The 121,845-nt window shown below is 41.5% G+C and overlaps 1 protein-coding gene across 2 annotated transcripts; it reads right to left on the reverse strand.

Annotated features, from left to right (window-relative positions):
• Positions 1 to 13,847: 13,847 nt before the first annotated feature.
• On the reverse strand, positions 13,848 to 100,545 carry Spop (speckle type BTB/POZ protein). 2 transcript variants are annotated; one of them, XM_070028312.1, is made up of 11 exons: positions 100,302 to 100,545; positions 55,972 to 56,020; positions 38,264 to 38,407; positions 36,729 to 36,850; positions 33,665 to 33,816; positions 33,416 to 33,543; positions 26,477 to 26,654; positions 21,938 to 21,993; positions 21,307 to 21,429; positions 16,765 to 16,907; positions 13,848 to 15,130 (listed from the first exon to the last, which is right to left on the reverse strand). In XM_070028312.1, the coding sequence occupies exons 3-11, from the start codon at positions 38,339 to 38,341 to the stop codon at positions 14,986 to 14,988; spliced, it is 1,125 nt and encodes a 374-aa protein (XP_069884413.1). In that variant the 5' UTR covers positions 38,342 to 38,407; positions 55,972 to 56,020; positions 100,302 to 100,545; the 3' UTR covers positions 13,848 to 14,985. The 2 variants fall into 2 exon arrangements, with proteins under 2 accessions (XP_069884413.1, XP_069884414.1); XM_070028313.1 differs by lacking the exon at positions 100,302 to 100,545 and adding an exon at positions 95,646 to 96,231.
• Positions 100,546 to 121,845: the final 21,300 nt, after the last annotated feature.

Below are 121,845 nucleotides of genomic sequence, written 5' to 3' on the forward strand. Positions count from 1 at the left end.
CTGCGGAGAGCCAGCTGCTGCCGACAGCTGGAGGGCCAGGCCTTCCTGGCACACAGTGCTGCCTGCACAGGGGGTGGGTTCATTTTAATAACTTCATTTCACCCTCATGCACACTCTGCCGCCTCTTTCCTCATTTTCTGCCTTCCCCAGGAACCAGGCTATTCTTCTCCGCTCAGATTTTGCTAACAGAGTGTCTTCCAAGTCTTAATTCTTGGAATAGCCCTCTGTGATCCCTCCTATTCGTACATCCATTCTTACCCTTGGTCCACACAAAAGTAATGGGTCCATCCAACTTCCTATAGCTAAGAAGGCATCCACCTCTGCCCCCAGTGAGCAGTGTCTACAGAATCCCTGTACAGATGGGCCCCAGGTCCTGGCCTGCAATCCTTCCCATTTCTCCTACCTGTCTCCCAGGGAGAAGGTCCAGAGCTTGCCTTTCCTCCAACCCTTTGGCTTTCCCCATCACCCTTCAGGGCAGTCCCCCTAGGACTGTTTAGGGACCCTACTGCTGGTCCTGACCTTTTCCAACCAGGATGGGGTTTTTCGTTGTTGTTTGGTTGGTTTTTGTTGCTGTTGGTGGTGGTGGTGGAAGTAGGGTGTGTGTGTGTGTGTGTGTGTGTGTGTGTGTGTGTGTGTGTATGTGTGTGTGTGTGTGTGTGTCCTGAACTCTGGGCCTGGGAGTTGTCCCTGAGCTCTTCAACTCAAGGCTAGTGCTCTACCACTTGAGCCACAGCACCACTTCCAGCTTTTTCTGGTTATGTGGTGCTGAGGAACTGAGCCCAGGGCCTCATGCATGCAAAGCATGCAAAGCATGCAAAGCACTCTACCACTGAGCTACCTTCCTAACCCTGGTTGTTGGGTTTTTTTTGTTTGTTTGTTTTTGGTTTTAGTCATTGGGCTTGAACTCAGGGTCTGGGCACTGTCCCTGAGCTCTTTTTGCTCAAGACGAGTACTCTTTGAACCACAGCACTACTTCTGGTGTTCTGGTGGTTAATTGGAGACAAGAGTCTCACAAACTTTCCTGCCTGGGTTTGGCTTTGAACCATGATCCTCAGTTCTCAGCCTCCTGAGTAGTCAGGATGACAGGTGTGAGCCACCAGCACCCAGTTCTAGGACAGACGTCTTATCTCCCCTGTTATATTGGCACAAGCCTTCCAGACCTCTGTGTGTGTGTGTGTGTTTGACATGGCTTACCTCTCTCCCTCAGACTGGGGAGCACTTTGGGACCAGGGATAGTGCCTCCCTTATTGCCAAGGGCAGGACGTGTATTGGGGCTGAAAGGGAAGGCATTTTCCCTTTTCTAAGCACCCAGACACCTAGAGGTGGTCTCCAGCCTTCAGCTCTCCACAGAGAAACCCCTGGCCTCCGTTCCTAGCTAAAGGGGCAACCTCCTCAGAGCCTGCGGAGCTAGCTAGGGGTCCTTGGGTAGCGAAGCTCCATCATGCTCTTGATGACAATTAAGCAAAAGGGAACAGGTGACTGGTCCCTCCCTCCTTCACCCACCCTCTCTGCACTCTCCTTCCCTAGATGAGCAAGCGGGAACTGAGTCACCCTGTTTCCCATCCTTGGCAGGAATGCTGATGACCTTGCATGTGGCAGACCATTGCTCAGAGATGCATGAGGTGGGTGGGTGGACTGGAAAGCTGAGGGAAGGGCATTATGGGGGTGGAGGCAGCTGAAGGTCATAGGATGACCAGGGATCTAGATCATCAAGTGGGTTTTTGGAGAGGGTTGAGGGAGACACAAGGAACCAGGTGCTCTGAGTTGGGAAATGATCCAGTGTCGTGGCTGAGAAGAAGAGAGAGAACTGTTACTTCCAAAGACTTGAAGTTCTGTGGTGTTTCCAGCCTCCTGGGATGATGGGTGACAAGAGGTACCATCAGCCCCACAAGACAGAGGCAAGATGGGGTGGGGGTGGCACCTGCTGATGATGCTAAGGTGCTGGAGTGGCAGAAATTCCAGAGGACTGCTACTTGACTACTGGGGGCTGAGCTGTGGTTCCTATAGAGGTCCTTCTTTCCCATTAGCCTGCCTAGCTCGAAGGCTAACCTGGTAATAAGTCAAGCCAAGAATGACCAGTTTAAGGCCTCCTGGTTTATCATTACCTGCTAGCTGGTCTCCAGGAACAAAGCAGCTTCAGAACCAAAGAGACTGTAAGTAAAATGACAGCACAGTTTGCAAAAATCTCAGAGTCCCTGTCCTTGTCCTGGAATTTATTAGTTGGGTGGTCTTGGATAAGGATGCAATCTCCCAGAGCCTCCTTATATTAAAAACTAAGGTCTTCTTCCTAACTTGGAGTATGGCTGGGAAAATTAAATGTTATTCATCTTCGCTTTGGAGATGTGTCTCAGTTACCTTCAGCTTTGATCCTAAGAGTCCCAGGCTGGAATTAGGAGGCCTGAGTTCCTGTCCTGGTTCTGCTCCATGGTATATGTTGCAGAAACAGCTAATTGTCTCTTATCTATTTCCCCTGTCTCTGTATTAATGGAACACTCAGTTATTAGCTGGTCATGTGGTTGCTTGAAATACATTCTATGCTTTTTCTACCTCCTGTCACCTAGACATGGTCATATGACTGACATTTGACCAGTGACACTTAAGCTACATGGTTACATAGCAATTCCATTGTGTGTGTGTGTGTGTGTGTGTGTGTGTGTGTGTGTGTGTGTGTGTGTGTGTGTGTGTGTGTTTGAACAACCAAAAGCAAGCAAAGGACCTTGAACTGGGGCTTGAACTCAGCCCTGAGTTATTTTGTTCCAAGCTGGCTAGCACTTTACCACTTGAGCCACAGCTCCACTTCCAGCTTTTTGGTGATTAATTGGAGATGAGAATCTCATGCACTTTTTCTTCCCCAGGGTGCCTTTAAACTATGCTCCTCAGCTCTCAGCCTCCTGAGTAGCTAGGATTACAGGCATGAGCCACTGATGCCTAGAATGCTTCAGAAATCTTACTATACTTGGTGTGCTCTCTTTACTTGTCCATCACTACTCTGCTGCCTGGAAAATGTAGGTGATCACTAGCTCTAGCTGACATCCTAGACTCTAAGGGTAAAAGCCACCCCTTACAAGTGATAGAATGGTAAGCCGGAAGAAGTCTTGGTCCTTGACAACTTTGTGGAATAAACATGACGTATCAACGTTAGGCTGCCTACTTCGGTGAAAGAAAAAACAAACTTGTACCTTATTTAAGCCACAGTGCTTCGGGTCCCTTTGGAGCTACTTCTAGCTTCGGCAGATTCCATGGGTGTGTTAGAGCCCTTTGCTCCCCTTACCTTTACAGAGATAATGTCCCCACATATTGTGCCACACAGGAGAGGCTTACTAAACACACACGAAAGCTCTGGCATCAAGGGCATGTAGCTTCCATTTTGGAAGGTGGAAAAGTTGCTGCTATATTTCAATGAGTTCCCGAGGGGCTCAGGATTCTCTACTGCTGTTTGAAGGGCTTCTAGTCCCCCAAACCAGTCCCTACATGTCTGAGTCCCATCTACATTCTGACTTTGGTGACACACAATCGTCATTAAGGGCCTGTCTGATCCCAGCCAGATGGGATTCTAATTTAATTAAACCTCTTTAATTACCTGCAACAACACAACTTTGGAAGTTCAAGGCAGAGGAAGTGTATGACAGGACAGGCCTCATAGACAAGGCGGGGGAGAGGCTGCCCTGTCAGGGAGCCCTGGACCACCTTGGTGGCCACGAAGTTCATGTGACAGCCATCAGGCGGTCACATCTAGGGCTAGGCTTGTGGCCCTAGAAATGTTCAAAGTCTACAGGGGGTGGGCTGGGAAGGTGGCTTAGTGGTAGAGTGCTTGCCTAGCATGCATGAAGCCCTAGGTTCGATTCCTCAGCACCACATAAACAGAAAAAGCCAGAAGTAGTGCTGTGGCTCAAGTGGTAGAATGCTAGACTTGAGCCAAAGAAGCTCAGGGACAGTGCCCAGGCCCTGAGTTCAAATCCCAGGACTGGCAAAAAAAAATCTACAGGGGTACAGCTGAGTGGAGCAAACCACGCCCTTGGGAGCAGAGTACCAAACTCAGCTGGAGGCTCAGTATTGGGTTTAAGCCGGGAATAGGACCAACACGTCCCTGTTTAAGGTCAAGTTTGACATCCTCACCCTGCCCACTTCTGTGTAGGTGCAGACATCGCTCTGACTTCTTAATGGCCTAGCCTGGGAAACAGAGGGATCATTTCTCCCATCAAAGCAAAGCTGTGTCACTAGAACAGTGTTTCTTCAAGGTGTCCTCCTCCTGGGGACAGGAAATGACAGGGGCACTTAGGTAAGCTGCAGAAGGGTCATGTGGTTTCTGGAGGATGAGTAAGGCCCCTCCATGGTGCTGGGCCTCCATCCGCTTCTCCCTGTGAAGGCAGAAGGAGCCCTGGCCAGGGCAGAGCCTGCCAAGCCCTGGCAAGGACAGACTCAGAAACCCAGACTCGTGAGCTCAGCTATTTTTAGGTCCATGGACATCATCCGTTAATACCCCTTCTGTTCTCCCTTAGTACTTATTCACTCAACAAATATTGTTTAATAAAGCCTCTCAAAGATCCAGCTGGTCTCTACAGGGTCAGAAGATCCAAGGAAGAGGTGTTTGTTCACACTGGAGCCATTGGCTTGGAGTAAATACTCAATTGGGGTCAGTGTAACATCAGAGGCCAGGACTGAAGCAGGAGACTCAAGAGGAAGGAGAAGCTCCAGGGAGAGTAAGGACCGTTAGGCCCAGCCCTGACATTCTTCAGAGTCCCCTTCCAATGCTAGGACCAGAAGCTTCTCGATTTTGCTTCATGAAAGGAACCCTCCATCATGTAGGCCTTTGTGTATTCTCCTGCTTTCCTCTCCAGATATTCCCAAACCTATATCCTCTGTCACACCCATGTTCCCCCATTCTCAGCCCTCCAAAAGGCCTACTTCTGCTCTGACCTGGGTGTCTGCAATGCTATGCACCTGCTAACTAGGGGACTGTCAAACAGGAAATGGAGGTGTCTTCTCCCCACCGCCAGCCTGGAGCTACTTGAGGGCAGGGCCATGTGCTTCTTGTCTGGATGGTACTTCCCCTGAGGTGTAGCCAAGGAGCTACTTGAACCCAGATGTTTTGGCACATGAGAGGTCACACCTGCTGTGCCTCATTGTATGGCACTCGCCAGGTACCCACAGCTTTCATCTCTCCAGTGGGAAAGGAAGCAGCAGCAGGAAGATTGCTGCCACACCACACCAGTGGCACACCATTCTGAGGGCCTCAGGAAGGGTGAAGGCAAGAGAGCAGATACAGTGTCCATGTTGGTGTATGCTGCCCAACCTCCATTCGATGTGCTGCTTTTTCTACAAAGGTCTTCAGAAATCCATTGAGCTTTTGGCTGAGAACCACTTAATCACAGGGAAAGTAATGGAATTCTGGATTCCCATTTGTACCAGGAGCCCCCACTGCAGATTCTCTACATATCTTGGGAAGAAGCTGCCTCCTGGGTTCCCACAGTATCAGGGTTCCCCTAACCCTGGGATCAAGGCAAGGCCACCCAGCCAGCGTGCATTTGGAGCTGGGTTTGAGTCTTACTTGCTGTGTGATCATGACCTAGTCCTCTGGCCTCTCTGGGCCGTGGGTGGCAATTCTTCCTTCATGTTCACCTGCTACATAGTGACCAGGAAAAATAGAATGATGCTGTTGATGGTGAGCACTGTGGCAGGGTTGTTGCCATGTAGCCCTTAGCCCTCTCCAGCTGGCCTCACGGGCATCCTTGGAAAGGGGAGGGGATGAGGCTGGTTGCTTTTCTTCAGGGCAAGCTGTGTAAATGGAGTGTGGAGCCAGGATACCTGCATCCAAATCCTTACCCTGCCACTGCCTCATCATAGATCTTGTCAAGTAAAGCATCTGGAACTGTGTGTGGCCCAGCTGCTCAGCGCAAAGCCCCATACCACAGGCCTCCCCAATCCTGGCCAGGCTGTATGCCGTCAGGAAAGGATGGCTGTGTGCTCTATCACTCCTTGCTCCAGGAAGAATGTGCAGAGAAAATGAAACAAGCACTCCAGGCAAAGTCACAAATCTGTCATGTCTAAAAAGCATGACAGATAAAGAATCAACTTGGTTTTTCTAGATTCTGGATAAGGGACAGGGTCTTTTGTACCTGCTGCTGGATCCCACTATTGCCAGTGTTCCATCAGGCCCTCCCAAAGTATGCAGGGATTTCATCGGTGTCAGCCTTCCAGAACTTCTATCCATGAACATGCACAGAGATTACAGCTCAGAGAATACAGGTAGCCAAAGGATCTTTATTTATAAGTCTAGAGTAAGACACTCAGAACAGTTAGCCCAGTGCTCTCTCCAGGTTTGAATGTACTCTCCTCACTGCCCTAACTCATCCTGAGTCCCACTGCCCAATCCTCAGCCATATCCAGTTCCAACCCAGTTCCCTCCTTCTCCTTACCCACAGTCATCACTCCACCCACTGTCCAGTGCTTCATCAGCCTCTTTGGTCCCAGAGTCCCTGGCTGGTAGCCCTTGTGAGTGGGAAAGTGAAGCATACCTAGCCTCAGCCTGTGTTCTCCATGACAGGATCGTATCTGTTCTGCCACGTAGTGAGTCCCCTGAGGACAGTTCTTGAGAGCTCTTCCTCTCACATCCTGGGAAGGGCAGAGGGGATGAGGTGCACATAGCGTCTGGTCAGGGAGTCTCAGGGCCAGAGGCAACTACACTCTTCCAGGCTGCTTCTCCAGGACATGAGAGCAATTCTGGTTTGGGGGATCTCAGGTAAGAGGTACTAAGCGTATACACAATGTGAAAAAGACATATAACTGCCCCATTTACCAGCTCTGGCACTCCCTGGCCTGATATGGGGGGCCGCTGCCGCTCAGTCAGGCGCTGCCATCTGCCACATCTCCACGGAGATCAGAACTGGAGGGCTTGTTGGAGGCAGGATTTTTTTTTTTTTTTTAATGCAGCAGGATCAGGCTCAAGATGTTACTCTAGTGAAGGGACCGGAGATGGGAGAGAAATGTCTAGGAAAACAGGGTTGAAATAAATGGAAGCTTCCACGTTCCAGAAGGAGAAGGAACAGGGAGCAGAAAAGGAAGGAAAGGAGAAGCCAAAGGAGAAAGATGTTGTAGAGAAGATGGGCTTGATCTAACAGAGGCAGCGATGGCCCAAGAAACTACTTTCTTTTTCTTTGGTCATTGGTGGGGCTTAAACTTAGGGCCTGGGCACTGTCCTTGAGCTTTTTCACCCAAGGTTAGTGTGTTACCACTTTGAGTCACAGCTCTATTTCCAGTTTTGGGGTGGTTAATTAGAAATAAGAATTTTACAGTCTTTCCTGCCTGGGCTGGCTTTGAACTTCGATCTTCAGAGCTCAGCCTCCTAAGTAGCTAGGATTATAGGTGTGAGCCACCAGCGCCCAGCAAAACCACCTTTATTTCTCTCCAACCTTACCTTTATAGCTACAGTTCAAGTGCTCCTTCCTCTCTGCAGTGCCTAATCTTCTGGCCTCTGGAGATTACCCCAGTGATGGCAGTGAGGCTCATAAATGAAGAATGAAAGTGATTTGGGGGTGACTGAAAGATTTGGTGTAGGCTCTTTCGTGGGACTCTTTTCCTTTATTACTGATTACCATAGACACACCTGGAGCCTGCAGGACAGCAGATGAGCCCATCTCTTCAGGCTGCTTTCTCCAGAGCAAATCCTGAAAATTCCCATATTGGCTTCATCACAGATTTATGTTTCAACCCAAAAATCCTAAATAAAAGGATTAGACTCAAAAGCCTACAAATGATTTAGAGCAGCAATAGTTACATAGTCACATTGGTCATCTTACACCAGGTGCCACATCAAAGATGTAGAAGGTTTTCTTATGAACATACCCATTCTACAGATGAAAAAGTGGAATACCCAGGCCCGTCCTCTGGCCAGTGTCATGAAAGAAAGCCACACTCCTGGACTGCAGACGCTGAGCCAAACGTTCTGAATGCTACCTTTGCCACTGCCGTTAAGCAGACTCCGCCCCCTCTATGGTTAGATCTGATCACACTTCAGACCTCTCCCTTTCAGAGTTCTCACCATGACCTACTTAATATTGGAAAACATACGAGCTACCAGGTGCATACTCCCTCACCTTCCCACTATGGATGAGTCTGCTTGTTTCTGCAGAAAGTCAAGTCAGGCCTCCTTCCTGTCTGAGCCCACCTTCTGTACAGTCCCACAGGAGATTGGACCTTACAGCAATAGCTTCCTTTAATGGGTCCTCTCCCCCACCCAGCTTTAAGTATGCCTACCCTCCTCTTTTTGTGCTGATCCTGGGGCTTAAACTACAGGGTCTGGGTGCTATGCTTGAGCTTCTTTGACTCAAGGCTAGCACTGTACCACACTTGAGCTAAAGCTCCACTTCGAGTTTTTTGGCAGTTATAGATAAGAGTCTCACGGACTTTCCTGCCCAGGCTGGCTTTGAACTATGATCCTCAGATCTCAGCCTCCTATGTATCTAGGAATATAGGCATGAGCCACCACTGCCTGGCTTCTCTCATCTCTTTTATTCTGTAGAAACCACCAAAACACATCTACTCACTTTCTTCTCCAGTGTTGTCCTCAGTTGGTCCTGCCGTTCACAGCCACATCTCAAAGTCTTGCCTATACTGTCTCTGGAAATGGTTTCCCCTTCCTACCTCCCCACTCTGTACCTTGTCCCAGCTGCAGTCCTTGGTCTGATATGGCCCTGGCTAAGGCCATCAGTACCTCCATGTTGCTAATCCAAATGAGCATTTCTTAACTTTTTTCTTGCTAGCACTTTTTGGCATTTTTTTCCCCCTTGGTTCTTCTGATTTTATATTTTCTTTTTTCTTTTTTGTCAGTCATGGGACTTGAACTCTGGGGCCTGGGAGCTGTCCCTCAGCTCTTCAGCTCAAGGCTAACGTTCTACCACTTGAGCCACAGTGCCACTTCTGGTTTTCTGGCAGTTTATTGGACATAAGAGTTTCATGGACTTTCCTGCCGGGCTGGCTTTGAACTGTGATCCTCAGATCTCAGCCTCCTGAGTAACTAGGATTACAGGCATGAGCCACCAGTGCCGGGCTGACCTTATATACTTTTATACTTTTCTTTTGGGTAAATCTGTCTTAATTTACATATATATATCTGTATATCTATATCTATCTATAGATAGATAGAGGGGTGGGGGGCTTAAAAGGATATAGACTCCTCATGAGACCCTAAGCTTCCCTGCAGGCAAACAGAAGTAAGTTTCACTCACTCACAATTGTATACCTAGAAACTAGCCTGGTCCTTAGCAGATTGTATATCAGATATATAAACAAACTATTAGTAAAATATAGAAACACTGTAACACACTTCATCCCTAAGTGTCAAAGTCTAGGCAGACTCACTTCTTGTGGATATGGAGGACCCACTTCAACTGACCACTTTTTTTTTGGTGTAGAATACCGAGGCTTGAATTCAGGGCCTCTCCTCACTAGGAGGCGTTTGAATACAGCTGTGCCTCCAGCCCATGCCCTTCCCTTTTGTCAAAAACTTCAGCACAGAGTTAATGGGGGCAAGCAGCACAAAATATGGAGGCCATAGCCCTGGAAACAACCACTGTTTGTTAGGTCACTGGCTGGTGTTGATAACTATTTTTCATTCGTGTTCCAACGAACACTTCTACACTGGTGAGAGATAGACATAAAATTATGATAATTTGTCTAGAGAGATTAATATGTGTAAACATGAGTCAATGTCAACGTATCTATAGATGAACAAAAAGATAGTATTTCATCTTTCCATTAAACTATATAAGCATACCTTAAAGTGCTGTGGGACAGAAATAACTGGATGCAAAGATGCCAAAGGACAAATGCAAAACCACACCCGTGGTGTGCTGGAGTTGGTCCACAACTGCATCTCTAGAGATAAGTACTAAATTGCAGGGAATTTTGAGATGTGGCTATTAAACAGCCATTATTAAGAATTAAATTCTATTATAATAAAATCAGTGAAGGCAATACTCAAAATTAATATCTTCCTAATTATTTCACTTTACTATTAGCTCATGAGATTATTTGTTTATGGTATCTGTATGGTAGAGATGTTAGATGATGGTTACTGCTCATGCCTCCCCAGGTCCTCATCAGTGAGTCCACTGAGGCCTGAAATCAGCCATGTGGGGAGTATTTACATCATGGGGCTGATAAAGGGTTACCAATAAAGGGCTCCATGTTTTGGAGATGAACACACATGTACCTCTAGCAGCACACCAGTGAGCAAACCACTAGCCTATGTAAACACTTCAAATATGAAAATACTTCAAAGATGAATAATGAATGAAGTATTGAAACCTCTCTTTAGGAAATGATTTTTTTTCTTTCTTTTGGTTGATCATGGGGCTCAAACTTAGGGCCTCGGCACTGTTCCTGAACTTTTTTGCTCAAGGCTAGTGCTCTACTACTTTGAGTCACAGCACCATTTCTGGTTTTCTGGTGCTTAATTGGAAATAAGAGTCTCATGGGCTTTCCTGCCTGGACTCGCTTTGAACCATGATCCTCAGATCTCAGCCTCCTGAGTAGCTTATAGGCATGAGCCACTAGTACCCAGCCTCCTTTCAGTTTTGTTCATTCTTGTTTTGTTTTGGTGGTACTAACTCAGGGTCTTGTGCTTGCTAGACAGGTGCTCTACCACTTGAGCCACTTAAAGAGTCTTTAGGGGTTAGACCTCCCCTCATGTCACTGCATGGAATTTCACCTCCTTTCTGATCCTTGGGCTTAAACCCCAAATATTTCTTTGCCTGTTTCTTCTTGGCACTGGGCCAAGCTGTGTAACCTTGAGAAAGTCACATCCCTACCTTTCCAAGCTAGGTACACATTGGAGTGAATGGGAGCACAAGACAAGCCGGCAAGTGTTCAGAACACTGACATCTGTCAGCTGCAGGTACTGGTGCTACATTACCACAGTAGAATGATGCCTATTTTATCTTCATAAGGTTTTTCCCCTAGAGTTGATTCCCTTAACACTGCCATAATTTCGGCTGCTTTTATTGAATTCCCTCAAGTCTACATTTTTTTTTTCCCCTTAGAGCCATGGAAATCAACACCAAATAGTATTCCAGATGCTACTTTCGATTCTAGCATTATAGGATTTACAGAGGGGGAGCAATCATCTTGCTAATGGCATATCGGCATAAAGATCCCATCAGTCAACAACATTCAAGTTTCTGTTCTCAACTGTAGGTCAAAGCTTCTGGTTCTCCCAGCTCATTATCCCAAAGACTCATCGTCCTACATCTGCTTTCTTGCCCCAATGTGTCCATGAAGCACCCACCTATTGGGTCAAAGGACTCACCGCCGTGCAGTCACCTCCGAAAAGGAAAGGTGGAAAGCACATCTACCTTTCACATACACATACCTAAAGAGCAGCCCAGTGATACTCACCTGAATGATTACTCAGCAAACCATCAGAAATGAATCTAAGTGATGGAGGGCAGAGTTCAGTGAAGTCATGAGACAAAGGAAACACAGGAGGCCCAGGCTGATTAAAAAGCTAATTAGTTGTGGAAAATAAGGTTGGGCTGCAACCAAGAGTTTGTTTTTGACAAAGACAAACAAAAAGATCTAATAGTCATACTGGAGAACTTGGTTATTCTTTTATAGGAGTTGAAAGGCCAGAACAAAACACATTCAGTTTCAAAGTGCAGCTCTACTCCCCCTCTGTTTGTTGTTCTGCTCAAAAACATACAAGCTGCTTCCTTTCATCTGCACAGGCTCACACAATATGGAGATCCCACAATAGGCCGAAGCCAGATTTTAAAAAGAATGTACAAAGCAGTGGTCTAGCCAGAGATCTTCCTGGCCTAGGAAAGGATCCTCTATGTCCCTGGCTGGAATGAAATAAATGAAAAGCAGCAGCAGCATCTTTGAGAGCGAAAGGCCAGCAGCCTTACCAGGAAAAAGGAAAAAAGAGACATCTCCTCCCCAAATGGTCCAAATTTATAAAGGTGTCTAAGCTGCTTAATAATTACAACAAGAAGGTCAATCTCTGTGTAGGAAATATGATGGGGGAGGTGGGGGGCTGGCAACTGGGGAGGACCAGAGATGAGGATGATGCCAAATAATCTATGTGGACCTGAAACTGCAACTCCAGAGGTTCTGTAAAACTACTGGCCTCAAATATTGTTTTGATAAATAAGCAATATCCTTGTGGAATTGCAATCTCCAACTGTTCCACTGGCACGGACATCTCTGCAGTGACAGCACATGCCCCAGATTGTGGAGTTAACTTGAATTAAATTTCAGATGTAGGGGAGCTAAGGGAAGGGGTGGTGGCAGTGGGAGGTTTATAAACAGTATGCTGAGGCTCTGATGTTGTCAGAACCAGATGGCTTCAACTGTATCATTTAAAACAAAAACAAACATGTCCAGAAATCATGCAATGACAGAAGAAGCATTTGTGTCACCTATACCTGAAATTCCAACAGCTGTGTTGTACCCAGAGTGAAGTCCACTTTGGAAATCCCATAAATCCCACAAGAGACCCTCATCCTGCTAGAAGCTAGTGCCAGACTGCAGCCCTCCCGAGGGTACATTCCCAGCGCCCATTGTCTCCAACCTAGAGTATCCTGTGACAGAAGAGGAGAGCAAATCTGGTTGGACCTGCAGGAACCCTGGAGGTCAATGAAGGCCCCTTTCCAGAGTTTGTTCTTCCTATTCCCCGAAGACGCAAGCTTAACTTCCAATTTTGTGCCTAAGCATTCCAGAAATGGAACTTCCTGCTCCATTATGTAAGCTTCAGGATCCAATATGAAAAGATCTGGTGCTTGACAGTTGTGTGTGAACTTAGGCATGTTTCTTCCCTGGGTTTCAGCTTCTCCCAGCTATAGACTGGGAAGAGGCTATCTATCCCCTATCCAACCAACCAAACTCATCAAGGGTTAGAAGTTCAAATGAGACATGAAGATGGAGGTCAGCTAAGAGCTGAGAGCTGCTAAACAAATGCAATTATCCATGAGACAATATAGGTAGAGGAGACGTGGGGTGTGTTTGGAATACTTAAGTCTGTGTGCTAACGGGGAAACTGAGAGCTGAGATAGCATAGGCCAGCAGTCAGCACGTGGAGAACTGGGCACTTCCTTCCACAGAGGAAACCAGGACAAGCAATGGAATGCTTTCTAATAAAGAGATTCTGACTTTGGTTAGTAATAAGACCATCTATCTAATCAGTGTTGGTGTGGTGAGATAAATAAAAACCAGAAGTTTTGTGACGCTAATAAATAAGGGCCCGCTGAAAAGAAATAGAAGGGGAAATAGGTTGAGGTTTGACCTAAGGTCTAATACTGCGCCTCCTCCAATCGGTGACTGCCCTTTGCAGCGCATCCCACTGCTCTAACACTGTGAACAGGCTGACAGGAGCCCACAGCAGTCTTGGGAGCTCAGTGGGAGTTAAGACCTTAACTTTCCTAGAAACACATCAAGTCAGTAACAGGACCAATCAGCAACAGTACTTTTCCTTTATTTAATCTCCACATCCATGTTTCCTGGATCCTTTTATATTTAGTTAGGAGGAAGGGGATTGAAGATTAGGTCTTCAAACATATAGCGTGCAGAAAAGCCCATTATAATTACTTGCCTTGGCAGAGGTAGGGGCCTGGTCCCTCATCGGGATGTGGACTATCAGATACTAAAGGAAGACAAGACTGGCAGATGCTGAGAGCTCACAAAGGAAACGAGATTATGGAGAATAAATAAATCCCTACTGCTTATTAGACATTTCAAACATAATCTCCCCAAGATGAAGGATCAAACAAGGGCTTCAAAATCCCTTATGCAAGAAACTCAGACTCAAGAGACAAGCCAGGTGAGTGAAACAAAAGACCAGAGATACCACACAGTACAAAATAGTAATTATTTATATTTTCAAAAAGAAAAAACTTAACATTTGGAAGTTCTCCCCGGTAGGAAGAGGAGCTAATCAGAAGGAACAGGACTGGCTCCTATGCAGGCGGCAAGTCAGGTATGAACAGCTGAGCAATCTGGGCTAGGATTTGTTTTTCACACAGTATTAATAATAAAATTTCCTTTTCTCTTTGCTTTTTTGTGTGTTTCCTAGGTTTGTTTTTTTTGTTTTTGTTTTTTTTTGCCTGTATTTTTTTTTCTTAGAAAAAAGGGAGGGGAGGGAAGAGAAATAAAATCAGAGAAAAATGCCAAAAAACATTTTCCACAATATCTAAAAACAGAGAACCATTGTTCTTATCAAGACAGTATAAATTCTGGATGAATTATTTTTTCCAGTTTTCAACACCAATAAAGATTTTTGCAAAAGCTACTACCATCAAAACACTCATCTTCCAGATCAAATGACCTCCTTTCCCCTTCTGCTTTCATTCGTCACTTTTCATAAGAGGATACAAAGATAGACTCCGTTCTTGCAAACAATAAGTGCTAACAATGAGATGTCTTCTCATACTTGTATGATAGTGAGGAATGTTCACAAACATCCAAGTTTTAGCACAACTGGAAGGACTAAAATTTGCTTCTTTTAACATAAATACTATTGGAATCCACAAACTGATTTTTGAAAAATTTTGCAAAAATTCTTCTTTCCTTTTCCCTTCTCTTAAAACTAAATGTCCTCTTTCTTTTTTCTTTTTCCTTTTTGCTCCAGGCACCTGACGATTTGTTCTGCTCAGTCAGATGCAGGTAGGTTTCTCCGAAGTACCACCGCTGGGATGTGCTTGGGGCCAGTGCCTAAACTGAATCCCAGTGTCAGACTTGGCCAGGCCAAAGGGAACACGGTGACATGGCAACAGGGTTTTCATTAGGTTGAGTAGCCCCCAGTCCTGGGCCCGTCCCTCCCCCCGTTCCCCTAAGTTATTTAGTGCTGTTTTAAAAGTCTGGGGCCATGATGCAGTCTTTTCCCACAACAGAGTAAAAGCTCCAGATTGCGCTGTCCTGTCTACCTGGTGGTCAATGGCAGCAGCAGTGGCTGCTGCTTCTGGAAAATAAACGGAGTCTCACAACTGGCAGGATTTAGGACTGCTTCAGGCGTTTGCGTGGGGGCCCCAGGAAAGGGCACTGTGCTGAAGCCAGAGAGCGGTATGCTTCAGCCACCAAGTGGGGGTGCGACACCACCATTGACTTCCACCCAGAGGTCTCCAAAACGTCCGAAGCATGACTAGGAAAAACATGGAAAGAAGGTTACCTGAGGGATGTGCAAAAGATGGATAGGACAGCACCCTGGACAGTGTGCTTCCCAGTGTCTGGTATAGAGGGCGTTAATGAAGGCTGTGCCCAGAAACCTTAATATGCACAAGAATCTGTTAAGACTGGTGATTGGACTGTGGCTGTCCTAATTCTCAAAATGGGGACATTGAGCCATTGTACCCGTGCACTTTGTGTTCACTAACGATACTAATAAGGAGAAAGAGCAAGGGTTCCTTCTTTAACTCTGAGCTACCACCTAGCTTTGTCATTTAACCAGATCACAGCTGGGGTCTATTTGTCAAAAAGGAGGGAAAAGAATCTGGTGTGGTAGTGTATACCTGTAAGATGAGCTACTCAAAGGCAGAGGCAGAAGCATCAAGAGTTTAAAGTCATTTGGACAAAATTAGGGAGACCTTATCTCAAAAATAAAATAAGAATTAAGAGCTGGGCTGGGTGGTAGAGTGGCTCAGTGGTAGAGTGCTTGCCTCACATGCATGAGGCCCTGGGTTGGATTCCTCAGCATCACATAAGCAGAAAAAAGCTGTAAGTGGCTCTGTGGCTCAAGTGGTAGGGCTCTAGCCTTGAGCTGAAGAGCTGAGGGACAGTACCCAAGCCCAGAGTTCAGGCTCCACGACCAAAAAAAAAGAATTAAGAGCTGTGCGTGTAGTTCAAGTGATAGAGCATCTGTCTAACAAAAGCATGATCCCCTGGACAAAATTCCTGGTACTATACCAAAGGTGGGGGTGGGGAAGGGGATGAGAACAGAGGGGGATAACCATACTTCTTTCAATGGTAAAGTTCTAAAAGGTTCCAAGCATGCATCAAGTACACAGTGAGCACTCAGTGGAACTTCGTATTTGGTGGTCTCTTCTCCCTCTTTTGTCTCAATTGATAACTCCTTAGAAACAATCTTACAACGAGATCTAGGGAAAATAATTTCCTGGTTTTTTTTGTTTTGTTTTTTTTACCATTTTCTATGTTAATTTATTGTTCATTTACCTATCTAGAATGTCTCAGATTTGTTTTACCCCAGAGCTTGCTTCTATATCAACTTTTAATTCACATCAGCAAGGGAAGAGAATGTGTACCAATGAGAAGATGAACTGTAGTAACAACTCATCTTGGTCCCTTCAAAGGATTTCAGAATTCTTCCACTTGAAGAAACAGGAATAGTGTAATATTTCTTTCTCAAAACAACATTTAACAATTTCAGTTACTGATTATTTCCTTTCTTTTCCCTATCCCTGCATAAACTATCAGATACACTTTACTAACTCATTAAAAAAAAGTACTTCTATGTCTTTTATTAAGTTAGTGAAGTAAAAATGCTGTCACTAGGGGCACACAGCCTTTTCAGGCCAGTACATTATCATTTTCATCAATTCTGATCATATTTGGAAGCAAACACTTCACTCACAACTAGGATTTGATCTATGAAAGCAAAACTACTTTCCATACTGTCAAGCTGAAGAAAAAGATGAAAACTCTATCCTTACTACCAAAAGGTTAATGAAGCTACTTGCCTGCTTTACCTACAAATTCAAAGTCTTTCTCCTTTCTTTATCCAATTATTCTGAAAGAGGAACTTTGAAAATGCCAACTCACTAGTTGATGAAATCCACTGCCTGAGTTTTCAACTGATCTGCACTGTGGAGGTCAGCCAGGATGAGAATTTCTGCGGCATTCTCCACAGAGAGGTTACTGCAGAGGGCGTCCTCACACATGACCTTCAAACGCTCCAGGGCATACTGTAAAACACAAGCAATGCTGTCGTCAGAGCAGCTATCATTCTGGGCTGATCGCTACAGATTTTCTTTGGCTGTAGCACCGTATAACTGGATACCAAAACAACATTGCACAGGGTATGAAAAGCTACTATTGTAATGAGAAAACATAAACACACTCTTGAAGGTTAGTTGTTTAAGCTTGAACTAAAGTCAGCTAAAGTTAAGGTCCATCTATTTGTGAAAAACGGCAATTATATAGTAGACCTACATCCTAAAGTTTACTCTATCAACTGTCTTTCTTAAATCATCACTACCTACCTACATGAGGCATAAGTATGCTTCAGGCCAACAGGAGCATTACATTTAAACTTTCTGCTATCCTTTTATCTAGAGCCAACTTGGGTGAAGCACAGTCCTTTCTTTCTATTTAAGCATTGTCACTAGCCCAGCAAGATATCCCAAATGGCCCACCAGGCTGGAAAAGGAATCCTGTGGTGACTTTCACCAGCATCTCTACTGCTAGGTGTTCCTGAATAGGGTGAACTAAGGGCCTCCTTTTAAAGAGAAAGAGATCAATAAAGTCCTGTTTTATTGAGGTTGAAGTTAACATTCTCAAGGGTGAAAGATAAAGCAGAGACCATGGATCCAATTTCAGTTTAAAAACTCCCATTTTCTAAAGAAAAGGCACATACGATCTGGAAATGGAATGTCTAGGTTAACCTGGGCCTATCTGATCTAGTTGACTGGGTCTGATGCAGCTCTACTACTTGCTCGCTCATATGTCATGAGCTTACAAAGGAAATTCAAGACAGAAAAAGTAACGAAATAAAAAAAAAGCACACACTAAAATGTCCATTCACAGGAGAACAGTTTGCTGAGCCTGTCCACAGTTCTTAGAGGTCCCATCCTGAGGGCCTCAGAACTCAATGGCATAACATCTCTCCAGGCTGAATCATAGCAATCAAATCAGGACATCTTCTGTTGTTATGAATTTGGGGTGAGGAGGCATGTCTGCAAGCCCTGTGAGCTCCTGCAGCTAAAAGAGAGTTTTATTGGTTTTGGTGCAACTTTAATTTTTTTTTTTATATTTGAGTAACTGGAAAATAGATTCCCAAGAAAAACAGGAATGACACTAGACAAGCAAGAAATAAGGTTGCAGTTTTTACTTAAAAAAAAAAAAAAAAAAAAAAAACAGAAAAAGTGAGTAAATGTTCAGTCTTTTTTCAGTACTCGCATACTATTTCTCTTATCCTAATATTCTTTTAAAAGGACTTTTACTGTGAATAGCTCTGATCCCTACTGCATAATTAGACAAAAGTAGCCACTCTTGTCCCTTAGAGGATAAAATTTTTTTCCCCTTAATTATGCTTCTGAAAAACCTGCCTAATGGCAGTACTTACCCCGGAGATTGAAATTATGTCTCCTAGGCCTGGCGACGTGTTTTGTTTTGTTTTTGGTCTAATTACACATGTCCCCAGGAGACTGGAAAAGCTCAGAAGAAGCTGTTTTAGCCTCTTGGGTACATTTTGATGTTTAGATCCTTCCATGAAATATTTCTTATTCTGCTTTCTTTAAAATTCACGGGGAAGTGTAAAGGTAAAAAATGTTTTTAAATAGTCTTGGAGCAAAGACTAATGGGAAACTCTGAATGGAAGTTGAAAAGGAACTCATTCATAAATTTAAAGCACTGCTATGGTTCAACTGCTTAATCTTAAAAATAGACAAAAACACACTGTATTGAAAATATTATCCTTAGAATGAAAAAAAATTTAGGTTAACCATCTTCACACTCTGTGCACTTAGAATTACTGTAAGGAATGATCTCTGACTAAAAAGCAGTAATAAAACCTTAGGAACAAGAAGTTTAACTTCGGCTCTAAAGATGTACAAATTTAGGCCTTAGTATTTCTGTCTAAAAAGTAGGCCTTAGTTGGGAACCAGTGCTCACATCTGTAATACACTAAATACTTAGGAGGCTGAGATTTGAGGATCATAGTTCAAAGCCAACACCAGACAGGAAAGCCCCTGAGACTTTTTTTTTTTTTTTTTTTTTGCCAGTCCTGGAGCTTGAACTCAGGGCCTGCGTACTGTCCCTGAGATGCTTTTGCTAGCACTCTACCACTTGAGCCACAGTGCCACTTCCGGTTTTTTCTGTTTATGTGGTACTGAGGAATCAAACCCAGGGCCTCAAGCATGCGAGGCAAATACTCTACCACTGAGCTACCTTCCCAGCCCATCCCCTGAGACCTTTTTTTTTTTTTTTTTGGGGGGGGGGGTCCGGTCGTGGGGCCTGAACTCTGGGCCTGGGCACTGTCCCTCAGCTCTTCAGCTCAAGGCTAGTGCTCTACCACTTGAGCCATAGCGCCACTTCTAGCTTTTTTCTTTTTGCTCATGTGGTGCTGAGGAATCGAACCCAGGGCAAGACAAGTGCTCTATCACTGAGCCACCTTCCCAGCCTGAGACTTTTATCTCCATTAATTGGAGATAAAAAAGCTGGAAAAAGAGCCGTAGCTTAAATGGTAGAGAGCTAAGCCTTCAGCACAAAAGCTCAGGGACAGTGCCCAAGTACTGAATTCAAGCCCCAGGACCAGCATGAATGCATACACACACACACTCACACTCACACTCACACACACTCCCCCCCCCAAAAAAAAAGGTAAGCTCAGGGACAGTGCCCAAGCACTGAATTCAAGCCCCAGGACCAGCATCAATGCATGTGTACACACACACACACACACACACACACACACACACACACACACACACACACACAAACACACACACACACACACACACACACACACACACACACACACACACACACACACACACACACACACTCTCTCTCTCTCTCTCTCTCTCTCTCTCTCTCTCTCTCTCTCAAAAAAAAAAAAAAAAAGGTGGGCCTTGAGGTACTACTAGTCCTTCCAAGATCTAGAAGATGAGGAACTAAATACCTGATGTAGACAAGAACAAGTGACTACTCACTGAAATCCACAGCAGTTCAGGCAGAATCACCTAAACTATGCTCTATCTTCTATTCTCCAGAGTTTGCAGCAAATGTTTTCTTTCTTTTTTTGGGGGGGGGGGGGTGGGGGGCGGGAGGGGAGTCCTGGGCTTGAACAGCACCACTTCTAGTTTTCTGGTAGTTACTTGGAGAAAGAGTCTCACGGACTTTTCTGCCTGGCTGGCTTTGAACTTCTATACTTAGATCTCAGCCTCCTGAGTAACTAGGATTACAGGTGTGAGCCATGGGCACCCATGTCTTACTGAAACCAAGTTTCCACTGATCAGTAAGCTTAGAGTAGAAGGATACAATCATTATTCCCATTTTCATCAGCTTTACTGATTGGATCTATGTATCTCATCCTCTAGGCACATTTCAAAATGCTGATCAGTAAGGTAAAACCTCCACTGTAAATCCAGGCACCTTTCTGTGCCCACAGATGCAAAGAGAAGTGGAAGGAGACCATAACCAGTCTCACCCACCCGCCCCCCACTCCCACCACGAATACTCTCCTTCCAGATGGTGTAGGAGCACCAAGACAAGAAAAGCTAGCATTCCAGCAGACAATCTTTTCCCATGAGGTCTACTATTGCAGGTTAAGTCCTTTTAACATCTTCACACCCATCACTCCTGTTCTTACACAAGAAAGCTTCTCTATAGTGAGCCTCTGGGATGTTTTCATAGGCCCAAGGCCTGGACAAGCAGGTCTCTGGACTCCATCTAATTTGTCTATACAATCAAAGTCAGTTTCCCAATATGTGTTTTGGGTCCACTAATCCTCAGAAGTGATTCTTGAGAAGGAACTCAAGGTTAACTAAACTGTAGATGCTGTCCATCATATTCTCTTTTGGAAAACTCCCAGTGTACCTTAACATGCTTCATGTCTGAGAAATTCTGCAGTAAAATGGCAATTCTTTGACTTAGATAAATTCAGTATCTTCTTCCTTTCAAAGAGCCATTGATTGTTCTATAATTTTGAAGAGCTAGTATATCTTTCAGTAACTACTTAGCAGAGCTGAAAATGCTAACCACAATACAATGTATTCTGTTATAACAAAAATTTTTAAAAGATGGAAAATTATAAAGCACAATCCAAATGTTAGTGTTACTTGAATCTTTTCTCTTACTGTGGTTTAATTTGAATTGGGACAAGAAGAGAGGTGAACACCAACCCTATCTTTCTTTTCCATTAGGAGTGACCCCACAGTTTACCATTCATAGAAGAACACATTTGAGAACAAAAAGGTTACTATTAATTGTGTTGGAATGACATGTATACATAAGTTTGTCTAGACCATACTAAGATATATGTATGCTTGTTTTACCCACAATGAAACAGAGAAGTCCATTTTCAGAATTGAAGAAGTCACAATAACACCTGGACCTACAATTAATTTCCTATTCTTATCTTACCTTGTCAGCAGCTGCCAGCAAATCGTCAGCCATTTTGTCAAGGTTTGGAGCCTTTCCCGTGTAAATGAAGCACATCATTTCCTTAAAAACTTCAGGCTCCACATCGTTGATTTCAACCCGATTCTATGCCAGAAAAACTGAAAATGAGAAAACCTTCCAACAGAACAAAATCCTAACTATGTTCATGATTTTAAGCTCTGGTGAAGAGAGAAGCTTTTTATCACTTAAAATCACTTAAATGAATAGAAAATGTCTCCTTACCCTACTTGATATTATACCCTTCTCATCCTATACAGCCTGTTTGCTTTCTCAATTATAAGAGCAAAACAACTATATCTGTAATTTTTTATTTTTCTGAACTTTCTAAGCAGAAACACGTATCTAATACCCTCACTGGCAACTGTTTAGATGATCTCCTGGGGGATAAAGTGAGTCCACTTTCCCTGGAATGACTTCCACACTGTTACCTCTCTCTCTGCTCTCAGAAGGTATCTATTCAGGGAATTGTACTCCATTTTAATAACAGAGTAAGAAAAAAAATAATTAGGAAAATAAATCTGCTACCAAACTGGGAAATGATCTGATTCTAATCACCTGGCTAAAGACACGTATCCTTTCTGTTGTTACATACCTTTTTGCTCTCCTCCATTTCATGTTCAAACATGGCACTAAAAACTGGAGAACGAGCTACAAAGTGAAAGGGTAATAAACAGGTTAAATTTTCACATGTAATATCTTCGTTATCCTCTATCACCGTGAATAGATCATTTTCCTTCCTTCTCCCATCTCATTGAGGAAAGGGTTTCAAGTCACACTGGAATTACAGAATTTTCTTTCATATATACCAATGAGTAAATAATTATACAATATTTTTTCTTTTTCTGTGTGTGGGGGAGGGCAGTACTAAGGTTTGAACTCAAGCAAAACCTTGTGCTTGCTGGGGGGGGCACTAAGCCATGCCTCCAGATTCCGAACCACTTATTGCTCCCATTCCAAGCAATTTTAAATTCCAAGTAAGCCCAAGACATCAGTGGCTTATGCCTATAATCCTAGCTACTCAGGAAGCTGAGATCTAAGGTCATAGTTCAAAGCCATCACAAGCAAGAAAGTCCATGAGACTCTTTTTTTTTTTTTTTTTGGGTCCGGTCGTGGGGCCTGAACTCTGGGTCTGGCCGCTGTCCCTCAGCTCTTCAGCTCAAGGCTAGCGCTCTACCACTTGAGCCACAGTGTCACTTCCAGCTTCTTTCTTTTTTGCTTATGTGGTGCTGAGGAATCGAACCCAGTGCCTCATGCATGCAAGGCAAGCGCTCTACCACTGAGCCACCTTCCCAGCCCCTCCACGAGACTCATCTCCAATTAACCACCAGAAAACTAGACGTGGTACTGTAGCTCAAGTTGGTAGAATGCTAGCCTTGAGCAACAGAGCTCAGAGACAGTACCCAGGCCCTGAGTTCAAGCCCCATGACTGACCACCCCCACATCGCCCCCAAAAATAAATAGAGAAGGGCCCACAGCAGTATATATGTCTTAGAGGGTCACCAGGAGTAAATTTTCCTTTGGTGTAGATAACCAACCTAACACCTGCATTTTTGGCTGAAACAATGATACCAACTTTATGCTAGGAAAACCACATCCAGAGATGGCAACAGAGCAAGAAGGTCAAGAACTGAGATTGAGGGCTGGGAATGTGGCTTAGTGGTAGAGTGCTTGCCTAGCATGCATGAAGCCCTGGGTTTACTTCCTAAGTACCACATAAACAGAAAAAGCCAAAAGTGGTACTGTGGTTCAAGTGGTAGAGTGCTAACCTTGAGCAAAAGAAGCTCAGGGACAGTGTCTGGGGCCTGAAATTCAAGCCCCAAGACTAGAGAGAATAAAAACAAAACAAAAAGAACAAATTGATAGCACATACTAGCCAATGATTGATAGGCATTTATAGTGAATTGTCTATTCTTATAAGTTACTCTTTTTTTTTTTTTTTTGTCAGTCGTGGGACTGGGCGCTGTCCCTCAGCTCTTCAGCTCAAGGCTAGTTCTCTATCACTTGAGCCACAGCACCACTTCTGGCCTTTTCTGCTTCTGTGGTGCTGAGGAACTGAACCCAGGGCCAAAGTTATACATTCTTTTTTATTTTGGGTCCGGTTGTGGGTCCTGAACTCTGGGCCTGGGCGCTGTCCCTCAGCTCTTCAGCTCAAGGCTAGCGCTCTACCACTTGAGCCATAGCACCACTTCTGGCTTTTTTCTTTTTGCTTATGTGGTGCTGAGGAATCGAACCCAGGGCCTCATGCATGCAAGGCAACCGCTCTATCACTGAGCCACCTTCCCAGCCCCTCTAAGTTATACATTCTTTTTTTTTTTTTTTTTTTTTTCGGTCCGGTCGTGGGGCCTGAACTCTGGGCCTGGGCGCTGTCCCTCAGCTCTTCAGCTCAAGGCTAGCGCCCTGCCACTTGAGCCACAGCGCCACTTCCGGCTTTTTTCTTTTTGCTTATGTGGTGCTGAGGAATCGAACTCAGGGCCTCAGTCATGCAAGGCAAGCGCTCTACCACTGAGCCACCTTCCCAGCCCCTAAGTTATACATTCTTTTTTTTTTTTTTTGGGTCCAGTTGTGAGGCCTGAACTCTGGGCCTGGGTGCTGTCCCTCAGCTCTTCAGCTCAAGGCTAGCGCTCTACCACTTGAGCCACAGCGCCACTTCCGGCTTTTTGCTTATGTGGTGCTGAGGAATCGAACCCAGGGCCTCATGCATGCAAGGCAAGCACTCTACCACTGGGCCACCTTCCCAGCCCAAGTTATACATTCTTAATGGAGATGTTATCACTCTAGAGTTGGAAAAGGCCTTAGATAATACAATAATTTATGGCCCTTCAAAGTTCACTCTACCTGATAAAATCATCTTCCTTAGTACTTTTCTCATTAGGGAGAATTTAGTCTTTGTTCTTAGGGGTGGGAAGACTAAAATGGTTGAGAAAGTGTTCTAATCTATGCATATTCTAGTCTAATAAATACCATGAAAAAAGAAGTAAACTTAATTTTAGCCATAAACAGTAATAAAATGACTAAGAACTCAAGTTTTTACATGTTGTTAATTAAATCAGAGGTCTTGGCCAAGGTTGAGACCAGCAACCATTACCAAATAGTGGAGGAACAGATGGAACATGTAGGAGGGTTTTTGACCTAGCAGGCAGGAACTGGAACTTTTAGCCTATAGTTTATATCAGAAAGGATTAATTTTAGTTCTGTCATTTTATAACTTTTTTGTGCATGGCAAATCACTTAACTGCCTAAGCCTCAATATTTTAATCTATACCAAAAGGGTTATTCTCACTGTCCTTATATCAGAAAAATTACAGACCATAGGATAACTATAAGGCACTGAAGCACTGGTGCTTTTTTATAAATAGGGAAGGGCCCACAACAGAGGGTCACCAGGCGTGAACAGTAGCTGATATGATTGGAGTACATAGAATCCCCAGGGAAAATAAATATGAAAATAGAACTGAAGCAAACCTTTAGAGGGCTGACCAAAATGAATGTTCAAAGGGATGAGTGAGGAAGAGGGAGAGAGGCCACACGTTAGAAGTAGCCAATGATCCAGAAGAAAACTGGAGACAGGAGTAAAGTAATATATGAACTGAAGTCTCTCAAATTTAGAACTAGCAGGTCATGCATGTAACCTTGGAAAATTGCTTTCCTAGCATGAAGGTGAACTGAGGATAAGTGGGAGGAAAAGAAGTAGAGAGTGAATGTGCTTACTCAAGAAATTTAGCTCTGGAAGGAAATGGAGAGAGAGAAGGAAGGGAGAGGGGAAGAAAGAGGGGGTGAGAATAACTGGTAGAGTAAGATTTCTGGGAGGACAAAATGGGATCCAGAGAAGAGAAGTGAAAAACAGACTGCTCTGAACATGGGGAAGAACTCTACTGAGAAGACAGGTAAGATGAAGGCCTTCCGACAAAAGGCCCCAATGTTCTCTTGGAGAAGTTGGCAATAACATCTTTTAGGAATTAGAGGAGACTAAAGGAGAATTTAAAATATTTCTTGTTGCTCAGCCTCCCCTGTGCTGGGATTACAAGTATGCACGACTATGCCCAGATCAGGTATGTAAGTCAGCATGATGAAGTTGAGGTCTTAGGAAGAAGCATGTTGCTTGGAGGTTCATATCATCTCCTCATAGTTTTATGCTCTACAGAGCAGTGTGTGGCTGTCTGCTCTCCTTTCCTGTGAGGTGAAGTCAGTCCTCTGGGCAGTTCTACCTCTGGGTCAGTCTTTCTGGGCTTAAAATCCAAGGGCCTATTAGAGCAGGACCTGATCTTCCTTGTCCATGGCTACAGTCTTGTCCTCCTAATGTGTTTATACTGAAGAGAAAGCTGACTGCTTAAGGCTGGGGACCCATTCAGCTAAAGGTTATTTAGCTTGCAGGCAAGAATACTCTCCATTGTCTCCAAAGACCCTGCCTGGCAGCTGATACCCATTCTTTTTTTCCAGATACTCATTCTTAACAAATATTCTGACAGCTACTCCCCAGGTGCAAGAGCATTCAATACCTTTGCCCACCATCATCCACACATTGAAGACATTGGCCCAAGTCCACTATATAAGGAAAAGCCAGAATATCTTTTTTTTGATGTGTGTATGTGTGTGTGTGTGTGTGTGTTGATCCCGGGGCTTGAATTCTGGGCCTGGGTGCTGTTTCTGAGTGCTCAAGGCTAGTACTTTACCACTTGAGCCATACTCCACTTCTGGGTTTTTGGTGGTTAATGGGAGAAAAGAGTCTCATGGACTTTACTGCCCAGACTGACTTCCAACTGTGATTCTGAGATCTCAGCCTCCTGAATGCCTAAAATTAGAGGCATGAGCCACTGGCACCTAGCCACTCTACCCCTTTTAATGGAGAACCCCTTTTTCATTATGAGAACTAATGCCTTCATGATATGAAAATATATTTAGGTATAGAGTTAAGGTTATTATGAATCTATCATTTTTCCTTATTTCACCAAAACTATAAAGTGAGCTGGAAGTGGTGCTGTGGCTCAAGTGGTAGAGCGCTAGCCTTGAGCTGAAGAGCCAAGGGACAGCTCCCAGGCCCAGAGTTCAAGCCTCACAACCGACAAGACAAAACAAAACAAAACAAAACAAAAAACCCCAAAAACTATAAAGTGATGCACAATTAAATACCAACCTGCTAAGATAGCTTTGTGAGCCTGAAATTCCTGGCCAGCAACACACAAGCAGCAGTCTGTGAACCGGGAATTCTCCCACAGCCCTCCTAACTCATCTGCCAACCGGCACTCAGGAACCTTCACCATGTTCATGGTATTCTGGCCAGAAATATTGACGGAATCTTGTACCACACTAACCTGTGAAATATAAGGAGATATCATCCAAAGCTTTTTTTTTAACCAGCAAGTGGGGAGATGACTTTTGCCTTAATGCTATAGAACATTCACACACCAGTGTTAGTCGTATTCTCTCTTTTTCTTTTTCTTTTTTTTTGGGGGGGGTTCAGTTGTGGGGCCTAAACTCTGGACCTGGGCGCTGTCCCTCAGCTCTTCAGCTCAAGGCTAGTGCTCTACCACTTGAGCCATAGTGCCACTTCCGGCTTTTTTCTTTTTCTGCTTATGTGGTGCTGAGGAATTGAACCCAGGGCCTCATGCATGCAAGGCAAGCACTCTACCACTGAGCCACCTTCCCAGCCCAGTCGTATTCTCTCGAAGCCAGCTCCACAATCAAGGCTTTATCCTGAATCAAGTAATTTCGTATTAATCAGGACCACAGTTATTTTACACCACCTCAGGATAATGGTAAGAGCCCAACAGAGCAACTTCTCCAATTTCTAATAAGCTCTACCTCCTTGTACCATAAACCTGGGTAGAGCCAACAGGGGGAAACTGACAAGACAACTGTTAAACCTCACGGGCTGGGAAGGTGGCTCAGTGGTAGAGCGCTTGCCTTGCATGCATGAGGCCCTGGGTTCACGATTCCTCAGCACCACATAAGCAGAAAAAGAAAAAAGCCAGAAGTGGCGCTGTGGCTCAAGTGGTAGAGCGCTAGCCTTGAGCTGAAGAGCTGAGGGACAGCGCCCAGGCCCATAGTTCAGGCCCCATGACCGGGACCCAAAAACAAAACAAAACAACAACAACAACAAAACAACCTCATGTGTTCATCTTCTCCTGCTTTAAACAAAAGGCTAAATATAAAGAATGCCTATCTAAACTACCACTTGAACTCTGGAGGGTTCTCTCAAGCATAAAAGCACTTCACTTCATTTTAGTTGGGTTTGTAATATGTAAATAAAGCACAGCCAGGTAAGTGAACCGGCACTTCCTTAAAGTGTCAGCTTAATGAGCATAACATTACTGACCAGTATACAAGTAAGGGCTGAGCTTGGAAGATCTTCCGGGCACGAATAACTGAGTGGATATAACACCACAATTGGTATACCTGTACTCAGTTAACTGTGACAGTGACATTTGAGATGGCTGGCTGCAGCCACACATGCACCTACAGCTTTGAAACAGAATGTCAATGGCATTTTCTTTCCACTGTGGTTCAGCAGCCTGTTTTAACCAGTAGAATAAATTGCTCTGCTTAATATAAACCAAACTAACTTCTAGATGGGTCTGTGAGACTCATATAAATTTGTTGTTAAGGTAGTAACTACAAGGATTTATAAATCACGTAACTTTCTAAAATAAATGTCCATGAGCAAATGAATGCTAAGACCCCTTAGAGCAATCATCTGCCTACCTACCATTGCCATGCTCATCTCCTACAACATATTAGGTAAGAAAAGTTAAATCCATGCAGAATTCACAAGCCTTGAGAATTAACTCCCCATTCTTCCTAAGAGTCAGATGAGACATTTAGGAACATCTGTGATGACCCAGATTTCTTTTGACCTTCAAGATGCAAGTCATCTTTTAGCCGCAGTCACATGCCCAGAGGCAAAGTTGGTGCCCAATCTAGAGGAGCTTTAGTTCCTTCTGTGTTACTATCAGGTCAAGAAACTTACTTATTTGTTTAAAAGTAGCTGTTATGGTCTTGAGTAGTGAAGCAGCCAAGTTAATCAATTATGAATGTGTTTAGCATTAGTAGCACATTTATCAGAGGCAGATTATAACACTTTTTAATAGTCTAGGAACAAACCACTCCACAGCAATTTTCTCTTGTCTTCTGTAAGCTTTCTAATTTGGTTCAGGCATTTTCTCATATTAATACTTCTTTGATTTAGCATTAATGTCCAAAGTATCTACTCCTAGATACAACTCTAAATTCTGATTTTTTTTTAATGGAAAAGGAAAAGACTAATTAAATCCAACTTCTTCATTGGGAAAGGCAGAAATCTCTGGGGATGGCCAATGAAGGGAATGGAGAACACTTTTGGCACTGTGTTCCTAGCTTGAATTAAACCAGGTTGACAGGAGCCCAAAGTCATTAACACTTGATGGCAATTTAGTAGTCTGGGTAAAATGAATTGGCAAAAGCTAAGCTGAATTTTGCATAAACTATGGTTACTGGTGTACCTTCTGCTGGTTAGATACATATTTGGTAATGAGTGGGCACAAAGACTATGACACCTCTCACTGGGGCAATTCTTCTCTCTGGACACAGACAGGAACATAGCAGGAAAGAGAATGTTCCTTTACTGTCTGCACCAGGCTTGTTCTGTAGATATATGGATGCCTAGAGTCTCCAGAGCTCTGAATGTCTGGCACCTCTTACCAACATTAAATACGCTTAATTAAAAATAAATTTTAAATGGCATTCACAAATGAGTCTTTAGAGCCCAAACTTTTAGCTTAGAGAGGGATTGTTTTCCTCTGTAAATGATAATGCTAAAAATGAGACCATTTTGAGAAAAACTAAAGATATTTTTTTAATGCCTATAAAGTTGACTATGGAGACTCATTGAGAACTGCAGCTGTGAAGATGACGTGACTGTGACATTTATGTCGTCTTATAAATGAATGCAGGAAAATGTCTCAGGAAGACTGTATAATCCCCTAAGTTTCAAGTTGTAAAAGGGTCTCACTTTTAAAATCAATTTCTTTTCTTAAAAAAGAGATTTCATAAAAGACTAAGGGTTGTGCCAATTCTGGTACATTCCATCTATAAAAAAGTCAAAGTAAAAATCCATGAAAATACACTAAAACAATAAAAAAATTAAATAGGCAGTACATACAAATTGTTTATAGTAGCAACACTATTACTCATAGCAAAACACTAGCAACAACATAAATGTCGGTCAGCGAGAAGGAAAAAATAAATTGTACATTCATACAAAACATTATACTGCACTAAAAATGAGCTATGGTCACACGCAAAATACAAATATTAGATACATAATGTGAAAAAAGCAAATCCTAGCTGAGAATATATAGTCTGACATAGTTTTTAAAAAACTCAAAAGAAAGCAAATCTAAATAATTGATCAGACACAGAAGTAATAAACCAGGAGATGTTAACAAAATAGCCATTTCTCATCTCTGAGTAGAGAATGGAGGAGTAGCAAATACAGGTTAGTTCTGATAATTATCCTCAGGATACAGGAGGAGCGACTTAATTCCTAGTCACTGATGATCTTGGTTTGGGGGGTGGGCTGACTACATTTTCATGTTATAACCTATGATAATGTTGCACATTAAATCAACATTTTTTTTTGGGGGGGGTCAGTTGTGGGTCTTGAACTCTGGGCCTCTGTGCTATCCCTGAGCTCTTCAGCTCAAGGCAAGTACTCTACCACTTGAGCCACAGCACCATTTCCAATTTTCTGGAGATAAGAGTCTTATGAACTTTCCTGCCCAGGCTGGTTTTGAACCGTGATCCTCAGATCTCAACCTCCTGAATAGCTACGATTACAGACACGAGCCACCAGCGCCCAGCTAAATCAACATTTTTATAGGACAAAACAATCAAATATTGGCACTTTCAAACAGTACAACTAATATATACAAATAATTCATTAGTGAAAACAAAACATCAATAGACCCATTTATAAAAATTGGCAAAAACAATTTCAGGCTATGTAGGGACAGACTATGTTTGAGAATGGAAGGGAAGTAAACATATGTCTAGATATTTTATATTTCGTGTTTTACATGGCATTTCCTATTTCATCTTTAACTGTACCATTACAAAGAGACACAGAATCTTTTACAGCTGTCAAAGGCATATACAGTAAGGGGAAAATAAAGGTATCTTTATTGCTGTTACTTGTTAAATATAAATAACTGGAGAAAGGGTTAATAGAGTTTTCCTAAATCTTTTCTGTGGTCCAAATTATTAAGAAGAAAATTAAAAGTATAATTTGAACATGTTTTCAGGTCTCTCTCTTCCATTATTAAAGTCAATACTTTCTAAGAAAACTTGAGAGCCCTTGTTTTCTTGGGTGAATGGCATTTGGTTCCACTGAGTGTACCGCAGAAGTCTAGAGATGGGAAATGGAGGGCTGACATGGCCCTGACATTAATCTGCTGCACAATGTTAGGAAAAATTACCTGACCTCCTGAGGCACTGCTTCTCTCCCTGTAACATAAAATGAAGGAAGACAACTAACCTTGCTTACAGGATTGTGATAAGAGACAATTCAGAAGCTTTGAAAAAGCTTCCAAAAAAGTTAATTAAGCAAAATCAACTTGAAAGAATTGCTACATTTCCTAATAGACAAAAATATCACTGAGAACTCAAAATGAAGCCAGAGTGGCATATTATAAAGAGCGTCCATTTGGCACTTTCAGTTTACAATCTAATTTCCTTTAACACTCAATAACAGTAATACCACTGAAATAAAGGCCAAAAGAAACACATATGTGATTCTCCATCTTTCACCTTAGGATTCCCTCTTGTGGCCTCTGGGAATATCAAAAAGTCCTTGAAAATACCGTACTTAATGCATCAGGACAGCACACAAGTGCCTGGGCCACCTACAGATGTAGGGAGAACAGTGGGACCTCATAACCTAATTTCCATGTGAACATCACTTTCATAAAGGCCTCTAAATAACAAAAACTACTAATTATGCCAATACTAATATAAGCATAAATTAAAATAAGCTTGTTTATAAATATTTCATTGTAGAGGAGAAACAACAGGTCAAAAGGATGGAAGTTGCATCAAAAATGGTCTAGCTATGAAAAGTGCTAAGAACTTAGATGAGCTGTAGACAGTTCTTAAACCCACACATCCAATACACACCCCCGCGCAAACGTCTTGCAATGCTGAATGCTACTAAGTCCACAGAGAGTCTTGGAACAGAAATGAGTCTCACTAGGCACAATCCCAAGTATGAGAAGCAACACTCAGCACCTGTGCCCAACCGAGAAGTGTGAGAGGAACAGATGGCACACCTGGTTTGATGGTAAGAAACCGATGGCATCAGCAGAACCCAGCAGACGTTTCCCTGTTCAACATCTCCTCGTTTCCAACGTGTCATCTCACTTCCCTTCTAAGTCAGTAAGGCAAATCTAAACTTAACCACAGGATTTCTCCAAAGAGAATTTCGTGTGGGGAAGTGCAGATAGAGTGCTGGAACTCAGCCTCAGACTTAACCACAGGATAAAAGATTGCCAAGTGAGGGCAGGCTAACTAGTTTCCAAAATCAAGACTGTCAATACAGGGGTTGGAGCAGCTGGAATGAACTAAGAAAGAGAAGGACACACGGGAGAAAAACATCAATCCACTATGGGCTTGGAGATGCTACAGTAAAGGTTATGGCTCTGCCTAAAACACCAGATGCAATATTCAAAGAAGCTATCTTCAGAGAAGGTGGAAGATTGGCTTTTATTTCTGACAAAATTAGAACTTTCTACTATTTTAAAGTTTTGATTTGTTAAAAATGCAAGTCTCTAAGATAGATGAAGGCTACACTAATGCTATTTATATAACACATAACTTCACAAAAACCATTTAATTGTTCTCTTCAGTCAGCCAACTGAGTATCATCTGTGACTAGTAGAACTTTCATTCAAATGTCAAGTTCATCAGACATTAAAAAAACTGCCACATTTTATATGTGTGTTAGATAATAGTCCAGTAGTTTGTTTTTTTACTTAGCAATTAAAATGGAGAGGGAATAGCTATTATGCAAACCATATTTATTCAGTGTATATGCCTGAATAAGTTTTCTAATAATTAGCAACTATTCTGTTAAAATACAGAAGAATGCTAGTGCTGGCCAGGTTTCTTTCACAAAAGGACAGATTCCTCAGGGACTACCACCCCTGCTACACCAGTGGTGATATGCGTTTGGAACTGTCATTAACTCACAGTGTGAGCCTATTATTTGACAGAACAATCTGGCAGTTGGGAAACCTGCCTGCACTCTCCCCATGAAAGTGCAGTGGTAACCTCATCAAGTATGCTGCTCATGGAGTGGTTCCCTGGCCATATGGTATATAGTGTCGCTAATGCCCCAGCTGACTAGGGGTTTTATTCATTTATTACAATGTGAGTTTAAGAGAATATTTCTAAATATATGGAAAACAACATGAAATGACTCAATGCTTTCCAATTGCATCTTGGTCTGGAAATTTTACTTCCAGGTTTTTCTTGTAAAGCTGGGAAGGCTCTACAGCCCTTGGTAAGAAACAGACCTTTCTACCTGACTATAGCTAACTCTCCCAGCGAACTCTGAGTTAGAAGTTTTACACAGATTTTGCCTAGAAAAAGTGGTTTCCACTCTCCTATTTCATAATACTCCAGCAAGCCAAATCACAACTCAACTCCTAATGGGATTCATTGTGTTAAAGGGCAGAAAAGGAAAGCGATCTGATCCATTGTCAAACATACCTGGACTTCCACTCAAGAAGGAATAGCTGCTGGTCTGAAGTGACAGTCCTTCCAAATAGTATTTGAAAGGACCCAGCCAAAAATGCTAGAAACCTGATCCAAGCAACTCAGAACTGATAGATACTAAGACAATGCACAATCTTTATTTTGTGAACATGCCCAATAACCTTGAAATCATGAGGCAGTTCAAGAAGCCACATAAATAGTATCTGTACAGCACACTCCACTTGGGGATTTTTCTCATTCCACATCCCTAGTACAATACAATTAAGTCTACCAATACCATCACGTCTGGGAATTGTCAGTCTCAGAGTAGGGTGAAGGGACTCACCTCACAGAAGAGGGTAAGCTTGTCATCAGGGAGAAGTCCATTGGCTTCATCCAAGAGAAAATCTCTACGGATGAATTTTTTGAATCCCCAGTCTTTGCCTTGCACGAACCTATAAGCTCGCTGACTCTCTGGGATTGAAAGAAAAAAGTTATGTTTATAGTTACTAAAAAATCAGAGGTCAAATTCACGATTTATTAGTGCATGAAGATAATGTGTGTGAAAGTATAGTCAAACAGAAAGAACATTTACCCATAGCTTTGGTTTCTTCTCCCTTAGCATTCAGGATGGAGAATTTGAATTTTGCTCGAACTTCACTCTTTGGACAACTGACCAATAATAGGTAAAGTGACAGGTAATCTTTGCTTTCTTCATCTAGCCCTTTTGGGTTTACTCGCAAACACCTGACCAAAAGGGAGAAGAGAAAAATGTAAACAGGAGTAAAGGGGAAAAGAAAAAAGAGAGTAGCCTGATAAGGCAGTGAAGTAACAGTATGAAACTGGAATATGATAATCAACAGAAGTTGTCTAAAAATCCAGGCCACATACAAGGAAATTACCCTTTACCAGAATAACTACTGGGGAACCATTCTTCTAGAGCAATGTGGGTGGCCTTTTAAGTAGTAAACAAAAACAAGGAGCATTCTAGAATCTGACAACATATCCTTTTTCTCTCTTCCTTTTCACTTATAATCTCCCAAGTCATTCACTTTTTTCCTCTAAAATATTTTTAAATTCAGTTAGTCTTGTTTTAATCTAATCTTTGGAAAGTTTGCCCTTAATTTTGTTAGAACTATGGAGAGACTATAAAATAAAAGTCAATGAGTCCTTTAATACTACTGTAGGAGAGAATAAGTAATCTGGAGAAATATGTACATAACATATAATCTTTTACAGACATACTGGTAATCTGGCAATAATGTGTTAAGATTAAAATAACAGAGGCACTATGGAGAAGACAAAAGTAAAACCTCTGTTATACAGAATAATGTTCCAGCTAGCTTCTAAACAGAGATGCCCATCTTTAACTATTGGATGAATCAAAACAAAAATTCAGCCGGGCGCTGGTGGCTCACGCCTGTAATCCTAGCTACTCAGGAGGCTGAGATCTGAGGATCACGGTTCAAAGCCAGCCCGGGCAGGAGAGACCGTGAGACTCCTATCTCCAATAAAACCACCAGAAAACCGGAAGTGGCGCTGTAGCTCAAGTGGTAGAGTGCTCGCCTTGAGCTGAAGAGCTAAGGGACAACGCTCAGGCCCAGAGTTCAAGCCCCACGACCGACAAAAAAAAAAAAAAAAAAAAAAAATTCAGACAGAATTTAATAGGTTCAATTGAGTTAAGTTGTAAATGTCATGAGCTGAATTGCATGTGGTTCAGATACTGCTTCTGTCACATAGAATACACAGGCCATATGTATCCATAGGCCTTGCCAGTATTATGGCACCTCTCTCAAACAGGTGGCCTAACCCAGTACCTCTCTAGGGAGTGCAGATGTCACATTTATCAACATGTAATATGCTAAAGATGTGGACCTAAATACAATACCTAAGAATAAACACTTCTCTCCACATCTAGTGTTACACTGCTTAATGAATATAGTCGACAAATATCAAATAAATGAATAAATTCTTCAGTAAGTTATCAGAGGTTAAAACTGGTGATAAGATTTATTTGGGCTTTAGCAGTGGATATATGGTTGTATCCTTAATTGCCGCTCCTGTTCCTCAAGATGAATGGTTTAGACAAACTCCATTCCCAGGTAGCCTTCTCCATATTACTAGATCTAAACCTTCAGTGTATGTATGACATATTCTTGGCTATGCAGTCAGTTCAGCAAAAGCTCAGACTCACTGGCATGTAGTGGGTTATGTCCATGCTACTGCTAGCCATCCTTTAAGCATAGGAAAGCTAGACCTGAGCTGTCCAACAGCACAGACAGTGGGCAAGGGAGAGAATCTGATGATGTCCCTGCTGGACAAAATCCATCCTACATCTAGTAAGTCCAGTTACAAAGATAAATTCCCTTTATAGAAGGCAATTTAGAAGTTAAGGTTTATGTTAAAATCTAGGTTTCTTGGGCGGGGGGAGGAGGGAATGACAAACAAACAGAAAATCTGATTGTCAGACCTTTTTCACAGATTGCTTTTGGTTGGCTAAAGCTGAGTCAGTATATCTTTCCTTCTATCGATGGGTCTGAGTGAGCATCAAACCAGGGCCTCACTCTTGCTAGGCAAATGCTCTGTCAGTGAGCCACTAGCCCTTTATCACTCCCTTTTAGATAAAAGGATACTTGTTAGTGTGCTGAGCAGATATATGGATATCATTTCTAAAACTAACCCTCTTCTTTTTCTTCTTTTTGGTTTGTCATGGGGCTTGAACTCAGGGCCTGGGAGCTACCCCTAAGCCTCTTTGTGCTCAAGGCTAGTGCTCTACCACTTGAGTCACAGCACCACTTCTGATTCTTGAATGGTTATTTGAAGGTAAGAATCTCATGAGGACTTTTCTGCCTGGGCTGGCTTCGAACCACGGCCCTCAGATCTCAGCCTCTGGAGTAGCTAGGATTACAGGTGTGAGCTAGTGCCATCTGACTCTCTTTTTTCATTTATTCTGTAGCTTGAGTTTGCTAAACTCTTTTCATAAAAGCATTGAATTAATTCAACAAGCTTTTAGTGAGCATCTATTGTGTGCCACATGCTATTCTAGGCACTGGGGATATAATAAGAACAAGACAAACTCTCTCACTTCAGGGAATTTACATTGTAGTCAGTGTGTCATGAAACAATTTATTCTGGGGGCCTGTGACTTATGCCTATAATCCTAGGTACTCAGGAAGCTGAGATATGAGAATCCATAGCCAAGACAGGAAAGTCTGTGAAACTCTTATCTCCACACCCCCTCAAAAAAAAAAAAAAAAAAAAGCCAGAAGTAGAAATCTGGCTAAAGTGGTAGAATGCTAGCCTAGAGCAAAAAAAAGTTCAGGAGGGGCTGGGAAGGTGGCTCAGTGGTAGAGCGCTTGCCTTGCATGCTCTAGGCCCTGGGTTCGATTCCTCAGCACCACATAAGCAAAAAGAAAAAAGCTGGAAGTGGCGCTGTGGCTCAAGTGGTAGAGCGCTAGCCTTGAGCTGAAGAGCTGAGGGACAGCGCCCAGGCCCAGAGTTCTGGCCCCACGACCGGACCCCAAAAAAAAAAAAAAAAAGTTCAGGAACAATGGTCAAGACCTGAGTAGTTCAAGCCCCAGGACTGGTACCAAAACAAACAATGCAAACCAGGCAACTTATGAAAGAAAATTTTTACAGCTAAAGGTATTCTTCCTTACCATTTCAGTTTATCATTGGCTCCTGATGAAAAAGTTGAACTTTTAATGACTTCACCCATTTCCTCGCGGCAAAAGCTAAAGTTATTGATGGTCCACATGTAGGAGAATTTCACTACTTTGATCTGTTGATAGAAAAGCAGGAAGCAATTAAATAGCAACTGGGCAAACAGAAAAAAACCAGGATGAAGATCAGCTGAGCATTTCCCCTCCCTCCCTCTCCTGTCCTCTCCAGCACTCCTGGGCCAGAATAAAGGCCCAGCTTTTGATTCCCTTCATCCTTCATCCACATTTTAAGAAACCTCAATCTGACCTACCTCATTTTTTAAGCATTTTTTTCGGCTTCTGAGAAACACTGAATGGCAAGTAAGAAAAACATAGATGGGGGAAAAAACAACAATAATATAGACAGAATTGGGAAAGCAGACAATAAAACCATATTTAACATGAGCATGCAACTGAATTGTCTTAGGACTACAAATATCAATCGTGGCTGGGAAGGTGGCTCAGTGGTAGAGTGCTTGCCTTAAATGCATGAGGCCCTGGATTTAATTCCTCAGCACTACATAAGCTGAAAAAGCCGGAAGTGGCCCTATGGCTCAAATGGTAGAGTGCTAGCCTTGAGCTGAAGAGCTGAGGGACAGCGCCCAGGCCCAGAGTTCAGGCCCCACGACTGGCCAAAAAAAAAAAAAAAAATCAATCTTGGACCCCCTAATAATAAAACCTAGAACGTTATCATGTTGTACTCAAGTGGTACAGCAACAGCCTTTAGTGGAAAAAGCTAAGCAAGAGTGTGAGGCCATAAGGTCAAGCCCTACTGTGGGCACCAAAAAATAGAAATAAAATAGCCAGGCACTGGTGACTTATGCCTGTAATCCTAGCTACTCAGGAGACCAAGATCTGAGAATCATGGTTCAAAGCCAGTTGGGGAAGGAAAGTCCCTGAGATTCTTATCACTAGTTAACCATGTAAAAAGCTGAGAGTGGAGCTGTAGTTCAAGTGGTAGAGCGCTAGCCTGGAATAAAAAGAGCTCAAGAACTTCACCCCAGAGTTCAAGTCCCAGGGCTAGCACAACAAACAAACAAACAAACAAATCCCTTTTAACCACCACCGAAAAACCATAGCAAGCCTAGCCTTGAAGAATTAGATTTCAAGTTAAGAACTAAGGAATTGGGGCTGGGAAGGTGGCTCAGTGGTAGAGCGCTTGCCTTGCATGCATGAGGCCCTGGGTTCGATTCCTTAGCACCACACAAGCAAAAAGAAAAAAAGCCGGAAGTGGTGCTGTGGCTCAAGTGGTAGAGTACTAGCCTTGAGCTGAAGATCAGAGGGACAGCGCCCAGGCCCAGAGCTCAGGCCCCATGACTGGACCAAAAAAAACCAAAAAACAAAAAAACTAAGGAATCCAAGCTGACCAAGTATCATATCTACCTGTTATTTGGCAGTTAAGTCCCACACAAAGTAGGAAACCCAAAGGAGAAAAGTAATCATGTTCTGCCCATCAAATCCTCTGAAGATGGAAGAATAGAACATCAACTTACCTGTGTGTAGCACCAGCTCTCAGCTACAGGGCCACTCGACATTTCTGCCGGAGGTGGAGGACTTGGAACCCTTGACATCGCCAGTTTGAAGGTTAAACAAGATTTTCAAAGTCAAGGGGCAAAGATTTCTATTCTTTCTTCACCCTGATTGGATCCAATAACCAGTAAGATCAGATTATTGGTTTACTATCTTATTATTTGTTTGATCCTCTAGAGAGACTGAGAACTTTGTGGTCTTTCTGAAATGCTCTATATTGATCATTCAGATGCCTCCTTATTAAAATATGATCCCTAAAGAAAACCACCTAGTCTCCTAATCATAATTGTATCATCCTGTTTTAACCTACACAACACTCATTATCTTCTTAGCAAATGAACTTAACCTAAGAGTATATATTAAGGCCCATCTATGGGCTGCCTGAGGGGTAGCCAAGATTGTTCAAACAATCTTGCCACTGATCCCCTTCCTTGGAGCACACATGCTTTGCTCCTAAAGACTTTAATATATTTCTAACTTTGCTTTATTTCCTGTACCTAACTGCAAATGCAGCCTCTATTCCTCAACCCTTTGCCAGCTGCTCTCTTAAAGGGCACATTTTCATACCTTTCCTAGAAGCAATCTTTTCTCTGCAGCACCAGAGAACTGGCCCCACTTATTCTCCCAGCCCTACTTTATTTTCTGAGTATTCTTGCTCTTGATAATTTCTCAATCTCTTCTATTGGATTCGCTTCTTCCATTGGTGCTCACTGTGGTTTAATATTTAATCATTTTTTCAATCTACATTCTCTTTATGGCAATTGTATCCATATAAACAATATCCAATTTATGCCCTTATACAAACATTTCCCACATCAAGCTCTCACTTATCTCATAAGCCCCAGACTTTCCACATTACTGCTATTCATCTCAATGGGGTGTTCTAGTAGCAAACCAAATCCAACTAAAAATTCTGTTAAAAAATCTGGTGAACTGGGAGGAGATTATGAGGAGATATATAGGTTAAGGGGTGAAAAGTTGCAAATATATAGGATGAATAAGTCCAGAGATCTAATGTATATCATGGAGACTATGTATGATATTATATACTGGAAATAACTGCTGAGTAATTTTAGGGGTTGTTACCACACCTGCACTCAAATACAGGTCACTAGATCGTGCAGATATGTTAATTGGTTTGAGTAATCATTTCACCATATATACATGCATAAAGCATTTTGTATATCTTAACTATATATGTTTTAAAATTTATGAATTTAAAGCATTATAAATAAAGCCAAAATGAAAAGTGGAGAATGAGAAGTTTTCCATGCATGACAAAAGTATTTTACTAATATATATATATATATATATATGTATGTATGTATGTATGTATACTGTTCTTACAAAATCAGTAAGAAAATGGTCAACTACCCTATAAAAGTATCAATCATACAAAAAAGCTCTTAAATATTTTATATTTATCAGACCAACAGGAAAAAAGACTCAACCACACCACATATGGGAAAAAGGAAACTCTTCATACACTGGCCATGACAGTAAATCAGTTAAGTATATTATATACAGGAATGCAGCAATACCTAGTAAAACTAGACAGTATGTATACTGAGACTTGGGACCTCACTTTTCACTATATGTGTAGTAGAGTTTCTCAAGTTTGGAGTGCATCAGAATCCCCTCTCAAACAGTTCATGATTCAGAGGTTTAGGATGGGCCCCAAGGGTTTCATTTTTACAAGATCTCCAGTGATCCTGATGTACTAGTCCTGAAAATGATACAATTCAGTAGAAAAGCAGGCAGACAGGAATTGTGTCCCATAGAACTTGCAGCTAGATAGCAGGGCAAGCCAAAAGATAACTGACTGAAATGGGAACAGAGGACTACCAAAAAATGAGCAGGTAGGACAGCAGAAAGAGGAAATATGGACAGCACTAAATCTTTGGCATTACAGGAAACAAGGAGGAAACCCACCGGTCAGGAGGTAGTCTTCAAGGACTCCACTTCTAGCCCAGCATGGGCAGCTCACACCTGTAATACTAGCTAGTTAGGAGGCTGAGATCAGAGGACCATAGATTAGAAGCAAGCCAGGCAGAAAAGTAACCAAGTCTCTTATCTCCACTCAAAAAACTAGAAATGAGTCTGGGTGCCAGTGGCTCATGCTTGTAATCCTAACTATTCAGGATACTGAGTTCTGAGGCTCACAGAAGCTAGCTTTGGCAGGAAAGTCCACGAGACTTTTATCTCCAATAAACTACTCAGACAAAAGCAGAAGTGGCGCTGTGGCTCAAGAAAGTGGCGCCGTGGCTCAAGAGGTAGAGTGCTAGCCTTGAGCACAAACAGGCTTAGAGAAGGAACCCCAAGTTCAAGCTCTACAACAAACAAACAACAAAAAGGGACTCTCATTCTCTCCATCTAATGCCATGTCTTACCCTAAGGTAAAATGGCTGAGATAGGTTTATCTAACCCCAGTCACACCCTAAGGTAAAATGGCTGAGATAAGTTTAAGAGCTGTCTTCTTGTGGCATATTTGAATGCTCTCTTCCTCTAGTCCTATTTCTTTCATGATAAATTTCCTATTACCATTACTTATGTTTGGGTCTTGCCTGAATTCCTCTTTTGCCAGATGTGAGGACTGAGGTCAACTTTGCTGCCCTAAATTTCTGGTAATGTATTTGGTGTATTGGCCTGGAACTTAGGGATTAAGTATGTTGTTTTTTTAACTTGGATTCATCAAAAGGTAACAGAACCACAAGGAAAACCACTTCCCTACAGAAAGTTTGCACTTGGGTTCAAGAAGAAATACACAGGAGTTCATAACAGTAAAAACCTAGAAATAAACTAAAACTACATTAGTAGGGAACCGATGACTAACCTGGATTTTTATATAATGGAAAACTATATTTCAAGATTTAAAATTAATGAACTAGATCTGAAACACCATGGACACATCAAGCATAGTACCATTAAAAAAATAAGTTTTGGAATGACTTGCAGTATATTACTTATGTAAATTTAGGTATTATTATAGAGCAGTTGAAGAAAAAAATTTTTTATGATCGGAGGAGAAGAAAAATGAAAGTGGGAAAAGAATATACAACATTTCAACTTTGAACTGTTTATTGTAAAGATGGGGAAGCAGCAATAAAGGTTAATTAAAAATTTAAAAATTCTGCCGGGCGCTGGTGGCTCACGCCTGTAATCCTAGCTACTCAGGAGGCTGAGATCTGAGGATCGCGGTTCAAAGCCAGCCCGGGCAGGAGAGACCGTGAGACTCCTATCTCCAATAAACCACCAGAAAACCGGAAGTGGCGCTGTAGCTCAAGTGGTAGAGCGCTTGCCTTGAGCTGAAGAGCTGAGGGACAGCGCCCAGGCCCGGAGTTCAAGCCCCATGACCGACAAAAAAAAAAAAAAAAAAAAAATTAAAAATTCTATATATCACAAATGAAGCAAGGTTCAGGAATGAAAACAGAACCAGAAAGTAAAGCTGGAAATCACAGAGAATATCAGGCTACATTCTCATCCCTTCCCTTCTTTTAGATGTTAAGTAGTAAATCCCTTGAATGGGTAGGGAGTCAGAGAATAAAAGGACACATCTGATAAATGAATTCTAGGACCAGAAAGAAACATCCTAATATTATATTCACTGCCCCCGTGTTTGGGGTAGTAAGAGTCCCACCTTAGGCCTTTTGTCTCTCTGTTTTTTGGGTAATAGACCATCCTAAACCTATTGTGTCTCTAGATTTGGTGTTGCTAGGTGATCACATGTTTTGGTGAGGATTCAAGTTGAAGTTCCCCAGAACAGAGGGCACAAACACATCCACACACCTGGCACAAGGACCCCCATTTTTAACTTCTCTGCTCTCCAGATTCCTGTTATCAAGCAGGAGGTACTCTTCTTTCTTACATGTTTTTTTTTTTTCCCTACTTCATTCTGTTTTGCTAAATAAACCTTTGCCCAACTTCCACTTATTAGTTTCTTTTTATTTTGTCAGTACTGAAGTCTGAACTCAGGGTACTGTACTATGCAAGCACTCTACTACTTGCCCCAGATCCTTTTTCACTTTAGTAATTTTTTAGATAAGGTCTCATATTTTCTTCCTGGGGCAAGTCTTAGGCCATGATCTTTTGACCTATGTTCCTGAGTAACTCAACTGGATAACAGGTTCAAGTCACTCCATCCAGCTTTTGTGCTGAGATGGGGTCTTGCTATTCCTAATCTCTGCTCCCAAGTAGCAGGGATTACAGGAGTGAACCATTGCACCTAGCTGTATTTCCTTTTTTTTTTTTTTAAGCCAAAATACTTTTCATTGTAGATTTCAAGTTCCTGTGATTTAAGTGGGAAATGGAAAGCTAAGTTGAGGATTTCTCCCTGCTTCTCTCTCGTGGGAGAATCCTTCACATCTGCTTCAATTCTCTGGTAACAATATGATGCTACATATATCTTTTGGCTAGAAATCGCAGGTGTGTGGTTTGAGATTATACTGTTCATCCTTCTGCTTGGTGTTCGTTTGTTTATTTGAAATATTATAGCAATAGTGTTAGGATGTGTTCTATTCTATCACATTTTGTCTGACTTATATCATCCATGGGAGATTTTGTTTCCTGAACAGTTGATTTGCTTTCAGCTATGAATAGACAGTGAAAATCTTATAGCTGATAATATGCTGTCCTCTTTGCTTGGCTACTTGTAAATTCTGAGACAAATCTGTGATTCATCTCTTAATACTATATGCTCATATGGCCTGTTCTATACAGTATACGTTATATATGACAACATACTCATTTTGTATCAGTTTTACTATATTCATCATCTCCTTTGCTCTAATTCTTAACTTTTTTTGTTTTTGTTGGTCGTGGGGCTTGAACTCTGGGCCTGGGCGCTGTCCCTCAGCTCTTCAGCTCAAGGCTAGCACTGTACCACTTGAGTCACAGTGCCACTTCTGGTTTCCTGGTGGTTTACTGGAGATAATAGCCTCATGGACTTTCCTGCCTGGGCTGGTTTTGAACTGTGATCCTCAGATCTCAGCCTCCCGAGTAGCTAGGATTACAGGCATGAGCCACTGACACCTAGTTTCTGAACCTTTTTTTTTTATGGTTGGGGGAGAGAATAACCAAACCCAGGAACTTGTACATGCTAGACAAGCACTTGACCTCTCAGCCACAACAATAACAAAACCACTCAACATAATTCAACTCAAAAGCATTACATGACTATTTAAATAATAAGCATGGAAGGGAAATAAGGTTTTGTCGTGCCTTAATGGAGTAAAACTACTGATATAAATATTCCCATTAGTCATGAACACTGTTCTGTACGTACATTTACGATTAAAGCATCCCGTGTAACAACAGACGGAGTTAACAGTCTTACTCACATAGTATGCCATCTCACTTAAGCTAACAAACTAAACACTAAAGTGGCCTTTGGGACTCACTGATTCATGCAATTCATAGTTTTATTGTAACATCAAGAAAAAAAAAACAGTACTGTGATCTCTCCAAGGTCAGCTTCATTTGATAGAAGACATATTTTTCATACATCTGTTTATTTGTCCAATAACAAGTAAATATACCTTAGGCAGTCTTACAAATCCTAGTTAACCATTACTGGTGAAAATAAAATTCAAAGCTCCTTTGTTTAGGCAAAGTTACAAGGAAGATATGAACTTTATACATTAGCTAAGAAAACTGGCTGGATATGGAGGTATGTGTTGTAGATTCTGCTCTTCTGAGCCATCATAAGATACTAATCAGCTTATTTGAAATAAGCCTCCCAATTTATCTAGTGATTATAATTTATGAATTCTCTAAGCATAAGAAAATAAAAATTTAAAACTAGATTTTAATTCGTTAGTTATTGCTACTGAATTTGTTTCATTATTATAATCAGGACCCCATCCCTAACAAAACAAAAACCCTCACACTTTGGTTTTAGCTATTTTTCTCCATCTTTTTCACTTGTGCCTTATTTTGTAGCTAAGTATCTTTTTATATAAATTTATATCATTATCTACTGTCCAATTTTTTAAAAAATACCCACACAGCAGTTAGTAAAACCAGAAACTAGACTCAGACTGAGGACCTCTAACCACACAACCTTCTGGGAGAGAAATTGACTGGGATAGCAATAGTCTAATTAATTTCACTTATAACAGGAACCATGGGCAAAGTGTTCATCAGCAAAGTAGCCTGGTGCTACATGAACTTCCTAGTACTTCATGCCAACTGCTGCAGGTGACTAGTAGAAAAACAATTTTAGAAAAGAAAAGCTCTATTTGAGGGTTATCATTTGAGAATGATGTAGGAGACAACTAGGGTCAAAACATACTGCACATAGCTTCAAACAAAACTGTCCCAATTATCTAATGAGAAATTTATTTCCCAAAGCTTACCCTTTCTAGAATGTTGACAATTCAAAGCTGAAATCACATATCTGTTTTATACCACACTTATTTTCCTGTTCACTCTATTAAACTATGCCTCTGAGGAAAGACCTCTTCCAAGTCACATCAGCCGGATACTTAAATGGCTCATGCCTGTAATCCTAGCTACTCAGGAGGTTGAGATCTGAGGATCTCGGTTCAAAGCCAGCCTGGGCAGGAAAGTCCGTGAGACTCTTATCTCCACTTAACCACCAGTAGTGGCTCTGTGGCTCAAGAGATAGAGCTAGCCCTGAGCTGAATAGCTGAGGGACAGTGCCCAGGCCCAGAGTTCAAGCCCCAGGACCGACAAAAACAAAAACAAACAAAAGAGTCACATAAAAAAATGTATTTCAAGCCTGGTGCTAGTGGCTCATGCTTGTAATCCTAGCTACTCAGGAGGCTGAGATCTGAGGATTAAGGTTCAAACCCAGCCCAAGCAGAAAAGTCGCCATGAGACTCTTATCTCCAATTAACCACTCAAAAACTGGAAGTGGAGCTGTGGCTCAAAGTGGTAGAGCACTATCCTTGAGCAAAAAAGCTCAGGGACAGTGCCAGGGCCCTGAGTTCAAGCCCCATGACCAACAAGAAAAAAAGAGTATTTCAAAATATCTTTATTAACTATATTATTCTAATGACTTTAGAATTAATTAATGGCTAACAACTGGTAGTGATCTCTAATGGAATGCTTCACAGCAGGTATTATGACATAATGAAGTAATTAACCATTATAAGAGATTTAAATCAATCAACACAATATGATTTCTAACTAGACGGTTAAACTGGAGGCAGACAGAAAAAGTAAATATGTTAATCCTCTCATGATGCATAAATAATGCTTTGAACCTACACTTACACTTTCTTCTATATTTACAAACATGTCTGCTGCCTCCAATAAGACTTTAAAGGCATTCAAACAGAATTCAAACCTGTTCTTTTTTATCACTGGCTGCCTGAAATCAAAGACATTAATTCAATTAAAATATTTTGATGATAAAACACTTATCTAGTCACATTCAAATTTGTTAACTTGTCTTAGTTTTTTTGTTTCACATACCCCTGAGACAGACTTTTGGACAGTGCAGAGTAGATAGATTTGCAATATAACAAGAATCATTTATTTGTTCTTTCAGATAAAACCTCAAACTTCTAGCTTGGCACTTTGAATCCCAGCTCCAATAAAAGCAAGAGTTTTTTTTTTATTTTCATATTATGCATATCAATTCTACAAGGGAAACAAACTGGCTATAATTTCATTATGAAAACTAAAAATCAGTTATTAATTTGGGCTAACCACTTGCATAATCATAATTTTTTCCAGATAGAAAAAGACAGAGCCCTTGAACAATAAGGGAAATGCCCTAACAGTTTATCCTATAGTTTCTGCAAAGCTAGACTAGAACATTCTCTGAAAAGTGTTACATAAGCAAGCATGTGCATTTATTATTATTTTTTGGATGTAAGTCCTGGGGCTTGAATTCAGGGCCTGTGTGCTACCCTTGAGCTTTTTTGCTCAAGACTAGTGGTCTACCACTTGAGCCACAGCTCCACTTTTGGCTTTTTACTGGCTAACTGGAGATAAATGTCTCATGGACTTTCCTGCTTGGACTGAACCACAATCCTCAGATCTCAGCTTCCTGAGTAGCTAGAATTATAAGCGTGAGCCACCAATGCCTGGCTCACATGCAGTTATTTGTGTGTTAATTTTTTTTTGGGGGGGGGGTCCAGTCGTGGGGCCTGAGCTCTGGGCCTGAGTGCTGTCCCTCAGCTCTTCAGCTCAAGGCTAGTGCTCTACCACTTGAGCCACAGCACCACTTCCGGCTTTTTTCTTTTTTACTTATGTGGTGCTGAGGAATTGAACCCAGGGCCTCAGGCAAGCAAGGCAAGTGCTCTACCACTGAGCCACCTTCCCAGCCCCTGTGTATTGATTTTTTTAATTATATTTAAGTAGTTGTACAAAGGAATGTGCAGTTATTTTTTAATTTTCATTTATTCCCCATTAGCACTCTTCTATCACCAATCTGATCAATTTATCCAGGTAATTAAAAAATAAACCAACTAACACAAATAGGCATGCGTCCGTCTTATCCATGCTACCAGTATTAGCTTTGTATCTACTCATTTAAAATTATATTAACACGACTGTGAAGACATTAGATTGAACTGTGAAAATGTTTTTTTGTGTGCCAAAAATAGTTGAATATTGACAATTTCATGCAGTGCAACATGCACATGCCATTCTTGCCAGAGAATGGTTTGCTAAGAACTTTGAAAAGCCTCTCTTCCTCCCTGCTTCTCTCTTTCTCTTTCCCTTTCCCCCTTTCTCCTCTCCCCCCGCCCCTCAGTTTAAAGCCTCATACAGTTTCTAAGTAAAGAAAAATCTCAATGCTGAATCTATTTTAAACCTGAGAGACATTTCCATTTTCCAAAACAGAAGATGCCAAAAAGATTAATTGAAAACAACAACTATAAAAGACTTGGGCATATTCATTTCTGAGAAACTAATGTTACCTGGGTATATTCATGTTTGAGAAACTAATGTGACCTAAAAGGAGCTTTCTGTTTTGTTTGATGTAGTATACTAATCATATACAGCCCAGGAGGTGGTAATTCCTTCTTATTACTCCAAGAACAGTTATTGCAGGTCATATTGACTTTCTTTGTTTCAAGGTTTGAGTGACATTTGAATACTTGTGAGAAAATTTTTTGTCTACATAATCAAATAAAAACTAAATGTATGGTGTTTTATGTTTTTCCGTTTTTAAATTTAAAGACTTTTTTGGGGGTAAGGGGTGCTGCTATTGAGGGCTTGAACTCAGAGTCTGGGTGCCCCCCCTTCTTTTTTAAATTTCTTTTGGGTCCAGTCGTGGGGCCTGAACTCTGGGCCTGGGCGCTGTCCCTCAGCTCTTCAGCTCAAAGTTAGCGCTCTACCACTTGAGCCACAGCGCCACTTCCGGCTTTTTTCTTTTTCTGCTTATGTGGTGCTAAGGAATCAAACCCAGGGCCTCAGGCATGCAAGGCAAGCGCTCTACCACTGAGCCACCTTCCCAGCCCCCCCCCCCGCCTTTTTTTTTGCTTAAGGCACTCTACCACTAGAGCCACAACTTCATTTCAGGCTTTTCAGTGGTTTATTGAAGAGAAGAGTCTCATGGACTTTCTTGCCTGGTCTGGCTTCAAACTTTGTTCCTCAGATCTCAGCCTCCTGCTAGGATTACAGGCATGAGTCACCAGCACCCAGCCAGAAACACTCTTAAACTGAAACCAAGAGCAATGAAGACAGATCTCAATCAGCAAAGGAAATACTGGGGTTTATCATGTCTTTTATCAAATTCACGCTTTGTAAAATTTTGCAAGTTAAAGATTGTTGCCTTATTGTTTTCATTTTAAGATTTTTAAGTGTACTCTGAGGTCAAGAAGAAAAAAGCCAATACCTAATAGAAAAATTAGCAAAAAACAAAACAAAATATTTCCAAAAATGTTTTAGTGAAATGCAAATACCACTGGTGGCTACATGAGTGAAAAGATGCTCAGAATTTTAGAAGATAAATGCAAACCAGTGTGCACTATACACTGATTCACCCACTTAACTGGCAAAGATCAAAATGTTTGCTAACATTTGCTCTGTGTAAGGAGTGTTTCAGTGGCTTCCAGTGCTTTCCTTCAACAAAAAGAAATATTGTATTCCTCTTAGTGCTTTTTGAATTTTGAACCTTGTGAATATATCATCTATTCAGATAATGAATTAAAAAAATTTTAAGAGTATTATCAGCCTTACAATTTTTCTAAGTTTTATGAAAGCTTATAAATCCTTATGAGAAACAAGACAGAAATTGTTCAGTGGCTTCCACTGTGTTCTGAATAAAACTAGCTTTTTATTGTCCTGATTGCTATGGCTTTCATATATCTCCCTGCCTCCTCTAACATGTTCCCTCTCAACCACTACGCATTAGTTCTCAGCCTTTAAGTCTGTTCCATGAACAAAGGCCTAAAAAACTCTTCCTTGGCCTGAAAAGCTCTTCTTCCTTCAGTTTTTTCTTTTTTGGTCGGTGGTGGGACTTGAAATCTCGGCCTGAGTGCTGTCCCTGAGCTCTTCAGCTCAAGGTGAGATTTCAGCTTCTTGAGTAGGTAGGATTATAGGAATGAGCCACTAGCGCCCGGTTCCTTCAGGTTTTCTTACAGCTGGCTCCTTCATGTCATGTAGGTTCTCTATAAAATATCTTCTCTATAAAATATCTATATAATATCTTCATAGAGGTTTTCCCTGATCACCCCATCTGAAATAGACCCCACTTTAAGCATGCTTCTCACTATATTAGTCTTTCTTTCCTAATACTACCTGAAGTCTTGTTTTTACTTTCTCACTTTTTATTGTTATTCCCATTGGAAATTATACTCCAGGGAAAAGAGCATATACCTGTATGTCCACAGGTAACATAGCAAACAATATCTGTACCATGAAATTGTTGAATAACCAGATTCCTCCTCTTTGGAACATATTTTTCCTAGTGAGTTCTACTTAATAAATTAAACTTTAAGAATTGTTAAATATAAATGGGCGCTGGTGGTTCACATGTAATCCTAGCTACTCAGGAGGTTGAGATACAAGGATCCCAGTTTAAAGCCAACTTGGGCAGGAAAGTCGGTGAGACTCTTATCTGCAATTAATTATCAGAAAACTGGAAATAGAGCTGTGGTTCAAATGGTAGAGCATGATCCTTGAGCAGAAAAGCTCAGGGACAGGGCCCAGGCCCTGAGTTCAAAGCCTAGAATTGACAAAAAGAAAGTAAAAAGCTAAATAAATGCAGCTATAGGAAATCAAGAACATTTTCCTATCAGTAAGACATTGAAAAAACAATCAGTTCATCTCATTCCAATTGTAAAGGACTTAAATAAGCACATTCCAAAATTATTTGTACTTCTCTGGTAGAGTGCTAGCCTTGAGCTGAAGAGCTGAGGGACAGCACCCAGGCTCAGAGTTCATGCCCCACGACCGGACCCCCCCCCCCAAAAAAAAATTATTTGTACTTCTCTTTCAAAAAACAATCTATTTGGGCTGGGAAGGTGGCTCAGTGGTAGAGTGCTTGCCTCACATGCATGAAAGCCCTGGGTTCGGTTCCTCAGTACCACATAAAGAGAAGGAAAAAAAAAAAGAAGTTAAAAAACAATCTATTTTTAGAACGGCACAAAATTTTGAAGAAAAGGGAAACATGTAGGAATATGGGGGAGTTACTGAATCCCACAAGACAGTATTTTTTTTCCAGTCCTGGCGCTTGAACTCAGGGCCTGCATACAGCCCCTGAGCTTCTTTTCCTAACTTGAGTCACAGTGCCACTCCCAGCTTTTTCTGTTGATGTGGTACTGAGGAATCGAACCCAGGGCTTCATGCATGCTAGGCCAAGCACTCTATCACTTGAACATTCCCAGCCCCTTCAAGACAATATTGAGAAGCATGTTTCCTACAGTAATTCAATGACAGTTATAGTAAGTACCATTACAGCAGTTGTACAGAACCCAGCCTAAACTTAAGTTACCTTGTTGATTCCATAAAATAAAATTCCAAAATAGTTATCAAATTGAGGCAGATCCTTAGCATTAACTTAGATCTGAACTAACATTTTCATATCTGAAACAAGGCTTGATTTCTTTAAACTGACACGAGGAGGAAAGGCAAATAATTTAATATTAACTTATAAATTGTATATAAATGTATAATAAAATACATATATGTATACATGTATACAAGTATATATGTATACAAGTAGGCACACATGTAAAATATGTCTTGGTACTTAACTAATTTTTTTTGGGGGGGGTCCTGTCATGGGGCCTGAACTCTGGGTCTGGGCGCTGTTCCTCAGCTCTTCAGCTCAAGGATAGCGCTCTACCACTTGAGCCACAGCGCCACTTCCAGCTTTTTTTCTTTTTGCTTATGTGGTGCTGAGGAATCGAATCCAGGGCCTCATGCATGCAAGGCAAGTACTCTACCAATGAGCCACCTTCCCAGCCCCCTTAACTAATTTTTTCCTAGGCCAGGCTAAGATTTAGAATATATTTCTAATATAATAAATATTTCTCTAAAGGTTATAGCCAGACATGGTGGTATGCACCTGTAGTTCCAGGTACTTGGAGGCTAAGGCAGGACGCTCAGTTGAGCCCGGGAAACCTGGACAACAGGGTGTGACCTTTGTCTCAAAAAAAAAAAAAAAAGTTGAATTGTTCATGCAAAGACTGTTTATAATGAAAGGTCAGAAACAATTCTGGTATTAAGTGTGCAACTTAGTACCTTCAATGTTCCCATCTTACAGCTATTTCATAGGCAAATAAAGGTTCTGAATTGATTGTGAGGATTAGATATACTTTTATACTTCAAAACATAGTTCTTCCTTTTCAATCTCAATTATAAGCTAGAACTTTATAGAATTGACTTGACAGCTGGGAGCTGGTTGCTCATGCCTGTAATCCTAACTATTCTGGAGGCTGAGATCTGAGGATTATGGTTCAGAGTCAGCCTGGGCAGGAAAGTCTGTGAGACTCTTATTTTCAATACACTACACAGAAAAAGTTGAAAGTGGTGATATGGCTCAAGTGGTAGAACACTAGCCTTGAACACAAAGAGGTTCAGGGACAGTGCCCAGGCCCTAAGTTCAGGCCCCAAGACTGGCCAAAAAAAGAAAAAAGAAATGGCCTGGCTAGTAAGGTTCATGGAGACAAAATCAAGCTGAAGCTGAACAGGGAGATCCATGAAAGTTTTCCAAGTCACCAAATGCAGAGCAGCAACAGTAGAATGCTCCCATTGATTGCCCAGCCTCAGTATGTGCTGAGTTTACAGCCTCACTGCCCTTCTTACAGGTTATAAATAACCACAAACTGTCCTTGTCCCCAAGGAGATCTTAGCGGCCAGCTCAAAGGTTAAAATATGGAAGAATTCTCACTTTGGATGCAACCTTTCCAAGCTAATCAAAAACATTAAAAAACAAAAACAAAACACAGAAAAATGTATTACCAATTTAAGAGCTGCAAAGTTATTCCCTTTCCCTAAATGTATCCATTATGTAAGAGTTATTGATACAGACATAGTAGCATAATTTTCTACCCTCAATGTATCTTGAGTTTTCAAAACAATACATTTTATAGTATTGATTTTAATAACCCTGTAAATCATATCTCAAGTTGAAAAAAAAAAAGCTGAGTATTAGTGGCTCATTCCTGTAATCCTAGCTACTTAGATGGCTGAGATCTGCTGGAATATGATTTTAGGCCCGTCTGAGTGCAAACGTTCACTAGACTCTGTCTCTAACATAACCAACTAAAGTAGGACTGCAGGCGTGCCTCAGGTATTGCCAGCCTAGGAAGTGCAAGGCCTTGAGTTCAAACCCCAGTACTGCTAGAAAGAAAAAGAAAAAAACCTGAAGCATATCCAGGGAGAATGCAATGCATGTCTGCTCCAAACGTAGACGCTTGTCCTGGAAAGGGGCCATTCTTACTGCCTCGCAGGACTGCAAGTCCACAGATGTTAAAAAGTAATTCTAGAGATTTTTTTTAAAAAATTAGGCACATATGATTACTGAGCAAAATATACCCACATTAAACAAAACAAAACCAAAAAACAACATAAGACTGGGTGCCAGTGGCTCATACCTTTAATCCTAGCTACCCAGGAGGCTGAGATCTGAGGATCACAGTTCAAAGCCAGACTGGGCAGAAAAGTCCCTGTGAGACTATTATCTCTAACCACTCAAACGCTGGAAGTGATGCAGAGCTTTGAGCACAAAGAGGCTCTGTGGGAGCACCCAGGCCCTGAGTTCAAGAGCCACAACTGACAAAAAGAAAAAGAAAGAAAAGAAGGCTTCAATCTCCACTTGGATGGAATATCCAGGAGACTAAACCCTGGTTACAACAAGTACAGGTTTTGCTAGGTCTTTATTAATATCATCAGGGGATACGTGCTGTTGTTAATTGCAGAACCCTTGCTGGGGAAAAAAACTTCACCAGCTGCTTAAAAAAAAAAAAAGCAAAGCTCAATAGAATAACCTTCATGTCACTTTTAAATCTATCACTTGGACGATGTAAAGGAGTAACAACATAACTTCAAATCAAGAAGCAAACCTGCTTATAGAGGACTATTTCACTTCACAGTGGGTCTCAGCTCCAAAAGAAAAACATCTTTAGAAATAATTAAAGGCAAAACCAAACATTCAGCCATGACGCCATTCTCATAAATTAGAATCATGTGTTGCTTCTACAGAATGGTTTGGGCAAAAGAAGCCACAGAGTGAACTTGGAAAAGAAGATTTTTAACATGACCCACATGTCGTCAAAGATTTCTCCTTTAGGTGAAGAAAATTTAGTAATTTTAAACAAGAGCCAAAAGGAATTTAAAAAGAAAAAGGAAGAAAAAAAGGAGGTGAAGAAGGGAAACAAAGTAGGGAGCCCTATAGTTGAGATATTCTATTTATTGTATAGCAAAAATTCCCAAAGCTGTTTTGAGATTTGAGGTGTTTACGGTCTTTACCTTCTACCTTCAACAATGACTATGAAGAACCTTATAAAAATCTAAAATATTAGCCAGGTGCCAGTAATCTTAGTGCCTATAATCTTAGCTTCTTAGGAGGCTAAGGTCTGAAAATCAAGGTTTGAAGACAGCTGGGACAGACAAATCTGAATGGCCCTTACCTACAATTAACCAGTAAAAACCTGTAAATGGAAGTGTGGCTCTAGTGGTAGAGGGCCAGTAACGAAGCTCGGCTAGAATGAGGCTCTGAGTACAAGCCCCAATACTGGCTTGTACACACGTGTGCGTTTATACGTACACATGCCCACACAATATACAGTACATAGAGAAAAGGATTAATGCTACATAAGCATGTCAAGTTTGCAAAGAAGTTAAAAAGAAAAATGAAAAAAAAGCAGGAGTCACTTCAAAAAATGAAAGAGGGTGTACAACTCCAAAGGATCCTTGGGTTTATAAAAGCCGTATTCAAAGGTGATTCTCCTCAGCCATCTAAACTAGTTAAACCATTTAAAAATATTTCTAAGACAAATTGGCTACAAAAGGAGTCCAAGAAATGAACTTCAAAAGAGAAAGGTTAATTTTTAGTTTTGGGTTGCATAATAGTAGAGGTCCTTAACTTGGAAACAGAAAAGGCTCTAAGAACTTAGCATACTACGAGGGCAACCAAGATGGTCAGCATTAACTACTATTGTCTAGTAACACAGAATACAGTTTTCCTTGAAAGGAAACAAGAATGTCATTCCAACTAGAAAAGAGACATAAGATATATATATCTAAGAGTTGCCAAAAGGAGACTGCCCCGTGGTTCAGGTAGAAAAGTGTTCATTTGAGAAAACCAAACTGTGGGCACTCTACAGTAGGGTGTAGCAGCTCAAACTAATGGCAGAGAGAGATCTATATAGGGAACGGTGAGAAGGAGGTGTGGCCACAGTGGATGTGGGAATTGACCTTAGAGCCTGGGTTCCTTTTGCTGACTCACAGTCATGTGACTGAAGTTACAGGTGATTACTGGTTTCAGGCAAGTGATTCCTGTTAAGGTTACCTGCTGTCCTTCACGAAGAGAAAGGGAGGTGGGGGGAAAGGGACTGTTCTCCTAGGTGCACCTAACAATATATATTCCATCTGCTCCTGTTTGTCTTAACTGAAGATACCTTCTACTTTTTTGGGGTAAGGGGGCCTGGGCTGTCCCTGAGCCTTTTCCTCAAGGCTAACATTTACCACAGGGGGCACAGCTCTACTTACAGCTTTTTGGTAGCTAATTGGAGGTAAGAATCTCAAAGACTTTCCTGACTGGACTGGCTCTGAACTGCAATGCTTAGATCTCAGTCTCCTGAGTAACTAGGATTTACAGGCACAAACCACACCTGGCTCCTTCTACTGTTTTATTCCGACCAATGTGCTTTATCTAGAAATCAACTGCAGAAAATAAATGTTTCCTTCCAAATTTATTAAGAATGTTAATACTAAGGTTCTAAGTAAACTATATGGAACAAAGGACAGATAGGAAATTCTCACTTTTAAGTGTTCATTCCAAAATTCATGACTCAAGGAAAAAGTAAAACCACAGAGTTATACGAAACAGGGAAATGTTGGACAGGATGCCTAAACAGAATTTCCTAGCTCCTGATGGCCTCTGTCAGAATTTCAAAAATTAAAATGCAATAACACCTACTTCACCCAGCAAAACTCTGTAAAACAAACATACAGAAGCATTTGAGATAAAAAATCTCATACCACAAAGTAAAAATTTTAAGATGGCAGACATTTTGGTAGGAAGATCTTTTGTTTTTAAGTTACCCATAAAGAGATAAGCTCTAACACACAAAGGCACAAAGGCAATACACAAAGGCAATCTGTTCAGAACCAAACTCCTTTTAGAGTGAAATGAAGCCTAAGCATGGCTTTAAGGTATCTCTTTTTATAAACTGCAGTTCTAACTCCCCTGAAGATCTCTTCTTACGAGAAAAATAATCTTACTCTGAGGTCTCCACAACATTATCAACCACTGATTAAAAATTTAAATCCAGCCAGGCCTGGCAATACAAGTCTATAATCCCAGCACACAGGAGGCTGAGGAAGGGGATTATGAGTTTGAACCAGTCTGAGCTACACAGGCCCAGGCTGGCTTGGGTAAGACCTATATCAAAAACAAAAAACAAAAAAAGTAAAGTTAGGCACTGCTGGCTTCACATTGGAATCTATTTACTCAAGAGGCTGAGACCTGAAGATGATGGTTCAAAGCCAGCCTGGAGAATAAATTACCAAAAAGCTGGAAGTACAGTGTGGCTAAAGTAGTAGAATGTTAGCCTTGAGCCCAAAAGTTCAGGGACAACATCCAGGTCCTGAGTTGAAGCCCCAGAATTAGCATGTGTGTGCATGCACACACACGAAGTCCTTAAATTATACATTCACCTTATGTGATGTCAACTTTACCTACCCTTTGTACTGAAACAAAACAGACTGTACTCCAGATGTACATTTTTAGTTATATATTTCTTTTTTTTTTGGGGGGGGGTCCGGTCGTGGGGCCTGTACTCTGGGCCTGGGCTGTCCCTAGTTCTTCAGATCAAGGCTAGTGCTCTACCACTTGAGCCACAGCACCACTTCCAGCTTTTTTCTTTTTGCTTATGTGGTGCTGAGGAATCAAACCCAGGGCCTCAGGCGTGCGCTCTACCACTGAGCCACCTTCCCAGCCCTAGTTATATATTTCTATGTATGTTGTTTTGCTTTTTCCCTCATGTTTAAATCATATTTAAAATAAAACGACATAAAAACTTACCAAGTCAAGTCAGCAGGAAAACTAATTTCTCTTGTCTAGCAGGATCGCTCTGTTGGAAATAGAGATGATGAATCAGACTTAACCAGATTCTTAATTTCATACAAGTCTTTCTTTGGTTTTTCTTAAAGGGAAAATTTCACACACACAACACATACACACTCACAGTGAGATGTTCACAAAGAAATGATTTACTAGACAAAATTACCACTCATATCTCATCAACAGCACTGAATGTTCTATTTTTCAGTCACCTAGTCACTCAGGAGGCTGAGATCTGAGTATCATAGTTCAAAGCCAGCCCAGATAGAAAAGTCTGTGAGAATCTTGCTTTCAATAAACTTCCAAAAAGATGGAAGTGGAGTTGTGGTTCAAGTAACAGAGCAAAAAAGCTCAGAGACAGCACCCAAGCCCTGGCACATATGTGTATGAGTGTGTATGTGTGTGTGCACACGTGTGCTTGCACACACACACAAGTACACACATGAACAAGCTAAGCTAGTTCTAATGATCACACCACCTAGTATTTACAAGAGAGAAGTGGTGATTTTTCCCAGCTCCTTAACATAATGCTGAAAGAATAACTATTAAGTTTTAATGTAAAGTATCTTAAAAACGTTCTGTGTGGTTAAATTACACCAACACAAGGACACTTAAACAAAGCCATAGCTGCTAACACTGAGATGAGGGATAGTCCACAAAAGACTAGGTTAATACTAATTACACAAGGGAGAGAGAAAGGGAGGGCCAGCTGAAGACTGTTGAGATATCTGGGCTAAGCAACACAACCACTTTGTCTACCACATCCTACAAAGTAACTTAAAACCCAAACATACACTGATCCAAGCAGTCCCAAGGCCTAGAAGCTTAACTCAGTCAGAAATTTCTGGCACTATTTTTCCCTTTGTGGAAGATATCAATGCATAAATCACTGATGACTCTCTAAAAATAGGTATAAACACCTATTTTAGTACATCAACACAAATTTCTCTCTTTTGGGTTGTGACAGATTTTGGTGGTTACTATCAGAAGTGGAATGAGCCATCTTAAAAACTATGCTAAACCACTGATGCTCAAACAGAGGGCTTCTGATGAGATACAATAAAACAATGCAGGGCTGGGAAGGTGGCTCAGTGGTAGAGTGCTTGCCTTGCATGCATGAGGCCCTGGGTTCAATTCCTCTGCACCACATAAGAAAAAAGCCGGAAGTGGCACTGTGGCTCAAGTGGTAGAGCACTAGCCTTGAGCTAAAGAGCTGAGGGACAGTGCCCAGGCCCCAGAGTTTAGGTCCTATGACTGGCAAAAACAAAAAAAAAAAATGCAAAAAAAATCCCATGTAGTTCAGTAAAGAGTAGCAACAGTCAAGTCATATTCATTTGTGATTATTAGCTGAGCACCAACTGTGCAAAGCATTTTGGGGGACAAAGTAGTAAAAGAGACAAACTTCCAGATCTTCCAAGGGTCTGGAATGCATTTAAGACTTTATTCCTACACAGAAGATAACCAGCTTTAATAAAAACTGTTCTGTATAGCTGATATTTAAAGCAGAACTCAATACTTCTTAAGTCTTTTCCTCTAATTTTTTCCTCAGTTTAAAGTTTTGGTTTTTTTTCAGTCAGTTAATTTGCCAGAATTAGGATTTTTAGGCCCAATAGACTGGCAAAACTTGACAATACTAGTAAGGGCTAGGACAAATAAGGACATTCTCATTGTGCAGTAAGACAAATTGGTGCTATCACTTTGGAAATTTTTTTTTTTTTTTTTTTTTTTTTTTGGTTGGTCGTGGAGCCTGAACTCTGGGCCTGGGCGCTGTCCCTCAGCTCTTCAGCTCAAGGCTAGCACCCTATCACTTGAGCCACAGCACCACTTCTGGCTTTTTTCTGCTTATGTGGTGCTGAGGAATCGAACCCAGGGCCCCATGCATGCAAGGCAAGCATTCTACCACTCAGCCAACTTCCCAGCCCTCCCATTTATTTAAATTTTAAAAACATTTTAACTGAAGCATAAAAATCATGAGGCAGATTATCAAAGTTCAATACATGTATACAATGGGCAAAGATCACCAAGGTAACTCAATATTTATAACTTCTTTGTGCTAGATTATTAACAATGAAAATCCCAAAGTTCCACTCACAAACATGCAGCCTACAGAAACTCCTATGCATGTTTACCACATGTAAACAACAACACTCACTGCAAAGTCTTTACTAACAGCCAACTACTATATATAATCCAAATATCCATCAACATAGACTGATACATAAATTATTCTGCTATAAGCAGTAAAACTGAACTTCAATTTTATGTAACACATTGCTAAAAAACCAGAAATACATTGTTGAAATCTCAAAGATGACACAAAAGAGCATATAGTGTATTAGTCCATCTAACCAAAGTTCAAAAACAGATAAAAGCCAGGTGCTGGTGGCTCATGCCTGTAATCCTAGATACTGAGAAGGCTGAGATCTGAGGACTGCTGTTCAAAGCCAGCTCAAGCAGAAAATGTTTGTGAGACTCTTTATCTTCAATAAACCACTCAGAAAACCGGAAGTGGTGCTGTGGCTCCAGTGGTAGAGCGCTAGCCTTGAGCTGAAGAGCTCAGGGACAGCACCTATGCCCAGAGTTCAAGCCCCACGACCTAAAAAAAAAACAAAACCCAACAAAAATAAACTATAACTGGTTTGGAATGCAGCCTAAATGTTAAAATCATAAAGAAACATAATTATCAGTGTTAAAATAGCAGAGGTTTCTTCTGTGTTAAAATCTAGATAGGATGCATGGAATGCTTTCTCTGGATGCTAGCTATAATATATTTCTAGGTACCTAATTAATGGTTATGAAGATATGTGCTTGTATAATTAATCCTTAAATTATACAATTATTCTTCATCTGCTTGTTTTCATGAAAAAATGTTCTAAATAAATGTTATCATTTAAAATGTTATCATTTTTTGTCAGTCATGGGACTTGAACTCTGGGCCTGGGTGCTATCCCTGAGCTCTTCAGTTCAAGGCAAGCACTCTACCACTTGAGCCACAGCACCACTTCCGGTTTTCTGGTGGATCATTGGAGGTAAGGGTCTCGTGAACTTTCCTGCTTTGAACCACAATCCTCAGATTTCAGCCTCCTGAGTAGCTAGGATTAGAGGCATGAGCCACTGGCGCCCAGCTAAAATGTTATTTTAATAAGTAAGGAATGTATTTGTATCAATGTACTAAAGTCAGTGTTTGCATTTTCAGGAGAGTCTATTTTTAAAGAGTTACCAATCTCCCACAAAAGGGAAAATAAATTGCTAGAAATTTCTGACAGGGTTTTAGGCCTAGAAACTGCTTTGAGTGTCTGAAACATTTTGTAGGATATGGTAGTCAATAAAAGTGGTTGTGTTGCTTTAGCAGGACTGTACTTGCCTTTTTCTGTCTGGATAACTCTCCCTGGTCTCTTAGAAGTTCACAGGGTACAATTCTTCACCACTGCAGCAAGTCTTTGTAAACATTTTCATAAAAAATGTTCAAAATACACATGGTTAAAACTATCTAATTCCAGATAACAGGAATCTAACCTGAATACAATGTCTGCACAGAATATCACTTTGGTTTCTTTTTTCAAAGATAATTCAGGGTGAGAACTCTGTAATAATCGCCACCCAGGAATTGATGCAAATAGATACAATACCCTATCATGCTTCCTTAGAATTACACTGCAATCCTTAATATCTGTCTTTCAAGGAAAATTTGGACATATTTAGACTATTCACCAGGAACCATTAGCTAACAATAACATTATATAAGAAATAAAAGCTTCTAAAAAAGAAAAGCCAAGATACAAATAATTTTTTGGTTTTCAAAGTTTAATTGTGGTTTTGCTGGACTCTCCATCTCCACCCCAAACATGGTAAAAGCTATGGTCTGTCTATACAATGGCTGAAAAGGTCTTGCATAATCTGTACTCTATAACCTCCCCCACTTCATCTCCAACCAACAGATCCCCAGGGCTATATTGTAGCAACACAGCCCTTTGTTGTGGTTCCTGTCTCAGAGCTCTGTACTTGCTGTGTTCTGTCTGGACAACTCTCCTGGTCCCCTAGAGGTTATTGGAACATACTCCCTCACCCTTGCTGAGTCTTTGTCACCACCTCCGTGAAGCTTTCCCTAACACCCTCAATGTAATACTTAGCCCTACAGCTATAATGCTGTTCAAGCCCCACTGTTTTTATATATGTACTAGATGTTGTCCCCTGCACCATACTGTAGATTTTACTTACCTGTTTCCTCTAAGTGGAAAATAAATTCCACAAAGGTTGATTTGTGTGCTTTGCTGTTGCACACAGATAGTATCATGAACACAGAAGTCCAGAAACAGCCTATTTGAATAAACTTTTTCTTTTTGATTTCCATCCTTGAAAGATTGGACAATAACTCCATACATTCAAAAACCAAAATGCTTGCCAGGTATGGTGGTGTATCCCTGTAATCCCAGAACTTGTAGGGTTGAAGTAGAAGGGTTGCAAATTCCAAGGTAGCCTGGACTATATAGCACACACACAAAAAATGTTATGCCTCTCTGTAAATCAAGTTCACTACCAAGTTTACTAACAAATTTCAAGTTTATGTTCTTATAGTAAGTTATGGTTAAAACTTAGAAAAAGTATACAAACATAACTGTATTTTCTCCTAACAAATATGTAGTATGTTTTTGTTTTGTTTTTGTGCTGGTCCTAGGGCTTGACCTCAGGGCCTGGGCACTGTCTTTGAGCTCTATTGCTCAAGGCTAGCTAACACTCTGCCACTTGAGCCTCAGCTCCACTTCTGGCTTTTTGGTGATTAACTGAAGATGAGAGTCTCACAGTGTTTCCTGTTCTGTCTGGCTTTGAACTGTGATCCTCAGATCTCAGCCTTCTGAGTAGCTAGTGAAGTATGGTTTTAATAACAATGATTTGAGGGCAAAATGAGATACGAACTCGTATTGATGCAGTGTACACTAGTTGAACTATTACAGGAATTACTTGATAACACATAACATGCAACACAAAGACTAACTGCTCCCTTTATACTTCTTGTTCTTAAGTTTTTTGTTATTGTTATTAAAATATGTATATTCATATATTTTTGTTTTTATGGCAGTACTGGAGTTTGAACTCAAGGCTTTCTCAAGTGAGTTTGAACTCATTTGCTTGGCTGATGCTCTACCAATTGAACCACATATCTAGCCTGGCATTTTGCTGTTATTTTGGAAGGAGTTTTAAAGACTTTTTTGCCCTGGCTGACTCTGAACCAGGATCCTCTGATCTCAGCTTCCTGAGTAGTTAGGCTTACAGGCTTGAGCAACAACATGTTTTACTTTTTTTTTGGGGTCCGGTCGTGGGCCTGAACTCTGGGCCTGGGCACTGTCCCTCAGCTCTTCAGCTCAAGGCTAGCGCTCTACACTTGAGCCACAGCGCCACTTCTGGCTTTTTTTTTTTTCTGCTTATGTGGTGCTGAGGAATCGAACCCAGGGCCTCATGCATGCAAGGCAAGTGCTCTACCACTGAGCTACCTTCCCAGCCCCAACATGTTTTACTTTTATAGTAGGAAAACTTTAGATCAAAGTACCCTGTATGCATATGGACATGTCAAAATGAAATTCCCTTGTCAAACTGATTCTAATACAAATGTAAAAATCTAATGTAAATACAATTATAATACAAATAAAGAGAATAGAAAGAATTGAAACAAAATATAACTTCAAGAAGAAAGTTTTTTACTTTTTTTTTTTTGGGGTCCGGTCGTGGGGCCTGAACTCTGGGCCTGTGCGCTGTCCCTCAGTTCTTCAGCTCAAGGCTAGCGCTCTACCACTTGAGCCACAGCCCCACTTCCGGCTTTTTTCTGTTTGCTTATGTGGTGCTAAGGAATCGAACCCAGGGCCTCGAGCATGCAAGGCAAGCGCTCTACCACTGAGCCACCTTTTTATTTTAACTCACACAGAACAAATAATGGCTTCTGTTATGTATCCAAATCAAATATCACAAGGAGATGATTATGGTTAGAAAAAATATTTTTTTACTTAAAAATAAAGTCTTATAGTTATTTCCAGAGTAGAAAGAAAAACAAAACTCTATAGTGTTAATGGTCCATAAAGAACCCAATCTTCTAAAGACTTAAAGACAGGCGCATAAAATGGGGATTGAGCTGGGAGCCGGTGGCTCATGCCTGTAATCCCAGCTACCCAGGAGGCTGAGATCTGAGAATCATAGTTCAAAGCCAGCCCGGGAAGGAAAGTCCGTGAGACTTTTCTCCGGAAAGTGGCACTGTGGCTCAAGCCACTTTTGATGAATATTTCATCCATGTTCAAATCAGAGTAAGCCTAGATACAAAGGTACTTCCAAAGGTACTTCCTACCCATATAATATTTATTTATAACCCAAGCCATATCCCATAAGATGAGAACAAATCTGAGAGAAAATACATAGGCATCTGAAATTCTAGTTATATTTGTTATACTAGTTTCCATTTTAAGATCTTATTGCCTGTTTAAAAAAATACTCAGCACATAAAATTCCTCTCAGGTTCTTAAAGATAATCCATATATTCAGGAGACAGGTGGCTGCCCCAACTAGTTGTCAAGAAAGGAAGTTCTACTCATACACTTGCAGCAGGCAGAGTATGTTATTAGAGCAGAGTAACAGTTTTCATTTGTAACACTTCAGTGTTCCAAATGCTGGAAACTGAATAGGATCCAGGTTTAAAGGGGGGGGGGGAAATATATAGAAGATAAAAATTTTAAATAAAATAACCTTACAATAGTGAATAAAGCACAGTAAGAGACTTCAGAGAAAAAAATTATAAATGAAAACCAATGATCATTACAACATGGTCCTTGAACAAAATGCTGAATTTCTGAATAACACAATGATGATGAGATAATTGCAAGAAGTTCCAATTTTAGGTGTTAAAGTATTTTAAAAGTTAGCTGGTCAACGATAATTCACACCTGCAATCTGAGCTACTCAGGAGACTGAGATCTGAAGATCACAGTTCAAAGCCAGCCCAGGGAAGGAAAGTCCATGAGCTTTCTATGTACAATTAACCACCAAAAGGCAGAAGCAAAGCTGTGAATCAAGTGGCAGAGTGCCAGACTTGAGCATCCGGGCTCTGAGTTCAAGCCCTGGGACCAGTACTAAAACAAACAACAACAACAAAAAACTAAAGTAAAAATAACTGGTTATTCAAACTTATGAAAACAGCTATTAGATGTAAGACAAAAATATAAAGTATTAAAATGTAAAGTTGCCACATCAATCAGATCCTTTTAGAAGCTGTAAGGAAAGAAAACTTCAAAGGTTCACATTCGAGTTCCAAATTATGCAAAGGTTCCTTATACCTCTTATTCCCTCAACAACTGTAAACAGTAAAGTATTGCAAGAAGAAAGTTCAAATGAGAGAGCTTAGGGGGTAAAAGGGTCAGGAGGGAAAAAACTGGGAGAAAATGCAGGAGGGTGTGGCACTGTTCAAAAAGAAATGTACTCAATATCTGACTTAGGTAACTGTAACCTGTCTATACAACACATTCACAATTTTTTTTGGTGGGGGGAAAAGGGGGTGGTTTGTAGGGCTTGAACTCTGGGCCTGGGCACTGTCCTCAGCTCCTCAGCTCCTCAGCTCGAGGTGAGCAAGCTACCACTTGAACCACAGTGCCACTTCTGGTTTTCTGAGCAGTTTATAGGAGATAAGAGTCTCACAGACTTTCCTACCCAGGCTGGCATTGAACCCAAGATCTTTAGATCTCATCCTCCTGAGTAGTCAGGATTACAGGCGTGAGCCATGGTGCCCAGCCTACAATAAAAAAATTTTAAAGCATCAGATATCTAGGATAAAACTAAAGTAAGTTGTTAGTCTGAGACCAACTTAGGCTAAACAAGATGACTACTTCTAAATAAGTTCTATACAGTAATTAAGAATGCATGAATGTAAGCAAGCAAACAAATAACATTTGAGACTATTTTCTTTCCTTAATATAATTTAACTTTTTTCTCCATCAAGTACATTTTCTTCCCACTTCCTTTACTTTTTCCAACCCCAAACTGTCTTTTTGTTGTTTTTTGTATGTTTGTTTTTAATATTATTATTCCCATTTTTTTTGCTGATTAATTGTTGCTTTCAACTGCCATCAAGCCTCTGGCATATTTGTCCTTTTCATTTCTTAAAGAAAAATATACTCCCAAATAAACCAAATAAAATCCTACTCCACCACCTATAGAAAAATAAGGGGAAAAAGTTAAAAAGAAAGAATTATACCCTTAGCCAGGAGCTGATGACTCATGCCTGTAATCCTAGTTGTACTCAGGAGGCTGAGATCTGAAAATCATGGTTCAAAAGCTAGCCCAAGGAGATTCTTATCTCCAATAAACTACTGGGTAAAATCTGCAAGTGGTGCTGTGGCTCAAGTGGTAGAGTGCTTTTTTTTTTTTTTTTTTTTTTTGGTCAGTTATGGGGCTTGAACTCTGGGCTTGGGTGCTGTCCTTCAGCTCTTCAGCTCAAGGCTAGTGCTCTGCCACTTGAGCCACAGTACCACTTCCAGTTTTCAGAGTGGTTTATAGGAGATAAGAGTCTCATGGACTTTCCTGCTTGGGCTGGCTTTGAACCTAGATCCTCAGATCTCAGCATCCTGAGTATCTAGGATTACAGGTGTGAGCCACCAGCGCCTGGCTAGACTAGCTTTGAGCACAAAGAGGCTCAGGGACAGCACCCAGGCCCTGAGTTCAAGTCTCAGGATCAGGGGGAAAAAAAAGAAAGAAAAAAGAAATACCCATATGTTACTGCCATTCATTTTAGCATTATGACTAGAAATAGGTTTTAATTATCAAATAAGGGTGTAAAACTTACTAGCAAATTTTTTAGAGCAATTAAACCTATTCAGGGTCATCTGTTTCACATGTTTGTTCGGCTAAGTAGTATAGTCTAATAGAAACTATAATCTACCTTAAAATACAGCCTATGTTGTACCTAGATGCGTTCAGCTGTATATAACCCCCTCAAAAATATAACTGTATTCAATCTTACATGGGAGTTTTATGCGCAAGTTTTTTACAAATAAGGAAGCAGAAACTCAGAGCTTCTTATTTGTCCTGGACACCTATGTCTTAAAGAGTTTGAGTAAGACTGCAAGCTGGAACTCGACCACTTGAACTATACCTCTACTTCTGGCTTTTTGTTGATGAACTGGAGAGTCTCAGGGACTGTCTTGCTCAGGCTGGCTTTGAAACTGGATCTTAGCTCCGGAGTAGCTGGAATTATAGGTGTGAACCACAAGCACCAGCTAGACTGCAAGTCTTTTAACTACTAACCTAATATTTGACTTTCTAATTTTTCTTCCTCCTCAGTCTCTATCCACCCCACCCCATATCATACCCAGCCCCTGGGCCTCAAACTTGTTCAGTTTTGCTTACTGGACTGGCACTCTACCATTTGAGCTACACTTCCAGTATAGCTCTTCCTGCTTATCTTGGAGATGGAGTCTCAGATTTTTCTGCCCAGGCTGGCCTTGATTCTCCAGATTTCAGCCTCCTGAGTAGCTAAATTTATAGGCATGAACTATCAGCACACAGAACCCTGATTCTTAGATAGGTTTACAGTCTTTTATTCAACATATAGAGAAGTGAGAAGATATCTGAGCAAATTATATTATGTTAGCATCCAACTCTGACTTCATTTTCAAGTACAAACTGTGTAGAAATGTTCTTTTGGTGCTAATGAATTCTGAGTATCAATTAATCAACACCTCGGCAAATCCATTGATGAGTTCATGCCTACTTTCAAGACTGGACCCTGTGTACAAACTATGTCCTGGTTCTTTTAGGATAACTTTCCATGCATTAGTACACTGTCACCAAAATAAAATGTTTACTATTCTGTCACAGTAATTTTCTAGTCTGAATTACTAGAAAGAAAAACAGTATCTTTTATCTCAGAGATCCCTACCTCTTCTCTGCCCAATTTTCATAATTAATATCTATTTGAGGTGTATAACATCATTAAAATACTAACCACCACTCTCCTCAACCCAGATGCTCAAGCCCCAAACCCCATCTTTTCATATTGAATATCTCTATGAAGAGATTATTGCTATCTCGCTTCTCAACAGATTTCCCATTGCCCATTTCTTTCCTTTCTTTTCCTTTCCTTCCTTTCTCTTTTCCTTTCCTTCCTTTATCTTTTCTTTTTTTCCTGTCCAAGACCTGTCCAACTTGCTATCTAATGCTTGCTTTTGCTCACTGGCTTACATTCTACACCTGAGCCACACCTCCAACTCCCCACTGCCCATTTCTACCCAGCCAATTTTCTGACCTGAACCATAACAAGTTCTGCATTAATTTCTTAGCTTCTTCTGTAATCCAACCTATTCTCTACCCAGTAGCCACAGTAAGCTTTTAAATGTTGAAAGTTTAACGTTTAAACATGTCGAATTATTCCTTTGCTTAACCACACTTAAACCTTTTTATCTGATCCTGTAGGTTTCTTACATTGGAGTTGGCTCATTATACTAAATTCTATTACTTACTCCTCTCATGTCACTCATGTCACTGCAAACAGGTCAAGTCTCTTTCCATCTCAGGAATAGAGTTCTCTTCCTTCAGACTGGAACCTTCTAGATCTTCAAATTGTTATTTGTTATTTAGGCCTCAGCTCAAAAGTCATCTCTTTACAAAGAGGTTTTTCTCTGATCACAATCAAAAGAAGCTGCCCCACTCTGCCTCTCCATTATTTTTTTTTTGCTGACCAGCCATCATTTCTTTATTATATCATTGCTAATATGGCCCGTGCATGTAGACATGCACAAATCAAAACTCCATGTAGTCATATTCCAACAAATGGAGAACATATTGTAATTACCTCAGGCTTCCATTTCACCTTACGAGGCGAGGAAGCAGGAAAGTTTGTGTTTCAAAATGTTAACATCTTCTTCCTGGTCCAGTGGAAAAGTTAAGATGGTGTTTTCTCTATCATTTATGTCAAAACTACATGCAGAAGACAGTCAGAAAAGATGTCTGTTGACCCAGTCAGTTCATGTCTGTAGAAGTAGTTCATGTGCACACCATCAAAGTGACCAGCAAGGATTTCTTGGGCTTCCCCATTCTTTATCTGATCATATAGATGCTTAAAACCAAAGTCATCCTACAAAGTAGGGGTCTTGGTGAACCTTTTTCTCCTCCTTTGATAGATTTATTTAATGTAAGTAATGCACTCCATAGTTTATAGACTGCAAACAGCTTTCCAGTCATATCTAGTGTGACTGTTCAAATTAAGTGAACTGGGTACTGGTGACTCATACCTAAAGTCTTAGCTACTTAGGAGGCTGAGATCTGAGAATCAAGGTTGAAGGCCAGCCCAGACAGACTCATGTCCAATTAACCAGAAAGACAGAGAAGGGAGGGGGGGAGAGAAAAGAAAAGAAAAGAAAAGAAAGAAAAAAGCTGGAAATTAGAATATGGCACAAATAGTGGAGCGCCAGTCTTGTGTGAAAAAATGAGGGATAGTACCCGGACCCTGAGTTCAAGCTCCAGTATTGGGTCACACACATACACAAAAAAGTCAACTATCAAGCCATCCCCCCCCCAATTCTACCACTCAATGTACTTTATTCACAACAAAATAAATTCAAAGTGATACCTCCCTAAGGATATGGGGTTACATACAGAAAATTACAAATATATTTGTTCTTAACCCCTATGAATTTTTCTCCCTTTAAATTCAACCAAACCTTTACTGATTGAAGCAGCGTAGACACAACTTGTCTCTTATGTTCAAACTGGGAAAAAGAGCTTCTTTATTTTCTAACAACTTTATTTCAAAGAAGATTCATCCTATAGGCTAATCAATTATTATCAAATATTTACTATGTCCATTTTAAATTAGGTCTATGATTCATTAAATTTTGCAAGAGTAGATTTTTCCCACAAGGCAGAGTCTTATTCCAAAATCTAACTACTGTTAATATTAGTAAATTCATGTCTACTGCTTGAGCCTTAGAATGTTCAGTCCCATACTGAACTACCAATCTCATCATAACCAATTTCTTTGCTTGTTATTAACAAAGAGAAAAATGTTTCTGGCCTTCAAAATAGCCGAAGCAACTTAACTTACAGTTAAAAGAACTGAGCTTATCTTCTCAGCACATAAAATTTTCTTTGTGAAGTTGGGCGCCTGTGGCTAACACCTGTAATCCTAGCTACTTAGGAGGCTGAGATCTGAGGATCTTGGTTCAAAGCCAGCCCAAGCAGTAAAGTCCATGAGACTCTTATCTCCAATAAACTACTCAGAAAACTGGAAGTGGCACTGAGGCTCAAGTGGTAGAGTGCTAGCCTTGAGCTGAAAAGCTGAGGGATAAGCGCCCAGGCCCAGGGTTCAAACCCCATGACTGACAAAAAAAATTTTTTTTCTTTGTGGACAACGTCTCACCAGTTCTTACAGACTTTGAATAACAAGACATTTAGAAATCACAAAGAAAATCCCCCCACTTATTCACCCTTGTATATCAGGTAGAACAAAAATATAATAAATTTATTTATTTATCTATTTATTTATTTATTTTTGGCTAGTACTGGGGCTTGGACTTATTTCCTTATGTTCTTGGCTTGACTTTCCTGCTCAAGGGTGACACTCTACCACTTGAACCATGGATTTACTTTCGGCTTTTTTTTTCTGGTTAATTGGAGAAAACAGTATATGATTCCAAAGGTGATCTATTTTCTAATAAAGCACATATCGGAAACAATTCTTTGAGTACTAAAAGTTTTTAAATTAAGTAAGTTTATACAATGTGTGAAATAGATACCCAGGAAGTAACGCATTAATTCATGGCATCTACTTTGGAAATTATCATTGTTATTTTAACAGGAAGTTATCTGTAAAGAGCTATGTAAATACTGGACAATTCTAGAGGACATACTGTAGTATATCTGGGGAAAGCATGAGTGCTCAACTACACACAAGTTCAGATGTTTTTTTCCTGTAACTTGCTATCAGGAATATTTATTAAATCAATTGTAGCATGCTATTGCATTCTGGAAGAAAAATAAACAAAACAGGGTTGATAGTATTGTGATCACTAGGCCCTGGATTCAAATCTCAGTAACACACACACACACACACACACACACACACACACACATACACACAGGATGCACACACACACACAACATACAACTTTTCAGCAGATACTTCCCCTAATTTTATAAGACAAATAAGAAAATAGAATTTATGATAACTCAGAAAATTATTCCCAAAACATTTTTTTGCTCTGTTCACCCAAGTAAACCAATTATACCCAATATTAAATCAATTAAGAAAGATGTCCCTCATTTGTTTTATTATCAGTATACACCTCATAATGTTAGGCATAATGGCAAACATTCAGATTCAAGTCAATTTTACATATACCTACAAACAGAACCAAGTACAAGCCACAAATCTTTTCCTCAAAATGAGTCTGATCTTGTAGCCTTAGCTCTGTGTCACTACAGGGCTGAAATGCAGAACATAAGGCTTATAGCAGATAGGTCTAGGCATCCAACAGAAACCAATGGAAAAGGTGCATAATTTAGATATCAAGTCAATTAAGACCTGGCAAAAGGCCTTGTCTAGGATATGAACAATATCCTAACTTTTATCACTAAAATGCCCTTACCTGCAAGCATATGACTTAGGTAGACTTAGGTAGATCCTTTAAGACTAGTTGCAAACTGAAGAAAAATTAAATCTTCTAAGTGATGGCAAATTCTCCCTAATAAGAGTTCAATATCCCATCTATGGGACTAAATTCTACAGATTAGTAAATCAAGTTTTTAGGTTGAGTTTTCAAATTAAAAGCTCCAAACCAAACAAAAACAAATATTTCAATCACAAATGAGGCAGGCCTCAAACTGATCAAGGACGAAAAAATGAACAACTACTTGAAACTATCAAAACATCAAATCCAAGGATACACTTCAGCTGTGAATTTGTACATACTTTCAATAACAAACTAAAGAAATGTTTGCTGTGTTACTATGTAGAATGCCATTCTATGACATAAGAGAAAGAACAGGCCTTGATTGGCTGTAGACTATCTGGTAAGCAAAGTACACATTTTCTGGTTATTTCCTAACTGCCAGAAAGATTTATCCAATCAGATCATGTAATGCAAATAACTTCCAAAAGTAAGATGCTTAGTTTGGGGGAAGTAGTAGGAAGTGCTGTGGATGGAACCCTTGGCATTCCTAACCTCAAAAGCAAATTTATAATTGATGTCCAATATTTTTGAGGCTTTCATGTTATTTATAGTTAACTATCACTTCTACAGACAAGTCTATAAACTTTGACTTTCACAACTGACAATTTAGCTAAAGTATCTTTATATTGTATGTTGGCAATAAAAATAATGTTGTTCTCACTGTTCTAGAGTAAATTATGGCCTTTATTTTCATTCTTACCATAGCTAAAGAAGGTAAAAAAAAACTATTAAAAAAGAAATTGTTAGAATTTTTTTTTGTTGTTGTTAGTTGTGGGTCTTGAACTCTGGGTCTAGGTGCTGTTCCTCAGCTCTTCAGCTCATGGCTAGCACTCTCACTTGAGCCATAGTGCCACTTCCAGTTTTCTGGTGGTTAATTATAGACTCTCACACACTTTCCTTCCCAGATTGGCTTTGAACTGCAATCCTCAGATCTCAGCCTCCTGAATAGCTAGGATTACAGGTATGAGCTACAGGCGCCTGGCTACAATTTTTTTTTTTTTGGGGGGGGGTCGGTCGTGAGGCTTGAACTCTGGGCCTTGGTGCTGTCCCTCAGCTCTTCAGCTCAAGGTAAGTGCTCTACCACTTGAGCCACTGTGCCACTTCCTGGCTACAACTTTTATATATACTAAAATTACTTTTTGGACATACCATTCTATGAATTATGACAAATACTTATTGTCATGTAACCACCACTACCATCAAGACACAAATCTAGAATGAATTTTAATAATAATAATAACAATAATAGAGCTGGACACCAGTGGCTCACATGTGTAGTCCTAGCTACTAAGGAGGCTGATATCGGAGGATCATGGTTCAAAGCCAGCCTGGGCACAAAAGTCCATGACACTCTTATCTCCAATAAACCACCAGAAAACCGGAAGTGGCACTATGGCTCAAGTGACAGAGCGTTGGCCTTGAGCTGAAGAGCATTGGGACAGCGTAGAGGCCCAGAGTTCAAGCCCCACAACTGGCCTTCCCCCCAAAAAAAGACAATAACAACTGTTAAAGCATTTAGTTTAGAAAACATGTTTTCACCAGGCCATACAGACAAAACAGGATCTAAAAATTTACACAAGAGTTTGCTGAAAACTTTCTCCAGTTTTAATCCTGCCTTCTAGCCAATCCAAACCATCCTATAATCTCCCGTTTCATTGATTTACAAGCTTGCCTCTCTTTTCAGTACAGTAAACCAACTTCCTGCTATCAAGCATCTCTATAGCTATCCCATAGGCATCTCAAACTCAGCAAGTTCAAAAATGAAGCCCATGTCTCTACAAAACTTAGATCATCCTCTAGTAACCTTATCATTTACTCAAATATTCAAACTAAAAACTTAGGGATCAAATCAAGCATAGTATATGTCTGCAATCTCAGCATTTACACAGCTAGGCAGAATTATCAGATTGAGGCTAACCTGAGTTATATAACAAGACCCTACCATTAGAAAGGAAAACAAAAGGGGCTGGGAAGTTGGCTCAGTGGTAGAGCGCTTGCTTTGCATGCCTGAGGCCCTGAGTTCGATTCCTCAGCACCACATAAGCAAAAAGAAAAAACCCGAAGTGGCGCTGTGACTCAAGTGGTAGAGCGCAGCCTTGAGCTGAAGAGCTGACGGACAGCACCCAGGCCCAGAGTTCAGGCCCCACGACCGGACCCAAAAAAGAAAAAACAAAACAAAACAAACAAACAAACAAAACAAAAAGAAAAACAAAAAACTGGGTGTCTTAAGACTAACCCTAGCTACTCAGGAGGCTTAGATCTAAGGGTCAAGGTTCAAAGTCAGATGGACAGGAAAGTCTATGACTCCAGTTTACTACCAAAAAGCCAGAAGTGGAGTTATAGCTCAAGTAATAGAGCACCAGCCTTGAGCACAAACCTCAGGGACAAGCTGAGCACCAGTGGCTCACACCTATAATCCTAGCTATTCAGGAGGCTGAGATCTGAGGAATGGTTCAAAGCCAGCCTGGGCAGGATAGCCTGTGAGCCTCTTATCTCCAAGGAACCACCAGAAAACTGGAAGTGGCTCTGTGGCTCAAGTGGTAGAACTTAGGGACAACGCCCAGGCCCAGAGTTCGAGCCCCATGACCTACCAAAAAAAAAAACCACCAACGACAACAACAAACCCAAAAAACTCAGGGATAGCACTCAGGCCTTGAGTTTAAGCCCTAAGACTAGCACCAAAAAAAAAAAAGAGGAAAAGAAAATGAAAAAGAAAAAAAAAGGCTGACTTTGACTTGCCTACTTAATTTAACCATGAACCACTCCCACCTCCTGCCCCCTACTTCCACCTCCCACCTCCCAATTTAATCATCACACTTGGTCAGTCTTATCTTAGAAATATATTGCAAATGTATCTGTTTCTCTTGATTCAACCAACAGCCACCCTTAGTTCAAGACATTAGCTCTCTAAGGTATGACTTCAACCAGAATACTGGTTTTTTGCTATGATACCTTTGGATGTAATGGTCCTATACCCATAATACCTCTCCCTCCACTTTGCAAACATCTAATCTCCCCAAATAAAATTAAATGCTTCATTTTTACTCTCAATGTATAGATCTCTGGCTGCTGTAATTATTTTTCTTTCCCATTTGACTAGGAATCCCTGGAGGCACTTTCAAGACTACATTAACCTTAGTAAAATTTGTATCTAGGCAGTGCCTAGCAAATGCAGGTACTTAATAAATCCTTGGAAAAAGAATAAATGACCTGGATAAAATGGCCTCTTCCTAACATTTCATGATTACCAGTGACCTTTGGATTGGTACTTATAGTATGTTTGCTAGCAGTGTGACCTCAGGCAAGTTACATAAAAATCTTTCAGTGTCTCAGACTCCTCATTTGTAAATCACAGATAGTATTTTCCTCATTAGTATTACAGAATGCTTAGAGCTTGGTAAACATTATGTATTTTTTTTCTGTTTATGTGATACTGAGCAGTCCAACCCAGGGCTTCATGCATGCTAGGCAAGCACTCTACCACTAAGCCACATTCCCAGCCCAATATTAGATTTTTTTAATTAATTAATTTACTTATACGTTGCTGAAAGAGAATATTATGGCAAAGACTACCTCAAAGTACATTAACTAAATGACATTCTGTTTATCTGTTTGCCCTTTGTGAGTAAAGTTATTTACTTTTTCTTTTTCTTTTTTGGTCAGTCGTGGGGCATGAACTTTGGGCCTAGGCGCTGTCCTCAGTTCCTCAGCTCAAGGTGTGCACTCTACCTCTTGTGCCATAGTGCGACTTCTGGTTTTCTGAGGAGATAAGAGTCTCACAGACTTTCCCACCCAGGCTGGCTTTGAACCATGACCCTCAGATCTCAGCCTCCTGAGTAGCTAGGATTACTGGCATGGGCCACCAGCGCCTGTTATTTACTTTTTCCTACACAATGAACTCTGATGACTCTGAAGAAACTGAATTTATCAATAAAATGAGTAATGCAGTCTGAAATTTTTTGCAATGATAGGGATTGCATTTCACCGCTGAGTTATATCCCAGACCCTGAAAGCTGAATCTTTTTCTTTTTTTTTTTTTAATTTTTTTATTGTAAAGATACTATACAGAGGGTTACAGTTACATGAGTGAGGTAATGAGTACACTTCCTCTTGAACATTGTTACCCCCTCCATTGTTTTCCCCCTACCATCCCCTCCCTCCCTCCCTTCCCCAAGGTTCTTTTTTTTTTTTTTTTAATTGTGATTAAGTGATTACTTAATTTCCGGAAATTCACAGTATTGTGGAATAATGATGCTCATTTAAAGTCACAAGTTCATTCTAACTTTCCTGGAGCAAATTGTCTATCACAGTCTGTAATATGTAACGGTGTTCACATGTTATATACCATATATGTGATCAGCAGCATGGGGATATTTGGTAGTGGTTCAACCAGATGAGTGGGAGTTCTTTGTTTCTTAAGTCCTGTTAGTTTTGTCATATCACCTAACATTTTGGATTTATCATCCACTTATCAGGGAGACCATGTACTGTTTGTCTCTTCGTTCTTGGCTTACCTCGCTCAACATGATTCCTTCTAGCTCCATCCATTTCCCTGCAAATGCCATTATTTTGTCATTTCTAATGGCTGCATAATATTCCATTGTGTATAGATACCACAATTTTTGGATCCATTCATCTGTGGTGGGACATCTAGGTTGTTTCCATATCCTAGCTATTGCGAACAGTGCTGCAATAAACATGGAGGTGCACGTGTCCTTGTATATTGGTTCCTGTTGTTCAGGGTAGATGCCTAGAAGTGGTATGACTGGGTCGTAAGGGAGGTCAATCTTTAGCTTTCTAAGGACCCTCCAGACTGCTTTCCAAAGTGGTTGTATGAGTGTACATTCCCACCAGCAGTGTAATAGCGTTCCTCGTTCTCCACATCCCCTCCAGCATTTGTCGTTGGCTGATTTGTGGATGTGGGACATTCTGACTGGGGTAAGGTGGTATCTCAGGGTTGTCTTTATTTGCATTTCCTTCACCACCAGGGATGATGAACATTTCCTCATGTGTTTCTTTGCCATTTTTATTTCTTCATTTGAGAAGTCCCTCTTTAGTTCCCTTGCCCATTTAGTAATTGGTTTGTTTGGTTTGGGAGGGATTAGTTTCTTGATTTCCCTGTATATACAGGATGTTAACCCCTTGTCTGATATATTGCTGGTAAATATTTTTTCCCAATTAGTTGGTTGTCTTTCTAGCTTGGTTGCGATAGCTTTATCTGTGCAGAAGCTTTTTATTTTAAGGTAGTCCCATTTGTCGAGTCTCTCTCCAATTTGTTGTGACCCTGGGACTCTGTTCAGGAAGTTCTGAAGGCTGAATCTTAAAGACTCTGTCAGCATCCTGAGAGCCTATCCAATGAGCTTAGTTGGTCACCTATGACATATTACCTTGGTTCTCTCTAACATTTGGTACTTGAGTCAAAAGTTGGGAATTAAGCTAAACAGAGATACCTAAAAGTATATCCCTTATTAGCTTTCAACATGATTTATAAAGAAGTCCTTGAATTTAAGAAAATACTAATCAGTGCTCAATTCTCTTTACAAAAAAATCAAAACAATAAACAAAATCCTTAATATTTTATCTTCAAAGGTATTAATGTTTTTCCTAAAGACTTACATCCAATATTATCTCTTGTTTGAACTAATAATAATTATGAACAGCCTGAATAAGCAATTAAAGACAACATGGAGCCAGAAGCTGGTGGCTCACACCTATAATCCTAGCTATTTAGAAGGCTGAGATCTGAAGATCATGGTTCAAAGCCAATCTGGGCAGGAAAGTCTATGAGACTCTTATCTCCAATTAACCACCAGAAACCAGAAGTGGCGCTGTGGCTCAAGTGGTAGAGCACTAGGGACAGCGCACAGGCCCAGAGTTCAAGCCCCACAACCCACCAAAAAAAAAGATAACATGGAGCCTGATGTAGTAATGCATACCTGTAAACCCAGTACTGGTAAGTTTAAGGCCAGAATCCAGTACATCATTTGAGTTTAAGCCCAGTCTGGGCTTTATGGCAAGACTCTACCTCCAAACAAACAAAATGTGCATAAAGACATCATGAGAATGATGTCAAAATAAAATAGGAACCCAGTATGAGGTAAATTTTCATCAATTACATACATAAGGATAATTATAATTTATCATGTAATAATTCCTCTTTCCTCTCAATCTTAATCATAAAATGCTTTCAAATAAAACTTTCTATGGCTAGGAAATGTGGCTTAGTGGTAGAATTGTTGCTTGGCACATATGAAGCCCTGAGTTCAATTCCTCGGTACCACATAAACAGAAAAAGCTAGAAGTGGTGCTGTGGCTCCAGTGGTGGAGTGCTAGCCTTAAGCAAAGCTCGGGGACATGCCTCGGTCCTGAATTCAAGCCCCAGAACTGGCAAAAACAAAACAAACAAACAAAAAACCCTCTCAGGGGCTGGGAAGGTGGCTCAGTGGTACAGCACTTGCCTTGCATGCCTGAGGCCCTGGGTTCGATTCCTCAGCACCACATAAGCAAAAAGCAAAAAGCCGGAAGTGGCGCCGTGGCTCAAGTGGTAGAGCGCTAGCCTTGAGCTGAAGAGCTGAAGGACAGCGCCCAGACCTAGAGTTCAGGCCCCATAACCGGACCCAAAAAAAAAAAAAAAAACCCTCTGAATTAGAACAACCAAATTGTCATTGAAAACAACCAAAGTTCAGCAGGTGAATAAGTCTAAGATTCTAGGCCATTAGAGAATTCATCCAGTTGAGTATTTTGCTCCCACAGATATGCATGTATATTGTGGCTAAGGAGCTAGAAATGGGTACCCACCAGATGGAAGGTTAACTTATCTTCAAAGGTTATGTAATCACCTAGTGTCAGAAAAGGACCTCAGATATCACCTTGTCTAAACCTTTTTGTTTTATAGAAGAAACAAATCCATAAAAGTTGCTGTATATAGCTGGGCTCTGGTGGCTCACGCCTGTAATCCTAGCTACTCAGGAGGCTGAGATCTGAGGATTGCGGTTCAAAGCCAGCCTGGGCAGGAAAGTCCATGAGACTCTTATCTCCAATAAGCTACTCAGAAAACCAGAAGTGGTGCTGTGGCTCAAGTGGTAGAGCACTCTCCTTGAGCTGAAGAGCTGAGGGACAGCGCTCAGGCCCATAGTTCAAGCTCAACAGACAAAAAAAAAAAAAAAGGAAAGGAAAAAAAAGTTGCTGCATATATTTCAAACTATACAATAAAATGAGATTCATTTTGGGGACATTTATTAATAATTCATAGGTATATTTGCAGATGTTTTCTGTATTTCTTGTAAAAAGTGACATTAATGAATTGTTTGCTTAAAAGTAGTACATAGCTATATATCTGCTTTACAGTTCCTTACTACACAACTTAAGATGTATGTACTAAAAATGAAAGTCGTCCTCAGAGATGCAACTCCATTCTAACATACTCTCTCACTATATCACAATATAACTGCTCCTCTCCAATTAGCTGACTGCAGCTATATGTGTCGGCTCATTCATACAACCTTATGCTTTTTTCAAATTGCTCACAGTACTCTGAATGCCAGAAATGTTTTCCTGTCTCTTATCTGAACACTGCCTTTCTAGATCCAGGTAATGTCCTACCTTCAGAGTAAACCTTCAGTTCACCCTGAATTTGTACTACACTGATTGTCACCTTCTTGGTATTTGATGTTACTTAGGCTTCATAAATTGGAAATTAAAATAGGATACTCAGAATTGTAATTCTTCTCTACAGATGTGCCTTTCTTTATCCATAAACTCTATTGTGATAGAGCTAATGAGATCTAGGAAATAAGTACTTAAAAAATAATTTATGCTGGGCACCAGTGGCTCACCCCTGTAATTCTAGCTACACAAGAGGCTGAGATCTGAGGATCACAGTTCAAAGCCAGCCCGGGCAGGAAATTCCCTGTGAGACTCATCTCCAATTAACCACCAGAAAACCAGAAATGGTGCTATGGCTCAAGTAATAGGGTGCTTGCCTTGAGCTGCAATGCTGAGGGACAGTACCCAGGCCCAGCGTTCAAGCCCCATGACCACCACCACCACCAAAAATAATAATAATTTACATATGGGGAGACAAAAACTTGTTATATAAGAATACAGTTGATTTTACATTTAAGGAATAACAGAGGACAAATGTCACACTGCACCTTTTTTTTTAAAGTACTGGGATTTTGAACTCAGAGCCTAGTACTTGCTAGGCAAGGTACTTTCTACACTTGCATAATTTTGCTTTGGTTATTTTATCAGAGCAGCCTCAGACCACAACCCTCCCAATCTTGGATTTCAGAAATGTACCAACATATCTAGCCCACATTACATACTCTTTAACACAATAATTTCACTTCAGATATCAGTCTTAAGGAGCTAGGTATCAGTGGCTCATGTCTGTAATCCTATCTACCCAGGAGGCTGAGATCTGAAGGATCATGGTTTTGAAGTCAGTCAGGGCAGAAAAGTCTATGAAATTCGATCTCTAAAATAACTAGCAAAAAACAGGGCTGGAGGACTCAAGTGGTCTAATGTCAGCGATGCAAGAAAGCCAAGTGAATAAAAGCAAGAAAGGGCTCATATCTATAATCCTAATTACACAGGATCATGGTGTGAAGCCAATCCGAGCAAACAAATCCCTAAGATTCTTAACTCCATTAATTAGCAAAAAGCCAGAAGTGGTGTCATGGCTCAAGCAGTAAAATGCCAAAGGTAAATGAAAAAGGCTCTAAGTTCAGGCCCTAGCATTGCCAGGGAGGGAGGGAAAGGGAAAGGATGGGGGGGGGAGAGAGAAGGGGAGAGAGAGAGAGAGCTCGTAAGAGTGAGCCAGAGAGAGAGAAAGAGAGAGGAGAGAGAGAAAAGAGAAAGAGAGAGAGAGGGCAAGATCAATCTGCAAATTTATTACACCAGATATGGTAGTGGTACACACCCTAGTAATCTCAGAACTGGGAAGGTAAAGACATAAGAATCACAAGTTTTCAAGTTAATCTTGGTCTACATAGCGAGTTACTGCCTCAAAACACAAAATCAATTAAAAGAAAAAATTATGCACAAAGATGTTCATAATGTTCATAAGAAAAAACTGAAAAGAAAGTTCAGTAATAGAGGGTTGGCAAAAATAAAACACGATGTATCCAGACAACATATTTCTACATAGTTATTCTGAGACTTTCTTTCCATTGGCATTAAAAAAAAAAAAAATACCAGCTAGGAATGTGGCTTAGTGGTAGAGTGCTTGCCTAGCATGCATGAAGCCCTGGTGTTTGATTCCCCTGCACCACAAAAACAGAAAAAGCCAGAAGTGGTGCTGTGGCTCAAGTGATAAGAGTGCTAGCCTTGAGCAAAAGAAGCGAAGGACAGTGCCTAGGCCCTGAGCTCAAGTCCCAGGACTAGCAACCAAAATAAATATATTAAAAAACCTACATTGTTAAGTAAAAATATAAAATAATGCATAATCCAGTCTTTGTAAAGCATAAATATATCTTCATATAAATATATAAGACCTATATTTATATAAAGAAATGTCCAATAAGATGCAGAAAATGTTAACTGTTACTTCGTGTATTCTTTCCATGATTCATTTTACAACCAGAAAAAAAACATATTTTTATTTTCAGTCCTAGAGTTTTAATTCAGGGCCTCATGGTTGCTAGATAGCACTCTATCACTTGAGCATATCTTCAGCCCATGAAGCAAAAAAAATTTTTTTTTCTTTTTCATACTTTTTTTTTTTTAAGTTTTATTTTATTTTATTTGTGAACATACTGTACAGAGGGGTTACAATTGCATGGGCAGGATAATGCGTACATTTCTTACCAAGCACTGTAGCCTCCTCCTTTGTTTACCCTTCACATCACTTCCCAGCCTCCCCCCTCCCCCTCCAGAAGCAAAAATTTTTATTCTGAAAAAAATACAGTAGGAGCCAGGTGCCAGTGGCTCATGCCTATAATCCTATCTACTCAAGAGGCTGAGATCTGAGGATTGCAGTTTGGAGCCAGCCAGGTAAGAAAGTCCATGAGACTCTTTTTCTCCACTTAACCACCAAAAAGCTAGAGGCAGATCTGTGGCTCAAGTAGTAGAGTATTAGCCTTGAACAAGAAAGCTCAAAGACAGCACCAATGCCCTGGGTTTAAGCCTCAAGACCACACCTAAATAAACAAAACGAAACAAAACAAGCAGGGATTTTATTATGTGGGATGTGTGTATGTGTGAGTGTGTAGTAGGCACCTCTACTTCTATCTTTTTGCTGGTCAACTGGAAAAAAGAGTCTCGTAGATTGTCTGCCTGGCCTGGCTTCAAACTGTGATTCTCAGATCTTGGCCTCCTGAGCAGCTAGGATTACAGTACCTGGTTTACAGTATGAATGTTTAAATTATATGCAACTGTCTAAGAATGTGTGCATAGTATGTGTAGTACTCCTATTCATTAAAAGTGACAAGGCAGGGCTGGGAATGTGGCTTAGTGTTAAGAGTGCTTGCCTAGCATGCATGAAGTTCAGTACCACATAAACAGAAAAAGACGGAAGAGGCTCTATGGCTCAAGTGGTAGAGTGCTAGCCTTGAGCAAAAGCAGCTCAGGGACAGTGCCCAGGTCCTGGGTTCAAGCCCCAGGACTGGCAAAAAAGGGGGGGGGACATAGCAGCTCATAAGGAGTAAGTCTAACAATGTGTCAAAGTTGATCTGTAACTAAATTTCTAGCTATTTTCATAGTACTTCTTCAAATCAGAAATTTCTGAAATAATTTACAGTAACTTTCACTGAAGGAAGTTTCTCACTTACGCGGATGTTTCGCTAAGTTGTAATGGGATGATGGCAATTAGTCATCATCGTCAAGTTTTACTCCAAAAGTCAACCAGCACCACGATCCTATCACTGTCCTACCATACCACTGCTTTGGCATCTCTGGTCAACATATCTGAGTGTCAGGGTACACTAAGACTAACATGGTACCTTGGTCTTTGTGCTGACAAGATTTTGAGTTCACAGGCTTCAGAGCCATTCCATTTTAAATGCCATCCTACTCACATGCTTTACTCTCGGAACTTTTCTACTTCTGAATTGTTCTTTCTGCAATCATCTACCTCTACCCCGAAGCAGAGTCAAGATGAGAAAACAAAAGCTCTCTCTGGGAGAGGACCTAGTTGGTAACATTGGAAGAATAGAGAATGGTGGTGCAGCTCAAATACAATGACCAAAGGAAAGCATCGTACCATAAAACAGGGAAGGATGGTGTCATAGATGGCTTAGTGAGTTACAATAAAGATGGTATCATCCTCAAGCCTCTCCACTCTCATGATGAAATTGATTTTTCATAAATGAAACTTTCATTTTCAAGGTACAAAAATGAACTTCTAAATTTATGTTTTGAACTTCATCTGCCCTTCCTCAAACCATCAAGATAATTTAAAAATGTGGTATACTAAAAGGAGGTGTAAGTGCTAAGACAAATACAACTTGAGAAAGGAATATGAAGGGTTGGGTTTAAATATGTACAATAGTCAGGGAAGGCCTCAAAATCACTACAAAGGTAATGCTTAAGTATGTTTACAGAAGGTGTAAAAGAGAACTAGCATAGCCCTCCAGATAGAGGCAACAGCAAAGGCAAAAGCCTTGTAGTATGTTTCTATCTGGCAAGTTCAATGATCCTGCAAGGAGGCTACTATGGCTGGAGTTAAGTGAGCAAAGGAAAAAGTAGTAGAAATGAAGTCAGAGAAGCTAGTACAAGTCCAGATCCTGCAGAATAGACCCTTTAGTGTGGCTAGTGAAGTCCAGATCATGCAGCTATCTGTTAGAATCACCTGGGGAGCTTTTAAAACTCCTGATGCCTGGGCTGTACTCATACCATCTAAGTAAGAATCTTTGCAGGTGGGACTGGCAGACAAGATGGAAAGAAGTGAGGGTATCTGAGAAGTATGTTAAAGAAAGATCATTTAATTATAGATTGAATGTGGGGGTTGAGGGAGAGGAAAAGTGTCAAGAATGATTCCCAGGTTTCTGGCTCAAGCAACTGGATGGGTAGAGATGTCAATTACTGAGAGATAAAGGGGAATGGGAGAAGTAGGTATGGGATTTGAAAGATCAGAAATCAGGAGTTCAATTTTGGATATGTTAAATTTGAGGTATGAATAAGGCTAAGTATAAATATGTTAAGTATGAAGAAATATGAGGTAAGTGCCCAGTGAAATCAGAGCTTTCAGTAATGAATTTATATATCATCTGCTTACTGATAGCCTTTAACATGTCTAAATAACACAGGATTCCTCTGATGGAGAAAGAAGTTGAAGTATGGAAACTAGTTAGCCTTTTCTAGTAATTTGAACCAGAAATGGTGCTGGCATAAGCTAGAAGAGTACCAATGGGACTAGAACAGAAAGAATAGGTTATAGATTTGAAGAAAAACTCTGTCATGATATAAGCCTATAATCCCAGAATTTAGAAGACAGAGAAAGGAGTGTCTCAAGTTCAAGACTGGCCTGGGTTACACAGTGAGCTGTCTCAAAAAGGAAAACACTTATAATGGAGATGCCTTACTACATTAAACCCAACCTGCTTTACAAAGGTAGAAAAAGTTCTATGTTCTGAGTCAATATTTTCCAGTCTTATCTCCTATGAGCCTCATGCATCTTTTGCTTAAGTAGTGCTAAACTTCACGATTTGGGGTACATACCCTGGTATGAATGGTACTTCTCTACCTTTATATTTTTGTTCATGACATATCTTTTTCCTGAATTGCCTTCCCTCTCATATCCGCCAATCAAAATTCCAACCTTCAATATATCCACATTTCAAAATTCAGCTCAACTGTACCCTTCATGAAGTCAGTACTCTCAACTCCAGCTACCCCAATTAAATGATCTCTTCTTCCAAACTCCAAATATATTAATACTGGTTTAACTCATTCATTTTACAACATACTACTACTACCTGACTTCTTCAATGCCTTGTGCTTATAGTCTATTAACTTGTCACTATCTCCTTCTCTGCTATTAAACACAATTATTTAGAGGAAATGGAATATTGTTCCTCTTTTACAAGATACTTTGATGATCAAAAGACCAACGCTGGAATAGTGGGGCTGGTACTGAAGCTTAAATTCAGGTCTTGGGCATATCCCTTAGCTTTTTTCACTCAATGCTAGCAACTTAACCACCTAAGCCACATCTCCACTTTCATTTTTTTGGTAGTTAACTGGAGATAAAGAGTTTTACAGACTTTGCTGCCCAGGCTGACTTTGAACATCAATTCTCAGATCTCAGCCTCCTGAGTAGCTAGAATTGCAGGCACAAGTCACTGGCACCTAGCCCCAAGTGCAATTTTTAAAATATATTCATTTGCCAGGCACAGTGGCACCCACCTGTAGTCTCTAGCTACTTGGAGGCTAAGGTCAAAGGATCGTTTGAGCTCAGGAGTTCAAGACCAGCTTAAGCAAATCCCTCCTCAAGAAAAATAAAGCCAGACTGTAAGTGTACTCAGCCTTCCTGGCAAGCTCAAGGTCATGAGTTAAACCCCAGCATTAACACCACCCAAAACAAAAACAAAAACAACCACACATACATACACGGACGTACATATACTTGAAAAAGATACTACTACAAGACACAAATGCCATAAGAGTTATTTAAAGTTTACCCTAAATTTCAAACACTTAAAAGAATATCTAGCTGAAAACCTGAAACCTTAAACTTTGGTGTTTAAAAACATTAATTCCTAGTGATACATTTCTGCTCAGTTAGAAATTTGGAACTTTATGGTCTTTAAAAATACCACATTTTTTACATCATTTTAAGTTAAAATGCACTAGGAACCTAGTAAAATTACACCATGAAACACTGTACCCCAAGTACAGATCTTCTTCATTTCCCAACCCACATCTTGTCCTAAGATTAGAGTTCTCAGAACATTTATGAAATCAAAATCTACTTTCACAATAATACTAAGAAATTATTTTCCTTTTATTATTGCATTGGCACTTGCTCTAATTGTACAAAACAATAATTGGTAAAATGCTTGTTCTTTAGCTTAATTAAAGTAAGGCTTCAAACTGTATTAAAAGTTATTGACTTTGACCACTATGTATAAATAATAGGAAAAAAAAGTCAACTGAACTAAGGATGTTCTTGATAAAGCAATAAAGTTTTTATAATACCTGAACCTGTGAATACAGGACTTCTGAATATTCTATGTGGTAAAATAGAGCTATGAAAAAGGACTGCAGATTGTGACTACTTTTCTCATGAGACATGCCTTTTTCTGGGGAAAAAAAAAAACCCTACTTATTCATACATGAATATTTAGCAGATATTTTCTTGAAAATGGAGTCTGTCACATTAAGGAAAACAACTGACAGTATTTGTTGCCAATGATAAAAGTCTGAGCTTTTAATGAAAAAAATATATAATTCTAAAAACCCTGTAGCTGCCTGACAAATTCTCAATACTGACAGTGGTTTCTTGTGAAATATTAACTAGTGTTTTGTGTTTTTTTAAAAAATATTGCATTAGGAGATTTTTAAACATTTGGAAGTGATGCTTAACTTAGTGACTCAGTATTTCCCCAATGACCAATGTCTAGTATTACAAAATCATAGATGAGTAAAAGATCCATTTAGGATCTTTTTGAGGCATGGCTCAAGTGGCAGAATGGCCTGCCAGGAAGTGGAAGGCCCTGAGTTTAACCCCTGTACTGTAATCAATCAACCAATCAATCTATAAATAAGTGTAACAGATAGAGCTAAAGTTCCCAATGGGCTCCTCTTGCAGGGCACAGTGACTCATGTCTGTAATCCTAGCTACTCAGAAGGCTGAGATCAAGGTTCAAGGCAGAAAAGCCTATCTTCAAAATAATTAGTAAAAAGCAGGGCTGGAGGACTGGCTCAAGCACCAGCCATGTAAACAAGCTAAGCAAGCTTGAGGCCCTGAATTCAAATGCTGGTAAAACAAACAAACAAACAAACAAAAAAGAGTCTGAGGATGGCATCAAGAGTTTGGGACTATACAATGTCGGTGTGGGGGGGGGGGTATAATTGGGTGGGGGGAGGGGGGTAAAATTGGGTGGGGGGAGGGGGGAGGCGGGGAAGGGAAGTGAAGGGTAAACAAAGGAGGAGGCTGCAATGCTTGGTAAGAAATGTATGCATTATCCTGCCCATGTAATTGTAGCCCCCCTGTACAGTATGTTCTCAAATAAAATAAAATACAATTTAAAAAAAAAAAAAAAAAAAAAAGAGTTTGGGACTAGCCTGGGTAGCATAGTAAGGTCTCATATCTTTAAACCAACAAACAAACCATTTAAATGCTAGAAAGACCAATGGATTTCACTGTAACAGTAACACTAATAACAAATCATTTAAGATCTACACTGAAATGTGTGTGTATGTGTGTGTGTGTGTATGTGTGCGTTGGTCATGGGGCTTGGATTCTGGGCCTAGGTGCTATCCCCCAGCTCTTCGGCTCAAGGTGAGTGCTCTTCCACTTGAGCCACAGTGCCACTTCTGGTTTCTGAGTGGTTAATTGGAGATAAGAGTCTCACAGACTTTCATGCTTGGGCTGGCTTTGAACCGCAATCCTCAGATCTCAGCCTTCAGAGTAGCTAGGATTACAGGTCTGAGCCACCAGTACCCGGCTACATTGAAACTTAACATAGGAGAAATGAACATTTGTCAAGTTTTGGCATAAGAGAAAAGAGAATATGTGTGTTGTGTGCAAAGGCTACAGAACTCTTCCCCTTTACCAATTATACTGTGTGTGTGTGTGTGTGTGTGTGTGTGTGTCTGTGTGTGTGTGTGTGTGTGTCTGTGTGTGTGTGTGTGTGTGTGTGTGTCTGTGCTGGTCCTAGGGCTTGAACTCTTGAACTCAGGGCCTGAGCACTGCCTCTGAGCTTTTGCTCAAGGCTAGTACTCTGCCACTTGATCCACTGCTCCACTCCCAGCTTTTTGGAGGATAGTTTGTTGGAGATAAGAGTCTCACAGGTCTGGGAATGTGGCTTAATGGTAGAGTGCTTACCTAGCATGCATGAAGCTCTGGGTTTGATTCCTCAGTACCACACAAACAGGCTGGAAATGGCACTGTGGCAGAAGTGGTAGAGTGCTAGCCTTGGGCAAAAGAAGCTCAGGGACAGTTCTCAGGCCCTGAGTTCAAGCCCCAGGACTGGCAAAAAAAAAAAAATCTCACAGACTTTTGTGTCCAGGCTGGCTTTGAACTGAAATCTTCTCAGATCTCAAGCTCCTAAATTGCTAGGATTACAGGCATGAACCACTACCACCTGGCTCCAACAATACTTTTTACATATCCCTTGAGGGATATACTTGCACCAAAAATAAACTATTATGTCAGATAAATATAGAAGCAGATTTGAGAATCTAGCTATCCTTTATTAAGCTAGATATTTAAATTTGCAAAAATGTAAGAGATGTCACTCTTCGAATTTTTTGAAATTCTCCATAAAATATTTATGTTAATATGAAATGAGATAATTTGTTTCCTGATGATGACACTGGAATTTGAACTTAGGACACCTCACTTCCCAGGCAAGTCCACAGCTGAACCATGGCTCCAGCCTTCTTATATGCTGGTTACTTTTAAAATAGGGTCTTACCTCCTGCCTAGGTGCTTGCCTGGATGGTGACCCACAAATTTTAGGCCTCTGCTGTCGTTTTAGTAGGAATGCACCAGGACACTCAATTCTTGGTTGAAAAGAACTATCAAACTTTTCTACCCAGATTGGCCCAAAACAATAATTCTCTCAATCTCAGCCTCCCATGTGGCTAAGATTACAAACATAAGCCACCAGTGCCAGTCTGCAGTTTATTTTTATTTTTAAAGTAATATTCTTTTAAAAAATGCTTTCTGAGGGATGGGTTAGGAGCGATGGGTGACAATGTTGTCAGACGCTCTGTATTCATATACTGTTTTGTAGAATGGGAACTTCTTTGCACAACAACTTGAAGATAATTTTTAAAAAGGTAAAAAAAAATACTTTGTTTCAATTGAAAATTTGCTATCAATAGATGTAGAACACACAAACAAATGTTCTTTAGGGTACTCAATAATTTTGTTGTTAATTTGTGTGTGTGTGTGCTGGTCCTGGGCTTGAACTCAGAGTGTAGGTGCTATCTCTAAGCTTTTTTGCTCAAGGCTAGTGCTCTACCACTTGAAGCCACGGCTCCACTTCCAACTTTTTGCTGATTAATTGGAAATAAGAGTCTCATAGACTTCCCTGCCCAGGCTGACTTCAAACCATGATCCTTAGAACTCAGACTCTCTTGAATAGCTAGGATTACAAGTGTGAGCACCTGACACCAGCTTATTCAATAATTTTTAAGAGTATAAAGAGTACTGCCGGGCGCCGGTGGCTCACACTTATAATCCTAGCTACTCAGGAGGCTGAGATCTGAGAATCGAGGTTCAAAGCCAGCCCGGGCAGGAGAGTCTGTGAGACTCCTATCTCCAATAAACCACTAGAAAACCGGAAGTGGCACTGTAGCTCAAGTGGTAGAGCACTCGCCTTGAGCTGAAGAGCTGAGGGACAGTGCCCAGGCCAGGAGTTCAAGCCCCATGACCGACAAAAAAAAAAAAAAGGAGCCCTAAGACCAACATATTTTAGATCTCCTATTCAATGTCTGTCTGTCTCTAATTCCTGATACTTTTATACTAACTCTCCCTCATCCCCATCTACAACTGTAGTTAAACCTGGGCAGAAATGTAGCTCAGGGGAAATCAATCATTAGCCTGACCAAACCAGATCTCCCTCCGGAATCTGAATTAAGCCTCATGAAGACAAAGTTTATTTATAGCAGAACACTATAGTCCATTAACCATTATTGTTGAAGTCCCTGCAAGTGTTTTGGCTCCTGCCCTAAGATCAGGATGTCCAGCTTTTCTTTAGTCTACATCGGCAATTTCCTTGTAAAACTTTTTGTTGTAGTTAGTGGCTGGCTATTTGGTTGTTGTTTTGTGGAATCATGCTATGTAGCACAGGCTGGCTTCAAAGATTCAAGATCTTATTGCTTCAGCCTTCTAAGTTCTGAAAAGACAGGCATGTGTCATAACAAGTTGTTAAACCTCTTTTTATATAAACTTTTTATATAAATAGATTTCATTTCCTTATGATCAAAAAAACTTTAGGGGCTGGGAAGGTGGCTCAGTGGTAGAGTGCTTGCCTTGCATGCATGAGGCCCTGGGTTCGATTCCTCAGCACCACATAAGCAGAAAAAGTGGCGCTGTGGCTCAAGTGGTAGAGTGCTAGCCTTGAGCTTTAGAGCTGACAAACAGCGCCCAGGCCCAGAGTTCAGGCTCCACAACCAGGAAGGTTGGGGGGCGGGGGACACTTTAATAAGCCAGGTGTCACTTTAACAAGGACATGTTTGAGGAGGTTAACACTGGAGGATTTAGAGCTCCAGGCCAGCTGAGGTTACACAGTGAGACCCTGTCTTTAAAAAAAAAAAAGCCAGGGGCCAGTGGCTCATGCCTGTAATCCTAGCTACTCGGGAGGCTGAGATCTGAGGATCTTGGTTCAAAGCCAACCAAGAGAGAGAAGTTCACAAGACTTTTATCTTCAACTAATCACCAAAAACCCAGAAGTGGAACTGTGGCTCAATTGGTAGAGTGCTAGTCTTAAAAGAAAAAGAAAAAAAAAAGTTCATGAACAGTGCCCAGGCCCTGAGTTCAAGCCCCAGGAAAAGTACACACAAAGTTCAAAACCTTTACCAAAATTGTTTCATTTGGTGTCCTTATTCAAAACACCAAATTACAACAAGGTTCTCGTTTATTTGACAATTATATCCCTAGGTAAAAATGAAAATCATTCCAGCAAAACTTAAAATTGAATGGAAATTGTAGACTTTAGTCTGAACGTGTAATCATCTGTTAAAACAAGAAATACCTAATGTTTTCTTTTGGAGGCCATTATATATCATGAGAATATATTTAGAGATCAAATAGCTTCATTAAGATGTACCAACCTGAGAAGGTTTTTCAGGGAGCTTAATATAAGGCCATGTAGCACCAACACAAGACAGACTAACAGATTAAAGGCACAGAATGGAGAAAATGCAGCTACAAACAAACATGGGGGTTAGGAGGGAAAAACTGAAAAAAAAAAAAACAAGGGAAGAATGACATTGTTCAAAAAGAAATGTAATTACCTGACTTATGTAAATGTAACCCCTCTGTATATCACCTTTATAATAACAATAATAATAATAAAAAGAACACTCAAGCTGGGCACCAGAGGCTCATGTTTATAATCCTAGCTATTCAGGAGGCTGAGATCTGAGGACTGAGTTTCAAAGCCAGCCTGGGCAGGAAAGTCTATGAGACTCATCTCCAATTAACCACAAGCAAGAAGCTGTGCTTCAAAGTATTAGAGCACTAGCCTTGAGCAGAAAGATTAGGGACAGTGCCCAGGCCCTGAGTTCAAGCCCCAGGACTGACAAAAATTTTTTAAAAAATAAAACACAACATTGGGTCACGTGTTACATTTACGAAAAGTGAAAAAGAAATTAAAATTGTACTTAAGGGTTACCATTTTGGGAAAAAGCTTTAATTCCTACTTCACACTGGACATCAAAATAAATTTCCTATTTCAAAAGAATAGAGAGTTAAATGTGAAAAGCAAAACTATAAAGCTTTTAGAGTTAGATATAGGATATAAATACTACCTCATTATAAAGGATGTTTCAGTAAGATACAAAAAAAAAAAAAATAGGCCAGACACACTTGTGCACACTTGTAATTACAACCCTCAGGAAGGTAAGACAAGACCAAAGTTTGAAGCCACCCTGGCTACACAGTGAGACCCTGCTGGTGGTTCATGCCTATAATCCTAGCTCCTCAAGAGGCTGAAGTCTGAAGAATTGCAATTCATGGCCAGCCTGGGCAGAAAAGTTCATTAGATTCCATCTCCAAATAGCCAACAGAGCTAGAGGGATGATGGTTCAGATGCCTACGCAGTAAGTGTGAAGTTCTGAGTTAAACACTAGTACCACTCCCCCCCCCCACCAAAAAAAAGGCAAAACAAAAACACACATTAAAAGAAAAACATAGTAAGTCTGATTACATTAAAGCTCAAACTCGGCTGAGTTAAAGCTGAATTCAGCTTCAAAGATAAAGTTTTAAAAAAATAAAACCATGCCCATTAGGATGGCTACTACAAGAAAGAAAAGAAAAGAGAGAGAGAGAAGGGAGGGAGGGAAGGAGAGAGGAGGGAAGGAGAGAGGAGGGAAGGGAAGGAAAGGGAAGGGAAGGGGAAGGGAAGGGAAAGGGAAAGGGAAAGGGAAAGGGAAAGGGAAAGGGAAAAGGAAAGGGAAAAGGAAAGGAAAAGGGAAAGCAAAAGGGAAAAAAAAGTGTTACAGAGGACATAGAGATTTCAGGGCCTTTGTACATTGTTGATGGAATGTAAAACAGGAAACAGAATGAAGGTATCAAAATTTTAAAATAGAACAGCAATTCTAATTCTGAGTATAAACCCCCAAAAATCAAAAGCAGGGTCTTTTTTGCTCAGCTTTTAGCTCACAGATGGTACTCTACCTTTTAAGCCATGCCTCCTGTCTTGCTTTTTGCTGATTAATTGGAGATGGTATACTGAGGACTTTTCTTGAGGACTTCCTTCAAATCATATTCCTCCAGGTCTCACCCTCCTGAGTAGCTAGGATTACACACTTAAACCACCATAGCAAGTGAAAGCAATATGTATAATCATGTTCATAATATTGCAATAGCTAAATGTTAGAAACAATCCAAGCGTTTACCAAAGATAAAAATGGGTAAAGACAGGTGTGTTTGTGTGCATTCCAGCCAGTCACACTAGCTCATGTCTGTAATCTTAGCTAAAGAAGAGGCATACACACTAGGAAAACTGAGGTTCAAGCATGAACAAAAAGTGAGCAAGATCCATCTCAACCAATAAAAGCTGGGCATAATGGTATATACATGTCATCCCAGCTATGTAGGAGGATTGCTGTCCAAGTCAGCCTGCGGAAAGATACAAGACCCTATTTGAAAACAATTAAAGCATAAGGGATTGGGGGTGAGACTAAAGGGATAGAATGCCTGCCTAACAAGTGTGAGGCTCTGAGTTCAAACCCCAATAATGCCAAAGAAAACATATAGTTCTATCCTATCTTTCATCTGCATTAGTAAGGCACATTTTCTGAAAACACTGTATATACTGACATTTCTCCTGAATATACAACAGGAATTCATAGGATTCAGCACTGTTCCAGACTCTGAGCTAAACAACAGGGTAACAGAGTTCATGGACTAGGTAAAAATTGTCCCTAATTAAGAACAATTTGTCTTACTGCTTTTCTTACGATGAAAACCTAGTGATAATGAAAAAAAAATGCTACCACAGCATAATCTTATATAACATTCAAACAACGCAGAGAAATGTATATACATGAAGAAAAGGAAAGACATATTTGTGCATATACCCACAAATGCGTTCTTATACAACATTAAAACACCATCTCTCTAACAAAACTTCTAAGCATACACAATTTTTCAGTCTGTATACTTTTCATCTCAGGAAAAAAAAAAACAAAAAGATGAACAAAAACAAAAGAAAGGACTGGGACCTTGTGTTTGCAGGCAAACATGAGATTGAGTTCAATCAAAAAAAAAAAAAAAAAGGTGAAAACAGAAGAGGAAAAAAAAATCCCCAGTCATTCCTCATGTTAAAGTTGGGGTGAACAACTCTGTCTGCTAAAGAATATTAGAATATTCAAGGTGCAGGTAGCTCAAGTCTATAATTCTAACTACTCAGGGGAGCTGAGATCTGAGGGTTATGGTTTAAAACCAATCCAGGCAAGCAAGTCTATGAGACTCTTATCTCCAATTAACCAGCAAAAAGCTGGAAGTAGAGATGTGTCTCAAGTGGTAGAGCACCAGCCTTGAAACAAAAAAGTCCAATGAGAGCATGAGGCCCTGAGTTCAGGCTCCAGTATTGGAAAGTGAGAGAGAAAGAGAGAGAGAGACAGAGAGAGAGAGACAGACAGACAGACAGACAGACAAAGACAGACAGGAGAGAGAAGAGACAGGAGAGAGAAGAGGAGGAGCAAGAGAGCCGAGAGAGGAGGGAGAGGAGAGACAGACAGACAGACAGACAAGACAGACAGGAGAGAGAAGAGGAGGAGCAAGAGAGCAGAGAGAGGGAGGGAGAGAAGAGAGAGAACGTTCAATACAAAGCTGCGAGTTCTAAGATCTGGAATCTAGCAACACCAGTAAAACAGAAGTGAGTCAAACATTAGGTATGCTGAGTTAAAATAAATAAACTTTATTTTTGGAATTTGGTTCCAGAAACTCCATAAGCAAGATAAATAATCTAATTCACTATAAGAAAATATACATGAAGGTAAAGTGAGGGGTACATGTCTGGGTCAGGAAAAACAAAGTGAGCGAGGAACTTCTTGTGCCAGAAAGCAAGGAAGCACTGGACACTGAGCTGAAAGGCCTCCCACAGGCCAAATAAGGAAAATCTTGTGACTCACTATCTGTAATTATTGGTTAAACACATTAAAGTCCATGAATTCAAGATGATACTAAAAGAGAGAAAAAGAAACTATTTGCCACCATTAAAGATGACTATTTGAGGTAGGAGTATACGTGGTAGAACACTTGCATAGCATGTAGGTAGAATCCCCAGCACTGCAATCAATCACTCAGCCACTCAATAAATCAATATGACTATCTCCTTAAGGAGAAAGAAAAGGAAAAAAAGTAAGATTCTATCGCAAGCTAGGTACCAGTGGCTCACCTCTATAATCCTAGCTACTCATGAGGCTGAGACTTAGAGGATGAATGTTTGAAGCCAATCCAGACAGAAAAGTTCTTTGAGACTCCATCTCCAATTAACTAGGAAAAGAAAAAAAAAAAAAATCTGGGCTGTATCATTCAAGTGATACAATACCAGCTAAGCAAGTAGGAGGCTCCTGAGTTCAAGCTATGGTAAAAGATTCCATCTTATCTTCTTAGTAGACATTATAATTTATTACTGATGAGGGAGATCTTTATAGAAGACTGGAAATTAGTCAATATAAAAGATGTGACAAGCAGAAAATTAATTAACTGACTGCAGTATCAACCAGCATCACTAGACAAAAGGCTGCTGGAGAAGTGTAATAGTATGGAACCAAGGTATCACCAAGATTACTTGCTCATTACAAAGAGGAAAATGCCATTACAACAGGAGATCTGGTATTTATCATTAAAACAAATAACCACACTCACCTAATTAGTAAAATAACTAGTAAGATGTTTTTCCTGTTGTGATGGAATGAAGAGCAGAGGGACAGCTATCAAAGGTTCTGACCAAAAATGTTTAACCAGAATTTAATCAAATCGTTAAAAGGCTTCAATACCAGTTTATAGGTAACACAGGGATAAACAAACAAATTAAACTTTGAGAAAATTCCAGAAGTGATATCTGCTACAATACAATGGCCTGGACTTGTGAAAAACGTGGCTTAGTGGTAAAGTGCTTGCCTTGCATGCATGAAGCCCTGGGTTCCATTCCTCAGTACCACATAAACAGAAAAAGCCAGAAGTGGTACTGTGGTTCAAGTGTTAGAGGACTAGAGTTGAGCAAAAGAAGTTCAAGGACTGTGCCAAGGCCCTGAGTTCAAGCCCCAGGACTGGCAAAAACCAATAATTTTTTTTTTTTTTTTTTTGGGTCCAGTCATGGGCCTGAACTCTGGGTCTGGGCACTGTCCCTCAGCTCTTCAGCTCAAGGCTAGCGCTCTACCACTTGAGCCACAGCGCCACTTCCGGCTTTTTTTCCCTGCTTATGTGGTGCTGAGGAATCGAACCCAGGGCTTCATGCATGCAAGGCAAGCGCTCTACCACTGAGCCACCTTCCCAGCCCCCAAAAACCAATAATTTAATAAAAATAAAATGAGAGTAAAGAGATGTATGGAGACAAAAACACTTATAGCTAAAAAAAAGTATCATCAAGGTAACTGGGAAAATATAAACATGAACTAGATACCAGATATTAGAGAATCACTATTAATTGTCTTCATCATGACAAGTATTCTAAGAACTGAATAAAATGATGTATGCATTTCAAAGAGAGGTGTCATGTCTACAATGAAAATGTTCATAGGTTATACATGTAAACATAAATGAATTTATGTAGATAAAGCAAAATAGATTATACATCTAAACATAAATGGATTTATGTAGATAAAGCAAATATAAAAGAAATGTGAAAGCCGGGCGCTGGTGGCTCACGCCTGTAATCCTAGCTACTCAGGAGGCTGAGATCTGAGGATCACGGTTCAAAGCCAGCCCGGGCAAGAGAGACCGTGAGACTCCTATCTCCAATAAAACCACCAGAAAACCGGAAGTGGCGCTGTAGCTCAAGTGGTAGAGCGCTCGCCTTGAGCTGAAGAGCTAAGGGACAACGCCCAGGCCCAGAGTTCAAGCCCCACGACCGACAAAAAAAAAAAAAAAAAAAAAGAAATGTGAAACATCTGCTAAATGTAAAGGATGGGTATAAAGGTAGTAATTATGTCATTCTTTCACTTTTTCTGTATGTTTAAATTTTTTCACTTAAAAAAAAAAAGTATCCAGGCACCAGTGTCTCACACTCAGGAGGCTAAAATCTGAGATAGTAGTTAAAAGCCAATCAAACCAGAAAAGTCTGAGACTCTCCAATTAACCAGCAAAAAAAGCTCAAGTGGAGCTGTGGCTCAAGTGGTATAGCAAAATACCCAAGTGGAAATGGAGTGGCTCAGGTAGAAGAATGCCTACCTAGCAAGCTCCCCCAAAATAAAAAGTTCAAAATACACTTCCTTCCAGCAAGGCCTTCCAAATAAATTTCCTTCCAGTCAGGCACTGGTGGCTCATGCCTTTAATCCTAGCTACTCAGGAGGCTGAGATCAGAGGATCGCAGTTCTAAGCTAGCCCGGGCAAGAGAGTCTATGAGACTCTTATCTCCAATTAACCACCAGAAAACCAGAAGTGGCACTGTGGCTTAAGTGGTAGAGCGCTAGCCTTGAGCTGAAGAGCTGAGGGACAGTGCCCAGGCCCAGAGTTCAAGCCCCATGACCGACCAAATAAATAAATAAATTCCATTCCCTTCCGATCCTTGATCATTTCTTTGCAACCCTTCTTAGTATAAGGAACACCAACACATTATGTTCACATTCTAGTTTCTAACTGCTCTCTTATTTCATATATTCAGTAGATTTAATTTTCTAATAAACTTGCAAGCTCCTTTAGGCACAGACATCTTTCATTCTTTTCTTTCATAGCTCACAGTGAAATATTCTGCAAACAGCAGACTTAAAAAGTGCTAATACAAGCATTCAAGACAGAAGGCACTCAGTAAAGCTCCTTACTAACTGGGTTAGCTTTTCAACTCAACACAAAGGCCATTCACTTGTATAAACAATCTCAAGTCATAGTGAGATCAGAAGGTTATCTGCAGCTGGCTGAGGGTGTGGCTCAGTGATAGAGCACTTACCTAGTATTCATAAGGAACTGGGTTTGACATAGGTAGATAGATAGATAGATAGATAGATAGATAGATAGATAGATAGATAGATAGATAGATAGATAGATAGATAGATAGATAGATAGATAGATAGATATAGACAGACAGATAGACAGATAGATAGACAATCACAACATATCACTTATTAGCTTATAGTTTCACATAGAGAAAGCAACATCTGAGAGAAAAGAAGTTGGAATACTGCTCTTATATGCCTCCCTAGCACTGCCTTTGGATTTGCTGTGCTATCTAGGCATATGACTTTACTCTCATGACAATATTCTTCATGACAGTATTCTTCAATCAAACAATATACTCCTCCAAGCCTGATCTGATAAATACTAACAGTATTTGTCCACAACACCTTAGTGTAATGACTCAGTGTAGCTTAACAAGCTACATAATGAATGAGCTTTAAAATTTTAAATAACCAGAAGCCAATGGTTCATACCTGTAATCCTACTCAGGAAGCTGAGATCCAGTTCAAAGCCAGCCAGGATGAATAGTTCACAAGAATCTATCTCCTGTTAGCCAACAAAAAAGCCAGGCTGGAGCAAACAAGCCCAGCAAATGGGAGGACCTGAATTGAAAACCTAATATTAGTTTTGTTTTTTGTTGCTTTTTTTTTTCTTTTTTTTTTTTTTGGTCATCATGGGACTTGAACTCTGAGCCTAGGTGCTATCCCTCAGCTCTTCAGCTCAAGACTAGTGCTCACCACTTGAGCTACAGCGCCACTTTCGGTTTTTTGGTTTATTGGAGATAAGAGTTTCACGGACTTTCCTGCCCAAGCTGGCTTTGACCCAAGATCCTCAGATCTCAGCCTCCTGAGTAGCTAGGAATACAGGCGAGAGCCACTGGTACCCAGCTTAATACTAGTTTTTGACAAGAAAAATATCTGAAAAAGGGCTGCAAAAAAGATTTTAAAATTTAGGGGCTGGGAAGGTGGCTCAGCATTAAGAGTGCTTGCCTCGCATGCATGAGGCTCCGGGTTCGATTCCTCAGCACCACATACACAGAAAAGGCCAGAAGTGGCGCTGTGACTCAAGTGGTAGAGCGCTTACCCTGAGCTGAGGGACAGCGCCCAAGCCCAGAGTTCAAGCCCCACAACTGACAATAAATAAATAAAAATTATAAAAAAAATTTTTTTTAATTTAATAGCAGTGTTGGCAAAAAAATAGGCAGATTCACATTGCTGACAAAAATACAAGTTCGTAAACCTCTATGAAAATACAGCAATATTTACTGTTATAAACGCACAAAAAAACAAAAGAACATATAAGGCATGTATGTATATAAATGCACAAACATTCCAGAAGGACAAACAAGAAGCTACCTTTGGGAAGGTCACTTGATAGAGGGAAAAGGATAGACTTTCCACTCTCTCACTACCTTTTGATTTTGTTTCATTCATTGTTTTTGGGTTTTTTGTTGGTGTTTTGTTTTGGTCAGTCATGGGATCTGAACTCTGGGCCTAGGCACTGTCCCTCAGCTCTCAGCTCAAGGCTAGCGCTCTACCACTTCAGTCAAAGCACCACTTCCAGTTTTCTGGTGGTTTATTGAAATTAAGAGTCTCACAGAAAACTGGGTGCTGGTGGATCACGCCTATAATCCTAGCTACTCAGGAGCCTGAGATCTGAGGATCCTGGTTCAAAGCCAGACTGGGCAGGAAAGTCCAGGAGACTCTTATCTCCAATTAACCACCAGAAAGCCGCAAGTAGTGCGAGTGGTAGAGTGCTTGCCTTGAGCTGAAGTGCTCAGGGACAGCACCCAGGCTCAGAGTTCAAGCCCCACAACCAACAACAACAACAACAAAGAGTCTCATGGGCTTTGCTGCCCGGGCTGGCTTTGAACCGTGATCTTCAGATCTCAGCCTTCTGAGTAGCTAGGATTATAGGTGTGAGCCACCGGCACTTTGCTTCATTCATTGTATTTGTGATTTTTTAGCAATACGCTCGTTATTGGACAGCAAATCTAGCTAGGGTAGAGAGACTGGGGGTTATGGCTCAAGTGGTAGGACATCTGTCCACTAATCAAAAAGGCCCAGAGTTCAAAACTCCAGTACCACTAATAAAGAAAAGAAGGTTTACTCACTTGATCTTGAAGTGTGACTTTAAAACAAAACAAGGGGGGCTGAGAAGGTGGCTCAGTGGTAGAGCACTTGCCTTGCATGTATGAGGCAGCACCACATTCCTCAGCACCACATAAGAAAAAAGAAAAAAGCTGGAAGTGGCACTGTGGCTCAAGTGGTAGAGCGCCTTGAGCTGAAGAGCTGAGAGACAGCGCCCAGGCCCAGAGTTCAGGTCCCATGACCGGACCGAAAAAATAAAAAAAGGGTCTATACTAATATAAATTATTTAATACTTGTCTTAATAATTGTAAAAGCATTTTATGTTTCTGAACCACCAAAATTTTAAATGAGTTCACTGAATTCAGAGATGGAATATTTGCAGATAAGAACGATGTATTCTAGATGACAGAAGCCTACTGAGATAGACATTTTTTACTTCAACAGTTTCACTTCTAGAATTTACCAGCACCTGATCCAAGTCTGGATCCAGGAAACATGAAATATTTCTAACTACCAAAGTAGCCACTATAAAGACTGCTTTAAAGGGAGAAATCATCAAAGTACCAAATAAACACCATCTACTCTGATCCTAAGTGTGGTATTGTCACAACAATTTATACTTCTCAGTGTCATACAAGGGAAAATATGAGTGTCCAGCTCTTTCTTGGCCTACAGGATAATATATGCAACCCAAATCCCTGTGTTTCCTGTGTCATCTCTTGGTTCCAACTGCAACATGGCAACAGGAAATGACACAAAAGACAGCTAACCACATAAAGGCCAGGCTTAAATAAGGAAGTGAAATATATGTATACACCTATCTACATACATAATGTACATGTATATATGTTCGTATTATACACATACACATGTATAGAGACACATTTTAAGACCTAAGAACTAAGACCATAGAGTTAAGTCAAGAATAGCAGCCAATGGGGGCTGGGAATGTGGTTTAGTGGTAGAGTGCTTGCCTACTGCCTAGCAGGCATGAAGCCCTGGGTTTGATTCCTCAGCACCACATTAACAGAAAAAGCAGGAAGTGGTGCTGTGGCTCAAGTGGTGGAGTGCTAGCCTTGAGCAAAAGAAACTCAGGGACAGTACTCAGGCCCTGAGTTCAAGCCCCAGCACTAGCAAAAAAAGAAAAGAAAAAAAAATGGCAGCCCAAACTAAGCCTGTGAAAATACTAAAGAAAGAACACAAATAAGAACACAAAAGGAAATAGACAATAAGGTTTCCTGGCTGGCATGGTGGTACATGCCTGTAATCCTAGCTCCCTCAGAGGAAGAGCAGGAGGTTTAGCCCTGGGCAAAAAAGTTATTAGCAAGACTTCTATCTCAACAAACAAGCCAGGCATAGTGACTCACATATACAACCCCAGCCACTTGGAAGGCAAAGGCAGGAAGATCCTGGTCTAGGTACTCCTGGGAGGGAGAGTGGGGGAACTTGAGTTCTTACCTTAAAAAAAAAAAAAAATCACTAGATTTTTAGCAACAGGCAATTGGACAGCAAATCTAGTTAGGGTAGAGAGACTGGTGGTTATAGCTCAACTGGTATTAATTAAAAGGCCCTGAGTTCAAAACTCCAGTACCACTAATACTTCTTTTCTTCTTTTACTTCTTCAACTGGGAATTTCCCATTCCCAGTTGTCCTGTTAAGAGACAGAGTTGGCCAGTACAACTAAAAAACACAAAATATGTTCCACCCTTCTCCTGCATATCCCCAAATAAAAATTTATTCAACAAACCTTTTGCCTGTGCTTATCTGCTTATCTGTTCTGGTGGAACAGATAGGATGCAGCAGTTCCCCAAAGTGACTACACAGCTGCAAATTAAAAGAAATTAAAAGACCAAGCACAATCTGCCAACCAAAACCTCAGCCTGGTTCACTGAAATATGACTGAACTTCACAGTCATTTTTGTTATGTGCTCACGTGAAAGAAACAAGACTCACATAATTTAAAATTAAAAGCTCCACTGGGAGAATTTATTGCCCATCAGTTGAGACAGCCTTTTCTTTATTTGTATATATGATGGTTACACAATATTAATAATGTGCAGCTTAAACAAAAGTGCTAAAAATATTTGACTAAAAACATGAAAAAAGTGGCAAACAGGACACACAAAGTTGACGTAGTACATGAGAATTCTGACGTCTTGATTTACAGTTTATGGCCCCTAATCCTTAAACTATGCGTGCTTGTTATACTTCCTTATCTAGTTCTGTGGAGGTAATTTAGAATTTTAGCTCTCTCAACTTAGTTTCTTTTTCATTAAACTTAGAAAGGCTAGCAAAATCCCCTACAAGAATAAATGAGTTGAGGCACTTACTCTTAAATTTAAGGGAAGTTCTGAACTAAAAGTACATGATGATGGGAGTGGAGGAAAGGAAAGTAATCCTAGAACTGGAAGTTGCAGTGACAGTTTCAAAAGAAGGGTCAGCGTGGGACACGTTGGCTCCGGGAGGCGTTGGTAGCCTGGGAGTCTCTAGGGCAACATCAGATGCAAACAGTGCTTTGTCCTTAAGTCCCTCACATAATTTAAATTCCCCCTCTCGGATAGGAGCAACAGGCTCACTATTGGACAGCACATCTAGTCTACTGCCGGGGAAGGAGGCGGGCGCGTGGTCGAGGAGCTCTTTATCCCGCAGGTCCCCGCAACACTGAGCTGCGCATGCGCCTGGAGGCAGCGACCAGGCACCGGGTGCTCTCTCTCTCCCTTTCGCGCCTGCGCAGTCACCCATCTCGCCGCAGGCGACAGCTCACTATTTGGCAAGGGGGATGGGGCTGGGAAATGATTGGGGGGGGGGAGCTAAAGCAGGAGGCGCGTTTGTGTTTCTTGAATGCTTGGGATAGGAAGAAGGGACGCTTGACTACGCTCTGGCTTTCGCAGGCTACTAAACCCAGGGAAATGGGGCAGAGAATGTATGTGTGTGTTGTGGGTGGGGGAAACATTCGGGGTCAGTCACCTCATAAGGGAGGGCCCCCCCACCCCGACGGGAACCCCCCCTCCCTCGACTTTCTTCCCCTCCCCCACTCACCTGAGAGCGGCGGCGACAGCTGCTGGTCCCCGTCCCCTTGAGCTAGCTTCATACTGTCCGCAACATCCGGGACCTGCGGGACCGCCGATACACAAATACACACACTCGGAGCGCGCACACTCACACACACATACACACACACTCACACACATACACACCGACACACACCGGCCGGGGCGTCCTGGCGTCAGCACGTAGACGCAGCGAGCGTGTACCCGCCGGGCCCCACCCCGCGCGGCCTCCTCCCCTGTTTCTTTCCCTTCCCCTTCCCGGGCTCTTCTGCCCCGCCTCTTTCTTTAAGACTCCGCCTACTTGCCCTAGTGCGCATGCGTCCTTCCCGGGGCCTTTCCAGAGCCCCAGGATTTGAGCGGAGGGTGGGGCTTGGGTAGAAAGAGGCGGGAACTGGAAAGGGGTCGCGTGCGCGGCGAAGGAGGCAATGCGGAGGTGCGAGGCCTGAACAGATGCCAGAGCCGCCCGGGGTCCGAGTGGACAGCGGTAAGATAGAGGTATTTCACAACAGAAACTTTCCAAGCTGTGTAATGATTACCAACGGCCTTCGGATGAATCTGCTCTCTTTTTTTAAGCCAACCCTCTGTATTTTTTAACTTTTATGGCCATGTCAGAAACTTTTTAATGAACATTTCAAAAGTCTACCATTTGGGAAACGAGAACAAACAGGATCATTCTTCCTAAGGAAATCGGGGTGTCTAGATGTCCTTAACTGAAAGGACGCCGATTCAAGGACAATTTGTCGTCCTGGATACCTGAGTCCTCGGCTGGCCTCACATCTTAGCTCCCATGGGCCAGAAGTGGTTCCCAAGCTGAGAAAAGGAAAATCTCCGAGCATCTTGGCCCTGGGAGAAATTAAAAAAAAAAAAAATAACTGCATTGAACAATAATGTCAGCATTGGATATTTGTTATTGCTACCGTTCTTTTCTTTAACGTGAACTCTATGAAAATAATTAATTCCTACTGAATCAAGCCAGATAGTCTCAAACAGGCAATGTCTCTCTTCCATACTAAGATAATATCACTTCAATAATATACAAACGGGCATAGCATTGAACAAGCATAATGTCATGGAGTGATCTACTGTGGGCCCTGCCTTGGGAACAGCTTCCGGAAGCCTTGCTGCCTCTAGGCCTGTGGGATTGTCTCCAGGAGACAGGGCTTGCTGCCTCTTGCCACATGCAGCCTGGTGCCAGGTGGCTGGTGAGCCTGTTCAGCAGGGAAGGCTGGCAGCCCACGAACAAAGCCACAGGGGTTTAGAGAAAAACTTGACTGCCAGGTGTCTCCCATTTTCAGCTACAAAAGTAAATCTATAATCCCACAGTTGAAATTTCCCTAGGAATCCTGGTCAAAACATTCCAAAACTACAAAAGTATACACAACCTGTGTTCCAGACAAAGTGACTTTTATTGTAAATGAAGAACCTAAATGCTCCTATGATGGGGTTATTGTGTGTACTCCACTTTAAGGCAAAAAGTGCTTTTGTTACCTATTAGGCAGACACTTGAAACTTTCTCATTAGAATTCACCTATCATCTTTATCAACAGACATTAATTCCTTTAGCCAGAAAGATTTTTGGGAAAATTCAGAATGCCCCATAATGACCCAGAAACCTGTTACTGCGAACTGGCTCCTGTTGTCACTGAGGTTGTTTAACTACACATTTTTTGGCTTTAGATTTCCTAGGAAGACAGAAGAAAAAAAAAGATTTAAAAGGCAGAAGAAAGAAAAAGATAACCCTGCAAGGAAGAAAAGTGGAAGTGGGGTCACAGGGGTACAGAAAGAGCTGGAGACAGGGAGTCCTGCTTTAGTTTCCTCATAGTTGAGGCAGACTTTGCTCAGAATCAGGGAGGGAACACCTCTGGGCAAGGACTCTGTGCCAGCAGCTTGCATAGATTGGACTTGAATCCCCAGTGACCTGGAAGGACTTGAGAGGTCCTAGGTTCATCTGTAACCCTGTGTGAAGTGTCTCCCATTTTACTTTGGGGGCTATATCACTCACCTGAGAAATGATCCCACCAACCTCTGTACAAAGGGCTTTGATTTGCCATGCAGCTGATTAAACGATTGTAGATGTCCTTGGAAGCATTATGTGGAAGAATTTTAAACAGCTTCTCCTTTTTAATATGCACTTCCTCTTTGGTTTTAATTATTTTGTTCCTACATTTTCCCTTTCAATTTACTAAAAATCTAGAAATGTAATTAGAGCAGAGGCCGGGCTCAGAGAAAGCTGCCAGGATTTCTACAGCATGATTAAATATACCAGACATCCCTTTAGTGGAGGACTAAAAAATAAGATTCTCATTATTATCTTTCCCTTATCCAGGAAAGAATCGGCATCACATACAGATACGGATTTATTGAAAATGCAGCACTAATTAAAAACTTACCCAGCCTCTTGACGAGGGGGGGGGGCACAGTTATTTCATTATTTCCTCCATTTAATGTTTTGTTGTTATAACCACTACAAGCCAGAAGCCCTCCTCACTCCTCTTTCCTCAAAATAAAATTCTTCTTTCCTCATGAGGGACTTAATGAGGCTTTTATCTATGCAACAACAATCAAGCTTACAATGGCACAGATTCAATTCACTGTTCCTGGTGTTGGTGGGAAGCATGAAGAATTCATTTTCTTAATCCAAAACACAAATGACAAAGTGTTCATTGTGCCAGGTCTGGACAAGGGATCTGTACCCAAAGACCCCGGGATATCTGGTATTTATTCTGCCAACCAGGATCTTTGGCTCTGTTTTACAGTCCAGTAAGAAAAAAAATATGGTTTTCCCTTGAAGCTAAGGGGAATGTGGAGGCAGACAGGCCTGAAAAGTACAAATGCCTATTTTGATTACCAATACTTTAGAAAGATAAGCCTTTGTTCTCTGTACAGCTCTTTTGTTGAGCAGTCAGTAGCTGACAGAATTGGCCCTGGCACAATGGTTGCTGTGGTAGAGCCCTTTGTGGACACTAGAGATGAATATACAAGATGAAAGACCCTCTTGAAGGTCTGTATTCTACACATGTCCAATCTACAAGAAAAAAAGAGGCAAGCTGGGCACTATTGGCTCATATTTGTAATCCTAGATACTGAGGAGGCTGAGATCTGAGGATGGAGGTTTGAAGCCAGCCCAAGAAGAAAAGTCTATGAGACTTCTATCTCCAATTAACCGCAAAAAAAAAAACTAGAAATGGAGGTGTGGCTCAAGTGGTAGAGCACCAGCCTTGAGCAAAAAAGCCAAGTAAGAGCACAAGTCCCTGAGTTCAAGATGCAGTACTTGCAAAAGAAAGAGAGAGAGAGAAAAAAAGAAAGAAAGAAAGAAAGGAAAGAAGGAAGGAAGGAAGAAAGGGAGGGAGGGAGGGAGGGAAAGAAAGAGAAGAAAGGAGAGAGGGAAAGAGAGAGAAAGAGAGATGATATGGTGATATGTCCAGGGGCATAAGTATAAGACCATATACAAAGAAACAAGAACCTAATGATGAAGGCAAGCTGGGGCCATGATGAGTTAATAGAAAATTGGCAGTGAACAAATTTCTATTGATTGATCATATTTTGTGAAGAAGCTGTGGTTTGCCTGGAAACTCAAGTTCAAACCAAGCTACTAACACTATAATATAAGCAAGGATAGCTTATATAGTCTATTATATCGATGGTTCATGTCTGTAATCCTAGCTACTCAGGAGTCTGTGATCTGAGGATCACAATTCAAAGCCGGCCCAAGACAGGAAAGTCCAAGAGACTCTGATCTCCAACTAACCACCAAAAGGCCAGACATGGAACTGTAGCTGCAGTGGAGTAATAAACTCAGGGACAGCTCTCAGATCCTGAGTTCAAGCCCAAATAAATAAAGCAAAACCAAACAGGAAAAAAAAAAAGAAATACAATTTTCCTCCCTCCTCACCTATCTTTCCAATCACAGAACAAGGGAGAAGATAATCCCCACCTTATCATATATGACGTGAGGCTAAACTGAAATTATGTTTGAACATTGCACCTAACATAAATAGACCTACTTATTTATGGGTGTGACTTTGAATGTGGATTTGGGGTCTTTAGTCCCTACTCTCATATGAACCATGCTTATTTCTCTCTGAGCCATTTATTTATTTAACTAGTACTGGGGCTTGAACTTGGGGCCTGGGCACGGTCCTTTGGGGTTTTTGCTCAAGGCTAGCACTCTACCACTTGAGCCACAGTTCTATTTCCAAACTTTTAGTAGTTAATTGGCAGTAAGAGTCACACCTGGGCTGGGAAGGTGGCTCAGTGGTAGAGCACTTGCCTTGCATGCTCGAGGCCCTGGGTTCAATTCCTCAGCACCACATAAGTAAAAAGCCGGAAGTGGCACTGTGACTCAAGTGGTAGAGCGCTAGCCTTGAGCTGAAGAGCTGAGGGACAGCGCCCAGGCCCAGAGTTCAGGCCCCACGACCGGACCCAAAAATATATATATATATATAAAAAAAAAAAGAGTCACACCTACTTTTCTGCCCAGGCTGGCTTCCAAACAAGATTCTCAGATCTCTGCCTCTTGAATAGCTAGGATTATGGGCATGAGATAGGATTACAGGCCCCTCTTGAGCCTTCTTTAGAATTCTCCAGGAGGCATGGAGTCAAGAAAACAACACAGACTTCTCAGCTAGAGATTGTTGCCCCTTGGACAAGCTGTTTGCTCTTGGACCCAGTTTCCTGACATATTAGCCAGAGTTCCTGGTTCCAAGAACCACAACACCTCAGGTTACGTGAACCAGAACTAGAACTTACTATAGAAATATTGTATTGCTTATTTCCAGAACTGACAGGAACCAAAGAACCAGGTTTGGAAATTCAACTGGCAGCCAAGGGCTGGTAGGGGAAGAACAACAAGCTCCTTTAGTGGGACAATCTGGTGAGGAAGTCTAAATGTTTGTCATGGCCACAAAATGCAACAAGACACAGCTCCACTGGTAGGTCACACTGCAAACTTCAAACCCCAGGAGGCAGAATCCTATTGGCTAATCCTAGGCCACATCCTTTGTCCTGACTACCAATGGGAGCTATGAGGACCAGCCTCACTGTGGTGAGGGCAAGGTCCATCCAGGCCTCCTGCTCATTCACACTTTTCTTCATCTGGGACTCAGCCCCCAAACAGGAAGTAGATCAGAAACAGGACCAACCAATTTCGCTATCTTATCAGTGAACTGGGCCTTTCATCACAGGGAAATAAAACAGCACTGATTGACATATTTGTTCAGAAGTGCTTGGCATATAAAAGGCAGTCTGTCATTTTACTTCCTCTTTAATAAAACAAGAGGTTCAGAATAATGTTCTTACCTGGGTATTTGATTTCAATATGCTTTTAGATATTGAAGTTTTGAGTTTTTAACCTAAGAAAATGACTGAGAATCAGGGTATCTGAAGGGCAGGGTGCCAGGAAAAGAAAAAGCAGTAAGAGAGCAAAGGAAATGGTCTAATTAAATTTTACTATTTGATTATTATCTCCATCTCTGGTCTTATTTATCTTTAAGATGAGTCTAAAATTTATCTGATGTCATTACTTCAAAATAATATTAACTGGAAAAGCTTAATGTTTGCTGGGCTTGGTGACATGGGACTGTAATCCCATCACTCTGGGAAAAAGGCAAGAGGACTTTACTTTGAGGCCAGCCTGGGCTGCCTAGTGAGATATCTCAAAGGAAAAAAAGTAAGAAAAGAAAGGAAGGAGCTAGATGCAGGTCAAGGTTCAAGACAATTCAGGCAGAAAAGTCTTTGAAAAACTTACCTCAACCAATAAAGCTGGGTGTGGTGATACACATGTGTCATCTCAAATAGTGGGAAGTATAAATAAAAGGCTAGAAGTCCAGGCCAGACTCTAGTTATTAGAAAAAAATAACTAAAAGCAAAAAGGGCTCTAGATTTGGCTTGAGTGATAGAGAGCCTGCCTAGCATGTGCTCTGAATTCAAATACCAATACTGCTAGGCACTGGTGTCTCATACCTATAATCCTAGCTACTCCAGAGGCTGAGGATTAAAGCTTGAAGCCAGACCAGGCAGAAAAGTCTAGGAGACTTCAATCAACCAGCAAAGAGCCTGAAGTGGAGGTATAGCTTAAACAGTAGAGTTCCAGTCTTGAGCAAAATAAGCCAAGCAAGAGGGCAAGGCCCTGAACCTAAGCCCCAGTATCAGTCGTAGCACAAAAGGAAAAAAGGAGAGAAAGAACAATCCTGCCAAAAAGGAGAAAGGTTGATGTTTGTTTTAAACAACATATCTTACCAAAAAGTGATTGCATTCATTATTCTAAATTATTTTCAGGGTAGTTTTGGCTGTTTGGGTTTTTTTTGGGTCCTATTCTGAATGGGATTGATTCACCACCTGTTGCCATCCCCCCAAAAAAAATTTTACCAAAATATAGATAATTAGTTTAACAAAAATGAAAATTCTTTCTGTCTCCACTCAAGTAGGAATTACTTTGGATTTTATAATTTTTAGATTATCTTTGCCGTGGCTCTACTTGATCAAGGTGAATTGATTTCAATTGAAAGTTTACTCTGCCTTACAATCCTATCTTAAAAAAGGAATTTAATCTAAAATTCAATTACAGCAGATCTGTGCCAAAGTGAAAAGTCAACTAGCACTTACTGAAGGCTCCCTGGCTACAGAGCTCTGCCAGGATACTACAGGATGAGTCAAAAGAAATCAAAAGATTGGCCCTATTCACAGACTTCTTTCAGAATAAAAAAATTTATAACTTGAAGGGACCTTGGAGATTCTCTAACCCAGTGGCTTTCAAATGATGCTTGCTTCTGAGGCTCTAGGCTGCTATAGATTTGCCCAAGGGCTCCAAGAAAATAGGAGTACCCATGGTGATGAAGTGGGTCTAGCCAAGACAACCTAGTACTCCATTCATTCAGGTCAGAAATTAGGTGTCATCCCTGACTTCCCTATTCTTCTGCTACTGTAATCACACAGAGTGCCTCTGGAATGCCTGTAAATCCTTCTTTCATTGTGTCTCTTGATCCATCCTCTACTCTCCATCCTGTCCCATTCAGGTTCAAACTACCACCCTCTTTTGTCTGGACCACAAAGACAAAACACTCTTTGCACGTCCCTCTGCCCATTCTTCACTTAGCAGTGCAGGCAACCAAACAAAAACTGAAGTTATTGTAACTCCACATAAAACCTTTGAATGGCCTGGAATGGTGGCTCATGCCTGTAATTCTACCTACTCAGGAGGAAGCTCAACTCTGAAGGCTGTCATTAGAAGGCAGCCTGGACAGGAAAGTCTTTGAGACTGTCATCTCCTATTGCCACCAAAAAGCCAGAAGTAGAGCTGTGGCTCAAGCGATAAAGCACTAGCCTTGAGTAAAAAAGCTTGGGAATAGCTTAAGTGTTTGAAAAAAAAAAAAACCTGAATTGAAGCCCCAGTACAAACACAAAAACAAAAATAACTATTTTGAATGGCCATTTTACCAATAAGACCAAACATAGACTTTGAACCACCAACTACAGAAACAGCCTTTTGTTCATGCGTATCAGATTGCTTTGTTTTCCATCCTCTGTCCGGCCACATTGGCCATCTATCCATTCTTGGAACCCATCAAGTTCTGTGCCTGCACAGAACTCCCTGGAGCACTTCTCCCCTCGCTGATAACATGGCTGGTTCTGTGTCATCTTTCAGGTCACAGCTTCAATGTAATTTCACAGAATCTTGTCTGATTTCCAAAATAAAGACTTTCTGTTATTTTCTGTCATTGTATTCTGTTTACTTCCTCTGCAACGCTGAGAGCAATTGTTTTGCATATTCATTTATTCATAATTAGTCTCCCCTACTAGATTGGCAGTTCCATGAGGACAGGGACCTCCTTTCTTTTCTCTCCATTAAGTCCTGGTATCCAGATCCATGCTGACTATGGACAGAAGGCACATACTTACTAAATGGATAAAAAAAAAAGACTTGGGCAAAGGGTACAGGCAGAAAGGGTAGGCAGAAAGGGTACAGAAAGTACATGGTGAAAAAAAAATAGTACAGACAAACAATGATCCTCAGGCCAGAGAGGGGATAGCATTTTTGAGAAGCTCCCTGTACTGTGTCTGGGGTACAGAGACAAGCAGAAGGCTGTGGGAGATGGATGACAAGGCTTAGGTAGAGACAAGCAACATCTGTCCTCTGAGGGCCAATCCACAGGACTGGGAACAGGAGGTACTGAATTTCCCAAAGGGAATTTCCCAAAGTTGCTTTTTGTGAGAGAGGGGAGAAACCAAGGCTGGAAGCCAGCTGTAGAAGGCCACTATTCTTGGTTTTCCTCCCAGTTCTTTGGCTGTTCCTTCTGAGTCTCCTTTATGTGCTCTTTCCTTAACCATAGTTTTTTAAACTCAAGATCCCATGCTTGCACAGTTTGCTTTTCGAACTACTTGAGCCATGCCTCCAGCCCCAGATTTTGCTGTTTATTTTTGCTGGAGATGGAGCCTTGAACCTTTTTCCTCTAGATCTAAGTAGATCCTAAGTAGCTAGGATTACAGCTGTGAGCCATCAGAGCCCCACTCCTTAGTCACCTTTTGAATGCTGAATTTCCTGGGATCCATTTCCTTCCTCTCCCTTTCATGATTCTCCTCATCTGTCTAGAGATGACTTCCGCTCTGGCTGCACTGCCAGCCACTGCTCAAAAATAGTCCCAGTCTGCCTTGAGGCATCTTTTGCTCTCAAGCCCCAGATTTACGCACCCAGTTACCCACACAGTGTCCCATACACACCTAATAGTCAGCAATTCTAAAACCTGCTTCTCCAGGCTTGTCTGTGTCTCATCCTGTAGCTCAAGCCTGAGAAGCTTCCCTGACCACTCTAGCTACATCCAATGCATCATCACCAAGTTCTGACCATTCATCCTTTACTCATCTCCCACTTCTGCCCACTTCCTTCCATCTCTACTGACACTTCCCCAAGTGCTTCCCTGAATCAAGCAGCTTCCCAGCCTCTGGGCTTTTTCCTTTCCAATTTGTTCTCCCTTCTACAGCCAGAGTGAATTTTTTTTAATGTCAATTTGTCTGGACACTGGTAGCTGATGCCTGTGATACTAACTACTCAGGAGGCTGAGCTCTGAGGATCCCAGTTTAAAGCCAGCCTAGCAGGAAAAAGATCAGGAGACTCTAATCTCCAGTTAACCATCAAAAAGCCAGAAGTGGAGGCATAGTAGAGGACAGCTTTGAGCAGAAAAGCCAAGTAAGAGCAAGAGACCCCGAATTCAAGCTCCAGAACTGGTACAAAATATAAAATAAAATGTCAATTTAAGCAAGCCACTATTTTGCATACAAACCTTAAATCACGCCCATGGCCTTCAGAAAATAAAGTCCAGATTCCTTAATAAAACCAGTGGCCTCTGCTTTTGGCTTTAGACTGATTTTTCTCCCTTCCTGCAGGCTTAGCTATGGGTTTCTAGTCATATAAGATCAATTTTCAATCCCCTGAGTAGACCGAGTTCTCTTTTTGGTTTATGTTGTTCCCTCTCCCTGAAAATAGTCTTTTTTCTTTCTTTCTTTTTTTTTTTTTTTTTTGGTCACTGGTGAGGCTTGAACTTTGGACCTGGGTGCTGTCCCTGAGCTTTTCAGCTCCAGGCGAGCACTCTACCACTTGAGCCACAGCGCCACTTCTGGTTTTCTAGTGGTTAATTGGAGATAAGAGTCTCATGGACTTTCCTGCCCCGGATGGCTTTGAACTGCAATCCTCATATTTCTGCCTCCTGAGTAGTCAGGGTTACGGACATGAGCCTCTGGCCCAAGGCTGAAAATAATCTTTACACTTGCTTTTCCCTGCCTTCACCCCCACCTCACCCTTGTTAATTCTCTACTGATTTTTTTTTTCCTGTAATAGGGCTAGAACTCAAGAACTTGGCTCTCTCCCCAAGCTTTTGTGTTCAAGGCTAGCAGTCTACCTCTTAAGTCATAGCTCCACTTCTGGCTTCTTGGCGGTTAATTGGTGATAAGAGTCTCACAGACTTTTCTGCTTCATCTGGCTTTGAATTGCCATCCTCAGATCTCAGCCTCTTGGGTAGCTATGATTAGTTGATAAGCCACCCAACCTGGCTCTCTGCTGAGTCTTTAAGCTTCAACTTGTCTAGCTGTTCCTCTAGGAAGCTGTCAAATATCCCCATCAGTGGGAGCTAGCTCTTCCCACTTTTTAACCTCCGTCTCGCTGTAGTTGCCTGCCTGATTCCCTCTCCATGTTCCTTGTGAAACTCAGTTCATCAGGGAGGGGATTTTCATTTCCTTTTTCTCTCTCACAATTCCAGTGCCAAGCAGCATTCTTAGCATATCATAGATCTAAGTGGGTGTGGAATGAGTACATGAATGAATGAATGAAATAAACATTCCCTCAAGTAGTTGGTTCCTGCTGTTTGGGGGTGTGGAAGCTTCCATTAGCTTCCTCTTCCTGCATCCATTGTTTGGCCACAGACTGGTCAGCAGCCATGTGAACCCAGAATACTCATCCCAAAGGTTCTTTGACTCAGATCTTCTGCTGGGAGCTAGTCTTCCCTTAAAAGGCCACCTTATCGGAAAGTGCCTCTGATGGCATTTATGAGCTCTATTTTTATCTGTATTGGAGAGCCTCAAAGTGAATTCCCAAGCCAAAGACATTAAACTCAGGAACGTGGATGAGCAAGGAAACATCTTGATGATGGCTTTGAGTCACAGCTTTGTTCTCTGTGGCAAGGACCTCCATCTTCCCCATTGCTGACCCTTGTTTTTAAGGACTGACTGACTCAAAAGCTTTCCATCCCACATTTATTAAAACTAGATCCTGCAGCACTTAATGGTGGGTGTGATAGTGTTATAGTATATAATATTCTCTGACGTCGGCTGGGGTCTTTAGAGAACAGAGTAGATGGCTAAACAACTCAATGTATATTCAAACTACCTTCCTCCACACACCCCCCAAATGGAAATTAGTCATGGATGATGGAAGGAAATGGCTAAGGTGGCAGAGAAGAGGGGAGGGCTTTCAACCTGCCTGGCTAGAAGGCTAATTGGAAGAAGCTGTAGACAGAGAGGTACCCAGTAGGACTGGCAAGTAGTTGAGGGCCTGTACCAAGGAAAGGATGCCTCTTCATAACCCCAGACATGCTGAGTGAGTGATGGGAGAGAAAAAAAAAAGGAGCATGGAGAGAGGGAAAAGACGATGAATGACCACAGGAAGGGAGTATGGTGGAGGGAGCACCGTGGAAGGCAGCAGGGATGGAGAAGAAGAAGGAGAAAGAGGGAGGATGAATATTTCCCCTTAAAAGTCCAAGTGGATGGGCTGGGAATGTGGCTTAGTGGTAGAGTGCTTGCCTAGCATGCATGAGGCCCCGGGATAGATTCCTTAGTACCATATAAACAGAAAAGGCCAGAAGTGGCATTGTGGCTCACGTGGTAGAGAACTAGCCTTGAGCACAGACAGGCTCAGGGTCAGAGCCCAGGCCTGAGTTCAAGCCACAGGACCAGAAAAAAAAATCCAATAGAATAAGCAGGCTTGAGTCAAGTGGTAACCCCAGAGAGATTTTTTTTGCAGTGACTAGAAAACCATGGGGATTAGATGTATGGATAAAATGAGAGGCTGGTTTCTTTCTTGTTTGTTCTGTTTGCTCATTATGTCTTTGGGAGTATAAGGGAGGGCACAGAAATGGAGGGACAAAGGGTGGACAAATGTAACAGTGATACTCACTGGACAATATGTTGAGAATGAACAATACAACTTGTGGGTAGGGATGGCAGGGAAAAACTGGTAGAGAGCAAAGGAAGGGGTGACATTTTATAATAACAATTTAATATTTTTTTTAAAAAATGGTAGGCCAGGAAGGTATTAAGCAATTTTCTCACTTCTGGATTCTAGACCTTGATTTAACCTTTGAGAGTGGTGCCATATCTCTGTAATCTCAGCATATGAGAGGCTGAGGCAGGCTGATCATGAGTTTAAAGCCAGCCTGGGTTACATTGTGAGACCCTATGTCAAAAAGAGATGTAATATATATATATATATATATATATAGGTCAGGTGCAAGTGGCTCAAGCCTGTGATTCTAGCTATTTGGGAAGCAGAGATCTGAAGGATTTCTGAAGGCCAGCTTAGGCAAAAAGTTCACAAGATTCCATCTCAACCAATAACTGAGTTTGTAGTATGTGCCTGTCATTGCAACTAGAGAAGTGAGTACAAATAGGATTGCAGTCCAAGCTGGTTTAGTGGTAGAGTATAAGTCAAGACCCTATCTTGAAAATAACCAACACAAAAAGGGCTGGCAGGAGAGAGAGGGGGTGGGGAATAAAATAGACCTTGAATTTGCCACCATCCTTGCTCTAAGGAAAGACAGATTTTGTCAAAGGCATTGGAACTCAAGCACTGAAGCCACCTCGCTTCTCTCTGCCTTTTCCTGTAACCAAGCCAGCTCAGTTGAAAATACTTCCTCATTGTCTCTGCCCTCCCTTCCCCTATTCTCTCTCCCCAGGACCACACACACACACACACACACACACACACACACACACACACACACATACAGCCCAGGCAGGACTACAGCCCTTGGCACCCCTGCCTGCTTGGCCACTTGGGGTCAGAGAACTGACAAAGAGCTTGGCATCTGGGTGAGTCAGCCAGCACTGCCTGGGGGAGAGAGCATTTCCTGGAAAGTCTAGCTTCAAAGCTTCCGGCAGGCCACACACTGCATTGTGCCAGGTCTGGAGCCCCATGCCCTGTGAAGGCTGGGGGGAGGGGGTAGTTTTTGGCTTTCAAGCTACCTCTCATCAGAGAGAGAGAGAGAGAGAGAGAGAGAGAGACAGAGAGACAGAGAGACAGAGAGACAGAGTAGCATGTAACAGAAATTTCCACAATCCAGCCTAGAGAGTGGACTCCAACTTACTGAAGCTGCCAGCTCTGCAATGTCCCACTCAGAGAAAAAAAATGCATTTTCCTAGACTCCCTAGAGACTCAGGCCTAAGATGGAAGATCTGATTCCTAAATCATCTAGTTGCTTCTCAGATGAAATTTACTTTCGAAGCGTCAGATGCCTCCTTTTCAAGGATCTGCCCTTATTCACTGGGGCAGTGAGAATTCATGCCAGCTGCTCTTCGTAGGTGTGCAGCAAGTAACCTCTCTGGATGAGGAGACGGCGTGTAGCCATCTGGGAAAGCAGCCAGCTACTCTGGGTCAGGTTCCTTCTCTGCTCCTGGGGGTTACCACGAGGAGTGGAAAACACCCCCACTCTTTCTTTCATTTGGGAGTTTTGATGACTCCTAAGCCTCCTTAGCCATTGCAGGGGTAAAGATCGTTATGATGATCTCAGTTTGGACAAGTGAGAAGAGAAAGCTTTTTATCTCTGACCCACACCACCTCTTGCTATGCAATGGGCACTCTGGTGGGCAGGCAGTGGGTGGCAGCAGCTGCCAGACACCTTCCCCTGAGGATGTATCAGTTGGTGCCAAAAGCCTATATAAGCTCTTTCTGATCTCGGTGCCAGTGGCTGCAGGTTCTGGAAGGAAGCCAAGAAGTCCACCATGAGCCCTGTATTCCCCTTCCTGTCATCATCCAAGAATGGGGAGGGCCAGCTCATTGAGTGGCTACTGAGAAAGGACCTGATGATTCTTGGACACATTTTCCAGCTGTCATACCTGTTAATACGGGAACTCACACTTGTATGCACACACACACACACACACACACACACACACACACACACACAGAGTCAGCAATAAATCTAGCATCAGGCTTTCTTGTTCCATCTGTCCTGTGCTCAGAGCAATGGCAATAAGAACTTTAATCATTAAACTGTTGTTTCTAATTTGTCTCCTCCCTCCCCATCTCTAGGGGATATAGTGAGGATTGAACACAGGGCTTCACACCTACTTGTTAATCAGGTGCTCTACTACTTGAGTCACACCTCCACACCTCTAGCTCCTTGTTGCATTGGCTATTTTCAAGATAGGGTCTTGCTTTATGCCCACCTGGCCTGGTCTGCAGTCCTCCTATTTGCACATGCTACCTCACCCAGTCATCATCAACATGGAGTCTCGGGAGTGTGTGTGTGTGTGTGTGTGTGTGTGTGTGTGTGTGTGTGTGTGTGTGTGTGTGTATGTACTCAGGCTTGAACACAATGTCTAGGCACTGCCCCCTTAGCTTTTTCACTCAAGGCTGGTGTACTATCATTTGAGCCACAGCTCCACTTCTGGATTTTTAGTTGTTTATTGGAGATATAAGTCTCAAAGACTTTCCTTTCTGGGCTGGCTCTGAATTGTGATCCTAAGATCTCAGCCTCCTGAGTTACTAGGATTACAGTCCTGAGCCACCAGTGCCTGGTTGAGTCTCTGGAACTTTTATGCTCCAGCTGCTCCAACCATGATCCCCTTGATCTTTATCTCCCAAATGTAAGTTTGAGCTACTGCTCCTAGTTTCCCTTCCTTTCTCTTGCAGACATGTGTTAGAGAACTACCATAGCCCATTGCTATATTAGGTTCTAAAAATACAAAGATAAGGAAGTGGCGCTGAGGCTCAAGTGGTAGAGCGCTCGCCTTGAGCTAAAGAGCGAAGGGACAGCGCCCAAGCCCAGAGTTCAAGCCCCACGACCGACAAAAAATAAAATAAAATAATAAAAATACAAAGATATAGGAACTTGAAATATGGATCAAGTGATAGAGCACCAGCCTTGAAAGAAAAAGCCAAGCAAGAACACAAGGCCCTGAGTTCAAGGCCAGAACAGGACAAGCACACAAACACACACACACACACACACACACACACACACACACACACACACACATGTTCCAGTCCATCTTAATCCCCCCTTACCCCCCTTTTCTCTCTGGGGTTTGATCTTAGGGTCTTACAGACTTGCTAAGCAGGTGCTCTTCCACTGAGACATACTTCCAGCTCCCTTTTTCTTTAAAACAACAAATTTGGTGCAAGTAGGGGAAGTAAAAAGTTCTCTGTAGTTACCATATGGAACTCTTGTTTGTCACGTCACATTCCACCCTATTAGCCTGCTCCTTCTCTATTGACTTAAACTTACTGCTTAATTCATGTATGTTCCTCTGCAATGATTGGGCAGCTGTTAGGATTTAAGAACCTTAACGTGAAAGCCATCCGAGGAGGGAACAGTCAGCTCTATTTGAGGTAGATCAGTTAACCCCTGCACTATGTCCAAGTATTTTGTTTACTGTCTCCTTTCCTACCACCCCCAATGTGAATCATAAAAAAGGTCCACCTTAGTTGAAATGTGGCTCAAGTGGTAGAGCATTGAGTGAAAAGGTGAAGCAAGAGCACAAGGCCATGAGTTCAAACCCAATCCCAACACACGCTCACATACACTAATTATAGAATAAAGAGAAAAAAAAGAGGAGAAAGGAAAGACACTGGTGTGCTACTTTACACTATCCAGCACACAGCATAGTGTTCAGCACATGGTCCATCACGATGCGTACTGGTGCAATGTGTTGAATGAATAGAGTTGCTAGAAGCACTAAATGGAAAAGGGAATTCCAAGCCAGAGGAACTCTGGGCACAAAGGCCTGAGAGTAAATAGCATCCAAGGAAACTGCAAATAGTTCCTCATGAGTAGGGGAGCTGGGAGTGTGAGGTGGGTGGAATAGAAGCAGGCTGGAAGTAGCAGGAGCTGAGACAGGAAAACACACTCTAGTGGGATCCTGAAGGGCTTTTCATGCTGCATTGAAAAGGTAACTGTGGAACTGGACGTGATTTGGGAGTGGAGTGACAGGATCAGGTTCTTTATTCACAGAAATAGCTCTGGCAAGGTGGTAGGGAAAGAATGTTCCAGAGGAAAGACAGAAGCAGCAAATAGAATCTTCCAATTCAACACCCGCTTTCCCCTTCCTGAAGCCCCTGGAACCTGCCTGGGATCTATTTTGGGAGAATGGTGCCCCCTGACGACCAGGTCTGAAACTGCATCTTTCCTGGGCCATCAAAGGAAATTAGAAAAACTTTGGCTCCAAACAAAAGCACCTGGAAGCCTAATGTCCTTTTGCAAGTTGTGATGAATGTGAGTGTGCCTTCCTAGGCAGAGAGGGGCCCAGGAGACCATTTGTTCTCATGAATCCAGAGACATCCCCAAAATTTATGTGTCGTTTATCTGATATTCAAATTTAGCCTAGAATTCTGTGTTATTTGTTCAATTTGGGCAGACATAGGAGAGTGACTACAGATCCAGGAGGAAAATGAAACAGGATGGGTTATTGACCTTGGATATCTCTGTGTCCTCAACCTCCGGCCTCCACCACCCACAGCTGCCTAGGACAACTCTAATTGCAATTGAATCCAATTATCCCACCCTATTTGGGAAATCATGTTTAATTAAATGAGTCTGTGTGGTGGACCACCTGGTGACACTGAAGAGAGTTGGGGACCTTTTTCATAGGAAAACAAATCTCCCAGCTTGATATGTCACAACACATACACTTTTTTTTTTTTTTTTTTTTTTGTCGGTCATGGGGCTTGAACTCCGGGCCTGGGCGCTGTCCCTCAGCTCTTCAGCTCAAGGCGAGCGCTCTACCATTTGAGCTACAGTGCCACTTCCTGTTTTCTGGTGGTTTATTGGAGATAGGAGTCTCACGGTCTTTCCTGCCCGGGCTGGCTTTGAACCTCGATCCTCAGATCTCAGCCTCCTGAGTAACTAGGATTACAGGCCTGAGCCACCAGCGCCCAGCCACATACACTTTTGTAGGACATTTTAAGGAGTTTCCAGTCTTCATGGATAAGGGAGTCATTTCTGCTAGTACTGTGGCCTGAATAAGGCACTTCAAGAATCCGAGTGAAAGGAAACCACATCTGGCCAGAACTTAAATTAAAATGTGGTGCTTCCATTAGCATTGCACACCGAAACAGAGAAAATCAGAAGTGGCAAGAAGCTAGTGCCCCTCCCTTTTGGTTAGTATCTGAACCACATTCCTCTTTTTCCTTTTCCCAAAATCACAAAGAGGCAGGCCTATTCAGACAGAAACGGCCCGTCCTGTGGGCTTGTGACTCAGTGAGTTGAAGGTTCTGAGTCCCACTCAGGCCTCCTTCCTGTCTTTCCTGCCATAGCCCACTGGCTTCAGGCCTAGGACTGTGCTCTGGCAGAAGTGGGTTTTTCACCAGGGAGTGGCTGTCCTCCAGATTATATTCTGGACACTGGGGGTGGGGGTGGAGAGGGGCTGGGTGATCAATGCCACAGTATGAAGTCACTAGGGGTAGATCTTGGGCAGAGCTCCTGGCAGTTTCTTGCAGTCTCTTGGAAACCTCCACAGTTTACTTTCCTCCTGATCCCACTGAGGAGCTGAGGTCAGCCAATGGTATTTTGGGCTCTCAGAATGTCCTAAATTATAGACTCTTCATTTCTTCCTTCCATTTTTGTCTGCATGCTTATTTCACACAGGGCCTCCACTGGGCTGCACTGTGGAATGTGGGCTCTACACTGCAAGGTGGTGTCTTTTGCGTTGGTTGGTTTTGTTGTTTTGTGTTTCTGTAACTATGGGTTGAACCCATGTATACCAGGCACGTAGTTCAATCTTTTTTTTTTTTTTTTTGGTCAGTCTTGGGGCTTGAACTCTTGGCTTGGGCACTGTCTGTGCACTCTTCAGCTCAAGGCTAGCGTTCTACCACTTGAGCCACAGTGCCATTTCTGGTTTTCTGGTGGTTAATTGGAGATAAGAGTCTCCTGGGGACTTTCCTGCTCAGGCTGGCTTTGAACCATATCCTGAGTAGCTAGGATTACAAGTGTGAGCCACTGGCACCTGGCTGTGGTTCAATCTTTGAACTATATCCTCAACCATTTTTATTTTTTGAGACAGGTTCTCAATAACTTGTCCAAGCTGGTCTCCAATTTGGATCCTCCTGTCTTAGCCTCCTGAGAAGCAGGAGCCAAATGCCACTGCACTGGCTCACACCACAAGTTGTATCAAGAAATCAGTGATGTGTGAACAGAAAATATCATTTTATGCTGAACACTTTCTGCAACTGAAAAACTGATTTATCATCAATATAACTGAATGATTGCCAATTACAACTTCTTTGGAAGAAGAGAGCTTTTCCTTGAAACACAAAGTCCTTTGCTAAACTATAATGGTGATTTTTTTTTTCTTTGTAGGTCATGGGGCTTGAACTTGGGGCCTGGGTACTGTTCCTGAGCTCTTCCTCAAAGCTAGCACTCTACTTGAGCCACAGCTCCACTTTGTTTTCTGGTGGCAAATTGGAGATAAAAATCTCATCAACTTTCCTGGCTGGGCTGGCTTTGAACTACAATCCTCAGATCTCAGCCTTCTGAGTAACTAGGACTATAGGCATTGAGCTACCAGTGCCCAACTGGTGATTTCTTCTTCTTCTTTTTTTTTTTTTTTTCAATGATGGGGCTTGAACTCTGGGCTTGGGCACTTCCCTGCGCTCTTCAGCTCAAGATGAACGCTCTACCACTTGAGCCACAGCACCACTTCCGGTTTTCTGGTGGTTTATTGGAGATAAGAGTCTCATTGACATTCCTGCCCGGGCTGGCTTTGAACTGCAATCCTATGATCTCAGCTTCCTGGGTAGCTAGGATTACAGGCTTGAGCCACCAGGGCCTGGCTGATTTTTTTTTCTTAATGGCCTCATTAAACAAACAAACAAAAAAAAACGGGCTAACAAAGGAGGATGAAGAGGATGAATACAATTGAATTAGATTGTTTTGCAACTATGAAAATAAAACAATGAAAACCTGTGGAAATTGTTTTGAGGAGGGAGATAATAAAAAGGGGTGAGATTGATTGGAAGATATTGTAAATGTGTGGAAATGTAAACGTGAAATCTCCCTCTGTATACCTATAATGTAAGCTAATATAAATCAATCAGTAAAATTTAAAAAACCAGGCTGGGTTTGGTATTTCATGTCAGTAATCCCAAACCAGCAAAACCCTACATGATGAACTAAAACTGTAAGGATTGGAGTGTGGCTCAAGTGATACAGTGCTTCTCTAGCAAACCTAAGGCCCTGAATTAAACCAGTACAAAAAAAGAAAACACAGTATCAAACAAAAAGAGAAGACCTATGTCAGTCCCCCAAATTATTTGGAAGTTCGGCCAGGAATTGCCAGAAAATCCCAACAGCTGGGATCCATTGGCATAGCTTGCTGTTAAGCTGAAGTAGACCTCTGAAGAGAGGCTCACTTCCATTTCCTGCCTCCCATAGAACCATGTGACTTGCAGTTGTTGCATCTTGATGGACTTCCAGCTCCCTATCCCAAATACAGCCAGTCTGCTTCTGGCCCCTCTTTCCATACGAACATCCGAAGGATGAAAAGGCAGGCACTACAGAGCTAGGAAAAAGCAGGAGCTCTGTAAATACATTTGCTTACTGTTCCTAAGGACAGCTGGTGTGCTTTTGATGGGAAGTACTGAATGATCCTTCAGAGACCTGGGGTAATTTCTCTGCCAGGACACCTGGGGAAAACAACCAGCTCCACTCATAAAATGTGCAAACTGTCCCTTGATGAGTGGAGTCAGAAGGCAGAGGCAATGGGCAGAGATCCAGGAGGCGACCAGAACTTGGGGACATACCCAGGAACCTACTGCAGGTCACCAAGCCTTTCCTCCCCTAGATTTTTCCATGCCTAAGAAGTGCAGATGTTTGCTCTGTGGGCTTCACAGGGTAGTAAGGAGCCAGCTGCCACTTCAAGTCCTTTAAAAAACAAAACGTGATTTCTTGTTTTAAGGCTTTAACTTTAAAATCCTTTCCCTAGGATTGCATCCCAAATCATATTTTGGGGGTACTCTGGCTGCAGGTTAAGAGATACACAGGAAAATGAAAAATAAATCATGTTACTGTGAGCTTAAAGGAGGTAGACCCAAACTTTAACCAAAATAGTCCTGAGTACAATGAAAACAGGGCTCAGGAAACTTCCATGCTGGCTCCCTCCCCTCTGCACATAGCTGAGAATTAACTGCAGAGATAAGTCCTTTGATCTTTAGAAACCCAAGGCACCAGGCTGCCCAGGGTTAGTGAGCAACAAGGCCTCTGTTTGAACTTGCCTAGTATCAGCCCTGTTGTGAGCTAACGGGAGTTCTGACTTCAGTCAAATCTGGCATGCTCTGTTCCCATGAAGCTGCAGTTAAAAATGCCACCGAAACAAGCTGGCAGCTTACGAAACATTTTCAGGAACCTTCAAGTAGAATGCCACCTCACTTGAAAGCCATTGTCCTGCAATGTGTTCTCATTGGAACTGACCAGAGGCTGGAGACAAGAGTGGAAAGGGGCACCGAGGCAGCTGAAAATCCCTCTCCCGGCTTGGCAGCGGAGCCAAAGCTCCATCTGCTCCTGCTTTCATCTTCCCACACTCTCCTGTCAAGCCTTACCATGCCCAGACCCCTTCCTTCCACCTGCATTACTGGACAGTGATTTGGTTTCCTGTCTCCCTTCATTAAACATGGGGCCCACTAGAGTGTAACTGCTAGTCCTGCTTAACTTTGCAGCCCCAGACTGTTTAGTGTGACACCCAAAAGGAAAGACAAGTTAGATGAATAAATGGGAGCATGAGTGAAAACACCAAAACAGGGTTTCCCAGCCCACTGCTGGAAGGGGCAGACTTGTTCCATGAGCCAGCCACTTCTCTGCAACCAAGTGAGAGCCACCCTGACCCAATGAAACTCACTGGGTTCTGCCAGCTAGCTGGGAATGGCAGGGGGACAAGTCTGATAGGCAGAAAGTTGTCTTCTTAAACCAGCGGGTCCAGATGATGCTTGCCTTGCAGGCCCCTAGCCCTGCTGAAATCCTCTAACTACCTAACCAACCCACAGAATGCATGCCACTCGAGCAGAGAAGCCACTAACTGATGAAGCCTTCAGGATGAAAAAGAGGGGAGAGGGGTGGAGAAAGGAATTTCAGCCAAATGTACTGAAACTTCTCGAGAGGGAGTTCAAAATGAAAGGGGGCCTTTGGGGTCAGAGCTAAGGAAATATGCAGCCCTAGGGAAGGAGAAGAGTGCAAGTGGGGCAGGGCTTGAAAGGCTGGGTGGGGGTGCAAGGCAGCACTCAGGAAGGAGGCCGGGCTCCCATCTGGAGAGCCAAGGGGCTGCGGCTGCCGAACAGATGGAGGCCAAGTTGCAGCTGGTAGAAACGCACTTTCATGTGTAAAGTTTGGTCCTCGGAGGATTGTGATTTCCAACTCTGAAGGCAGCAGTGGGCAGGTGGCTCCACTCCATGCTCCGCCTTCTCCCCCATTACCACCCAAAAACTCGACAGCGGCTCAGTGCCAGGACTCAGCCACCATGCCTTCCGCCAGCCTCCTTTCAACAGGCAGAAGCTGGCATGGTGACACCTTGGCAAAGCTAAGGATGGCAAAGGACTGCAGTGCTTTAGCAGGGGAATAAAAGGGATTAATCCAGCCTCCCTGGAGGGGACCAGGTGGACTGAGAACAGACGGAAGAGATGGAGGGGGGAGAACAAGTATATTCGTAGACCTTGCAAAGCTGCTCACAAGACACATGCAGGGTCTCTGTGGAGTTCTGGCTGAGGGGTGGCAGTGAGAACAAGCAAAAACTCAGCTGACCCTGAGGCTCTAGACTCATTTCGTCCCGACCTTAAGGCGTTTCTT

Source organism: Dipodomys merriami, unplaced genomic scaffold, assembly GCF_024711535.1.
Source record: "Dipodomys merriami isolate MVZ:Mamm:240054 unplaced genomic scaffold, mDipMer1.0.p SCAF_19, whole genome shotgun sequence".
Lineage (NCBI taxonomy): Eukaryota > Metazoa > Chordata > Mammalia > Rodentia > Heteromyidae > Dipodomys > Dipodomys merriami.

Bases quoted from the DNA above. Each gene is read 5' to 3' on its own strand.
- Spop (XM_070028312.1), bottom strand. From the start codon at position 38,341: ATGTCAAGGGTTCCAAGTCCTCCACCTCCGGCAGAAATGTCGAGTGGC. The intron at 33,817-36,728 runs GTAAGGAAGAAT...CCTTTTGGTCAG, and splicing joins GCCAATGATAAACTGAAATG to GTGTTTGCGAGTAAACCCAA. The intron at 33,544-33,664 runs GTAAATGTTCTT...TTTCAATCCCAG, and splicing joins AGAAGAAACCAAAGCTATGG to AGAGTCAGCGAGCTTATAGG.